Source organism: Mauremys reevesii, linkage group 6 (assembly GCF_016161935.1).
Source record: "Mauremys reevesii isolate NIE-2019 linkage group 6, ASM1616193v1, whole genome shotgun sequence".
Taxonomy (NCBI): domain Eukaryota; kingdom Metazoa; phylum Chordata; order Testudines; family Geoemydidae; genus Mauremys; species Mauremys reevesii.
Genome location: NC_052628.1, coordinates 113,954,417 through 114,058,278, shown reverse-complemented (window position 1 = coordinate 114,058,278; position 103,862 = coordinate 113,954,417). Strand labels below are relative to the sequence as shown.

Below are 103,862 nucleotides of genomic sequence, written 5' to 3'. Positions count from 1 at the left end.
CAAACAAATTTGTTTACATTTACAGGAGATAATGCTGCCTGCTTATTTACAATGTCACCCTAAAGTGAGAACAGGTGTTCACATGGCACTTTTGTAGCCAGCGTTGCAAGGTATTTACATGCCAGATATGCTAAACATTCATATGCCCCTTCATGTTTCCACCACTATTCCAGAGGGAATGGTTCCATGCTCATGACACATTTAAAAAAAATAAGCATGAATTAAATTTCTGACTGAACTCCTTGAGGGAGGATTGTATGTCCTCTGCTCAGTTTTACCCACATTCTGCCATACATTTCCTGTTTTAGCAATCATGGATGATGACTCAGAACACGTTCACTGCAAAGCTTACAAAACACAAAGCAGGTACCAATAGCTACAACACTTGACTCAAGGTTTAAGAATCTTAAGTGCGGTGTGGAGCATGTTTTCAGAAGTCTTAAGAGAAACACGCCAATGCAGACACTACAGACCCCAAACCACCACAAATCAACCTGCTGGTGGCATGTGACTCCGATCATGAAAACAAACATGGGTTGGTCCATACTGCTTTGGATCATTATCAAGCAGAACCCGTCATCAGCATGGACACATGTCCTCTGGAATGGTGGTTGAAGCATGAACAGATACCTGAATCTTTAGCAAATCTGGCACAAATATCTTGTGCTGCCAACTACAACAGTGCCATAAGAACACCTGTTCTCACTTTCGGGTGACATTGTAAACAAGAAGCAGGCAGCATTATCTCCTGCAAATGTAAAATTTGTTTTCCTACTGTAAGCGATTAGTTGAACAAGAAGTAGGACTGAGTGGACTTGCAGGCTCTAAAAATTTGCATTGTATTTTTAAATGCAGGGGTTTTTTTGTACATAATTCTACATTTGTAAGTTCAACTTTCACAATAAAGAGCTTTCACTACAGTACTTGTCTGAGGTGAATTGAAAAATACAGTACAAATACTTGTAATAAAGTGAGCACTACATTTTGTATTGTGTTGTAATTGAAATCAATATTTGAAAATGTAGAAAACATCAAAAAAATTTGAATAAATTGTATTCTATTACTGTTTAACAGGGCAATTAATTGCTTGACAGCCTTAGTAATTATATAACTCATTACTGTAAGGTACAATTTGTGTGTGGCAAGTTCTAAGTAGGACTGTCCTGCTTGAGAAACTAACATGGCAAAATGAACTCGTAGTTAGTTCAGTCTGTCTTAAAAAGGGATCCAGAATGGGGTTAGCCAGAATGAAACTGCTTCAACAGGAGAGGGTGAGGGAGCCCTACATCAGATCATCCCATAGCTCAGTGGTTGGCCCATACTGCTGTAAGGTGAGAGCCACCTCCTCAAATACTTTCTCCCTCTCTGGCAGAGAAGGGGGGATTGAACCCTGGTCTCCCATGTCTCCAGCAAGTGCTCTAACCTCTTGGCTAAAACTTAAGGCTAACAGCAGCATCACCTCATCTGCCTGATTTCAGGTGGTGGGTTGCCAGTTGTGGCTCACTAAACAGAACTAGACAACTTCCTACAACCTGGATTGATTTAAGGGCAGGATTTAGGACACACCACTATCTCACATGAGCTAGCTTTGGCAGCTCCCTGGTTAGTGTGCTGGCTTTTGTGGATTGCATTCTAAGGCACCTATCTGTCCCAGTTCACTGTATAGGGAACCTCATCCGTTAACTCAGCTTTGTGGATCACAGGTTTGTTCCTGTGTTTTCCTAGATACCTAAAACATGAGGTGTTGCAATGTGAAGTATCACAGCACCTAAATCGCTGCTTGGTAGCTGGTTCTCAGATTTCTAACTTTCAAAGACAAGATGACAGGGTTTTTTATGGTACCAGCTTGTGCAGAATTACTCCTTACTCGCCCCAGAGGCTGCTTATGGTCTTTAATGATCCAAGCAATGAGGCATCTCCTCTTCCTTTGCCATGCTAGTGGACAGTGACTGTTCAATGTCAATCAACTTCTAGTTCCAGCTCTTTAAACTTTACAAAGAATTCCTTTCCTACTCCTTTCAGTGAGAACTCTGCACTGAATATTGAAAATGTTACAGAGTGGGGGGAAATCTGTATTATGGCAAATGAAGGATTGCTTTAAGGGAGATGAGGTAGCTGAGGCTAGCAATGATTTTAAAAAAAAAAAATAAGAAGCTGTAGAAACAGGCCTGATAGAAAAGGACCCTCACCTGCATCTATAGACATGTAACTGGGAGCTACTCATTTTATTTCTGAGGAGCAGATCATTCTCAGTTCATAATATCAGATGACTAAACTCCATTAGTAACTTGGTAGAAGCACAGCCAAATTACCATTGGAAGTACCCTTTGGCCACAGGTGCTCCAGACAGTCAACTAGGATACATTGTTATGAGCTTAGAAAGCTGCTATGACAAGGAAGCAACTCATAGGCAGACTTCCATTGTGGCTCAGGTGGGGAAAACAATGTATTTCTAAAACTCCACTGACTAAATAAAACAATGATCAGTAAAATGGAACTATTGGAAAACCAGATTAGTGCCCAACAAGAGGTGGACTGGGATTTCAGGAAGAGCAAATGAAAAAAAAATGTTTTTTTAAGAAAGTTCAAAACTTGTTCTAGCTGGGTCCTGCACTGCTGAAGATGCACTGCATAGCCAATTAAAAGGAATCCCCACTGGGATTGATACAATGGCGCATCTGGTTTTTCGCTGTTCTGCTTCTGATATAACAAGAGAATTTGTCCACTGCAGGGGAACAAATCTACTGATCTCCTTTCCAGATCCAGCATCTATACACACAAAGCTGAAAGCTCCAGAAATAACTTAAAGGGACTTAGAAGAAAACCAGTAGGTCTTATGCCTCCCTGGCAAAGCTCCAGGTAAGTATTGATGGAGGGAACACCTCTTTTGAGCAGCAGTTTGCCATCTGAAGAATTCTGATGAATGTCAGCAAGATACCTTAAATGTTTGATCCAGAATCAAACGATTCCTGCAGAGTATCTTTCCCTTTGTTCTTGTTGAATTCAACTAGTGAGACACTGATGTTATGAACTACAGAACTAACCCCAAGACTAGGCGGAGTAACATACTTATTTAAAACTTGCCCAAGCATAGTCACATGCCACTCTGTTAAGTGGTTACCTACAAGGTGAGAAAAGAAACCAAAAGTGAAGTTAGGCTTCATGTTTGAGCTAAAATCGTTTATTGACAACAAATTAAAATATTAACGTGGCAATTTTAGCAACTGTACCAAAGTTATAGTTTAGAAGGATAAGAAGTTACCTTTCCTATTCTGCTTTTTGAAAAAGTTGGCAGTATAAACATTAGCATTTCATTTTTATGTTGTATTCTTTAGCAATCAAGCTTCTCTCATAAGTATTTTCAATTGCTTTTTGATACAAGATCTAAAAACTCCATTAAGTAGTCCCTATTCTCCTACCGTACTGAAATTTCACACACATTTACATGATGTCAGAATACAAGAACCCGTTTCTCATTTTTAAGGAATCATGATAAAAAGAAAAAAGCAGATTTTAAAAATGGAGGAAAACACTGAATTGTGAGTGGGACACATAATAGAAGTAACAACTGTTCATGGTCAGCCTGGCTTCAGCCAATACAATGGCAATAACTTTGCCTGAGTGGAGAGGACAGAGTTAGATTCAGGTATGAAAACAAAAAAGGAAGTGTCTAGAAATGAACAAGTGGAAAGACAAAAATGAGTGGCTATTCAGTCCAGATTTCTCTTTAGAAAACCAAGTATAATGAGAATTGTAAACATGAATTACAATTAGAGAATATATAGAATAAAACTGGCCAGAGTATTCACTGACTCCATGCTCACTTCCGGTTTTGTTTTTTCTAAGCTGGCCATTCAGTAATGTGTTTTTTGAATGGCATTTCCAGTCTCTTCATCCTAAAGTCAAGAAACAGAGGACATTCCAACAGAAAGTGCTGCAGGTGGAAGTTTGCTCTTCAAGCATCCACATAGGGCCTGGGTCTATTCTTCTGTTTTGCTTTGTCAGCTTTTTGCTGTGCAGATACGTTACTTCCATTCTGTGCCTGAGTATATCTTGCCACGGTGGATACACCATCTACAAACTTGGTCTTATAGAGGACATTTGCATTGTTGAACATCCCATCCTTCAAGGATACCACAATAAACTAAAGAAAGAAAAATGTTTCCACAGCATGAAAACCATAATCTGAATATAAAAGGACAATAGAGATTTTAAAATTAAGATTGATAAAGCTTTCATATAGGTATGGAAATGGTCTAAAAGCAACAGTTTAGATACACTGCTCCATTTCTCCTAATTGGCTATTGTCCTGGGCACTCGTTCTCCAGGAACATTCTGAATAGGTCACCTGAAACCACAGCAAAATAGAAACCTCCCCTGCCCAAACCACAGAGACAAGATATAAGCCCAATTCTAGGGTTGGGATCTTTTGGTTGGGCAAAAAAATAAGGTAAGCCCCGTGTACTAGGCTGTCCCAAAATAAGTCCCTGATGCTGAACAAGGCCCCTTCATTTCAGATCAAACCATGAACAAACAACCTGCCACTGACAGATATGAGGTGAGCCTCCTCCCTCATAGTTGGGAAGGGCACTTAACTCTCCCTTGTGACACCCTGAAGACAGTTGTCCTTCCCACTTTGCATGGGTGGGTCTAGTCCATTTGTTTCACAGCAGCACTTTGCTTAGCCCTAGGCAAAAAGCACTTCACAGATACAGATAGTACAAGTAGTATGTTCAGAGCTCTCAAATTTGTGCAGGTGAGAATCTAGTCTCAATAACAGGAGGAAGACAGAGACCAGACTGGGGAGCTGGGGTGAGGTATGTCAAACCCATACTGATTCAGTTTCAGATTGTGTGTGGTTTGCCTATAAAGGACCCTTCAGTTCTACCACATGAACACACAGGATCACCTGAAGAACAAACTCCTCCAGCTCTATACTTTTTCCTACCCAAGTTGGAGTGATATGAAGATTCTCAGCACACTTCATAAGGGCCCAAAATAGAAGAACAGAAGTTATACTTTTAAAGGAGGAGTCCTCAAACCTCTTAAAAAAAGTGTGGACCGTATCTTAATAGATGGACTAATTCACGGACAGAGCCTTTCCCATTTGCTACCATGTACCAGCTCTGCTGGTTACAGCAATTGGTTACCAAGAAAAATAACATCAGGAAAGTAATGAGTTTTATACCAGAAGGTGAGAGGAAGACTAGAACAGGACTCCATAAAAATGTTTCGCAGTTTGCAGAATAATCACTGCGACTGCCGTGTTTTAGGCCTCATGAATACAGAATATCTAAGCCAGGGGTTGTCAACCTTTCAGAAGTGGTGTGCCAAGTCTTCATTTATTCACTCTAATTTAAGGTTTCGCGTGCCGGTGATACATTTTAACATTTTTAGATGGTCTCTTTTTCTAAGTCTATAATATAGAACTAAACTATTGTTGTATGTAAAGTAAATAAGGTTTTTAAAATGTTTAAGAAGCTTCATTTAAAATTAAATTAAAATGCAGAGCCCCCAGGGCCCAGGCAGTGAGAGTGCCACTGAAAAATCAGCTCGTGTGCCGCCTTTGGCACATGTGCCATAGGTTGCCTACCCCGATCTAAGCACTTACGCTTCCCCAGCCTTATACTCTCACACTCTCGGAGAGTAATGAACTACACAAACAGACCACCACATATAGATATTTGCAAGATCATACCTGGGAATGTCTGAAGTGAGTGCGAAGCATCTGTCCAATGTTCTGTGTGTGTGAAAGATCAAGGGCTGCATCCACTTCATCTAAGATGTAAATTGGAGCAGGTTTGAAGAGAAGCATGGCTAAGATCAGGGACAAAGCCACCAAAGATCTAAAAACAGACCAAGGACAGTTAATTCTTTATAAGCTACAAGGGAAAAAAATATTCTTTCCCCTCTTCGGCTGCTCCACCAAAGCACAGTTTTGCTGCAGCAAGGACATTCTGTGAGTGTAGACAGATACTAGAAGCTCAGTAGGACAGATAGCTAATACCATGGCTTGGTATACTGAAACTCAGATTTCTGGCTTGGTTTACTGGTATACTGAAACTCAGCTTTATAATGATATAAAATAACCTTTCAACATCTGACTGGTTGGACTGTTACCTTGAAGTTCATGCTGTTGTTTTACCCATTTCCAATTGTGAGTTTTGCTACATTCTCATTGGTCTACATTGTTGCTATGTCAGCCAGTAGCTATTCTGGATCATTCTCTCCCTTCCCCTCAAGAGTCCTCTGCTTCCTTCACCATGCTCCCAACAACATTCTTCTAGTCCTCCACTTTCCAGATCCACCTTTAAAAGACACTCTGCCAGAAGCTATGCAGAGAATGGTATTCTCTTCACAGTAACTTACTCCCCTCTTTAATATGCTAGAGAGGTAGAGAGCTTTCAGTGCCATGGTGGCACTTCTTTTGAACCAGGGGAAGCACACATTGTATCTAAGAGCCAGAGACTACAAATCAAACATGGGAATAGTACTACACATTCTTCAATACGATCCATTATTTTTAGAGTTATTGCAACTCTCCTGTAATTAATTTCACTTATGCCACTTCTCTGCAGAAGCACAGTTTATCTTAATAGCTGTGAAAAGCAGAGTACTCATCTATGATTTAAATTTCTCTTTGTTCTTGAATGTTTCCATTACATAGATACATAAAAAAAGTTAGCTCAGCACTTTACGTTATATGCTCTGGATGTTAAAATGTGAATTGGTAAATACATGTGTATTTTATTTAAGGAAAGCAAAACTATCTACCTCTGGGGAAAAAAGAGGACCACAAAGGAAAAGGAAAACAAAAACAAATCACACCAACCTTTGACCTCCACTAAGTTCTGTTAAATTTTCCTTCCAGGTATTTCCTAAGGCAACCTTGAATTCCAAACCATCGAGGGCAGTTTGCCCCTCAGGGGCTGCCAGCATAGCATTGGCCCCAGGTAGAAGAGTAGAGAAAATTGAACCGAAGTCTTTGTTCACCTACAAATCAGACCACCACAAATATTTTCTAAAGGCCTTTGAATCATGACCAATTGCTGCATACTTAAACTAACAAATAGCATTATAAACAAACACGTCATTTCTGCCCCCTGGAGTCAGTTTCTTTTAACCTGATGGAATTGGGTGTCCAACAGAAGATTAGCATGTGCTACATGGTGAGAAGATAGACCGTACAGAATCCTCTCTTTGTGCCATAATTCAAGACAAAGACACGGTCTAGATCAGAGGTACCCAAACTGTGGGGCACAAAGCACTGTTTAGGGGGGTTGCAGCTGGGACCCAGGCCATCTCCCAAAGGGGGGACATGGAGGGAGCACTACCCAGCTCTGCTCCTGGCCCAGCTTCGGCCTCATCCCCCTTACTCCTGTCTGTGTCCAGTCCCCCCATGAAGCTGTGGCCCTACTCCCGGCCCAGAGGAGGAAGGGGAGAAGAGAGGGAGAGGCAGACAGGAGTAAGGGGGACATAACCCTGAAAAGTTTGGGTACCGTTTTCTTTAATGATTCCAGTGAGGAAGTTAAACACATTTGGTTGCATTTCAGTAGTTTGTATGTCAGGTGATAAAACACTTTGGGATTTCATCTGGATGAAAGGTGCTATTCAAAATAGCAAACTTCTCTCTGGACACACACATGCAGCCCCCTACTTAACTCCCTTTGTTAAACAGTAATGGGAAAATATTTGACGTAGTCTTCAAAATCATAGCCTATATTGAAATCCTCAGGGTTGGGACTGTGCCTTTATTTCCCAGGCAAAATTACTGTGTACTTCTGCACACCTATGGCACTGTATTAAAAAAAATGTAATTTCTAATAGATGTCAAGAATTACCACTGTTTTGTCTTTTGTCGGTGATACCTTAAATATATGCAGCAATAGTTAAAAACTATTAGATTTGTAAATTAGTGTCTGAAATTTAGATATATTTTAGATATTCTTAAGTACATCCAATCATAAAATTAGACATCTCAACCCCCAAGAAGTTATTTAACAAGTATTGTAAAATTTCTCTAAAGAAATTTTAATTAGGAGGGGAGGGTAAGTCAACCACAAAGGTTCTCCCTCCCCCCACCCCCATTGCACTGATGAAGGTAACAGACAGAGCTGATCATAGGTAAACAGACAATGTCTTAGGGTACAAATTAATGGAAAAAAGCAATAACTGGTTTTACTTTTAATCTTTTCCATTTCTTTGGATGATTTTATTTGTATTATTGTAGCACCTAGGAGCCTCAGTCATGACCAAGACCCCGCTGTGCTGGGCACTGTACAAATACAGAACAAAAAGATGGTCCCTGCTCCAGGAAGTTTACAATAGAAACAGAAGCCAGGAGACAATAGATGGATACACAGACTGACCATTGGATGAGTACAAGGAAACTGACACAATATCGACTAGCATCATAGTAGGCCAGGAGTCTAACTGTTGTCAAGTTTTTTGTAGGCATCACAGCAAAGGAGTTTTAAGGAGAGATTTGAAGGACAAGTAAATTTTAAGGGATGTTTATGGGGGAAAGCCGCCCATATGCAAGGAGCAGCATAGGAGAAAGCACAAAAAAAGATACTTATTTGAAAGGGTGTTTATTTGAAAAATCTAGCAAGTGGGCAATAGAGGTTGGTACTAAGAAAGGGCACAATTATGTCTACATGGACATAAGCGTATTGCATATGCAAAAAAATTAGGGCTGTCGATTAATTGCAGTAAACGTACGCGATTCACTAAAAAAACTAATCACGATTAATCGCAGTTTTAATCGCACTGTTAAACAATAGAATACTAATTGAAATGTATTAAATATTTCGATGTTTCTACATTTTCACATATTTTGTATTCTGTGTTGTAACTGAAATCAAAGTGAATATTATAAATATTTGCACTGTAAAAATGAAACAAAAGAAATAGTATTTTTCAATTCACCTCATACAAGTACTGTGATGCAAACTGTCATGAAAGTGCAACTTACAAAAGTAGATTTTTTTCCGTTACATAACTGCACTCAAAACCAAAACAATGTAAAACTTCAGCGCCTACAAGTCCACTCAGTCCTACTTCTTGTTCAGCCACTCACCAAGACGAACAATTTTGTTTACACTGACGGGAGATAATGCTGTCCACTTATTTACAATGTCACCTGAAAACGAGAACAGGCATTTGCATGGCACTTTTGTAGCCAGCATTGCAAGGTATTTATGTGCCAGATATGCCAAACATTTTATATGCCCCTTCATGCTTCCACCACCATTACACAGGACATGCATCCATGCTGATGATGCTCATTAAAAAAAAACAAACGTGTTAATTAAATTTGGGACTGAACTCCATGGGGGAGAATTGTATGTCCCCAGCTCTGTTTTACTCACATTCTGCCATATACGTCATGTTATAGCAGTGTTGGATGATGACCCAGAACATGTTATTCATTTTAAGAACACTTTCACAGCAGATTTGACAAAACGTAAAGCAGGTACCAATGTGAGATTTCTAAAGATAGCTACATCACTCGACTCAAGGATTAAGAACCGGAAGTGCCTTCCAAAATCTGAGAGGGACATGTGGAGCATGCTTTCAGAAGTCTTAAAAGAGCAACACTTCGATGCAGAAACTACAGAACCCGAACCACCAAAAAATAAAATCAACCTTCTGCTGGTGGCATGTGACTCCGATCATGAAAACAAACATGCGTCGGTCTGTACTGCTTTGGATTGTTATCGAGCAGAACCTGTCATCAGTATGTCCCCTGAAATGGTGGTTGAAGCATGAAGGAACATATGAATCTTTAGCACATCTGGTATGTAAATATCTTGCGATGCTGGCTACAACAGTGCCATGAGAACACTTGTTCTCATTTTCAGGTTACATTGTAAACAAGAAGCAGGTAGCATTATCTCCTGCAAATGTAAACCAACTTGTTTGTCTGAGCGATTGGCTGAACAAGAAGTAGGACTAAGTGGACATTTTATTTTTGAGTGCAGGGTTTTTTGTACATAATTCTACATTTGTAAGTACAATTTCATGATAAAAAGATTGCACTACTGTACTTGTATTAGCAAAAACAATGAGGAGTCTGCTGGCACCTTAAAGACTAACAGATTTATTTGGGCATAAGCTTTCGTCAGTAAAGAACCCCACTTCTTCAGTTGTGGGGTTTTTTACCCAAAAAAGCTTATGCCCAAATAAATCTGTTAGTCTTCAAGGTGCCACCAGACTCCTTGTTGTTTTTGTGGATACAGACTAACACGGCTACCCCTCTGATACTTAGGTGAATTGAAAACTATTTCTTTTGTTTTTTACAGTGCAAATACTTGCATTCAAAAATAAATATCAAGTGAGCACTGTACACTTTGTATTCTGCGTTGTAACTGAAATCAATTGAAATTGAAAATGTAGAGAACATCCAAAAATATTTAAATAAATGGTATTCTATTATTGTTTAACAGTGCGATTAATCACAATTAACTTTTTTAATCGCTTGACAGTCCTAAAAAAAAAAAGGAATAAAAGTTGATCCTCCATGTTTAGAAAAAACACTCTAAAATGTGAAACCTAAATCTGAAATAACGTACCTTTTGCCAGGCAATGTTCAAAGCTTCATTTTTCTTTTGGTCAAGCTCTTCAATAGTTGCAAGTATTTTAGACTTGTCATTCTCTACAATTCTTTTTCTCTTCATTAAGTCATTATACTGGTTCAATTAGAAGAGAAAATTGGTCTCAATTAACTTTGTACTTGACATGTTTGGCTCTAATCCTGTAAATACTCAGATGCTTAACTTTAAGCATGTGAATAGGCCTACTTACAAGAGTAAACTTAAGAATGTGTGTATAACTGCTTGCAGAATCAAGGCTTTCAGTACTTTATTCTAAAATACATTATTGTTAATTGTTGTAGCAAATTTCTAAGGGTAAAACTAAACCCTGAGGGATACTTCTCTCCCTCATGTTAATAGTGGTTCACTGTAATTTTTACCTATTAATTGGTACAAAAGGATAATTTCTACTAACCACGAAAAATGCGCCAATCCTAGCCAACTACAGTGATACTAAAATGTCAACTGGTCAATTCTTCCTGAAACACCATGGGCTACAGCCCATATTTTTGGCGAGGTTTTCATTTTGATTTAATACTCAATCAAGCATTGCAGTAGACCTAGTAATGCTGGACTGATATACTCAGAGTTAGAATGAACTTTTTAGAAGGAAACTAATATTTTGTCGTGGAAAGTCAGGATTTTCTCCAATATCAATTGCTGATGCACAGTCAGTTAAAAATGTATTGGCATCCAAGAATAAATAAAATGGGTCATGCTATTGACTTCTGAATTAGACAATGTGTAAAGCTTAAGCAGATCACCTTACTTCTTTGGGACCCTGAGTAGTACTGTGCAGGTGATAGAAATTACACTGCCCCTAAACAAAAAGAGATATGCCACAAATTGTACAGACTCTTGAGGTTAAAGCAAGACATTTTTACCCTTTCTTCTGCCTCTGAAAGCATGTTCATAGCTCTCATATTGACATTCCTTCCCAACTTCTCCTTTTTTTCCTGTAGTTTCTGCAGCCTCTGACCTGCTTCTTTAGGATTGTTAGTTTTAAAATCATACGCTGTGTTAGGCTGGCCAAAAAGTTGTTTCTCTGAAGCTATCCACTCATAGTCTTTCAGTAGTTTAGCTACCTGGAAACATGCACAAAAGCACACACGTTGAGAGCATTTCCATGAAAAATATCAGCATCCCAAGTTGTTCTACAACATTAAATCTCAGTATACAAAATGCAGCTTTGCTGAGCATCAAAAGAACACTGACATATCAAGTGCTGAAGAAAAGTCAGGAAGGTCAAAACATGGGAAAAAGTTTTTGAATATGAGTTTGACCTTGTGACTTGAACTTAGATTTCCCAAATGGCAACACAATGCTCTGCCACTGTGTCTCCAAGTCAACCTTCTTTAATAGGTACTTGGTTTGTCCGATAGATTTGACTGCATCTGCTTCATTGGTTGTCTCCCATACTGACATGCTCTGTTTGCTATGGGACAATGTATGGATAAACACTTGTGACTTTTCTGAGATGTTTCTCAGAGTTCAGGATGTACCAATATAACAGTGCTTATTAGATAAAGGAGAATATTTCCACTGCCCATGGTGACTGAAATAACCACCTCTAGTTACGGAGACAAAGAAGGGTAGAGTTCTGGGATACCTTGGCAGCAGCATCAGTAGTTTCTCGCTTGTGTTTGTTGATGTTGTGTTCTAGCTCTTTAACCTTAAGCTGTGATTCATTATTTTGTTCTCTATATTTTACAGCCTCTGCAGATTTGGCTTTAATTTCTTTATCCTGAGCCGTGATTACTTCCTTTTGCTTAGCCAGCTCCTCCTGAGCTTTCTTTACAGATGCCTGAAAAACAAAGGAGACACTCATTTCTCTTTTTTAACCAATTATACCTTTATTATGAATAAAGGAAAATGACTAGCAGGAAAAAAGGGGAAAATATAGAAATTCTTTGAGGGTGAAATTCAGTCAAAGGATAAAGTCTGCAGAAAGGTCCTGTAGGCTATGTACCTCCTGTGTGGTGGGAGAAAAATCCAAATCAAATTGAATAAATAATCTATAGTATAAGGTTTAATAGTCTCCATTCACAGCTACACACAGATGAAAAAATATCAGAACAAAGTTGTCTTTGGTATTGAAAGTACCTCCAGTTTTGCCAGACCTACCTTTGTCTTGGACACCTCAGATGCCATAGCATCAATCTGAGCCTGATAGGATTTGATAGCTTCATTCACAGCCTCAATCTGTTGTTTATAGGAGGCCTGTTCTCGCTTTAGCTCTTCTAATTCCAGAACTAATGCTTCAACTTCCTAAACAGATGACATGTTGAACATGTATTAAGGACTATACTTGAATAGAAAGATTTAATATTCAGCTTGCTTCCGAGTAAAGGCTGCAGAAGAAAGGTCGAAAGTCAATGGCTCCACAACCACAACTATAATATCATTATAATCAGCCTCACAAAGGGAGAATGGAGCATATTTATGATTTTAGAACAAATCATGCATCACCAATTTCTATGTATGTCAATGACTACAAAATAATATCCATGTACTGAAACTGATAATGTTTAAGAGAATCATAAACCTCCACATACACTTCTGCTCCATTGTGGCCATTTTTCAGGATTGTTAAACTTGCTACCAACAGTGAAAAAGATTTACCTGCTGCTTTTCTTTCATTTTTTTGCAGGAAGCATCTGCCTTTTTTTTGGCACCATCTAGCTTCTGCTGGGCATCTTTCAATTCTTTCTCACGCTCCACTTCGGCATTTTTCATTTTGTTCTCCAGCACTTTATATTTTTCTTCTGCCTTTTTTTGGATTTCCTTGGTTTTCTTTAGTGTCTCTTCACTTTCCTCTGAATCCAAAAGTATAGTGTTGAGCCTGGGAGTTCTTCCAACCCCTGACTAAACTTCTACACATATACTTATAACTCAGGTGTCAAATCAACTTTAACAAAGGCTTAGTACAAAAAAAAAAGGGGGAGGGGGGGTAATAAGGAATTTTTCAGTGTTCCCTTGTCCATGGGTCAGTATAAATGTTGCCCAAATACTAACAGCACAAATAAAATATATGGGCGGGTACAGCAAGATTGAAATTTGTTCATTAAGTTAAAACAAAATAAATAATCTCTCCCTTTATATGCCAGATAAATATACACTTTACATACCACAGGATGAACAAATTAATTCACTGAATGGTAGTCTACCAATTCACACATCTACCTCGTTATCTCCTGCTTCTGCTTGCTTGCTTGCTATATGCACACCTATACACACCTGCCCCACTGCTTTCCTGAAAAGAAGAAGAATCAGTGGATTCAAAAGCTCATGCTACAAAACATCTGTTAGTCTATAAGGTGCCACAGGATTCTTTGCTGCTTCTACAGAACCAGACTAACACGGCTACCCCTCTGATACTTACCAATCTTTGGTACCCTATCAGTTCCTTCACTCCTGACACTGAGACACTCCCACTACATCTGCCTATTTCTTCCTCTTGACCTGTATGCTTTTGCTATTCCTTCTTTCCAGAGCTCCTTTACCTGTGTGAAAACTAATATTTTTCAAATAATTTCTCAGGATTCAAACTATGTATAGTGCAAATCCTGAATTCAAGAAAATCAGCAACCTTGACTTTATCCTCATTTCAGTCAGTCTATTGTTATTTTAATTTGTAACATCTTTTGTATTTGTTAAACAAAAATCCCTAAAAACCAAATTTCAGGTTTTTAATGGAATCTAAAAGCTATTAGCTTTATACAAATCTCAAAAGCAAATAAAAGGATTCCACTATGAATAGCCAAATAATGTCCTTCACGTTTTCAGCAACTTGCTATCTCACCAATGGTTTTCTTAAGGGTATCCAGCTCCTCTTGCTGTTTGTGATAGGCACTTTGCTGAAGTTTGGTTTGCAATAGCTCTGCTTCTTCTGATTTCATTTCCCACTGCTGCTTCAGTTGGCGATATCTTAGCAAATTATAGTAGACATAATCAGATGTATTTGCATGATAAATTACAGGCATATCACTTACGTAGGGTACACAGAGCTTTAAATTTTCAAGCTATACATGAGATAAATAGAGAAGTATTTATATTTCCATTTTACAATGAGGAAAATTGAGGCTGAGTATCAGCCATGAATTGGGATTTCCTGCCCTCAAACCTCAAGCCATATCCTTTAGGATAATATGACAAACATTTACACATCTGCAATGATAAATCCTGTATAGTCTCATCAATAATGAAGTTTACAGTAGAATTCCATTTATCTGAATGGCCTGGGGACATCCAAAACATTTGGATACAAGGACACTTAGATAAACTGGAGTTTCATATTTTCATACTGCAGTGATGCCAGTTCCTGAGGAAGGAGGAAACGGGGAAGGAAAGGAGTAGCTGCAGAGGACAGGAGTCTCCTTGGTGCTTCTGAGTGCTTCCTGGCACTGAGAGCCCCAAGGGAGGGAGCCAGTCTTAGCCCTTGCTATTTGTACTGGTGGTTTTAGAGCTGGGGGCTGAGAGTGCCTGGTACTGCTTGAGGATTTCCCAGGAGGCTCTTGTCTTCTGCAGCAACTTCCCCGCTCCTTCTTCTCTCTCCTGCAGCTTTGGGGACTGGCATGAAACTGTGAAATTGCACCTTAAAAGAGCATGTTCATTTATATGAATGTCCGATTATCCAAAGGCTACATTGGGGACACACTATGGCTGTGGATAACTAGGATTTTCAGATACATGGAAAATGTCTGTTCAAACAATTTAATAAGTACATAAACCTTACTAGGGCTTATCATCAGTGGCTTAATTAAACTGACTCCTCTTAGTGGACGTGCAGCAACTGCACTATTTATCAAAAAGCAAATAAATGAAGATGTCTAAATCTTTTTAACTGTACAATATCAGATTCTAGATGAAAGTGACATAGAAATGTTAAAAACTAAGTTTGAATCTGGTTTGCTCCGTTTATTTATGTTTTTGGAAAAATCATTAAAATGGTTGAAACAGGGTTTGAAAAATAAGTACAACATGTGCATAGTGTACTTTATTTTTAAGGACTCTTATTTGCGTAAGTATATTTCATAGAAGACCTTTAAATAAAAAGGAAGATTCCACAATTATTTTTAACTGAAATTCACACAAATATTTTCTAAGTAAGAAGATCTAATTTAAATTCCCAAATAGCAAATACTTTGGGGGATACTGTTGCAATTTCAGTGTTTTTATAACTCTCACCTACTCTGATTTTATTCTCTAGAAGCTGAAATTCTGAATAGGAGTTACAGAATAGGATCCCAGGAAAATCATTTGGCACTTCAGTGAATAGGAAAAGCAGAAAACTGAACACCGTTTTCAGGAAAGGACCAGTGTGTACTAAAATGCTATTTTCCCAATCATAGCAACAATAAAAGCTTTTCTTGCTACTATTTTCCTGGAGATGTTGTCCAGAAATCTCCTTGCCTCCCTGTAAAATTGTGTAGTGAAGTGGTCACACTATTCTGGCTCTCATACAAAACCTGATCTGACCCTCTGTGCTCCTACAGTATTATATAAATATAAATAAAAGAGAGAGAATTTCTAGAAGCTTGTATATTTTAACCCTTACTTTTCAGCAGTGTTCTTTAAGCTTGCCAGCTCCTTTTCTACTGTATCTAATTCAGACTCCTTTGTTTTTAATTTTTCTTGAATATCTTTCATTTCCAGAAGCTTGGACAAAACAGGTGTAGCCTGTGACCGTGCACCTGATTAGTGAAAGAAAGCAGAAAGCTGAGATGATTGATTGCCTACCATTACTTAAACTACAGGATGTGTTTAAAAATTGGGCTACTCACACGGCAAACAGCCCAAAACTAGAGTCTCTTATAAAGCAAAGATTGAACATATAATAGTTCTCAAACACAGTCAGAGACTATTTCCTCACTCTGGAACTAAGGCATGTTTATCTACAACTATTTTTCCTAGATTTCCTGGAATAGAAGTATTACTAGAATCTAGTATTACTGGACTGGAAGCTCTCAATGGAGCTCAATCCAAGTTTTTATGCTATTGCTTAACGAGTTGGTCAAAAGTAGGTTATGTTTGGCTGAACTTGCAGGGTTTTGAAGTCCAGTAACTCTTCACTTAACATTGTAGTTATGTTACTGAAAAATGCTACTATATATAAAACTACACACACTCACAGTATAACAATTTAATATTGTACACAGCAATGCTGATTGTGAAGCTTGGTTGAGGTGGAGGAGTCAGAGGGTGGGATATTTCCCAGGGAATGCCTTGCTGCTAAATGATGAACTAGCACTCAGCTGAGCCCTCAAGGGTTAACACATTGTTAATGTAGCCTCACACTCTATGAGGCAGCACTAATGGAGGAAGGAGACACAATAGACACATGGCAGTGGCTGTAAACATTCCCTGCGGAAACTGGACCCACGGTGATGAACCTAGGCTATCCCACTGTAGCACACCACTCCCTCCACTTTCCAAAGTGCTGGGGGAGAGAAGAGGGAAAAATGTGTGTGTGTGTGTGTGTGTGTGTGTGTGAGACAGACAGACAGACAGACACGCGTTGCCCCTTTAAGTACGCTGACAGCACTCTAAGTACACTGCCTTTTTAAGTAAATCAACAAGTTGAGACAGCAGCTGCTGCCAGCAAGTTCCCTTGGTCCTGAGCCCTGAGGTGTCCCTCACTGCTCTGTGGAGATGGGGTACAGGAGGGGGAGGGGGACACCTTGACATCAGCACTCCTCTTCCCCCGCCTCTGCACAGCAAGCAGCTCCAAGGCAGATGGCAAGAGCAGCACATGGCACTGGGAGAAGGGACACCTGAACTGCCCAGCAATTGATAGCCTGCTGAGTGGCTGCTGCACAGGGAACTTAGGGGGGGCTGCTGGCCCACCCTGGTTCCAAGCCCCCAATGGGGCTACAATGGGCTGCTCTTCCTGCAAGCAGTGGACAAAGCAGGTGGCTGCTAAACAACATTGTAAGGGAGCATTGCACAACTTTAAATGAGCATGTTCTCTAATCGATCAGTGCCGTAACAATGAAACAATGCTAACCGGGACGACATTAAGTGAGGAGTTACTGTATCTGTCTTACTGGATCATTTAATTATGTAATACATACATTTTTGGGTTTAACTGAAGATATTTTTCCCTGTTAGATGGACTCCCCTTCCTGGTTAAAGCTTATGACATATGTTGTTTTGGTACCAAACAAAAGCTGATTTATTTTTTCCTGGATTGGAGATATTTATCTATTACATTTGTAAATGGATTATCCAACACATTTCACGTGCAGAGGGAACACTATACAGTCATAACTTTTAAATAAAACAATTTAAATAAGACAAATATTTTTGTTCCAGTATTTTCATTTATGTCTTGCAGACTTCTTTGAATGGCCATTTTTCTTAAATCAAGGGACTAACTGGAATTTGACTTTAAGTAGAATACATCTTCAGTCAAATAGATTTCACAGTTATCCAGTGTAAGGTTCTAAATACAATTTTTCTGTTGGCATTTGTTAAAACATTTAAAGCAGTACACTTGTCAGCAGAGATGATATGGTAGGAAACACAAATAATGATTACCTCCACTCAGAGTCCCCTGAGGATCAAAGGTATCTCCTCCAAGAGTGACAGTTCTTTTCATTATGGTTTTGTCAAAAGTCACTTTTTTGGCATTATTCATGTTATCACAAACCAGTGTTGTTCCAAAGACATATTCCATTGCCTTCTGCAGTTCAGATTCATACCCAACCAGAGAGAGGGCCAAATGCACATTATCAGCACCAACCTAACAGTCAAAGGAAATGGTATTAGTGTTCCACAAGAATTAGATAAAAAGACTTTTTAAATCCAGTTTCTTGCTCCCCTTATAAGGTTTTGTAACATTAGAATTCCTCAATACCATGTACTAATACATCAGCAGCAAGTGCCTTTGAACTACTTGACTGTAGGTAAAAACCCTGACTCAATCTCTCCCCTTCTCCAGCCAGAGTACTAATAGGCACCACAATCAAGTAAGTTCAGCAATACATCTCTCCCAGACATTATTTGGCTCACTCCCTTCTTTGTGACTGGCAACACAAAACTTTATTGTTCTACTCAGCTCCTCCTTCCTCTATCTAAGAGTGAGTTCAGTTCTTTGCTCCACTCCCACTCAGCCCATGTATTGTCTATTGTGCTTTTGCAGAATGGTAACAGCTAAAGCATGTCAATTTTAAGTAACAAAACAAAACAAAAGAAAAACATACACACAGCAAAAGAATATATCTAAAGACATACCAAGCGTTTTGCCGCCATCACAGTTTCTTGCTTAATACACTGTGCTGAAATTTTATTTAGTGGAATTATGGTGTATCGACGCTTCAGTTCACCTTTTTCTAGCAGTTTTTTACCAATAACCTAAAATTTAGAAAAAAAAATTTACATACGGCTATCAAAACACATAGCAAATTGTGAAAACTAAGACAACAGAAAAAATTTCTTACAGGAATGATGCACATACTGGAGAGTTTAACATTTGGCCCAAGGAGGCATGACTCCATTTGATCTATATTAATTCATACTCACTAAAGGTAAATTCACTACTTGCTAAGGTATCTGCTTAAGGATATCCTATTGGTATGGGCCAAGATTTTTAGTGGTGACTAGGGATTTGAAGGGGCCTCAAATTTGGGGGTGGGGACCAACTGGAGATACTTTAAAGGGGCCTGATTTTCAGAGTGCAGGTGCTCAGCACTTCCTGAAAACTTGCACTCTTTTAAATTGCCTGAAGTTGAGACCCCAAGTCACTAATTCCTTTTGAAAATCTTGGCCGTAATGCACAAAGTTTTAACTACACATCTCCCAGAAGTGTTCACAGAAGTTGCATGACTAAATCACAGGGTTGAATACAGCCAAAGGGATGTACTCAAATGTTATATGTTAAGAAACATACCTCTGTGTCCACCACAATGTTATAGAGTTTTCCCCCAGCTACCACTTCTAGAGCTGTTGCTGTGGAGATCTCTTTCACGGTGATTAGAGAGGCAACAAGCCCTTTTATATGGTTTGGGTTCCAATTTTTTTCTGGATCCCTTAAAATAAATTAAAATGGTATGATAGCATATAAATTATGTTTCTTTAGGATGAAAAACAGCTTATGACAAACTCCGAACCCATGTATACTAATATAAAAATTCCACAATATGCAGAGCTATAATATTCTGAAGCCATGGACAGCTAAATTATTTTAAAACTTCATAACAAACAAATAAGGTTTTCCAAGTAAACCGTCAGCTGTGGAATAAATAGAACAATCCTGCCGTCAACATTGCCTCAAGTTGTTCATAAAATTTGGCACTACAAATAGTTACGCAGAACTGACTTTATTAATAAGCTAACAAAATTTGGGAGCATTGCTAATATTTCTAATTGACATATAAACGGACATATTTTGGCGTTAAATTAAAGTTACATGAAGCAAGCCTATTCATTAGGTACAAGGTATAAATCTTTCATTAAAGTAGTTTTTTACATAGTTACATGAAGGAGGTTTGGGGAGATTATGAAGACATTCATGACATTTTTTTCTCGAATGTAAGAAGTCTGATTTTTTATCACTAGCCTTTTATATTTGAATGAACTTGTCAAAGGCACTATTTAAAGAGGCACACATACAAAATTTAACAATAAAACAATGGATCATTGCAAACTTTAGACAAAAAGATATAGCATGTTTCTCTAACTGAAAATACTAATGCCTATGGACATTTAAAGAAAACTGCATTTCTCAACAGTGACAGTATAAAACTGATCAGTAATTAGCTGTCATAATATTTCTAAGCGAAAAGGATAACTAATAGTTTTGACGCTATATCATCAGAAATTAGTGGCTAACATTTGCAAAGCATATAATAAATGCATCTGCTGTTTTCACTTTTACTTGTCCCAGTGGATAGTGCACTGGACTATGGCTCAGGAGACTAGCCCTGCTACTGGCAGGATGGACCTTGGGCAAGTCATGTTACTTCTTCATACCCCAATTTCCCCATCTGTAAAAAGGAGATGATATTTACCACCTTTGTAAAGTGCTTGGACATCCGTGGGTAAAAAGAGCTGTGTAAGTGTCAGTAATATATTATTGTCCTAAATACCTGGGCAGATTAATCGTGCCATAACAGAAAGTCAGTAATGGAAAGGGAAGCAAACTATTTATATACCAATAGCAAAACAATGACTTCTTGAATTGTCGTTCTCCTGAGTTCACACAATCTTATAAAAGTTTCTAGAGGACTTTTTTTTTTAAAAAAGGATGTTTAGTGAACATTAGAGTACAATTCTGAGGCCTTACTTATATTCAAACCGTAGACTGGGAAACTTGGCCATTAAGGCTTCATACGACTCTCTCAACTGATTGACGTCACGAGACAGCTCTCTCCGTTTTGCTAAAAGAGTTTCTTCTTTTTTGTCTAAAAGAGCCAAACAAAAATATCACTGAACTTTTTAGTTACAATCTTTGCAGATTTAGATAAGAAGCAGTTTAGAAGCAGGTACACAGCACGTAGCCCAAGGCATGATGAGAAGTCCTTCCTTCTTCCAAGATTCTTACAGCTATAATTTAAGCAAAATATCGACACCCAAATATTCCAAACAGACATAAATCAGAAACCTGGAATCTTGCAAGCTTCAGTGAGATTTATAGAAAAACAACAATTGGTACTTTTAGCTAGATAAATGTACTTTTTGCAGTGAGGGGGGGGGGACACACAAAAAATTCCAAGACACTTTGTCTTGCTTAGGACCTTTTCCAACTTAGGTGCCTAAAGTAAGGCACTTAAACTGGTTAGATTTTCAGAAATGGCAAACACTGGCATTTGCTATTGACTTTGGCCTGGATTTTCATTTACACGAGAGCCCCTTTACACTCTAGCTCTGCATTTGCACTGTAAAGGGGCCTCAAACTGGATGCGAGTTACACTTATGTTGACAGTGTGGTGTGAAGGTGCCTTAATGAAAATGAAAGTCATTGCCTTTTACTGGGAAGAGATTGGGGAAAACTTTTAGTCTGGTGACTCAATTTAAATACCCAGAGTTTATAAATCTTGGCCTGTAAGTTTAAACTAATATGCTTTTACCTTCATAGGGGCTGTATGATTGCCTGTTGATCTATGAACTCTTACCTGCTGCAAGTAAGAAAGCTGCATATTTTCCCAACTAATTCCATTGTGCTACCTCCGCTATACTAGTAACCATTCATTAAAATGGCAGAAATATTAATTTCTTCAGAGTTCTCTTCCTATATTTCCAGACTCTTTCTTCACACCAAGTTCTTCTAGATCGTCCTATACTTCCACCCACCAATCCCAAACTGCTATTCTACCAGTACAGTCAGTACAACAAACCTTCATAGTTTAGCTTTTTCATTTCATTTTCTAGTTTTTCTTTCAGCTTTTTGACAGCTTCAAATGCTTCTTGATCTTTCTTGTAGCCACCATCCATCTTTTTTACTTCCGCTTGTTTTGTCTTTAATTCTTGTTGAGCATGTTTCAACTTCATTTGAGCCTATAGTGAAACACAGGACAAACAACCTGGAGGTTTTTCAAACAGTATGATTATATAGATTTAGAATTTCTACATTATCAGGGTGCTTGGGTTATCATTCAGGATCCTTATCACTTACAATAGTGTCAAATAGCATCCTTGGCATTTAAAAACATAGTGCAATGGTAGATGGGGAAGAGAGTTTGGAAATAAAAATATGATATTGTGCATCTCTGTTATTTTAGGTCATATATTAAAAGGCAGGATGAGGGAAGGTTTCAGAGAGGATAATGAATAGGGCTAGTAAATGAATGAAAAGGAGCAGGCCCCCTTAGGGTTTTTCAAAACCACATTTCTTCAGATAAATCATGGAACACATTCCTCACTAAGGACTATGCATATGTTAAGTTTGAAGTTTTAATTTAAAACCGTGCATTAGAGCACAATAACACATGAAAGTTTGACAGAAGAGAGACACATTCTTACTTTGTCCACAAGAGTTTGAACAAATAATTTAACCAATTAAAAAACAAAAACAAAAACATGCAGCCAAAACTAAAACACCACTGAGAACAATTCATTCTGTGTTTACTATACATGAGAACCTTCAGTTTCAAAAGATAAACTTTTGGAACATGTTATTAATGAGACTGGGACAAAGAGTTTAGTATGAATGTACCAAATGACTATTACTAAGGCTACGTCTTCATTAGAAATGCTGCAGCAGTGCCACTGTAGCACTTTGGTGTAGACACCCATTAGTGACAGGAAGGGTTCTCCCATCGGTTTAGTTAATCCGTCTCCCTGAGAGGTGGCACATAAATCAACAGAAGAATTCTTCCTTCCCCTTTGTACTGTCTATACCAAGGGGTGGGGTGGTTAGGTCAGCTTAACTACATCACTTAGGGATGTGAATTTTTCTCGCGCCCCCGAGAGATGTAGCTGGGTTAACCTAACTTTTTAGCCTAAATCTGGCATAAATTAGGACAAATACCAACATACCTTGCCACAGATCTGCATGATTTAAAATTAAGATTAATCTTTTCATGACTACCATGGCCAAAATCAGGACTCTCAGAGCTTTCCCTCATCATTTAAAACACCGAGTAACAAAGAGAACAAGGATCCATCTACTGAGCAAGACTGATCAATGAATTTTTATAAGTCTGGTTTTCATATACACAGTGGAATTTAGGGCTTTAATGTAGTTTGAACTGGTTATATTTAATTTTAAACATTTTTTATGTTTACATAGAGTTAAAATAAAAAAACTGAGTACCATTACTTTCTTTTTTAATCTAAAATTATAATTTTTGTATTTTTTCTCACGTCAATGCCATGGCTTTTCCCAATTTATGTTATCACAAACAGCTAGCCTTGATAATACAATATGCTATCATGCACTGCCTGTTACCGAACATCCCTGTAAAGCATTTTTTGATAACCAAATGGAACGTTGCTGAGCAAGCTTTTCAAGATAAAGTTAATCAAACCATCAATGCTTGTTTGGGACATGGTTAGCTTCTATTCGTACCTGCTTAGCCTCCGTTTCTGCTTTACTAATGTCATTCTTGCATGTCATCATCTGTCCAGCAAGAGTTGCTTCTTCACCATCTTCATTGCTGGACAGACCAGCAGACACGGCATTAAAATGTTGCTGTGCAGCAGCCAGAGCATTTGTATCTTTGTCACTTGCCTCCTGCAGAGCATTTAGCCCATCTTTTATCTTCTTTACTTCCTGCTCCTTTGCCACTACAGCCTTAGAATCCTTTAGCAAAACAAATCAGATCCCTTTGAGAGAGTAACATCAACTTGAAATCTAAACAGTATTGAAAAATGAGTTGCAAATAGTTTAAGGTACTACGTTCCCAAGCCCCCTTGCCATTATTTGTGATTGTAGAATCACACATTTATATTTTTAAAATGTTTTCTTGCCTGTATTGTTGCATGAAAGAGCCACACAAACGGGGCAAACACAAAGTGTTGCACAAAATACACTGGAAAAATAAATTACTGTAAATGATACAGATTAGAGGGGAAAAGGTTTTTTTTGTTTTTGTTTAAGTATTATTGGTAACAGTAACAGGTAAAAAGATATGACAGAAATGTGAACCTTGACAGTCTAATTTAATCTTCAGAACATCCATATTCTCATAGAGCAACATATTTTTAAATTATTGTGATCGTCCCTAAACTTCATAAAAAAGAAAATATTAGCTGAGGGGGCCTATTCTGTTCATGCACACACAATTCCTAATGGGAATATATTCTTTATATCAGGCTACACAGGAACACCAAGCTTAAAACAAACTCTCTCTCTCAGGTGACACTGAAGGGGGAAATCAAATCTTTATTAAAGGGCAAATTTAGACTACTTTATATAATACATGATATTGTAAAAAGGCAATGCCACTTATTCTTTATCTCTACAGAATACAGACCCTGGACTTCAGAAAAGCAGACTGACTCCCTCAGGGAACTGACGGGCAGAATCCCCTGGGAGACTAATATGAGGGGGGAAGGAGTCCAGGAGAGCTGACTGTATTTTAAATAAGCGTTATTGAGGGCACAGAAACAAACTACCCTGATGTGCAGAAAGAATAGCAAATATGGCAGGCAACCAGCTTGGCTTAACAAAGAAATAGTCGGTGAGCTTAAACTCAAAAAGGAAGCTTACAAGAAGTGGAAACTTGGACAGATGACTAGGAAGTATAAAAATATTGCTCGAGCATACAGGGATGTAATCAGGAAGGCCAAAGCACAATTGGAGTTGCAGCTAGCAAGGGATGTGAAGGGTAACAAGAAGGGTTATGTTAGCAACAAGAAAGTGGTCTGGGAAAGTGTGGGACCCTTACTGAATGGGGAGGCAACCTAGTGACGGATGATGTGGAAAAAGCTGAAGTACTCAATGCTTTTTTTGCCTCAGTCTTCAGAGACATGGTCAGCTTCCAGACTGCTGCACTGGGCAGAACAGTATGGGAGGAGGTGAGCAGCCCTCAGTGATGAAAGAACAGGTTAAGGACTATTTAGAAAAGCTGAACATGCTCAAGTCCATGGGGTTCGATGCAATGCATCTGAGGGTGCTGAGAGAGTTGGCTGATGTGATTGCAGAGCCATTGGCCATTATCTTTGAAAACTTGTGGCAAGCAGGGGAGGTCCCGGACAATTGGAAAAAGGCAAATATAGTGCCCATCTTTAAAAAAGGCAACAAGGGGAATCTGGGGAACTACAGAACAGTTAGCCTCACCTCAGTCTCCAGAAGAATCATGGAGGAGGTCCTCAAGGAATCCATTTTGAAGCACTTGGAGGATAGGAAGGTGAACATGGATTCACCAAAGGCAAGTCATGCCTGACAAACCTAATTGATTTCTATGATGAGATAACTGGCTCTGTGGATATGGGGAAAGCAGTGGACGTGATATACCTTGACTCTAGCAAAGCTTTTGATACGGTCTCCCACAGTATTCTTGCCAGCAAGTTCAAGTAGTATGGATTGGATGAATGGACTATAAGGTGGATAGAAAGCTGGCTACATCATCAGGCTCAACTGGTAGTGATCAACGGCTCGATATCTAGTTGGCAGCTGGTATCAGCGAAGTGCCCCAGGGGTCGGTCCTGGGGCCACTTTTGTTCAACATCTTCATTAATAATCTGGATGATGGGATGATTGCACCCTCATCAAATTTGCAGATGACACTAAAATGGAGGGAGAGGTAGATATGCTGGAGGGCTAGGATAGGGTCCAGAGTGACCTAGACTAATTGGAGGACTGGACAAAAAGAAATCTGATGAGGTTCAACAAGGACAAGTGCAGAGTCCTGCACTTAGGATGGAAGAATCCCATGCACTGCTACAGGCTGGGAACCGACTAGCTAAGCACCGACTGGCTAAACGGCAGTTCTGCAGAAAAGGACTTGGGGATTACAGTGGATAAGAACCTGGATATGAGTCAGCAGTGTGCCCTTGTTGCCAAGAAGGCTAACGGCATATTGGGCTGCATTAGTAGGAGCACTGCCATGAGATCGAGGGAAGTGATTATTCCCCTCTATTTGGCACTGGTGAGGCCATATCTGGAGTATGGCATCGTTTTGGGCCCCCCACTACAGAAAGGATGTGGACAAATTGGAAAGAGTCCAGTGGAGGGGAACGAAAATGATCAGGGGGCTGGGCACATGACTTACAAGGCGAGGCTGAGGGAACTGGTGTTGTTTAGTCTGCAGAAGAGTGAGGGGGGATTTGATAGCAGCCTTCAGCTACCTGAAGGGGGGTTTCAAAGAGGATGGAGCTCGGCTGTTCTCAGTGGTGGCAGATGACAGAACAAGGAGTAATAGTTTCAAGTTGCAGTGGTGGAGGTCTAGGTTGGATATTAGGAAAAACTATTTCACTAGGAGGGTGGTGAAGCATTGGAATGCATTACCTAGGGAGGTGGCGGAATCTCCATCCTTAGAGGTTTTCAAGGCCCGGCTTGACAAAGCCCTGGCTGGGATGGTTTAGTTGGTGTTGGTCCTGCTTTGAGCAGGAGGTTGGACTAGATGACCTCCTGAGGCCTCTTCCAACCCTGATCTTCTATGATTCTAAACTTGTGGTGCCCTTTCATGTTTATGCCATAAATTTGTCCCAACACTCTTATCCCTCTTGGACATACATTACAGAAAAGTAAATAAATCACAACATACAGCTATTATATATTACTGAAGATGTTTGTAGTGCACCAGTTTAAATATTTTCCTGAAGTTTTAAAAACCAAGGGCCTTACTGTTTACCTCCTCCATGCTTTTTACTAATTCTTTACATTTCTTCTCTTCACTTTTTAAGTTTTGCTTTTTGAGATCAAGAGCACTTTGTGCTTTTGTATCAACTCTCTGAGTTTCTGCAAGAACATCTTCCAGTGAACGAAGTACACCACCAACTTCCTATAACCAAGACAAAGAAAATGTAACTCATACTAAAAGAAACCTGTTTAATAATCATAAGATAGTGTACATTCCATCAGCTGCATTGGGAGGGGAAAAAAAAAAAAAAAGGTTAAAAACAAATTTCCTTACCACTGTCACTTAAAATTTTTTAGTTTTAATCATCATAATTACAAATAGGGACCTACCAAATTCACAGCCCATTTTGGTTAATTTCACGGTCACAGGATTTTAAAAATCGTAAATTTGATGATTTCAGATATTTAAATCTGAAATTTCACAATGATGTAACTGTAGGGGTCCTGACACACACGAGAGAGAGAGAGAGAGTTTTATAGTATTGCCGCTCTTAGTTCAGCAGTGCTGCCTCCAGAGCTGGTTTCCCAGCCAACAGACACCACTCTCCGCTCGCCCAGCTCTTAAGGCAGCAGCACAGAAGTAAGGGTGCCAATACTGCAACCCCCTCTCCCCCCAATAACCTTGTGACCTCCCCCACAACCTCCTTTTGGATTGGAACCCCCAATTTGAGAAACGCTGGTCTCCACTGTCAAATCTGTATAGCATAGGGTAAAAGTACACAAAAGACCAGATTTCACAGTCCATCTTTCATTTCACAGTCTAATCTTTCATTTATCTTAGGTATTACTTGTAATGATAGGAGGTAAACTATTTCAGATGGAAGTATAATTATTAAATCAACAGTGTGTCTTTCACATAATGGCTAAGAATTACTGTATATAGTGTATAAACATAAGCATATAAAATCCAAAGGAAATCATTCTATCCTAAGTTCCCTCTAAGCTACGCAGCTGCCTATTAAGCCCTGCACAGCGGCTCAGGGCTGCAGCAGAGAGAGGCGCCCCTATCTGCTGGCCCCAGCACAGACCTGCTGCAGCGGGGAGAGGCAACCCTCCCCCGGCCCTGAGCTGCTGTAGTGAGAGAGGGATGAGGGGAGTCATCCTCTCCCCACTGCAGCCCTGGGGCAGCCTGCACCCCAATCCCCTCATCCCTGGCCCCGAACCAGAGCCCAACCCCCCCCCCCCCCCCTGCATTCCAAACACTTCGGCCCCACCCCCACCACATTAATTTTCTTATGTGCACCAATATGAAGGTGCTGTCCATATTAGTGCACATAAAAAAATTCATTCTGCACATGAATGTAAAAAATTAGAGGGAACACTGATTAACTTCTCTCTATATTTTAATTAAGAGAAATGAAGTTATTCCTTTCCGATTTAATCCCTTGTGTATACATCAAACAAACATATTTGTGTTTTCATTTACCTGATCTCTCTTCTTTTCCATCTCTGCTATTTCTTTGTTAAGTTCCTTCACCTTTTTCTCATTCTCAGCCATTGTTTCCTGAAGTTTCGCTATGTTAGCCTGCATTTCCTTTAACTCATCAGCAGAACGTACCTTCGTCTCTTCAGCCAAAACAAATTGATACGCAACATAGAGACGGCTTAAGTGTTCTATCTCTCGCATTACCTTCTGGTACTCTAAATAGGATGAGCGTTCCTGAAAGAAAAGGCCACCAATAAAAATAAGCCAGCATTAAAAGTTTTTTGTAATACGTCCATAGTATTTCTGAGAAGTTCTGTATAATTTTATGATCAGTATTTGTAGCTATACAAGCCAAGATGAGTAATCAAATCTCATGCTTCAAAAGATATACGCCAATTCCCCAAGAGGGATGAGAAAGCAAGGAAGGATTCTCCTTTCCTACATACAGTAGTACCCAACTGGCTATATGCATTACACTTTTGCCTTCCTCTGAAGCATCAAATGCATTATACATACACGTGCCTGCTTAGCTAAATGTTAGCAAATGATGCTAATACAACAGCCTGTACTGTGCAAACAACACTTGGATATCCTTTCATGAACCAAGTTAAAACATCATCTTGCTATTGTCTTCTAGTTTTTTTTTTTGTTTTTTTTTCTATAATTTCTTGCAGGTCCTCAATGTCCAATGTTACCATAACAATTAGACATCTGAAAATAAAATAATATCTCTATAAACCATGTTTTCCACATTACAAAAATATTCAGACTAGAAATGCGTGTCGATGTTTTAGAGTCTAGAAGAGCATTTTGTTTCAAAAAATGAATTGTTGAAGAGATTTCCAAGTTAGTCAGGCTATTTTCCAATATTTTAAAAATTGGCCCTCTGGTGTAATTTCACCCAGTATAACACTAAGTCTGTTTAAAAGCCAAAGATGTTTTTTCTGGTCTAAAAGTCAATACCTCTTTCAGTTTCTGTAAGGTTGGAGTGATTTCTTCCTCTAAAATCTGAAACACAAAAAACAAAATATATTTTCAGATTCTTAACTCTGAAAACTCTCCCAAATCCTACTACTCTGACCACATGCAAATAGCCTTACGCAGAGAAAGCAAACTTTCCAGAAACCATAAATATACAACAAATGGGGGAAGGCGAAAGAGAAGGGACCATGGTGGTGCAAATGGGTCAAATACATCCTCTTCTATTGTGGCAGAGAAGCACTTTCTCTCTCTAAGGCTACACAACAGGCAATTGAGTCATTCAAGTCAGCTTATAACTGCTATCACTGATGTTATTCAATTTATGTAAAGCATTAAAAAGCCACACAATTGCAAACACATAGTACCGTTTGAATTTCTTTCAGTTTTGCCTCTTTTTTCTCTATAGTTTTCTGGGCAGCTATTTTCTTGCACTCATACATCCTTGTACCAGCTGCTTCTTCAATCATAGCTAAAATCTGAAAAACAAAAACAAACCCAAGCTTATGAAATAGCTTCAAAATCACCAGTGTTAAACAAAAAATTTTCCTTATCACCTTTCTTCAAAATACTGTTCCAACAGTCCTGAGCAAACAGTCAACTCAAAATTTTACATGTATAAAAGGATATCAAGAAAAAGGAGAAAGAAAGGAAACGTGAACTCTGTTCTCACCTCAGGAGGTTTCATGTTTAAAACCTTGGTAATTCGTCCCTGGAAATAAAGGCAAAAATGATTATGGCCCGTAAACTCAAAAAGTGTAAGATTTTTATATATTAAATTCTCAATCAAAACTTTATCAGGTAGTACAATAATTTTTTAAAGAAATTTGTTTTTTGTCTAAAAGAATAAACGTGGTTTGGCTTCAGTTATCTCATTCTTGAAAGTTCAGATTCAAATCTGAAACAGCTTGTGTCACATTACAGTCAGCTGGTAAGTATGATGTGCTATACTTTATAACTTTGCTTATGCTGCGTCCCGCTACACATAGTTACACTGATCAGGCACACTGCTTTCACTCCCTGTTTGGAATCTCTTACTGACAGACTGATTTTGGTTAAATTCTTAGTCACAGATTGGCTTTTGAGAGATTTAATTGATGTCAGTCAATATGTGGAAGCCTCTGTGGTAATAGAAACAACATGTAGAGCTAATGCAAAACAAAATTCCCAAATCCAGCAACAAGGGAAGCAACTTTTTAGGAATATGTATATAATACCTGCATAATGAGAAAATGAGGGTTGTTGACATTGAGTCCAACAGAACAGAAGAGATCCTGCACTCTTGTGTTATTTGCATTCACACCATTGATTAGATACTTATTTCTACCACCAATGACGACCTTGAGAAAAAGAAAAATGGGATACTCAAAATGAACTAAAAATGGCTTTACTGTTTGAGAATACAAACTAATGGAATTCTTAGATGTAGGAATCTGAGCAAACAAATAGAAAACAGTTTCAATGCCCTGAGGGAATTAACAAAATTACAAAATACACAGATCAAACAAACCCTCTCATCAGTTTGAAGTGCCATTTTTAAAATCCTCTACCCCAACTGCAAAAATGTGAGCTAAAGCCCCACAGCAAGTACCTTTGGCAATTTCTTAGCAGTCAGGAACAAGGGAAAGTCTCTCAGTTCAGTGTCAGACCAGAAAAAAAAAAAAATACCACCACCACAACTAGCAAACTTGTTGTCAGTTTCATCAGAAAGATTATGGTTAGGGTTATGTTTTACTTACGGGTATTTTAGTAAAATTTTAGACAGGTCACAGGCAGTAAACAAAAATTCACGGCCTGTGACCTGTTCATGACTTGTACTATGCCCTTAACTAAATCTTGGGAGTGCGGGGGGATGGGGGCGGCGCGCGCGGGAGGGGAGGAGAAGCCGCTGGTGCGCTGGGGGGTCCACAGATGTTTGGGGGGCGGTCCAGGGGTGTCACTGGCGCTTGGGGGGGGAGGAGGCAGGAATAGGGGAGGTTGGCAGGGATGGCATGCTCCCTATCTGGCTTCTGGGAAGCGATGACATATCCATCCCTAAGCTCCTAGCTCCGTGCACTGCCAGCTCCGCAGCTCCCATCATCCGGGAACCACAGCCAATGGGAGTTGCGAGGGCGGTGCCTGTGAACTGCGAGGACAGCGTGCGAAGCTAGAAGCTGAGGGACATGTTGTCGCTTCCAGGGAGTCTTCCCCTCCCCCTCCCCCAAGGTAAACGCCACCCAGAGCCCTCACTCCCTAACCCCCAACCGTGAGCCCCCTCAAATTCCTTCTGCTGCTGCTAGGGAGTGAGAGGGAGGCAGTGACCTGAGATTGCCCAAGCAACAGCCGGTGGGACTGACCCAGAGGCTGCCTGAGCTACTCGGGCAGCCCCAGAGCCTGCTACACTGGCCGCTGCAGAAGTCACGGAATCTGTGACTTCCATAACAAAGCTTGCAGTGCTCCTGTCTGTACCATATCTGTTCTGTGATTAAATGAATTCAGTATCCCAAGTGGACAACCTAGCATCTTTCAATATTAAGGCCACTAAAAAAATTAGAAAGAGAAAGGAGAAAGGCAGAAAAGGGAAGCACATCATTTTCTGCATGGGACGATATGGCTTGCTCCAGGAATGTTGTCTCATGACTAGGTGTGTTTCCATTCAAGGGAGTAGAGTCATTGATTATGGTATATGGAATACTACAAAATTTGTAGTATGAACTGTGAAAAGGCAACTAGTTGTTATATCCTTATTTAGTTGCTTAGCTCAAATCTTACATAGTTTGTTATTGAGTTCACTCTGGAAACATTACTTTAATAGCACAAGTTCATGAAGTTTTCAAGAGAGCATATTTAAAAACGAAGAATTAGTGCACAATCAAGTAAAAGAAACCAAGTGTTCTTTAAAACCTTACCTGAAGGAATCTTAATTATGCAAAAATAACTTGTTGTGTAAGGATAGAGAGCATTAAAAAAAAACCCCTACAACATTGTTATTTTTCAATTAGATGATATAGAATTCAATCTGCATTTTATCTTAGTATAGTCATTTTCCCCTGAAAACGGTGGAAATACATAAGTCTTTGTGGACAAACACAGATGTTAAACTCTCACCTGCCTGGTGACTGTGATCTCATCATGAGCCTCAAATCCCAATGGACTCTGTTTCTTGTCAGAATTATCAAAGGTGATTGATACAGTCGCTTTAATAATTCCAGCCTGACCATTTTTGTAAACCAAATCTTGCAAATTGGATGCTCGCACCTGAAAATGTGGAAAAAGAATACGTTTAACAGAAAGCCATTGCATTGCTTCACACCGTGCACTATTAATTGATAGAATTTGAGGAAAAATGTATGAAATATTTGAAAAATAGGAATACTGTACATTTAGATACTCTAGCAGATCACAGGTATAAAATAGAGCATGTAGAAAACGTGCAAGATGGTTGTACAGTAAACTAACACACAGTAAGTCAGACATTTTAATTTTTTTTTTTAAACCAGATACATGAGAAAAATTAAATGCTTAGATTTAGAAGCAAGATGACAAAATCAATTAATACGTAAGTGCCTTTAGGTAAAGTGTTTGATTTCATGATACAGTATGTGTGTGATTATAAAGATAGCAAAATAGGATTTACTTGCAATTTTGCTGGATTTCCGTAGAATTCCAAGGCAACACTGTTTAAAGACTGGGATCCAAATTTGCTTCAAAATGCACACTTTTCATTTAAGTACCAGTATAGGCCAGTGTCTTTTAAATACAAATCATTTCAACAAAACTTCCTTTCTGTTTTTCTGATGAGACAGCTAATAGGGTTCTAAGACCAGCTCCAGATATGCCCAAGTTTATTATAGAGAAATAAGTTTGTGTTATATTCTGTGATTGTACTTTTACCTACCAAGTCTGCATTTCCAACCTACTACTTCCTAACCTAGCATTTTTTCCCCTGTGGTTCTGGGCCACATAGTTTGTATCAATGTATGATTATTACTGCTATACAAAGCTTAAATATTTATAGTCTTCTAGAAAGTGTTTGAAAAGAATTCCCTAGTATTTGTAATAGTCCTATGTAAAAGAGTATTTGCACAGTAGATATGATTGTAAGTCAATTTTGAGAATAAGAGTCAGTGGTGATTACAAATTCATATTTAATTATCAATAACATCAATTTTTATTGGGCAATTTGAACCTAGCCAGAAAGTGGCATAGAAACTGTCAGTCTGTCTCATTTTGGTTAAAAAGGGAACACCAGTCTCCGCAACATTTTGTGAAGATTAACCTCAGGTTTGTTGCACAAGGATGCTATTCAGCACAAGGAGGAGTTGCTCACTGATTCTTCCTAACTGAAATATTTCTCCTTCCTTTTTACCTGAGATAGGTTGGAGATGCCCAACAGGAAACAAATAGAGTCCAGGATGTTGGACTTGCCACTGCCATTTAAGCCGGTGATAGCATTGAACAGTGGGTCGAAGCCGTTGACCTCTGTCCTCTGGGCATAGGACTTGAATCCTTCCAGAATGATTGACTTGATATGCATCTTTTCTGTCTCTCTGGAGGACCTGGCCAAGCCCCTCTCCAAGGGATATGAAGAAAGATCTCAGATTTGCAGTCCTGTGTGTTTTAAAACAACAAAAGCAGACTTGATAAAATCAGCGGGCACTCCTAATATAAACCAAAGTATGAAACAAATGGAAAAAGAATATAATACACTCTAGCATGGACAATGGTATTTCGACCCACATGCAGGAATGTGATAATTTTTTTTTTGCCACAACAGTACCACCTCAGTTATCTGAATCTCAGTTATCCAAAGGAGGGATAATTGAGTCCCCCAGCAAATATTACTCACAGTGAAGATTTCCTTGATTACATGAATTTATTGAATAAGCCTCAGGATATTCAAATAGAAGTTGTACTGTGGAACAAAACAGGTTTCTCGTCAAGAAAAAAAATTACAAGACTAGTAGGGGGCAAAAAGACAAGACTAAAGTCTTTTAGAAGAAAAGAGAGGAAGAAATTTAAAAGGGCAGTGCTGATGGAGTACCTCATGGACTGTTATCTGTATCCAGAGCTGACTGTGACTTTATGTTAGTCTTAAAATTGTGGCAAACTTCATAGCAAAAATATATAGATAAAACCCCCAGACTCTTCTGTATTTCAAATCATTAAACGATATAAAAAAAATCCCAACACTGTCTGCTATTTTTACAAATGTGACTTTCGGATTATCCCAAACTGAAATTAGAGAGAAATGTCTCCTTATTCTGTACACCTGGTAGCACTTTGTTTATAGCCAGTTTCACTGTGAGACTCTGTGAATCTGACAGCTCTTGGGCACAGTCGCGGTCCTCTCTGGTTCGGGTCACCCAGAAAAAGGAAAAGACAAACATTAGTAAGAACAGGGGCTTGTAAAGGCAGTGACTGGGGGCAGGCACCGGCCTGGGGCTGCTGTAACTCAGTGATTAGGTTTAAATTGATCAATTGTGCACCCTCCCCAATTCCATGGGGCAAGTGTGTGTACTGACAGGGCTTGTGCCCACAGGGCAGGCCGGGGGGGGGGGCTTCGCTCCCTCACTGGTATCAGCCCAGACCGCCCCCCCCCACTACTGAACCAGGCCCTTCTGGGGACACTGAGGGAAGGAGCCTCTCCCCAACAGCCCAGAGGAGAACCCCTCACTGGGGGCGGGGGGGATCTGCAGACATCAGACCCCCCCCACTCCCGCAATGCCCCTGTAAAGTGGCTGGGGGGGGTCCTTATTCCTTAAGGACCCCACCCCCTCCGTGGTGCATCCATTGAGCCCTCTCCCCTTCCCCGGAGAGAAACCGGGACGGGACCGGCCACGACCCGCCCCCCCTCTCCTCACCTGCCGAGCCCGGGGCGGGGCGGGGCGGGGCGGAGGGTGTAGCGCGGGGCAGACGGTTAGCCGCGGGTTCTAGAATCCCACCGGCCGCCCGCTCCCGGCGCCCTTCCGCTTACTTGAATTTTTGGCGCGCAAGTACTGACGGGAGCGCCGCGGCTGCCAGATTGATCTTTGCTCGCGTGAGCGCCTCTAACCCGCACGCGAGGCAGCGCTCCCGGGTGGGGGCGAGCGGGACGCGAAGGAGACTGCACCCCAGAGCCCCACGGCGCCGCGGGAGAAGGGCCGTTTTAAACGGAGACCGTATTGATTCCGGCGTCTGCCGGGGACAGACCCGGTCAGGAGAGGACCCCCCCCCCACCACCTGATAGGTGGAGATGGAGAGTGGGGGCTTCTTCAGCGCGCGTCGCCTGCCTGCCTTCCGCTGCCAGGGCGCATTGATTGGCGGGCGGTGTATAACCGCGTGAGCCTTTCCGCCCTTTGGCTTGGGGGTCGGGGCCATGCAGCAGGGCGAGCCCCTGTGCCGGGGGGCGCTAGAATAGAGCCAGGAAAGGGGCGTGTGCGCGCGCCTGTAGCGTGCGCGTTTCCGCCCCCGCGGGGCAGCTGTGCACGAGCCCCTGTTCCTAGGGGAGCAGTAGGAGTGGGGTGGGGGGCTGTGCATGGGGTGTGAGAGCCCCTGTTCCTAGGGGAGCAGTAGGCGTGAGGGGGGGCTGTGCATGGGGTGTGAGAGCCCCTGTTCCTAGGGGAGCAGTAGGAGTGGGGGGGCTGTGCATGGGGTGTGAGAGCCCCTGTTCCTAGGGGAGCAGTAGGAGTGGGGGCTGTGCATGGGGTGTGAGAGCCCCTGTTCCTAGGGGAGCAGTAGGAGTGGGGGCTGTGCATGGGGTGTGAGCCCCTGTTCCTAGGGGAGCAGTAGGAGTGGGGGGGGGGCTGTGCACGGGGTGTGAGAGCCCCTGTTCCTAGGGGAGCAGTAGTGGTGGGGGGCTGTGCATGGGGTATGAGAGCCCCTGTTCCTAGGGGAGCAGTAGGAGTGGGGTGGGGGGCTGTGCATGGGGTGTGAGAGCCCCTGTTCCTAGGGGAGCAGTAGGAGGGGTGGGGGGCTGTGCACGGGGTGTGAGAGCCCCTGTTCCTAGGGGAGCAGTGGGGGGGGGGGGGGCTGTGAAGACGTGCAGTGTGCAAGTCCCTGTTTCTGGGAGGAGTGGAGGTCCAGTGCATTGGGGGAGAATGTCTTCATCACTTGGATCAGTCTGGGATTATTCTCCTCCACCCTCTAGTTCTCAGGCATGTAGGTGCCCAATAGTGTCCCAGGGGAATAGCAGGATCATAGAATCAAAAATGTAGGGCTGGAAGGGGCCTTGAGATCGTCAGGTCCAGCCCCCTGCACTGAGGCTGAAGTAAAGGCTTGTCTACACTTACATTTTATAGCGCTCTAACTTGCTGGCTCAGGGGTGTGAAAAATCACTGTCCGAGCGCTTTAAAGTGCTAGTATAGCCAGGCTCCCAGCGCTCGGAGCTAATCCCCTTGTGGAGGTGGATTGCCGGGAGAGCTCTCGCCCAGTGCTCGCTCGTGACCATGCTCACACTCAAAGCGCTACCGCGGGAGTGTTCCTGCGGTAGCACTTTGAAGTTTCCAGTTCAGACATACCCTAAGGGCATGACTACACTTGCAGATGTAGAGCGCTGTGAGTTAAACCCGTCTTCGGAGAACACAGTAGGGAAAGCGCTGACAGCTGCTTGCACACTGGCGTGGCCACATTTGCAGTGGTATTGGGAGCGGTGCATTATGGGCAGCTATCCCAGCTTGCAAGTGATTGCAATGTGCTTTGTAATGGGGTGGTGGTGGAGTGTGATGTGTGTATGTGGGGGGGAAGAGAGTGGGTTTGGTGGGGGCTGAGAGCATGTCAGCATGCTGTCTTGTAAGTTCAGAGGTCAATTAAAAGATGTTATCTATAGTCATGGCATTCAGCTTGATATCTTAATAAAGTATTTTTATTTAACTTTTGTCTCTGAAGAGAAATACGTTACATAGATGTGTGAGAATCATATTTACAACATAACAATGCAAGCACAAACTACAGTTAGATGTGACCCAGAGTACTTAGTTTCCAAAAGCTGTAATAAGGGAAACTATTACATAGAAGAATAAAAGTTCAGAAGAATTAGTTCAGTTCTGTTCTTCCAAAAAAGGTAAAAGTAATATGTGTTACTATGATAAATTGAGGGTTCTGTCTGTACTGCTTCTGAACGGGGGATGATTTTATGAAATTGTATAACAACATTACTATGTCTTGGAAAGCCTATATGTATGTGGATCCCCCATGAGTTAGCAAGGTTACAGTGGTGAGTGATCAGCACTCATCTATTCAGAGTAAAACAGTCTGGCACAATGGGTTTGCTCTAGCTGGGAGAAGACACTTCCTCTTGTCTGAAGGGGATGGGTGGGTTTGAGAGCTGTGGAAAATTACTGAAAGGCAGAACAAAAGAAGCAGGAGTCTCTGAAGGGAGTCACAGGTGAACTGGAGAAGGGAACCATTTTGTACCAGGTTAAGATGGGGGAGCTGCTGCAGGAGTAGGGTAGGCAAGGTACATAAAGGACTCTGCCTCACTGACAGAGCACAGATGATCCTCCAAGGTCTCCCAGGAAAGGGTGATCTAGTGAGAGACATTGCGGTAGGATGTCCTGTATTATATGATCTGTCCTCTATATGATTAGATATATTGAGCATAAAGATTTTAGATTGTACAGTGTGTGTGTGTTGGCTGCTTCACAACTACTACGTACCCCTGAGAGAGTTAAACTATAAACCAGAAGCTTCACAACTGCTGGCTGGAATTTTCTGAGAGATGTGTGTTTCAGTACTGAGGAGTCTGAAAGGTTTATTCTTTCCTGCTGAACATGGCATAATTTTTAGGGATACATCCATGCTTGCAGACAAAGGACAATATCTGTAGTAACTGTAAGATTTGATGTATAAGTCATTTGTAACAGTGGTTCCTTGTCCATGAGTGGTAGACTTGTTCTCTGTATGTATTAATCAGGCCTGCTGCATATATACTAAATAATTAAATTACTTGAAGAATAAATTGCTCAGTACCTTCAAAATGTGCATTTAATTAAATGCTCCTCCAAATAAACAATATCTTGAAACAACATGTCAATCTTTAATCTGTGCATTAGTATCTGATACTTGCATCCGAAGAAGTGGGTATTCACCCACAAAAGTTCATGCTCCAAAACGTCTGTTAGTCTATAAGGTGCCACAGGATTCTTTGCTGCTTTTACAGATCGAGACTAACACGGCTACCCCTCTCATACTTGATACTTAATATGTTAGCCAATCATAATTATGAAGATGCCATCCATCTATTGTCATGGACAAATTATTTAGTGCCTGATCCATGGTAATTTATCATGTCATTAAAGTTCATATCACAAAAAGCAGCAATTGCACATTAACACACTAGCAGTATTTCTTTACTGTATGCATTCCTTCAGATGTCTTTGGAGGGAGAAGGGATATCCATATCGCAGTGGTTGCTGTCCATTCTTCTTAAGACACTTCTGAGTTATATAGAACCAGTAGTCTTAATTGTAAATGTGAGCAAGAAGAACTATACTTTCCTTGTAATAGAACAGAGCTATCAAAATTCTGTAGGCCAAATGACAGATAATTGACAGGTCATAGCAGCAGCTATATGCTTGAAAGAAGCCAGTATAAACTACAGCTAGTCCTACCCTACTTTCTGTAGGGTAATTCTTGTAACCATGGCTTTAAATTGCTAAAAATCACAACTACAGGTCTGCTCACCTAATTAAAATCTTCGCATACAATCTGTCAGGAGACCTTGCAGTCTACTGTGTATTTCCCTTGCCACTTGTCATTTTATTCTTTCCTAATCATGGATAATAAGATGGCAGCAGATGAATGTGAAATAACATTGAGCAGAGAACAGACAAAGAAATGCAATGTAACATGCAGGCTATAGGTTCAAAATACTGAGTAAAGTACAGATGAACTGCTCTATTTTGTGAAGTAAAAAAAAATCACAAAAAATGTAGGTAAGCTTGGGATTGGGTAAAATATGGAATAGCCCATAATGGTATTTTAATAAATAAAACTTACTTTAAAAACAGTGGAAATAGTTCAGCAACCTTGAGAACAAGAGGATCAATTAATAGCACACTGTCATTAACCCTTCTGGCTCAAAAAGGACCCAAATGGTTGTTTCCAAAGTTGCACAAGATGATGAAAATTATACATATAATACAAATAGGTGGGAATAACATAATACTAATGAAAAACCTGTCCGAATCGACCTTTAACTGGCCATTCCAGGCAATACATAGCTTCACTACTAAAACCACTCAGAACACTGGGTTCTGAAGTGGCATGGGGGAAAAAAATGATATCTATAATAAAACTAACAGAATAAGGCCATACTACAGAACAATGTCTAAGCTGACCTTTAACCTGACATAAAGCAATACATAGTTTTACTACCAAAACAGCCTACAACACTCAGTTCCAAAGTGGCGCACAGGATGAAATTGATTAATACAGTTAAGTGTGAGCAACATAATACTTATGGAAAAATGAGCCAAAATGACTTTTAACTGCCTGTTCCAGGCAATAAAGGAGTCAATTATTAATAAAGCCACCTGGAACACACAGTTCCGATGCTGCATAGCAAACAAAATTATCGCATATAATACAACTAAGTGAGATCGTAATACTGCCAAAAAAACCCTATCAAACCAATTACCAATAAAACTTTAATTACCCATTTCAGTCAATAAATCAGTGTATTATAGATTAAAAATATCCAGAACCACTTATTCTCAAAGTGAAGAGAGAGTAAAAATAATTCTTAGACCTATATAACACAGAGCCATGACAGAAAAGAATAATACCTGTCAAAACCCAGTTGAAACCACTTTTTATATTGTAAAACCTTCTGTATAATAAAACATTTTGTATTATTACTATTGTTGTTGGTAGTAATAAGAGTAGTTGTAGCCTCTTTATATAGTATAGCCATACAGTCTAAGAAAAATGGGGCGAAAAAGGCTCTGTTTAGGTCTTGATACAGATGAAATATTTTACTGCTGGAACAATTTCAAATAGTTTTTGTTGCTGTTGTTTTGTTTTGTAGAAAACTCTATTTCATAGGTTCTATGCTACCATCTAAATTGGCTTTTTAAATCAAAATGGATTGTTTAACTTTCCCCTTTCCCTACAATGGAATATAGTGAGGCCCTATTTGTACGTTGTACGACAGGAAGTGATAAAGTAGATTTATTTTCACAAGTAGGCCTGTATTGCACAGGTCTGGAATTGTTGGTTGCTTATTAACTGCAACTGTTTGATCTAATTTTAAACAATCTATCATTAACATATAATTATAGAGCTACAAACATTTCACATTTATATTGGCACATATTTACTGGCATGTTTGTTTAATAAATTTTTTTTTCTTGCAATCCAAAATACTTCTTTACAGAACTAGCAATGTACCAGTTGAAACTTTAAACAGCCACAGAGAGTTATTGAAATCTTGATGGTTTCATAAAGAACCCCATGCATACCACCAATGGTCATTTTTTCTTAGGTGAGTGATGTCACTGGCTGTCAGTGGGGGATAGTGGGCTGCATGTGCAGGGAAGGGTAGATTTTCAAGTTGAAATGGGTTAAGTAAGTAGGCCTACATGTAGAGCAAATGCATAAGATCATTGTGATAGGGTAGTTTGCCCGTTAAAGGCAGTAGCACCTAGTGGTCAGCCCATCTCACCTCGTGGCATGACCCTTGAAGGGTTTGAAAGGTCCAATATAAGAACCTGTGGGTGATGTGGTGAGAGAAGAAGCGGTCTCAGGAACAAATGATGCTTGGGAGGAAATCCTTTCACTGTATCTTCAAGGACCTGGGGCCAGGAACCTTGCAGAGAGGATGAGGCAAGGCTCCTGTCTCCATGTAAGCAATTAGGAATGAGCTGGAAAAAGGAACCACCAGAAATACTGCCTTCTCCCTCATATCAGCCTGGAGGGTAGATGCAGACTCTGCAGGGAGTAAAAGGGCTCATTAATGAGTACCTGCACTGGATATCTGCCACAAGGAGATGGAAGGAATGTAACTTGGCTGCCACCCCACACCCCCATCCTTTGCCAGGTTCCCATATATTTACCGAGTCCTTCCTTAATATATTATATTAAGAACAAAATATATCTGCTCCCTTGTGAGATATGTGCACACCATCTTCCCTGAATAACATGGGTGCCAAATAAGATCCGTCGAACTGAGAAATCTCCAGCCCCCCTTAATTATGTATGAATTTAACCACCTCCCTAGTGACATACTTCCTGGTCATCTCAATTCATGGAGTCTTTGTGGTCCCTGTCACACCATCCACTGTAACGTGTCAGACCAATTGATTCTAAGCTTTGATTAAACATAACAAAGGGGATTCATTAACCCATCTATTTCTTCTTCCAAGAGGGAAAGCCTAATCTTATAAGAGCTCTGTCATGCTGCTGTTCCTGACCGCAGTCTAGCTCTCTGGCCTCCTCTATGATCCCGTTCCCTGTCTCCTCAGGCCTTGTCTACACTGTGAAAAAATGACCCCCTGAGCGATGCAAGTTTCAGTGCTGTAAAGTGGCAGTGTAGACAGTGCTGGGAGCTATTCCCTTCGTGGAGGTGGGGTTTTTTACAGTGCTGGGAGAGCTCTCTCCCAGTGCTGGAGCCGCGACTACATAGCCACGTTAAAATGCTGACAGAAGCCAGCTGACCATCCTTCAAATTCAATGAAGTCTGAAACAAGGAGTCTGGATGGAGCTTCTATCCAGGAGTCCAAGCCTCTGTCTCTCTCTGCACACAGCAGCCTATGTCCTTTTTGATCTTCATTCCTTGAGATATCACATAAAATTCTGCTTAACACGTATCCTGTAGCAGCATATCATAATATAGTCCCTTCTCCACAGCTGGACTCGCTCAGATGCAGAGAAGTGTTTCTTTGGCTGCTGTGCCATATATATGTCTATAAAGTTAAACTTGCGCTAGAAAGTGAGTTAAACTGGAGATAACACACTGTCTAGTGGTTTTGGATTGGTCTCATCCCATGTTGGATTTTTATTGGCAAAAATGAAGCCTGCGGTAGTGGTTTTGTTAAGATCTGAAAAATTGCTCAGGGGGACCATACATTCTATACTGGCTAACGGGACGAAAAATGAAATTAGACAGTTGGGAGCTAAATGGTGTATCCATTATGAGGAACTTATTTGTGCCACTGCCTATGTATTTGCTTTAAAGAAACAATCTTTATCCTCGACAAGTAACCAGTGCCTTCCTTTAATTTGGAAATTGTGAGCTACTGTAAACTGATAAAGCTTCGCAAAGACACCAGTCCGGCTTGGGACGTGGTTGTGCTAGGCACTGGACAAATACATAGGTGGAGGTGCTCTCTTCCCAAAGCACGTCACTAAAAACAAGTGAGTAACTAGTATGGGAAGTGAAGAGAGTTGATGTGAGTGACAGTAACAGGCTGAAATTACACAGGACGTGGTGCACAACTTGATGATTCCAAAGTTGTTTAAAACTTCTCTATCAAATCAAAAATGCTTTGTGCTTCCTTAACAGTTACAACCCCTCTTTCCACACACACTGGAAAAATTGACTGAGCTTGCTGCCTATCTTTGGGTGGTTCTTCCCACCCCTTTCTGTATAGGCTCCCCAATCTTACTTCTAGCTAGCATCATCAGTTCTGCCTCTTAACAAACTATCCTGAAAACTCAGACAGTGAGTGCCTGCTCCACATGAGTCTGGGATATCACCAGGATCCCTGGGATTCTGTCACTGTTCAGAGGGTAGATTTAGGTTCCTGCAAGAAATCAGAAAAATCATAGATCAGTTATGCGCTATGCTAGCAGTATGTGACCTTGGGCTCTGAAAGTGCTCCCAAGGCATGTCCATCACCTGGTCCTCCTGGGGTTAGCTTCCTACATAGCCTCACTCAACAGTCAATCTCCCAACTCCACAAAGCAACTCGGAGCCTTAAACTGACACTCATCATGTTGCATAAGACTGTAAGGGAGCTGTCCCTGATGCTGCCGGGACTCTGCCCCAAATTCTATAGGTCCGGTGAGGTTGAGAATAGGGGCTCAGCCATCTCCAGCTCCATAGAGCTGTGGAATTTTTTACTTGTCCTAATGGGAGTTGCAACTTGCATAGCTATGTTGGGGTTAAGCAGCTGCTGCATTATACCCCAGAGGTGGTTGTATTTCGGTAGTGGGTGAAGTGGTTTGTATGCATAGTTTGATTATCTTCTATTTAAGGCTCTAACACATTTCAGAAATTTGAGTCGGATAAGTGTGGATGCTGCCCAAAATGTGATTGTGTCTGTGCTCTCTATATTTTGGCCTGCATCTGCAGGGTGAAAGTTGGGAATTTCCTCCAACTGAAGGATATGGACTCTTAATGGGACGAGCTCCTGGAGTGCACCATGTGACTCTCAGTGAGATAAGCTCCTGGAGCATGACAGCAAGTGAGCAGAATGGGACTACCCACTTGACTAGCTGGTTGTTCTCCAAGGAATGCCAGTCCACTCAATGGCAAGTATTTGCACTTGGGATGCTGGGTGGTGGATGTTCCAATGCATTCTGTCTCAGATATTACAGGTGCAACTCAGTTTCCTGACTTGCCAGGTGAAAATGGTATGGCTCTGATGGGTTTTTGGTGCTGTGTTTGGAGAGGCACATCTAGGTGCTGCTAACTTAGATCCAACTGAAGTGCAAATTGCCACTGCTGCAGTAGACGATCCCAAGCCAACTGGCTGGCCAACATTTGTGAAATGTTTCATTTTATTGGGAAATTCAGCCAACTGGCGGCTTCTTTTCATCTATCAGACAAACTGCACGGTCAAAGAAATATCTAGGTTGCGTGTGTTTACTGTGAATTACAACATGTACAGATGGTGAAATGCAGACCATAGGCACGGGACAAACTGCCTCTGCAGGTCTCAATATTGCAAAGTTGGAGCAGCCTTATTGTTCAAAAGTGGCCAGTGATTTTGAGTGCCTCAAATTTTGGGTGACCACCATGACATATAATAAAGGGGCTTGAATTTTAGAGGTGGGTGTTCATCCATTCTAAAAATCAGGGATCCATTTAAGCTCTCTCAGTTTGGGCTTTTACCCAAAAATTGAGGTATTCAGCCACTATTCCAACTGATCAAATTTTTCCTCAGGCTTACAATGAGAGGGTCTCAAGGCCACATTTCTCCCAAGGTCACATTTGGGCTCCCTTGTCATAAAGTTAATCTGCATACTGTGGTATTAACTGCTAAGGAAGTACTACAGGCACCAGAAACTGTCAGATTCCAACATGGGTTTTGTTCAGGTCGCCTCTTTCAAAACTTAATTTTCAGACTATTATATCCAGGTGGCTGATTTCATCCCTGCTGTAACTCCATTGAATCAGTTGGAGTTAGACTAAAGATGAATTTGACCCAGGGTCTTTCCCTGATTAGGGATGTCCATGTTTTGTTTTGGTTTTGGGTGTGAGTGCACTGGGAGTCACAGTACAATATTTTATAGTGATGATCCAGAACACTGCAGCGATTAAAGCTCTGTGTAGGAGGAAATACAGTGAACTAGTTTAATAACTTTCTATAGTGGGAGAGGTCAAACATCTGGTTTTTGTTATTACTTGCCTTCTGCAACCTGAAGCTATATGCGTGAGCCAGAGAGTGCCAGGTGCAAATCACTATTCCCTTCTTTCATTCCCACCGCATTTTCTTGTTTACCACCTCCTTGGCTATCTTCTCCATCCCCATATCGCTCTTTCATTCAGTCTCTCCAACACCCAACCCAGCAGTGCTGCAATGTGAACAGGTTTTTCTCTGTAGTACAAGCAAATGGATAGCATCTCAGATGTGTTCTAGGTGCAGGAATGATTTTCCATTTTAAAAGGGAGACAGAAGTCAGGAGAATATAAAAGTCCTTTTAGAAAGCATTCGGTCTAGGAACTCAGCCTTTCCACAGTGCTGCCAGAGCTATTAGTTGTAGTGATACAAAGATGCAGCAGGTGGCATCAGAGGCAGGGCAGATAATTACAGTGGCGTAAACCCTACTTCCTTGAGCCAGAAGAGTGGTAACGCAGAACAGAGGAGTCTAACTTCGGTGTCCAAAGAAACTGCATCCAGTAACTGTTGCGCAGGTTAGTAAGGGGTGATAGGAATGAATAGTAGTAACTGGGACTGAGTTGATGATAATTAAAAGCCATCATTATCTAGGCTCTTACACATTTGCAAAGTCAATCCAATTCTGTGTCTTATCTCAAACAATTCTGAAAGAGAAACTGCTGCTCAGAGTAGGCCAAAGTTTAGGTTTTGTAATAAACGGCATTTTCCAGAAATCTAAGAGTAATAGAAATGGTTCCTTAAATTATAAATTGATGTGAAAACGTATTTCAGATAGTCCCCTGCAGTGTTAGTAAGCCAAACACTGCAATGCCAGACTAGTGCAGGAGAACCAGAGCGTGAAACTGACTATAAAAAAGGGAGGCTAAATATATTTTCATTGTTTAGATTGAGCTTAGGGCAGGAAGGAAACATGAGTAGTGAGAAACATTGTAAGAGCAAAATTCTGACCTTAATTTCACTAGTGTCAATATAGTAAAGTTAATGGAATTACTCTGGGTTTATACTGGTGTAAAGAAAGAAATATATGGCCTCAAAGTTTTAAAAAATTATTTGTTTAATTAATGTAAGAGTTTATTAGTATCACACGGATTATGAAAGTTGTGGTGTGTTTGTTGTTTGTTTGTTTGTTTTAAATTAGGCTTTAACTTGAGAATGTTTCTAGAATCTGGCAGGTAAATTTTTAAAAAAAATCAATCTGTTACTCCAGCCCAGAACTCCTGAGTGAGAGTTATAGTAACAAGTAGTGTAAACATTCTCACCCAGGTTCTGAGACCTGGCGAGGAGGGTGGGTCTCTGAACCTGGGCTCCCAGCTAGAGCAGGAACGTCTACATTGCTATTTTCAGCTTCTATAGTGCAAGTCCTGCGAGCCCAAGTCAGTTGCCTCTGGCTCTGAGACTCGCTGCCACGGGGCGGAGGGGTGTTCAGTGGAGATGTACCCTCTTAAGGTAAGATTTTTCACAAGCACTCAGCACATTGGGTGCTGTCTATGAAAATATGGCCTTTTATTTTGGTGCCTGAATGGGAGTTGAACTCTTGAAAAACCTGGCCTTAAATTAAGTGGATTGGAAGTGGGGAAATGCCAGTAAAGAAACCTGGTGGAAAGTTTTTCAGGCTTCCTACAGAGTGGGATAAACAAGCAAGTAAAATTTATTTTAAAATTTTGAAAAATGCTTTGATATCAGCCTCTTCGGTATTTGTATAAAGCTACTTCAGAGATGGTGGGCAAGATAGAGCCACAGCTTCCTAATAATCTGGGTTAACAAAGTAAAAGTTGGATTCTGCAATGTGTAAATCAGTGGGAGTTTTGCTAATGACCTTAGTGGAAACAAAATATGACATAGGGTTTGGCTACATTTGTAGGTGTGCAGCCCTGGGAGTTAAAGCTGTCTTCGTACAGCTGTGTAGGGAAAGCGCTGGAGTGTGGCCACACTGACAGCTACCAGTGCTGCAGTGTGGCCACATTTGCAGCATATGCAGCGGTGTTGGAAGTGGTGCATTATGGGCAGCTATCCCACAGAGCACCTCGTCCCATTTTGGTGCCGTGGGTTGTGGGAATGGGGCGGAGGGTGCGGGTCATTCTGCTTCCTGTCCCAACGCCCTGTGATGCATCGCTTCACATCCCAGCAATCCCTGTTTTTCCATCCACGTTTAGCGCCATCTTGACTGTCTCAACGGCAGAGGCGGCTCCAGGCCACAGCACGCCAAGCGCGTACTTGGGGCGGCATGCCGCGGGGGGGCGCTCTGCCGGTCGCTGGGAGGGTGGCAGGTGGCTCCGGTGGACCTCCCACAGGTGTGCCTGCGGAGGGTCTGCTGGTCCCGCAGCTCTGGTGGAGCATCCGCAGGCACGTCTGCGGGAGGTCCACCGGAGCCGCGGGACTGGCGGCCGGCACAGTGCCCCCCGCAGCATGCCGCCGTGCTTGGGGCGGCAAAATGGCTAGAGCCACGCCTGCTCAACGGTTTCTGTGCAGCGCGATTTCTGTGGGAAATGGAGTCCAAACTGCTGAGGAGTATGCTGACGAGTCTTGCCAGCACATCACGTTTGGCAGTTGAGCTATTCCTTAAGATTCAAAGTGATGAGGAGTCTGACGATGATAGCGAGTCGTCTGATGCGTATGACACTAAATTGCTTCTGGCATTCACAGAAATGCTCAGCACCATGGAACGCCACTTTTGGGCTCGGGAAACAAGCACTGACTGGTGGGATCACATCGTCATGGAAGTCTGGGATGACGAGCAGTGGCTGCAGAACTTTCGGATGAGAAAAGCCACTTTCATGGGACTGTGTGCTGAGCTCGCCCCCACCCTGCGGCGCAAGGACACGAGATTGAGAGCTGCCCTGATGGTGGAGAAGCGGGTGGCTATTGCAATCTGGAAGCTGGCAACTCCAGACAGCTACTGATCGGTCGGGAACCAGTTTGGAGTGGGAAAGTCGACCGTTGAAATCGTGTTGATGCAAGTTTGCAGGGCCATTAATCGCATCCTGCTAAGAAGAACCGTGACTCTGGGGAACGTGCAGGACATTGTGGATCACCGTGGGCGTTTCATTGACATTAACACAGGCTAGCCTGGAAAGGTGCATGATGCACGCATCTTTCGGAACAGTGGCCTGTTCAGGAAGCTGCAGGCCGGGACTTTTTTCCCAGACCGGAAGATCACAGTAGGGGACGTTGAAATGCCCATTGTGATCCTTGGAGACCCCGCTTACCCGTTAATGCCGTGGCTCATGAAACCGTATACAAGGAAGCTTGACAGGAGCAAGGACCGGTTCAACTACAGGCTGAGCCGGTGCCGAATGACTGTGGAGTGTGCTTTTGGCCATTTAAAGGGACGCTGGTGATCTCTGTATGGGAAGCCTACAGAAAGCAGCATCTCTGCAGTTATATCCGTGTGCTGTACTCTCCATAATATTTGTGAAGCAAAGAGTGAAAGATTCAGTCAGGCATGAACCTCCGAGGTTCAACGCCTGGAGGCTGATTTTGCTCAGCCAGAGAGCAGGGCTACTAGAGAGGCTGCAAGGATTAGGGATGCCTTGAGGGAGGAATTTGAGGCTGAAAACCAACAGTAATGTTTGGTGCCTTGCATGGGAGTGAAGTGCAGTAGTTACAATGTTAGTAGGAATCTTTTTTTCCTAAGCTGATTTGCAGTGCCTGTTTCTTTCCTGGGCTAAGGTATCTTTGACTTTCTTTAATAATAAAGACTGTTTTCAAAGCCAAGAATTCATTTATTGAAAAGAAAATAACTTTATTGACAGACACACAACATTTTGAGAACCTAAAAGGGCAGGGGGGTGGGTTGGTGAACTGTGCAGTCACAGGTTTGAATATGTCCTGTCTGGAGTGCTGTGCAATGACTACTGCACTACAGGATGCCTATACTGCATGCTGATGGGGGTTGAGTGCAGAGGGTAAGGGTCGTAGTTCTCAGAGCTGGTTGGTGAACGTACAGGTGTTGGAGTTAGCTGGTGGTGGTAAGAACCTGGATGCTGGGGAAGGGGGTTTGGAGCTGACATTGTGGCACAAGGGAAAGAGCTTTGGGAAGTGGGGGGCGGGCGTGGTAGTCCTCTGCCTGCATGGCTACCAGCGCCTGGATAGAGTCTGCTTGGCGCGCCAGGATGCTTATCAGCTGCTTTGTGCTTTTCTTCCTGGCCGCTTCGTTTTTCTGGCGGATCCTGCTTTCCCTTTCCCTCCAGTCCTGCAGTTTTTGATTCTCTCTGGCAGAGTGATCCATAACTGCTTGCAGCAGGTCTTCTTTGCTTTTTCGCGGCTTCTTCTGGAGGTTTTGGAGTCTTTGAGCTGTTGATAACACGGGCAGCTGAGAACTCAAGGTTGCTTCTGGAAAGGCAAAAAAGGCAACACTTAACAGAGGCAGCATTGTTTATATCAGACAGTTATTCCCACACAGTGAAGGAGTAACATTCTTCACAATAGCATAATTTTCCCATACCAAAGAGAGCACACATAACCCACAGGACCCCCAAAATGGTGAGTAAGGGGGACTGATTGCTTCAGGGCTGATATCTCGCTACTGCCAGTCACCTGGGAAGGGGGACTGATTGCTTCAGAGCTGTACTGTCCTCGGGGTTTCTGTGCGTTGGGGAAAGCAAACAGCTGCAGGGGGCACCTACACTGAACACTCTCCCAACATTTTCCACAGGAGTTGATCCTGGAAGATATCTCACTGCTGCAGGTCACCTGGGAAGGGGGACTGATTGCTTCAGGGCTGTACTGGGGTTTCTGTGCATTGGGGAAAGCAAACAGCTGCAGGGGGCACCTACACTGAACTCTCTCCCAACATTTTCCACAGGAGTTGATCCTGGAAGATATCTCGCTGCTGCGAGTCACCTGGGAAGAGCGGGAGGGTCTTCTACAGCAAGGCGGATTGAGCCCTGGCCCCTATGCAGCTTGCCTGTGTGCAGCAATGGTCCCCCACCCCTCGCGGCACAGTGGCGCGGACGCGTTAGCCTGACTGGGACAAGGACCACGGTGGCTCTCCCAATAAACTTGCGCAAGTGCATTGCCCACGCTCTGACTGAAACTTTTGAAGAGATTACCGAGGCCGATTACCGCGACGTGATAGACCACATCAATGCGCTATTCCACATCTAGGCATGCATGCATGCAGAACCCTCCCTCCTCTCCCGAAAAATTTCCATCCTGAAAATAAAAAGCCACTTACCGGGAACCCGCTCCTCTGTTTGTCCTCCACCAAGTACCAGCTGCTGCGACTGGCTACCTTCCTCCTGGCTTGAGAAGAGCTCCTGGCTGCATGCCTCCGGGGACTCCGGGGTGTCTCCCCTCACCCCAGTACCCTCACTCTCGGTTTCCTCCTCCCTCCCCTCCTCCTCCTTCCCCTCCCCGCTCTGAAGTGTCCATCGTGGTCCTCGGATTGGCAGTGGGGTCACCCCCAAGTATTGTGTCCAGCTCTTTGTAAAAACGGCAGGTCGTGGGGGCAGCACCGGCACGGCGGTTTCCCTCATGGGCTTTGCAATAGGCACTCCGCAGCTCCTTCACTTTAACCCTGCACTGAAGCGCGTCCCGGTCATGGCCCCTTTCCAGCATGGCCTTTGATACCTGCCCAAAGGTATCGTAATTTCTACGGCTGGAGTGCAGCTGGGACTGCACAGCTTCCTCCCCTCAAACACTGATGAGGTCCAGCAACTCGACATTGCTCCATGCTGGGGCTCGTTTGGCGCGTGGAGGCATGGTCATCTGGAAAGATTCACTGATTGCACTCCACACCTGGCTGAGCAAACAGGAAGGGGATTTTTTAAATTCCCGGGGCATTTAAAGGGCGGGTCACCTGAGGCCAGGGCAGTAGAGTTCGAACTGATGAGCAGAGTGGCTTGTTGCGTTACATGCGGGCCGGATAAAGCACAACAACCAATATGATTGCAAGCTGAATCATTTATTGTGTACAATGCATCATATTATATAGGCTTCTCCATATTAGCAAACGTCAGACACACCAACATCACATTGCTGCTGATTGGTTCTTAGTCCGATACACACGCTTTTCACATGCATGGCCCTTTGCTCACTGGTTCCCCATTTCCCATGCAATCCATCTGATTATGGTCTTGTTTATCACCTTGAAACCGATCCCAGCCAGGCCATCTGGTGCCTGCCTCCTCCTGGCTAGCTCCCTACTTTCTCACAACAACTTTATCTAACCCCTCTGTCCTTCTGGCCTGCTGCTGTAACTTTCCACCAAGGCAGCATAGGGATGATATATCCCCACAGTGGCTGAACAGGCATTCTGGGATACCTCCGAATACCTCTGGAGGCCAATAACAGCGCTTTTGGTGGCCACACTTGCGGAGCAGTGCTGCATCACCAGCGCTGCAGTCATTATTCCCCAGGCCGAGGTGGAGTACAGCCAGCGCTGTAGCCAGGGAGATACAGCGCTGTATGTGCCTTGCAAGTGTGGACAGTGAGTGAGTTGCAGCGCTGTAAAGCCACCACCAGCGCTGCAACTCTCCAGTGTAGCCAAGCCCATAGTTATTGGGATCATAGTTCCCAATATTTCCCATAGTTCCCATAGTTCCCAATGTTCTGAAATATGCTGTATTCTTTCTTCATAATTTTATATATGCTGCACCTTTGTCCTGAAATTTTTATTTACTGTGTAGCAACACTAGGAATGCATGATAGTCTGTCCCACTGTTCTCAACCTTTTCCATAGTGGGGACCTCATTTTTTACACCAGGACAGATATGGGGGCCTTTGTCTGTCTAGCTGGGATCCCCCTCCTACTTAATAATATGGGTAGGGTAGTTGCAACTCCTTGCCACCTCTTGGTGACAGTGCTGGGAGTTGCAACCCTGAGGTGGAGAACCCATCTTCTATCCGGCCCCTGGAGAGAAGTACTCTGAGCAAGCCAGTGCTGGTCAGTGACCTGTTTAGCAACGGCAGAGCTGCATTCAGCCAGGAAAATCCTTATGCATTCTCTGTGCTCAGACACGCAGTTCAGATCTTTGTCATTTGAAAGCCAATGACCCCAGAGCTGCCAGTATTGAGTGCTCATTTCCTTCCAAAAAATAGCCAAGAGGCATGCATTAAAAAATCCAGAACTTTTACAGCCTCATCAAGTCCTCTTTTCAGCTCCACTGGAATCCTGTGAGCTGCTAAAGCTTCCCAGGGAGTTGAACAATGTGCCCAAATGGCTTGGGGTGCAATAGATTGGATTTGGTTCACTGTCTTTTTCTGTGGTAGCTTGGGCACCATCAGTGCAAATACCAACACAGCAATGCCAGTCCATCCTGGCTGCAAGAATTGATTGGTGGAAAGCGTCAAAGATTTCCCACCTCCACCTTGTAGCGCACCCTGAATGGACAGCAATACAGGGAGTCCTCATGTATGGATCCTTCCTACCTGTATTGAACTCATATTACATGTGGGGCAGAAGACACATCTCTAGTTTCACCCGGTTGTGGTTAGAAATTGTGGCTCTCCTGAACAGGTGCTGCTGACCACTGGAAGCCATATTGTGAATTCATCAGTTGACTATGTCATGGGCAAGAGGAACTGCTTGGCTTGACTGGCAGATCCCAACATAACATTAACAACAGCTGAGAGAGAGCGATGTAATTGTTGGTTCCACAATTTTACGAGACTTGGAAGCGAACCCAAGTCTGATGCATGCAGGTTTTCATAATTACAGCATTGCCTTTTAATAAAACAGGCTTCTGATTTTGTCAACCCATGCATTGTTGCTCAAGGAATATAATGGTTTCTTTAGTAAATGTAAGGGACTGTTGGCCTCTTACTAAAACTCAGTGGGGGTTTTTTGGTTGGCTAGCTCCCAGTAACAAAAGAAAGGGGAAGGGTCGATGGGAAATCAGCACCCTGAGACAGAGAGTCCCCAGGGGGAATGGGGAGAGGCCAATGCTACAGGTTAGCCTGATTGGCAGGGCGGGCAGGCTAATAAGGGAGTCAAGAGGCCAGGGAGGGCCCGTCCTCCCTGTGAGCTGGAATTGCCTGCCTGGGTCAGACAGAGTGGGATCGAGCTAAGGAGAGAGTAGGGGCCCGAGCTGAGCTGGGGAGCAGAGTCGCGCCAATCAGAGAGAACCAGAGAAGCAGCCCAGGGAGCAGATCTGTGCTGGGAGAAGAGCCGAAGCAACAAAAGCCAGAGAAGCAGCCCAGGGAGCAGGTCAGGGCTGGGAGCAGAGCCACAGAAGCAGCCCAGTGCTGGGAGGAGAACTGCAACAACCAGAGCCAGAGGGGCCAGAAAAGCAGCTCAGGAGGCTGGAGGCAGAGCAGCAGCAGTGCTGAGGCTGAGTGGAGCTGGAGCAGTCCGGAGCCGGGTAAGATGAGCAGCTGGGGAGAGCGAGAGGGACTCTGGGCAGCAGGCGCAGTACAGGGAGACACCCCCCAGCCAAGGCGCCTTGCAGGCCAGACTTGGAGGGGGATCGTAATCCCGATGGGGTGGGGGTGACGCTGGGAAGAAGGGTCCTGCCACTCTAGAGATCAGGGCGTGTGGCCACTGCCAGAGCAAGTGTCCGACCCACAACATCCCTGCAGCACAGTCAGAACCTCAGAAGGAGGCCTGGGACTTGTGAGGAACAGACTGTGAACTGCCCTTACATTCCAGAGATACTGGTTGTGATGTCCCTGTGCCACAGAGCGCGGTGATGTGTTTTCCTTTAACTGTTTTCATTTTTTCCTTATTTTTTAAAAAATTGATTGCTGTTTAATAAACTGTATTTGCTTTGAACTGTATGTAATGATCAGTGGGTCAGGGAAGCATCCAGTGCAGAGAGAGCACCCCAGAGTGGGGACACCCTAGCCCCTGTCCTACATGACCACAGCAAGGTTGGGGGGTTGAGCCCCCCAGGAATCCTAGGCCCAGCCTTGTTGGGGTTAAGAGGATTCTGCCACAAGGAGAGTGGAAGGGGAGCCCTGGAGTCAGGCAGGCATCTGGGTAAAAGAAGTGGGAGCGAGGACTCAGATCCTTTCGCTAGCCCATTTCACCAGGGTAGTGTATAAGCCAGGAAAGTTCCCCACAATAGCGGGCCTATTCCCCTGCCTACATAAAGATGATCCTTCCAACCCTGATAGTCTATGATTGCTTCCTCTCCACATGCCTCAGTGTTCCCTCCTTTTGATGGTCATAAGTAAGGCTCCGTGTTAGTCACAGAGGTCACGGAAAGTCATGGATTCCGCGATTTTCCGTGACCTCCGTGACTTCTGCAGTGGCTGGTGTGCCTTGCCCAGGGGCTGCCTGAGCAGTTTGGGCATCCCCCGGGCCCGGTGCACTGGCTGCTGCTGGGGCAGTCTCAGGCTGCTGCCTTCCAGCAGCAGGAGTTTGAGAGTGGGGGAGGGGGACTCAGGGCTGAGGATTGAGGTGCGGGTTGGTGCTTCCCTGGGCGTGGGGCTCCCCTCCCTTAGCCAATGGGAGCTGCAGAACCAGGACTTGAGGTGGAGTGGAGGCAGCATCTGGAGCTCAGGAGGCGCCAGGGAGAGGACCTGGACCAGCCCTGCCAACCCTCCACCCATCACCCATGGCACCCCCTGGGCCATGCTCCCCCTGAGCACCTGCGGTGCCCCCCCGGGCCGGGCCGCACCTCCCCCCGAGCACCCATGGTGCCCCCATAGCCATCCCCCGAGCTCCCCCCCACCCCAAGTTTTAGTCAGGGGTACATGGTAAAAGTCATGGACAGGTCACGGGCCATGAATTTTTAATTTACTGCTTGTGACCTGTCCGTGACTTTTACTAAAAATACCTGTGACTAAAACGTAGCCTTAGTCATAAGGAAACCTTGCCGGCCGCTGTGAAAACTCCTTTGAAATATCACAGTAGCTGAGAAGCAAAGCATGCTTGGGTCTGGGTCCCCAAGAGAGGAAAGTCAGCCTGCAAGTGGCAGATCCATAAAGGAGGGGAAAATGATAAGAAAGGGAGTCAGGGCCGGATTATGATATTCTGAGGCCCTAAATTATGTCAAGTGTAAGAGGCCCCGTATCATTAAAAAAATCAATTTATTATTTTCACAGAAAGGACAGTGAATATATAAACACGAAAGCTTTATATTTGCATATATAGAAAGGTGAAGTTTTAAATCTTCATTTGCAGCAGCCTTCTTGGTAACAATGACTTCATGACAAATACATTTTAGACAAATTCTTTGAACTAATTGCGTATATATGTAACCCTTCTGCCCATCAGAGTTGGCAGCAACAAGGGCAGGATTCAGTATCTAGGGGTTCCTTTTCAATAACACAATGCAAAACCAGCTCAAGCCCCCACCCAGTGACCTGGGACGATTACATACCACCCCCCGGGCGCCTCTAAGAGTGAGTGTAGCAAAAACCTTTTAATAAAGGAGGGAAATAATGTGGCATTATGCTGGGGAAACACCACAAACTGGATTCATAACACAAACCATGAGCAACAGAAGACCCACCCCCGAGTAGATTGGGCTGTGTCTTTTCCCTTTGGTTCTTTAGTCCAGCAAACCAACAGTCACCCCACCCACAGTTTCTGTCCTTGGTCAGTGTAGCCCCAGAGTTCAGAAGTTCATGTGCAAAGTTTACCTACTAGCCTCGGGGAAGGTATGGGAACACCTTACATGCTCCGCTGCTTGGCCAGCCAGCCAGCCAGCCAGCCAGCCAGCCAGCCAGCCAGCCAGCCAGCCAGCCAGCCAGCCAGCCAGCCAGCCAGCCAGCCAGCCAGCCAGCCAGCCAGCCAGCCAGCCAGCCAGCCAGCCAGCCAGCCAGCCAGCCAGCCAGCCAGCCAGCCAGCCAGCCAGCCTACAGATACCTGTCCCCAACCTCTCTCAATTCACTGAGCTTTGGAACCCATGTCCCTTGCCTAGTGAGTGCTGCTTAGTTGAGGGCGAGTCCCTCAGTCATAAAATGCCAAGTACAGTCCTTGATTCACATCACCAGGATAACAACACTTTATTACTCCTGCCCCAATAACAAAGAGACTGGGGATCTCACAGCAGCTAAAGTGACCATTTGAATAAGCAGTCCCATCATGCTAGGCAGCGTGGGTGTGTCTACGCAAACGATATCAGCCCCTGAAGTCCTTTTCCACAGCTCACCACCACATGTCAGGGGAGAGGTCATTCTGACTCTGCTTACATCATCCCCCCAGACGAGAATTTGTCGTCCCGACAAATCACACTCATTATACCAACTCATTGGTTCCCTCCAAAGGGCCTCAGGAAGCCCACTATGGCTTCCATAAGCCTGTGTGCTAAACGTATTGGTTCCTCACTAGTCACCTCTGGTGCATCATAAGTTAACCATTTTACGGGACTTATTATGCTGTCCTGTCTATTGAGAATCTCTGTTGCAGGGGTAGGGGGGGACATCTTCTCGAGCGACGGATGGAGAGGTTTCCTTTGAGGGCCCCTCGGCTACTGGCATAGGCCTCTGCACCTCTGGTTCTAACAGTGGAAGGCCCAAGGTGCCCAGGACACCCTCAACCTGTATGTCTCCACTGTCCAATAACCCGTGTGTGACATCACAGGGGGGGTCCCATCGGCGGCACCGGGGTGCCAGTAATGGGCCTAAATACTTCCACCGTGGAGTTTAGGGCTGAGGAGTGGGAGCTCTCTCTTGGTTCAGCTGATCGAGACCAAAATCTTGTCTCCATTCCAGGATACAGAGCCAGCCTACAATGCCCTCTCCTGCACCCCAAGCCCCTTCCCCAGCCCTGAGCCCCCTCCCAGAGCCACTCCTGCACACAAAGCCCCTGCCCAAGCCATGACCTCCCTCCCAGAGCCTGCACCCTGTACCCCCTCCTGCACCTGAACACTCTGCCCCAGACTGGAGTCCCCTCCAGCACCCAAACTCCCTCCCAGAGCTTGCACCCCTCATCCCCTCCTGCACCCCAAGCCCATGCCCCAGCCCTGAGACCCCTCCCAGAGCCAGCCCCCTATACTCCCTCCTGCAGCCCAAGCAATATTATCAATAACGGTAATAGTACCATATCAACCAACAAAGAACTCAGAGCGTTCAACCGTCTGTGTTGGGTTGATGTGGCTCTCACATTGAAGGTTTTTTGCCAAAGTGGTCCCCACTTCAAAAAGAGTGAAGAGCACTGCCCCAAGCTGTAGTTTAGGGTACGTCTACACTACGGGATTATTCCGAATTTACATAAACCGGTTTAGTAAAACTGATTGTATAAAATCGATTGTGCGCGGCCACACTAAACACATTAAATCGGTGGTGTGCGTCCACGGTCCGAGGCTAGCGTCGATTTCGGAAGCGTTGCACTGTGGGTAGCTATCCCATAGCTATCCCATAGTTCCCGCAGCCTCCCCCGCCCCTTGGCATTTCCGGGTTGAGATCGCAGTGCCTGATGGGGCAAAAATCATTTTCACGGGTGGTTCTGGGTACAGCCTCACCCCTCCCTCCCTCCCTGAAAGCGGCAGACAACCATTTCGCGCCTTTTTTGCTTGGTGAACTGTGCAGACGCCATAGCACAGCAAGCATGGACCCTGCTCAGCTCAATACCGCAATCGTGGATGTTTTAAACACCTCGCGCATGCTCGTGCAGTATATGCTGAACCAGGACCTTCGAACCGAGGCTAGGAGGAGGCGGATACGGCAGCGCGGCGATGACAGTGATGAGGACATAGACACAGAATTCTCTCAAATCGCGGGCCCCGGCGCTTTGGAGATCCTGATGGTAATGGGGCAGATTCTATCCATTGAACGCCGATTTTGGGCCCGGGAAACAAGCACTGACTGGTGGGACCGCATTGTGTTGCAGGTGTGGGACGATTCCCAGTGGCTGCGAAACTTTCGCATGCGTAAGGGCACTTTCATGGAACTTTGTGACTTGCTTGCCCCTGCCCTGAAACGCCATAATACCAAGATGAGAGCAGCCCTCACAGTAGAGAAGCGAGTGGCGATAGCCCTGTGGAAGCTTGCAACGCCAGACAGCTACCGGTCAGTCGGGAATCAATTTGGAGTTGGAAAATCTACTGTGGGGCTGCTGTGATGCAAGTAGCCAAAGCAATCACTAAGCTGCTGCTACGAAGGTTGTGACTCTGGGAAACGTGCAGGCCCTAGTGGATGGCTTTGCTGCACTGGGATTCCCTAACTGTGGGGGGGCGATAGATGGAACCCATATCCCTATCTTGACACCGCAGCACCAGGGCACCCAGTATGTAAACCGGAAGGGGTACTTTTCAATGGTGCTGCAAGCACTGGTAGATCACAAGGGACGTTTCACAAACATCCACGTGGGATGGCCAGGGAGGGTTCATGATGCTCGCGTATTCAGAAGCACTACTCTGTTTAAACGGCTGCAGCAAGGGAATTACTTCCCAGACCAGAAAATAACAGTTGGGGATGTTGAAATGCCTGTCGTTATCCTGGGGGACCCAGCCTACCCCTTGATGCCATGGCTCATGAAGCCATACACAGGCAGCCTGGACAGTGGTCAGGATCTGTTCAATTACAGGCTGAGCAAGTGCAGAATGGTGGTGGAATGTGCATTTGGCCGTTTAAAGGCACGCTGGCGCACATTACTGACTCGCTCAGACCTCAGCCAAACCAATGTCCCCTATGTTATTGCTGCTTGCTGTATTCTCCACAATCTCTGTGAGAGGGGGGAGACCTTTATGGCGGGGTGGGAGGCTGAGGCAAATCACCTGGCCACTGATTACGCGCAGCCAGACACCAGGGAGATTAGAAGAGCACACCAGGAAGCGGTGCGCATCAGAGAAGCTTTGAAAACGAGCTTCATCAATGGCCAGGGTACAGTGTGACTGCTGTGTTTGTTGATGAACACCCAACCCCTTGATTGACTCAGTCCCTGTAAGCAACTCCCCTCCCCTTCGAGTACAGCTTACTTATGCAAATAAAGTCACTCTCATTTAAAAGCATGAATTCTTTATTGATTCATTATAAAAAGAGGGAGAGAAGTAAGGGTGTGGTTTGGGAGGAGGATAGGAGGGATGGAGAAGGCCATTAAAAAAAAATTCAGAGTAACGACATCCTTCTGGTTGGGCTGTCCACGGGGGTGGAGTGGGCGGGTACACGGAGCCTCCCCCCACGCGTTCTTACACGTCTGGGTGAGGAGGATGTGGAACATGGTGAGGGTTGAGGGTGGTTATACAGGGGCTGCAGCGGCACTCTGTGATCCTGCTGCCGTTCCTGAAGCTCCACCAGACGCCGGAGCATGTCAGTTTGATCACGCAGCAGCCCCAGAGTTGCATCCCGCCACCGCTGATCTTCCTGCCGCCACCGCTGATTTTCCTGCCAGCCTTCCTGCCGCCACCTCTCATCTCGGTTGTCCCTCCTGTCCTCACGTTCACTGGCCTCTTTCCTGTAATTTGAAACCACGTCCTTCCACTCATTCAGATGAGCTCCTTCATTGCGTGTAACTTTCATAATATCCGAGAACATCTCATCTCGCGTCTTCTTTTTCCTCTGCCTTATCTGTGCTAGCCTTTGGGATGGAGGAGGGATGGTTGAAAAATTTGCAGCTGCATGAGGGAGATAAATATTTAGAAAGATACATTTTACAGAACAATGGTTATACTCTTTCACAGTGAACAGCACTATTCACCTAGCACATGTGATTTCCCTACAAGGTCACATTTTTCATCTTAATAGTGAGTGCTTGCAGCTCTGGAGTTACAGATCTCACAGACACAGGTCCAGGCATCAGAATTCAGCTTGCATGCGGCCATGGTAAGCCACTGTCTTTCGGCTTCTGCAGTGATTTACCCCTCCCCCCCAACGCATGGCTAATACCACGCTAGCTCCCTGCTAATCAACAACCTTCCCCCTCCCCCCTACCCACTGCGTGTCTGGTAGCTTGGGGAAGATCGCCGGTGACCAAACACAGAAAAGATCATCGGCAGTTCACTCCTCCTCCCCGGCCGCTACGTGCGGGAAAGTGTTTTTTTTAAGCTGCTGCATTCCACGAACCCAGTAGAAAAATGGCCACCCCCTTACTTAAATTCCTGATTTTTAACCAGGTTATCCTGAACGATATCACTTTGCTGAGGATAACAGAACAAGATAAAGAGCGGATGCTTCTTGAATGCCAGCAGTCACCGGGACCATACGCTGCTATGCTTTGCCACGCAATGATACCTGATTACTTGCTACATGCATGGCATGGTAAAGTGTCCTACCATGGTGGGCGGAACAAGGCTGCCTTGCCCAGAAACCTTCTGCAAAGGCTTCTGGAGTACCTACAGGAGCGCTTCATCGAGATGTCCCTGGAGGATTTCCTCTCAATCCCGGACATGTTAACAAACTTTTCTAAGTAACTATACTGTCTGTGAATGCATCCCAAGTCCTCAAGGCAAATCAATCATTAAAAAAGGCTTGCTTAAAAAACAATGTTTGCTATTTGCAAAGGTACACTCACCAGAGCTCCCTTCCATGGCGTCATTGTCTGGGATAGTGGCTTGTGAGGGCTGGGAGGACGGTAATTCCGTCAGGGTGATAAAAAGCTCCTGGCTGCTGAGGCTCACGGAGTGCTGTGTGCTCTCTGCTAGGTCTTCCTCCTCTTCTTCATCTTCATCTTCCCCGTCTGCATAATCCTCAGCCATGGCAGAGATTACAACCCCCACCTCGGAATCCACGATCAGGGGTGGGGTACTTGTGGCGCAGCCCCCTAAAATTCCATGCAGCTCAGCATAGAAGCGGCATGTTTTTCGACCTGCCCCGGACCTTCCGTTTGCTTCTTTGGTTTTCTGGTAGCCTTGTCTGAGCTCCTTAACTTTCACTCTGCACTGCACTGAGTCCCTGCTGTGGCCTTTATCCGTCATAGCCTTAGAAATTCTTTCAAATACTTTTTCATTTCGTCTTTTGGAACGCAGTTCTGTTAGCACTGAATCCTCTCCCCAGATAGCGATCAGATCCAGTACCTCCCGTGCAGTCCATGCTGGGGCTCTTTTACGATTCTCAGGAGACTGCATTGTTAACTGTGCTGATGAGCTGTGCGTGGTCACCTGTGATGATGAGCTCTCCACGCTGGGGAAGCAGGAAATGAATTTCAAAAGTTCGCGGGGCTTTTCCTGTCTACCTGGCCAGTGCATCCGAGTTCAGAATGCTGTCCAGAGCGGTCACTGGTGCACTGTGGGATACCGCCCGGAGGCCAATACCGTCGATCAGTGGCCACACTAACCCTAATCCGATATGGTAATACCGATACTAGCGTTACTCCTCTCGTTAGGGAGGAGTACAGAAACCGGTTTAAAGAGCCATTAAAATCGATATAAGGTGCCTCCTAGTGTGGACGGTTGTGGCGTTAAATCGGTTTTACGCTCCTAAAACTGATTTAAACGCCTAGTGTAGACCAGGCTTTAGTTATCTTATACCTTCATCCGGCACTGAAGGGAGGGTGGTCACAACTGCCCTGCTTTCTGGAACAGAGCAGGGGTACATAAACTGCAATCCAATTCCTTTCCCTTTGAGGGGAGGGCTGGAGAGTAAGGCATCTGCATACAGATCCCATTAGGACAGGGAGAAGAAGCAAAATGTCAGGCTCCTGGCTGCAGCAAAATGGAGAATTCTGTGGCTTGTTGGAAAAACGCCACATTCCACGCCACAGAATTAGAGTGCACTGGTTGCTGGCTGTGACTAATGGGGCAGTCATACCTCTTAGAGCTATTGTTTCTGGCGGTCTGTGGATTTTAGCCAGGGCATCATTCCCATTCTAAAGCAGTTGACTCTTGGCTTATGGTTTTCAAGTTTTCTCCATGACCCAATGGGCTAGAAAAAAGATCTGGTAGTTAAAGCCCCCTGAAACCTATTGGTGACCCTTGGAAGTCATGACCCTCGGATTGGAAACTACTGGTCTATCCTGTCAGTCACCAATCTCCTGAAATATTCTGGGCTATAAGATACCCATGGTTTTACAATTTAGTTTTGTATATGTCCAGACATTATAGATTTTAATGGGCTTTTTAGTACTGTAGAGTTCCTCAGCTTTCCAAAATTCATGGGAGGTTCTCAGTTTTCTGAAAAAAGAACAGGAGTACTTGTGGCACCTTAAAGATAGAATATTGAATTTTGACCTTGCAACATCATGATGTTACGGTGTAGTGCAGCACTGACACATGATGACTTTGCATTTTTGCACTGTGATATCCTGTCAGCTTGAAGGAACTGAGAATGCAATGTCATTGTCCTATAACGCATTGTCATGACAGGTTAGCAATTCCACAATGGCTCAGACATAGGTTTGATACAGGAGTGGGTGGGTGAGTTTCTGTGGCCTGCGTTGTGCAGGAGGTCAGACTAGATGATCATAATGGTCCCTTCTGACCTTAAAGTCTATGATTCTATGCAGTGTCAAGAATTTGTCCTGCAAATAATTTCATTATTAATTCTTGGCACTTATATTGCACATTTTCCCCCATGGATCTGAAAGTGCTTTATGAAGGTAGGAAAGCATTATTATTCCCATATTGCCAATGGGGGATATGACATGCACATAGGCTTCAATGGGACCCACAGTTTCTGTCCTTGGTCAAAATATCAATCCTTAAGTGACATAACCAAGATCACTTATCAAATCATTGACGGAGCCAGAAGCAGCTCCCATAATGTCTGATACTGTCCAGTCCCCTGATGTCAGCTCCAGACTATAACCTGTACAGTCTAGTATTTATAAAGTCCTTCAGGTTGTTTCACTGATGGGTCCTTCTTTAAGTATTGTTGTTGTTATTATTTTTAGAGTGTCAAACAACTGCATAGACCTGGTAAGGAAGAGCGGTAACAAGGTAAGATATTGTTTCCCTGAATAATTTATCTGTTTTTTTTAACTCTGGGCATCTGCCTACAACTCAAAACCACCACTGAACTATTGCATAGTGGATATATTGTGCTCAGGAATAAACATTTTCATTTCAGTCATGCATGTCTGAAAGCTTCTAAGCCGTTTCAGAGAGAATATGAACAAAACAGACCTTGGTCTAACACACACAGCAGTACGGCCAAATGAACTGAGATTGGCAGCAAAACCAAACCAGAGTCTGACTCAAAATTTACAATAAATAAAGAATCCAGGGAGAAACAATATTAACTGACAAAGGAATGAAACAAAGTTTCACGCTGACACGAAACCTTAAATCAGCTCAGCTACGTTAAGACAGAATAACTTCCCAAATGCCTGGAATGTGGGACAGTCAAATGTGCTGATCTGTTGATACAATTGACATAAAAGCAAACTTGGTAACTTAAAACTTTGCTTTACAGTGTGATTTAGGTGAAATCAGGATACGCATTACTTTTGGGTATCTGTTGGAGATGGAAGCAAAAACCTTATGGAGTGTTGGAATATGTTATCAATAGCACTGCAAGCAATATGTAGGTGGAAAGGAATGTACAAGTCTTTTCCGTTCTTATAAGATTTTTGGTGGCTGGGGTATGTCCAGCCTTAATAGCCATTAAACGTAATTTTGCTAATTGTATATCTGTTGTGCAGATACAGAAGTATCTATAGAGCTATTCAGTAGAGAATTCTAATTATTATATATGTTTAAAGAGAACTCCTTTGGTTTAACAATAAAGCAGCATAAGGCAGCATGTCATATTCAGTGTTCTGTGAACCTCAGGCAAAACCAAGGGCTTCAAGTGCATCTGTGAGCTGCAGACATGGAGTGCAATGGCTGAGTGGTTTTATTCCCAGTCTAAAGTGGACATAGTAATCTGGACACAGTTACAGACGCTCTTAAAGAATCAGCTCGTAGGTGAGCTGAAGTGTTTTTAAAAGAAATTGACACAGCAAATGATCTCTAGGATTGTGAGCTGTATTAAACATATGATTCGTGTGAAGTGCAGGGGGTAAGTCAGGACAAAGTTTGGCCAATGTTTTTCATGCTGACTGGATTTTAAAAAATCACCAAGCGAAATGAGTCTCGTTTCCTTAGGTTCTACTCGTACAATAACTCTTTAAGACATATTGGTGCAGCTGTGAGGGCTGACATTTTGTATTTACAGATCAGGTGTATATCAAAGTGGGTGAGTGAGTTCCTGCTCTTTTGTTTGTGTTCAGCGAGCTCATTGCCGCAGATAACAATACCATTTGGCTTTTCCTCTAATCCCGATCACGCAATAATTGATTACGGGGAGCTGTTTTTAAGGTGGCTCTGTTAATAACCTTAGATGCGTAGGGGCTGTATGGGAAAGACAGAACCTGAAGTGAAAGGAGTAGTGTTCTTGCTGGGATTTAGGGTGTCTAAAGCAGGTGCAGACAAACAGTGAATGGGAATTCATGGTGTCATATAGGTTTATCCTCTTTCCTGCACGTAAGGTGCTCGCTTCTAATCTTTGACACGGTGGATGAGTATTGCTGGCTATTTGTGAAATCAGTTAATCCACTTGTGCAACATGTACGGTTGCTGAATGCCAATGAATGTCTGGGATTGTGGTGGGGTTCTTTTTTTTTTTTTTTAAGCGGGCCAAAGTAATGTACCTTGTGTATGTTCTCCACTGGCCTACCACAAACCCCACACTTGTGCCTTTTAGTATCTGAAATTGGTGCAAAGTGTTTAACTGCGAAGTCACCATTCCCTAAGACTGCTGTCTTGGCTTGTTTGTAGGTAGGCCTGGTGCTTTGTGCTGATTCTCTCAGCTTGGTAAATCCTGCATAGACTTTGAACTTGGTGGTTATTGTGACAGGAAAGAGTGATTGGGCCCCTCAGTAAAGCCCAAGATAGTGAAGTCTGTTCGGAGGCTCTCTCTCGCCACACAATTCACTACAATGCGGTGAAGTGCCAAAGCTTATTAATATTTAACAGCTTGTTGACTGCTAAAGGAGAGTGGCAATACTAGGTGGATAATCAGAGACTATTGTTAGAAATAACGAGTCTATATAGGTATATATGGTCAAAATTTCCAAAGAGCCTAAATGACTTCATAAGCCTAAGCCCCATTTTCAAAAGGAATAAACACTCAAATCCTCAGTTATTTAGGTACCTAACTTCCATGAAATCAATGAGAGTTAGGGACCTAAATACCTTTGAGGATCCAAGCCTCAAGAACCTACGTCTCATTGAAATTTGCTTAGGCTCCTAAATCATTTTGGTGCTTTTGAAAACTTTACCCATGGGCCCTAGGAAACAAAAATGTGTTTAAAGATAAATAGGGTTGTTTTTTTCTTATTGTGGTCTTTAAAGTACATTTTGACCGAAAGATATAGGTTAAAAATAAAATTTGCGAAAACAGAACGGAGTTCTAAAACAGAAAAGTTGCTGAAATTGCTTTGTCTGCAAAAAAAAGAGTAAGAACATAGGCCTGCTTTGAGAATAACAAGGAGAAAGTGGTAGTAGTGGTGTGTGTCATATGTTTGGACCCATTTTTGTTCTGCTAATGGTTGGATGCATTGAGTGACTGGTTTTAGTTTTGTTTTTTTTAGGTTAATTTTGAATGATTGGATTTTTGTATTGGACTTTCCATAAAAGCTAGTGAGATGATATCTCCAGTGGACTCTTGCCAGCTGCCCCCAAAGCAGTGTCTGTTGTCTGAATGGCAATATTTTTTTTTGGAAGACTCCTGGATCAGCAGTCAGGGTGACCTGCGAATGTTTCATGTATTTAAAGTTGCTTAGTCATGGGGTGACCCTTTTATGAGTTAATGTTTGCTGAATTGGAACTTTGTCTACAAATGAACTAATTGACACTTGCTTGGACTAAGTCCAATCACTTGTGAACCTGATTTGCTAATAGTTTGAAGATAGGCCCTGTAGGGCGGGGCAAGGGAAATTCATATCCATTGTGGATAAAAGCAGAGATCTTTGCCACTTGAGGAAAGACTGAGGTTCCAGAATCTGTAAGACGGATCACTTTGCAGAGAAGAAACCTCGATATCCCGAGGTTGGCCATTCCAGTCTCTGACTGGGCTTCTGCTCTGATCCGCTGAGCCTGTTGACAAAAGCAGCCTGCAGAACACCACCTGGTTCCTTACCAGCAGGAGCTGAAGAGAGTGCAAATCTTTATAATAAGTATCCACTTTTCTCTTTTTCTTTTGTCGAGGGGAGGGTCCATCCAATTTTTTGAAGGGTATAAAAGAGGCTGTGCATGTCAGATTCACCTGGGAAAGTTCCCTAGGATTGTCTTATGGAAAACACCGATTAAAGGGTGTTCTCAGTTTAACGTGCTGTACTTCGAAACTTGAGAAACTCTAATGTCATTGTTTGAAACATTTGATTATTAAAATCTGTGTTTATCAGGTGTATCAATCTGTTTTGTACCACCTATTGGCAGACATGTGGGGAAGTGTTAGCCACGGTATCAGGGTTAAAATGTAGAGGCTTTATTTGCCTTTGCAGCTGTGATTTGAACTTTGGCTAAAACGGGTTAACAATTGGTTTTCAGTGCTGAGTCCATTTAACCAGGCTGAATTTGTAGATTTTAACTGGTAAAAGGAAAATCCTTTAATTGAGGATTTATAGCCAATCAGGCTGCCACCTTTTTAGATTTCTTTTAGAATATATGGATGAGATTCTGTGCTGTGTCTTTAAGAACTGTGGCACAGAATTCACAGCCAAGCGGAGTGGGGGCTGAGATGACTGTAAGCCGCCTTTATGCCCTCCCGTTCCTGGGCTTTTCTAGGACTAGAAAGGTCCCTGGAGTAACTAAGACAGCTCTCGGGCGTCCTTCACCGAGACAGGGAAAGGTACTTTAAAAAATAGTAAACTTTGGTAAGTGCACGTATAAAAGACTTGACAAACTCTTAGTATGTTTTCAGGGTCAGTGCTTAGCCTGAAATGGTTAAGCACAGAGATGGAGATGCTCAGGCATGGGTGCCGGACAATATCTAATCGTGCAGCGGGGGGCTCGAGGAGCGGGGTCAGAATGGCTGTGCAGCCATTTGTATTCCAGCTTTTGATTTTGGTTGGGCTGTCTTCTCATGCAGGTGGTACAGGATGGTGAGAGCCAAGTCTTGGACGCTGCGAAAGCATTTTGAGGGCTTCCCCAAAACAAGTGACTTTGAGCTGAAAGAGGTGGAGCTGCCAAAGCTAAAGGATGGAGGTAAGGAGCATGTTCCTTCATGTAGCTGGTGTTAGGACTATATTTTGTCTTTCTACTCATAGCGCAGTGTGCAAATCTAGAATAATTAATACATTTCTGTGAACTGAGCTTTACAAAAGGACGAGCGGGCTGGGATTTGGCAAAGATCTGGAGTCGTGTGACTCGACAAAGAATCCCCCGAGGTTCACGTGCTGAATCCCTGGCTCAGCAGTGTTCACATGGATGAGCAAACATTTAGGGTGGGATTTTCTAAAGTGCTCCGCATTCACCCGTCTCTGCTTCCACTGAAATCAATCAGTCACTGACTTTGGTGGGAGTTAGATCAATGCTGGGTGCTTTTGAAAATCCCCATCCTTACCCTTAGGGGTCTGGTAGCAGACCCACCCAGTTGACTGCAAATGAGTAAGAATGTCTTGTGGGCTGGGGGCGGGGGGGTGTGCGTGTCTGCTACAAAGATGTACTGAGAGCTATGTACTGCTAACCAGGACTTGAAAATTCCACTTGGCCACAAGCCAGTGACAAGCAGAAAATTTGACCTGATGAGTTTGGCGGCCTAAGGTGCGGAAGTCTATGGAATGTAAAGTTTTATTTATTTTTTTAAATTACGCCATCACATTGTAAAGATAACCTTCCGAACATGAATCGATTATAGTGTTCTCTTCCTCAGTCTGCAGACCGGCAGAGACTGATCATACAGAAGGGGAATGAAATTAACAAGACTGGTCACTTTCACTGCTTCTAGTCAGAACCCTGTGGGCAGCAGAGAAATTATGGAGAATTATGTCATTTTTGTGCTGGTGCTGCTGCCTGGGACAGTGGCAGATGTGCGTATGCTGCAGTTATTCACTAGGGAGTTGGGCCCAAAAAGTAGAGTAGTCGACACCTGTCCTCACACTAACCAGGAATCCCTGGAGTGGGGAAAAGATACAGCAAACTCTTCCCTTCCAGCATGAAACGCCTGCTAGCCAGAGATTGACATGAAAGATGGAGGCCCTAAGCCAGTAGCGGGGGGACTGGGCTTTCACCAGGACATTGCTCCTGGACCCACTGGTGCCTTTTGCCCCCATTTCAAACCTGTCCTTGATCTCTTTTCTGGCTGGCAGGTTTAATTCTCCAGCCAGAAGGGATCTGGCAGATGTTTCAAGCCTTATTATTGACACAGCAAACCTGGAAGCTTGCCCTGTGCTCCCTGCCAGAAGGCAGGCCTCATTCAACAGAACACTCATGTCTGGATTTTTATTAAAAAAAAAAATAATAGTGCAGTTGTCGTGCCTTCCTGGCCAAGATGGAGTCCACTCTGCAGAGTGGCTCCAGCCAAGAAAAGGTGTGCACAGGAACACAGCAGGGAATCTCCCTCCCAGGAGCACCTGCTCCAAACCCCCTGCAGTGTGTGTGGGGGAGGAGGGAGAAAAAAGGTGCATCCCACCCCCTGCATAGCACAGCAATTTAGGAAAGGGAAATATTTGTTTACAGGGGGATGAATGGAGAAAAACAACAGGGGGAGAAGATAGTGGGAGCAGTAAAACAGGGTTACATGCAACACACAGACCCATGTGCTCAATGGTACCCCAGTATGAAGGAACAGACACTGACCAGTGCGTCTAGACCAAGAGTTTGGGAGTCCTGGGCAAAGTTCCAGTCTGGCAGCGAGTCTTGGGTGCTCCTGGTCATCTTCGACACCAGTAAACTTTCCCCAACAAACTCCTCCGGTGCCCTCTTCTGCGGGTCTCTGCAAACCCATCCAGAGTGACAACCTCCCCACGTCGCTAGCTGCAGCCTCTCTCCTTTTTCCCAATGCAAGGTCACAAACCCCAGTACTCATGGCCCCATACAGCCCTGGGCAGCAGCGATACTGGATCCAGCTCCGGTTTGTTCCTCTCAGGAGAGCTGGAGCTACAGAGACACCCGCACCTCCGTCACTCTCCCTCTTTCCAGCCCTCCCCTGGAACAACCAGTGCTGCCTCTGCCTCGTGGGCCATGCTCTCTAAACCCTAGGGGTCTGGCTACACTGTAATTACACGCCCGCGTCTGGCCTGTGCCAGCTGACCCAGGCTCTAAGGGGCTGTTTCATGTTTGGGCTGGCGAGTTCTGGGTCCTCCAACCTCACAAGGTCCTAAAGCCCAGGCTTCCGCCTGATCCCATAAGTTGGCACTGCAGTTAAACAGCTATTTAGCCCGAGCCCTGGGAGCCTGAGTCAGCTGGCACTGGCCAGCTGCAGGTGTCTAATTGCAGTGTGGACACACCCTAAGGGGGTTACAAGAGCAGAAAGGGCTTTGAGCCCAGAGAAAGGGAGCCATGTCTCCTCTGGCTGTCTGTCCAATCTATTTGTAAGGCTCTATGGAAACACAGGCTGCTTACTGTACCCCTAATGCATAACTTAGCAGAGTTGGCAAAATTAGAAAATTCCCGCTGATTGACTAGGCCATATTCCTGAATTTCTGCATTTTTAAAGCAATGCTCCCAACACTGTCCAGAGAGAAATGGACCTGTCTCTTCAGTCTCTGGTGAACATCCATGTGTGTCACGCTTACTATTTCACCCCTCTCCATTCCATGCTACCTGGCCATTTCCAGCAGTCATTCCAGGGGAATTTACAAAAATCCAAGGATTTTTAATACATTGCCTGCCCAGAGACACAACATAAAATGGACCTACATGTGCCTGGGATTGTGCATTGTTTTTTTTACAATCTGAATATATAAATAGTTGCAACAAGTGTTTCCTTGCCTTTGGCACTAGCCATACATTTGGGCATTAAGGAATGATGCAGCATTACCTAATATATCTGTTACATGATTAAGAATATCATAGAGATGATGTTAAAACATCTGGATATGGTTGCAGATGGCAGGTTTGAAATGTACATCCATTAAAAAGGAAGAAACCAGTTTGCAGGGACTCTTAAAAAATACAATTCCATTCCTGCCCGTATTTAAGAAAACTTATTTGGTCTTTCCCTTCCCTTTTAAATCCTTAAAGTGGAGCTGGGGAGACCTTTAGGTTAAAGTAATGTTATTTTTAAAAAGCAGCTTTCCCTCCCTGCTACTTAAATGGCTTTGAATGCAAAGAGACTAAGCCGTTTAACTTTCTGGCTTTCATGTACTTGCACAGTTCTCTGATGGCTGGGTTGCAATCAGTAACAGCAAGAGTTTGTTAACAAAGACACCTCCAAGCCCAATCTCTCACCCCTGCGCCCCGGTATTAATTGCTTTTAAATGATAACTTTTCTAATACCATTTATTATTGTAAAACACTTATGTTAAACAAACCAAATCAGAGTGGTCCAAAATTACCAAACAACATCCTCTCTTTGAAATTTAAGGGAGAAAAAGTAAATGGGGTATTAATGTTTATTTATGTCCAAGTAATCTGCCTTGGGGCCTACGGGTGTGTGAATGTGGTCTGTCAGCACCCTCTGTTGGCTGAATAATGGTAATAAAGGGTCTTTAAAGGTAACAGTTCTCTGTGTGGGTGCCTGGACTTCTGAGCTTCTTGCAAAGGAACGGGATATAGCAAGGATGGGCAATGCTAAGGTGGTAGAGGGCTGCAGAGTCCACTGAAACCCTTTGGCAGGCCATACTGATTTTGTTTTTTGTTAGAGATAACGTATTGCATAACTTAGAAATGTTTGCTACAGTACAGCATGTTAGCATATAATTATCTGTGTATTAACCATGTAAAAGAAGTGTTCTTAAATATAACAGCCCCTTATAGACCAACCTTTAACTACAACCCCCCCACCCCAAAGCCCCAGGTTAAACACACATCCTTCACTGACTGACCATTTTTCAGTGTGCAGAAGAGCCCACCAGCAGAGAAACCTGCCCGCTCATGTTCAGCTCCACCATCTCCAGGAATGTGGACAAGCCCGTGCCCCCAGACACCACCCCTGCCCCAGTCCCTGCCACCCGGGATGCACAGCTCTTGCTCGGTAACCCCAGGCGCTGTCCATTAGGGCCATCCTGGAGGGATCCCGCTGTGACTGAGGAGCTGCCTCCTCCTCCTGCCCTTACTCGGGGAGGTGGGGAGAGCCGCCTCTCTCCCTCTTTCAGCATCCTCTGTTCGGGGCTGGCAGAGCCTCTTGCTGCTTCCCTCACTCTGGGTGCAGGCAGAGCCACCTCCTCTCAGGCTCTGATTTGGATGGGCCTGGAGTCTAACTGGGTGGGCGATGCTCCACTCAGGCCCACCTGTGGCTACACCCATGGCGGGCCAAATAAAATGCTCTATCTGGCTGTATGCGGCCTCTGGGGCCCCAGTTGCCCATCCCTGGGGCACAGGAAAGGAAGACAGGCTGCGTGTCCCAGAAACTTTCCTTCCACAATGGTCTCAAAAACAAAACAGAAAGCTACGTCCCTTTGCCTTCTCTGCTAACTGTGTAGCAGTAACTTAGACAAAGCCTAGAAACTCGATTTGATCTCTGTCACTTTCGCTTAGCAGCCCTGAAGGGAATCCAGAGCACTTTGCCATAGGTCAGTGCACTGTCTTGTAACATTTGATATTTACTTACTGTAGGTCCTAATGTAACCGCTAATCCTTTTTATTGCAGATGTGCTGTTTGAATCTGTGTTTCTCAGTGTTGATCCTTACATGAGGTACGCTTTTCTTTCTTCCTTTTTAGTTTAGTTTACTACTTTGAATTGCTATTTTGAATCCTAAAAGCAGTGCTTATTGAGAGCATCTGGCTTTCCACAGTCCTCTCAGGGACTACCTGCCCTATAGAAACACCAGAGCCCCACCTATGTCTTCCCCAATGTCTACACTGTAGCAACGACCACATTGGTGAAGCTGGTTACAGCACAGTATCCTCCCCACTTCCACAACATGAGACTAAAGTGCAGCTCAGTCATGCAGAGTAGACAGACTGAATTGTGCAATAACTACACTACAGCCATAGAATTTCACTGGGCTTTACTGGATTTGAACGGACCGTTTGGGAGCTCAGGTGAAACGCTGTTCTGTTCATCTATGCTGCAAGTCCTAATTATTATTATTACTATTTATATTCCAACAGAACCTAGTGATTTCAACTGAGCTCAAGGCTCCACTCCGCTAGGTGCTGTGTCTACACTCAGCAAGAGACACTCCCTGCCCTGAAGAGTTTAGTCTAAATAGATAGAGAAGGGGCATGAGAATGGAAGTGTTATCTCCATTTTATAGATGGGGAACTGAGGCACAGAGAGATTAAAGTCACAAAGGAAGTCTGCGGTAGAACCAAGAATTAAACCCAGTTCTTCTGAGTCCCTGACCCATGCCTTATCGTGAAGGTACTAGCTCTGTTCTCCAATTGTAACTGTAACCGCGTAATGGCAGGGGACTAGCATTTTGTAATAAGTTATCCCAGCCCGGTAGTTGATCAAGGGGCATCTCCACTCTCATGAGTGGTTGGCTAGGAACAGTATTTTATTTTTGTTAAAATGAGAACGTAACTCTCTCTCTGTCTCTCTGCAGATATCTGGCATAGTCAGCAGTGAGAACCTCGGTGCACTGGGTCTTAATCAGAAAATGGACACTAATCTGTAGTGACTGTTTTGCACTTAATTAAGGCTCTATCTCCATTTTGTGTGTTTCAGACCTTATAGTAGGAGATTGATGAAAGAGGGAGACGTAATGATAGGCAGCCAAGTTGCTAGGTAAGGTTTTCATTCGTTGCTTGATATCTTTTTTCCTAACTCACTATCATCTTTCCATACAGGAGAGTCAAAGCACTAGAGAAGGTACAACGTCACTTATAAGAGATGGTTGCATGCAGCTTATATTACTTTCTGTTAGCCAATGCAGCACATTAATAGGTATTATGTGGATGATACTAATATACCATAGATTATACACATAAAGTTATAGAATACATAGGGTAACTGTATGCATTATGTTCTCCCTATGATTCTGTTCACCCATGTCAAGTATCTCACAACACAGTGAATATGACGTAAGTAAATTGGCATTAGGAAAGCTGTCAAAGACAAGATACATAAATGGTGTGTCCTTGCAGAAGTTGGGATGTACCTCTATGTCCAACTTGTTTGGAATGTGCTATCCAAAAGAGAGAGAAGGAAAGGTCCAGAAAAATAAGTGAAGGAACTGGTGGGTTAGATCTTAGATGAGGTATAAGGTGCTTTTTAACTTGTAATCAGCCATGATATAAATGAGTGGTTTTGGGGGTACAATCGAGGCACACCTTCTGTGTAAGGAGAACATGCTATGAGCTAAGAATTGCTTCCAGGAAGGAGGATATGTATGTCTCCTTTTTGTATTGTGCTGTTTTGTCTTTAGACAGTAAATTTGTCTAAGTCTGGTTATTTGGTGTCAAACATTTTTCATTATGAACCACAACTGGCTACACCTTTTAGTCAATACTTCTCTGTGAGGCCCCATATTTTCTGGCAACTACTTTCTTTATCAGTCTGTAACCAGTCAGAAAGCAAGTGTATCCTATGAAGCCGTACTGCCTTCTGGTACTACTTAGAGCTTGTTCGGAAGCCTCAAGACTACCCTTACTTGTGTTGTTCACATGAGCAGTGCCACTGAAGGGAGTTCTTACAAGACAGAGCAGGAAAGGCTAACATTGCACAAGTGGTCATATCCTGAGGTGTCATCTTGTATGCAGGATGTAATGTGCTGTGTAATAACTGCTCACCCAGGAACGGTACAGTCAGCAATTCCGGCTGAGAATACTCTTCAGTCACCTTACTCCTTTTGCTGATAAGGCGTATGGCGACTTCACCATTGCCAAGGAATGCTATAGAGTCTCCACCATCATCAGACTTCTTTGTGGTCCTGTGTGGGAAACCAGAGGTTGGGAGGAAATTTAAGCCCTAATCCTCTGAGCGAGAGGTCGGGTACAATCAGTAGCTGTAACACTTCACTTGAAATGAGCTGAGGAATTCACAGCGTCTGGTGCCAAAGGATCGTGTGCACCCTCTGCTGAATTTTGTTATTTTTGTTCAACTATCTTCATTATTACAGTCCCAAGCCGATACAGTCTTTAGGCTGTTCTTAAAGAGCCCTTCTTGTCTTACAAGAGGAGCAGCCTTTAGAAGGTGAAATGTCTTCAGCCTTTGAAAAGGGACCTGGTTTACTGAATAGGGAACTGCCTCTTCTGCTCTGTCCCTGTGAGATACCATTTCCCCAACCTTCCTCTCTCCTTCTGGCCAAGCTGCAGGGATCAACTCAGGATTCAAACTGAACTGGTGTTCAGTCAGGGTTTTGGCTTGAGATCCTCCTTAAGATATTAGGAGCAAAAGTCTTATCCAGTATGGTAATTCCTCTTGCCATGTACCAGAAAAAGGTGCAGGAAATGTGCAGTGTAGATAGTTTTGTGTTCACCTGCCTAAAGGGAGCATTTCCTCCTAACCCTCACACAGCCCCGAGCCCTGTGTAAATGTTTAGTAAAGCTAGGGAGAAGGAGCTGGTTGTAAAGTGTGGCTTTCGTTTGTATTCTCAGAGTCGTGGAAAGCAAGAATCCCACCTACCCAGTAGGGACCTATGTTGTGGCTAATTCAGGCTGGACAACTCACTTCATCTCTGATGGGAAAGATCTACAGCTGCTTCCCCCTTGGCCAGAAAAGATCCCCAGATCTTTGACTCTCGGGACAATTGGCATGCCAGGGTAAGTCATAGCACATGCTATATAAAGACTAACCAAACTTCGCTGCATTGAGATTTCCAGCTATCTGTGTGCAGGCTTTACCACACCACACTTCAGCCTAATCAGTGCATGCTCCGGGAGGCTCTTTCCACTGAAGAGGGACTGAATTTTGACCCATCCTGTGTGGGGGAGGCTTATAGCTCTATGTCTCCATTTGGAGCCTCTTTTCCCCTACTTGGAGACCGCACAGTTGCTTCTTGGCCGTATGGGATCGGGACAGAGTGTTGTGCTGGAATTAAAAAGCAGACCAAAGGCCCAGTCCAACAGACATTAGAGTTGATGGAAGGACTCCTTTTGATTTCAGCGGTAACACGCCAGGACTCATAAAATACCGATCTTGCTCTGCTGATTTCTCTGTATTTCCAGAGTTTGCACAAAGATGGAAACATATGCAGCTGTAGAATTCTACAGTCAAATCGCAGCATCAAAAGCACATCTACACCTGTCGAACAGAGCTACTGTTCATGGTAACCCTGCCCTAAATACAGAAGAAATTCCATTCCACTCATGCTTTCTCTTGCCTAGTTCCTCCTAACTTGCTTCTTTTCTTACCTCTATATTTGTAGGACAAGCCACATGGAAAGCTTGCAACTTGCTATTTGTGATCTGGGCAGAACAGAAGCTTCTTAACATTTATTTAAAAAATGGGCAAGATGTGTAGCTTTCCACATTCAAATAGCTTGAATGGATTTTGTACACATTATAAATAATGCCGAGCGCTTCATATAGAATGAGGAAAAAGAATCTCTAATGGGATGAGATATCCCCTCCCCTGGACAGCAACATGAAGCATGACCCAACTGCGTTTGTAACGTCTCCACCATTCTCTTTCAGCCTCACTGCATACTTCGGCCTACTTGAGATCTGCAAGATTAGAGCAGGAGACACGGTGCTGGTTACTGCAGCAGCTGGAGCTGTGGGTTCAGTGGTGGGGCAGATTGCTAAAATCGGAGTGAGTGGCTTGAATTGTTCATATGAACACCATAGACTGCCAAGCTAAGGGGAGGAGTGCTTAGGCAGAAGGGAGACAAAGCGTCTCTTAGATGGGGCTTGCTCCAAGATCAGTGGTTTAACTCTGGCAAGGCACTTTTAGTAGGAGAATTAAATTAAAATGATGCAGTTGTTTCCAATTACTATTGCTCCTGGGGACTGCTAGCCCCACCCCCCTGTGAAGCCTCACTCAGTGGAGAAACCCCATTGCCTCTATGTGACTAGGGCTAGGCCTGGGACGAGCATCAAGCTATTGAGCCCAGGAGCATAGCTAGCAGTTTGCAATGTGTGTATGTCACGGATCTGTTCTCCCTGTTAATAGTGTCCCCATAACCCACTAAAGCAGACAGGCTTACTGCAAGAACCAGGATCACAGATGCAGTTAGCTATGCGTATCTAGCAGTGTGGTAGTGAAGAGCCAGATGAGAAACAGAGTATTTCCCCCAGGGAATAAATAAAATGTCATGACCAATTCCTGCCTGCATTTATCACTCAGCTGGTGCAAACCTTGCAACCGGCACTCTCCTTAGTCAGTGATACAGCACGTGCTTTCCTCATACATATTGCCACTACACCACAAGCACCATACAATATATGTACCTTACAGCAGTAGTTCTCAACTAGGGGCTTGGGCCCCCTGGGTGGCCATGAGTAGGTTATAGGCAGGGCCGGCGTTTCCATTAGGCAACCCTACGCGGTCGCCTAGGGTGCCAGCATTTTGTGTGCTCCCCACGGGGCGCACGGGAGCTTCCGGTTCCGCTCCCGTTGCGCTGCCGAAGGAGGACCTTTGGCCGACGTGCCGCGGAAAACAGTGGCAGGCAATTGAGCAGCTCAATGACTGCCGCTGTCGCCTGCGGCATTTCGGTGGAGGGTCCGTCTTCGGCGGCGCGATGGGAGTGGAACTGGAAGCTTCCGCGCGCCCCGTGGGGGGCGCACAAAATGCTGACTCCCGAATTCTGCCTAGGGTGCCAGAAACCCTGGTGCCGCTCCTGGTTATAGAGGGCCGCCAAGGAGGGCCAGTATTAGACTCACTGGGGCCCAGGGCAGAAAGCCAAAGCCCCACGACACAGTGCTGAAGCCAAAGCCTGAGCAACTTAGTTTTGCGGGGCCCCCTGTGGTGTGGAGCCCTGCTTGCTAACACTGGCCCTGGCTTTTGTATGCCAAAAAACAGTGGCACAGGTGAGCCATGGAGTTTTTATAGCATGTTTGTGGGGCGCGGGGGGGCTCAGAAAGAAAAGGGTTGAGAACCCCTGCCTTGCAGGAGATTAAAATGTTGGGGGATGAGGGAAGGGAGGAGAGCGTACACACTTTTAGAAACATTTTTCTGTCTCTGTCAATAACACAAAGAGAAATGGTCTGAAATGTGACTGTTAAGTGGTTTGTGTCATACGTCATAAATTTAACCCCTTCAGTGATGGATCCTTGAAAATGACACTCTTGAAATTGTATTTGGTATCTTCCTTTTTTGGGTCCTCGTAGCTAAAGCACTAAAATCTAGGACAGAGGCTAACTGAACCCCTATACAATACCTTAGCGTAGCAATTCAAAGTCCCATGTGGCCTGATGACCACTTTCTGTGCAGGGCAAAGAGAAGCAGGGGAGATCAGCTGTCACAGGGCAACTCAAGGCACTAGGAGCTGGGGAACCTGCAGCATTCCAAAGCTGTGTAGGGAACGGCAAAGGAGAGTTGCAGGCTCTGCTGTCTGGTGGCATGTAGCATCTCATTTGCATCTTGTTTTTTATTCTGAAACCACCTGAGAGTTAAGACGTATTTTCTTTTCCTCCAGGGTTGCAAAGTGGTTGGCTGCGCTGGCTCAGATAAAAAGGTTGCTTATCTGAAACAGATTGGCTTTGATGAAGCCTTTAACTATAAGACTGTAGGATCCTTGGAAGAAGCACTGAGGAAGGCCTCACCCGATGGCTACGACTGCTACTTTGATAACGTGAGTTCAAACTGGGGTTGACAAGCGTGCAGTTTGTTGCAAATGTTCACTTCTTTCTGCTGTGCACGTGCTCTTGGAATGTTGTGGCCTAGTCCTGTGAGAAATAGCCCCGAGAGAATGTCCGGGCTTATGCTCTGTTTCAGTTTTCCCTTTCAAATTCCTCTTTTGCTAGCAAAAACTGCTGGCCTGTGTTTTTATGGAATTCTGAAGTTCCAGTTCAGGAGCATTGGAAGGGAGGAATAACGATGAAACAGGGAGTTGGTTTGCACAATTGTTCTGCTTTCCCTGGGGGATAGAGAGTGGAAAGTTGTATTTTGGTTATATGTAAAATGAATCTAAGGTGGCAGGTCTGAGGGGTTCTGAGAGTGGAAGGATGGTCATGTATTTAAGACACTTGAATGTGACTTGGTAGATCTAGGTGTGACAATGAGCAAATTACTTGATCTCTTTGTGCCTCAGTTTTCCATCTATACAATGGGGATAATAGCAGTTTTTTTATCCTGCTCTTTCTCTCTCTTTTCTGTTTAGATTGTAAGCTTTTGGAGGCAGGGACTATCTATGTCTGCACGGTACCTGGCACAATGATCTAATTTGCAGCACTGGAATATAAAATAATACTAACAGGGCAAGCTCATTATAATCAAAATACCTCTCGTTTTACTGTAGAAACTGTGTAAAACTAAAAACATGTAACTAATAGTTTAAAACAACTCCCCCACTGCCAGCTGGCTCAGGAACGCCAGCATGACTCCCTCCCTTCAGCACCACTTCTCCCCTCGGCCTCTGCAAAGACAGTGGGAAAAGCAGCACAACACAGCTATTCTTAAGCCAGCGAGCAGGTCCGACTTTTTCCCCAGAAAGATCAAAGCAGCCAAGGAATCCCTGGCAAACCATTGGCCTTGATGATGAGAGTTCTTGCTCATTTAATCTTCTCTCCTGCCCCAATTTGGCAGCCCTCAACGTTTTCAGGGAAAATGGTTCAACGGTTACCATCACAATGCCTTACCCGCCACTCCTCTGCAACGATGTTTCACGCCCCAGGCGAAACTTCCACCTTGCGCCCCCCCCCCCCGTGCCCTGAGGTGCCCCCTCCCATGGCAGCTACCTCCCCTCTGCCATGAGGAGCCCCCCTTGCGGCAGCTCCCCATCCCCCACCCTCCGCCCTGAGGCACCCTCCCCCGCCCCAGCTCACCAAGCACGAGCACCCCAAGCACGCCGTGGCTGCTTCACTTCTCCCGCCTCCCAGGCTTGCGGCGCCAATCAGCTTAGGCGCCGTAAGCCTGGGAGGCAGGAGAAGTGAAGCAGCCACGGCGTGCTCGGGGAGGAGGCAGGGCAGGGGTGAGCTGGGGCAGAGAGTTCCCCTGCGTGCCACACACCCCCCTTTACTTGCTGCAGGCGGCCCTCCCCTGCCCCAGCTCCCTGCGCCTAAATGCTGGTGGCGACCGGGGTGGCCGAAGATCTGGCTGCCGCTGTCACTGCCGAAGAAAATGGCGCCCCCCAAATCCCAGTGCCCTAGGCGACCGCCTAGGTCACCTAAATGGTTGCACCGGCCCTGCTCCCCTGCCCCAGCAACATGGAAAAATCCCAAAATGTCACTAATTACAGATTAAAAAAACCTCTGATCTTCATAGGTTTTCTTGACAAGCACACACCCTTATTCATAATAAGGTGTGGCTTCATCATGGAAGACACTTACAAAAGTCACCCTGGCCGAGATGATCAGTTGATGTAAATTGGTGTAGGTGCATTCCATTCAATGGCACTCCATTGACTTTCAGCAGTGGCGGACCTGTCTACCTAGGTGTGATAGAGCCCTTGACGCACTGTCTTGGGTGGCAGGTCAGGAAAACAACCATCAGTACCATTACTACATCAACCATGTTTCAGTTCTAGCAGATTCTAGCTGTTCAGCCTCTGCCTCAGCTAGGATTTAAAGATGTGTTATTAGACTCATTTCACACAATGTAATAATACCTTCAAAAGCTCTAGTCAAGGCAAGTTGTTCTTTAGTAGATCCAAACTGGTTAAGTTAAAGCCTAGGCTCCCATCTGACATGATCTCACATCACACCTTTAAATCGCTGTCAACAGAGTCTCCAGTGCCCTGCAGATGTTGGGTGAGCATTTGGAAAAGTAGCCTCCCTATGGACATAGTGTTTTAATGAAAGTCAATAGCTGAGAGCATATATGTGGGGAGGGTGGTAAGGATGAAAGAAACACAAAAGTTGTTTAGTGTTAATACTCTCCTAAAATGCTGAGGCATGCCCTGTGGGAATAGCTTGGCTCCGGAGCAGGATTTACAATATTTTCCCAGAAGCGGGCTGACATCAGCACAGCTGGTGCACAAATAAAACAACAACAACAAAAATCTACACTTAGAAACACAGGGAAAAAATATTCAATATTTTGCCAAGCAAATGGAAAAAGCATGTTGCCAGTGAAGCTTTGTCAAGCTGAGGAGAGGATGTTACAAAATACTTCTCGCACAGACTCCTAAGAGAAAGCTGTGGAGCAATAGCTTACTACTGTCTAACAGTTTAAATAATTAGCACTCCTGCATCAGGCAGGCCATTTGGAAGATCTGATCATTCCAGTGCTGGAGTTCTAATGGGATATACTGTAAATATAAATACTGTCAGCAGAAATTCTTGCTTGGTATTCTGATGCTACTTTCAAGAGCCTGCCCAGTCTACCTCTTAGCACTTATGGTCTTCCAAGCCCCCTTCGTGCCTGCACTCTTCCAGCCCCTTACACCTCCATCAAAGCCTTCATCTTGTCCACTCCCCTTTTCACATTCTCCCTAGATCAGCTGCTTTCCCCCCTCCCACACACCCCCTTCCTAAAAAACCTTGACTTCTGGTTAGACTTCACCTGCTAACCATCCACCTCCTTCCTTGTACCATGCCTCTATCTGTTTAACCTCACTTACCTTTCCAGGTTGATATTAAATTCGATCCAAGGTGTTCATCTTGCTGCTCTCAAACTCAATCTCCTCCCTGTCCTTTGTCTAATTTAGATGAACATTTCAGGGCAGGCACTATGTCCTCTTATGTGTTTTTAAAATGCTGTATACAGCTGGTGTATCTAAACAGGAAACGGCGTGCCAAGGCAACCCTGACCCTCAGCCTCGATATTATGGGACTGACATATAACATATAGCAGAGATGGGCCCAGAGCAGTGCTTCTGAGTCAAACACTTCCAAATGAGGGCCCACCCCTACAAGCACTTAAGCTTAGGAGTAACTTGACTCTAATGACTAGCCCTTCAGCAGATCTGCACTGCTTAATGGGATAACTCACATGAGAAAAGTTATTTACATGTGTAAGTGTTTACAAGTTCAACCCCTCAATGATCAATACGGGTTTTATCTGCAACTTTATGTGTGTTCCAACTCCCTTAGGTGGGTGGAGAGTTTTCAAGTATTGTTCTGAATCAAATGAAGAAATTTGGGAGGATTGCTGTGTGCGGAGCCATCTCTGGATACAATGACACAGTGCCCCAGAAAGGTATGAGTCTTGTTGTCAGTTCATTATTTTTTTCTACCATAAAAAGTAACTAAGGAAGAACTTTCCTCTCTTTGAATTCTTTTAATGGTTTTTATGTTTTGAAATAAACCCTCAATTAAAATATATATTTTATGGAGCAATCCCACCCCCCATGCTGCATTTTTAGGACCAAGTGAATCACAATCATCTTGTATTCTGTGCTTCAAAAACAAAGATGTATTTGCCCAGAATTAAAAAAAAAATTAAAAAAAACACATTTAGTTCATGGCCCTTTCCCACCATGGAATGGTAAAGCTTCACAGACAAAGGCACACTGTAGTCAAAGCTTCATCTGAGTAAACGAGGATGCCCCTCAAATGGGAGAACCCCTCACTTCAGCAACTTATAACTGATCTTTGATATTTAACATTAAACTGTTCCAGATAGTTAAATCTCATTGTCCTGTTGTCCATTTACCAAGAGGAAGGAAGGATGAACGTTGGTTTAACAGGAATGGGAAAGAGTAGTGATGGGCAACAACCATAGAAATAAATTGTCCAAGAAGTGTAAATTACTAATGTTCAGCACAAGCAGTGACTGGACCTCTCATCTAAAATGCCAATAGCAGCAAGAAAGGAATCCCTTGCAGAGTACAACCAGATAACTCACCATAACACAGACCTGGTGACAGTTGGTATGTGTCTGTGGTTCTCAGACTTTTGTAGTGGTGGCCCCTTTCACACAGCAAGCCTCTGAGTGCAACCTCCCTTATAAATTAAAAACACTTTAAAAAATATTTAACACGATTATAAATGCTGGCAGCAATGTGAGGTTTGGAGTGGAGGCTGACAGCTCACAACACTCCAGGTAATAACCTTGCAACCCCCCGAGGGGTCACAACCCCCATTTGAGAACCCCGGTATATGTGATTTAAATGAGACTTTACTGCAGAGTGTCACTCTTGCAGACCACTAGGGGTCAGTAGAAAATGATGAGCTGGTTTATTTCAACAATTCCAACTTTTTATCTTTAGGGTGTTATTTACCTAACAAATGTTTAAGTAAACAAACAGCAATGGTAAAACAGCCTGATGCATGCTATTTCTGTAGCAAAGCAAATTACACAGTTCAGTCATCTAGATGGAAAAGTTCTCATTCCCTAGGGCTCTAGATGGTTTTACTTTTATGGTGGGATTTGCATTGGTGCCCAGTTGAAGTCAGGGCTGGCTGTAGGTGAAAATCAGGTTAGGCATTTCTAACATTCCAGGTTCCTGGGTCAGTGCTCTAACCACTGGGCAATGGGTATACGGGGGCGGGGGGAGAGGTGGTCTGCACCACCACTGACACCATTTTGTACAGGGCCCCATCTGGTCAAGAAGTGCAGCCTGGGGCTGATGACACACTGACTAGATTTGCTTTGTCAGCATCTCTTTACTTCACACTGTTTAAAACCAAGCCAAAGTAATATTACCACTGTTTTGCCTATTACCATTTCCTACAGGACCTTATGTTCAGATTCCAATGATCTTCAATCAGCTTTACATGGAAGGATTTATTGTCTCACGATGGAATGACAGGCGTGAGGAGGCCCTGAAGATATTGTTAAGATGGGTTGTAGAGGTAAGAGGTGTGACTGTTCCTCAGACTACAGTATGAACTCATGCTGCTACTTCCCTCTTCACAAGACTGTCTATGCTAAGAAGAGCCAAAGTCTGCTCTCATACACTGCTCTTCCACACCCAGCATGTCCCTCTAGCAGGGGATGTGGGGGTGGGTCAGCATCAAAGCATGCTGAACACAATACAGAAGAGAGGAATAGGGCATGCAGCAGCCAAAACTATGCTCAGCCAAAACTGAAGGGGAAAGGTACCAAACTCAGCTCATCTCCACTGTAAGGTCAGTTAACTGACAAGTGAGAAGGGGATATCCCTAAGTTTAAATGCAAGTCTCTTAGCAAGACTCATTTCAAAATGAGTCCAACTACCTTTTACCTCTCCCCCCCTGGCAAATATTTAAATTACTTGCTCTATTCTTTCCCCTCCACTTAAAGCATGGCCAATTCTTGTGAAAAAAGTTTTTTTTGTTTTGTTTAAATCACCTCAGTTTGGTTGGAGAGAAAAGCTTGAAAATGTGAAACCTAAAGACAATACTAAGCCACAAAGCACCAAACCGTTGTTGTGGGGCCTATCACTTGGGTTGGCAATACTGCACTTACTAGGGGAGGAAGAGGAATCTTGTTTCTGGAGAGTTCTAATGCTCCACATCTGAAGACGTAGTTCTGTTAGACTTATTGCAGTTAGCCTCTGAAAAGAAACTGATGTTCCATAGGGAATTTGGCATTAGTCAGAGGAACAATGGTAGATGGGCCACCAAAAGCAGCAACCACATTTAAATCACTTTCGCTGAGCAGTATTTAATGGTGAGAGGTCACTAAAAAAAATAATCTTACACTACAGACATTACCCTCTACTCTCAAAGGGTGAGCTCTTTAGCTGATGTAACAGGTTCAGCTCCATTGACTTCAACAGAGCTACCACAGTTCACATCAACTGCTAGGAATTATACAAGTTGAAAGCATCTAGCTACAGTTTAGCCCACCTGCACAGTAGAAGAAAATTGAGCAAAATTGTTTTATTTTTCTTTGCACAGGGGAAAATTAAGTGTGAAGAACATGTTACCGAAGGATTTGAAAAAATGCCAGCAGCTTTCATGGGACTGTTAAAGGGAGAAAACATTGGAAAAGCAATAATAAAAGTGTAAAGGGCATGTGGTTCATTCCTTTAGGAAAGCCATACCAATAGCTCATCTGTCTTCATGCCAAATGCTCAACCATAACCTTTAATGGGCTAAAGTATGCTCAGATTAGACAAGTCTCCAACTGGCTTGGGGAAAATGATGCTTCCTCAAATAATGCAATGCTGCAACAAAGTGTTGCTCCTGCAGCTAAGCGATGAATCCACTTTATCGCTGCTATAATCAGTCCTCACTGATGCATGTGATTCTGAGGCTTACAAGAATAAGCTATTAATTTCATGGGCATTTTGAAAAAAGCCAGCCAGGTAAACTGTGAGTGAGCAATATGGCTTTGTACTAACTGAGGATCTGACCTTATTCTTAAGAACACAAGGAACCTTAACTGAGCTGCTTAAGAGCTTGATGTGAACTAAGGTCCATACAGAGAGCAGAAGTCAACTGCAATCTTTTAAATAGCATCTGCTAAATAGTCATTACAATAAATTTGTACTAGATCCCCTTAAAATGTAGATTTTATTCTGTAGCTAATAACATGCTTGTCAGTCACAGCAACCTATAGCCCTGCAGTAATGTGATTAAGTAGTTTAGAGCTGTTCTAATATGCTGTATGGTCATGCAAAGACAAATAACCCATTAAAATCTTATTGATAAAGAAAATGGTTCTTATCTTGACATGAAACTGACTACATGGAGTGGCAATATTTATGACTTGTTCTGTTTTTGTGCATAAAATAACTTTTCCTATCTGTTTTAGAGACCATTTCCTTCCCACCATGCCAATTTGAGGATAACACCTTATTTTAACTCAGACAGCTCTTCACACTCACTAGGACAAGTATGTATCCACATCTAGGAAATTCTGCAGGAATTCAGTGGTCACTCAGCTCACAGGAGGTAAAGGCATAAGACTATCATGTTGTGGAAGAGTAAGGGAGGCCCGGATTGACGAAATAGTGCTCAACTCAAAAGATATTGAAAATAGCCTAAAATGGAGAGCTTGTAGCAGTAAGTAACTTGAATAACATCAGATCCCCTTATCTGCAGGTGCATATAGAAGCAGTGAACTCTATGGAAACACGGGGGTCAGAACCCCTACAAATGATGAATAAGGTGTAGACAGGCTGCCTGATGCCTTTCACCTGGCAACTAAAAGGTTCACACAGCATGCTCACATCATCCAAGTGGGGGCTTATATTATATTAGCTCTACTGGCTATCATGCCGATAAATGAATGCTGAACGCATTAAATGCAACAGCAGCTAATGCATCTTAAAATTAGGCAACACTCCCTGTTGCCAAGACAGATTAGGTTCTGCATGGGCTCCAGGAAGCCAAATGGAGTCTGAAATCAACATATTATAAAAACAAAAAACCTGGTGTCCTATGCCTGATGCTAAGGCAATAGCAAACATCCCTGCTAGATTCTTAACTATCATGTGGAATAAATAATACATCTTTAGCCTTCCAGTTGTGTTAGTACAACTATATTGTCTTCAAACAAACAAACAGCCTGAAGGTTAGGGCAGCTGATTAACCTATTGCAAAGGAATACAGGCTTGAGTGTAAGTTGCTAGGAAAAGCAAGATAGACTCAAGCACAATTTTGTTGATAGTTGATGGGAATTACTGCCTGCAGCTCTACTGCTCTTAAAGAGATGGCACATAGTTCTGGCTGAAAGCGAGCCCTGGCCCACTCACAAATACAGCTCAGCCTTCTTGCTGAACAATAGGAGACCAGGACACGTCTTTAAAAAAAAAATCTTACTATAATAGGTCAGCCGAGACAGGTTTTGCAAGTTTTTTTTTTTTTAAACGACTTGTAAATTCTACCTATATTCTGCTTCGTGCAAGGGACTGTAGCACTAAACTATTAAGTTTGATGATCCATGCAATAAAACCTCCTAGCCACTAACTCATCAGTAGTATTGTAAGGTTGCTGTGTGATGAATTAACACACAATAAGTCTGCAGCTCTATTCTGCTTGAGTCAGCTGAATTCAATGTGACAGAGTGGGAATCTTTTGTAATCTATGAAGCTTGCATCTGCCTCACTTTCCCTTTGTGCTTTTCATTGCTACCCAAGAGAATCAGATTATTAGGGTTGGAAGGGACCTTGGACTAGATGACCTCCTGAGAGGTGTGAAAGGTTAACACTGCTCTTGGAGTTAAAGAAGAAGAGACATGAGGTGTCACCAACTTGGTGAAACCAACCCATATCAACTGAGAATCAAAGAAACAAGGCAAACCCCAATGACCGATCAATGACACCTAACAGCAAAAACTCTGGAAGGCAGATGCAAATACTCCGAGTGCATTTGTGCCCTGAAGGGGTGCAGGAGCCTTGTATTGTACACGAGTCTGGCTTGTCTAGATTTGCCACAGGGAACTAAAGAAAGACAGGTATTGCTAGTGGCCCAAGATCTCATTTCAGTCGTAGAGAACAGGGGCCTGCCCCTGGGGAATGGTGTGGGTCCTTGGGCACTCCCAGGGGACTGGTTACATGGTGGGGAATAGACCAGACCCAGGATCTTGTGACAAACAGTACCAAAGCCCTTTTTTTATATTTAGAAATTGAAAAGAGCTTTAACCTGAAGTCATCCAGACAATGAAACCAACTGACAGCAGGTAACACATACCAACCTTGCTAAGGTTACCTGCCCCCCCCCTCATTATTTCAAGTTTTTGCATCAAATGTTTCTCACTATATAACTTCTAAGCCAGGCAAGTGAGACATCTTGAATATGGAATCCTGGGGATTTTTTTTTTTTTTTTTTTTAAACATTGTGACTCTCTAAAGCCATTAAAACTATAGTTTTGGTACCTGTAGTCAGACATTAGCATGACAACATAGTGTGTTAGCACCTCCAAACCCGAGCAGAATAAGATGGACACATTACATGGTACTAATCTATTACTGCAAAACATGCTTTTTGGATTACAATGGGTTATGGTGAACTATTTGCACTGAGAGCTTTGTTTAAACAGGACAGACTGCTGGAAATTAGCAGTCTCATGCTGTACAAAGCAGGTTAATACTAGTGAAAATGGCCATCTAGTTTTAGGGGAGTACTTTAGAGGGATTGAGGGGATTAACTTCATACCTAGCATTTGGTCCTGTAGAAAACCACAGTACCACCTAGCCATCCACCCCAAGAAGTAATACAGCTGTATCTTATGCAAGCTGCCTAGTTTCACACACTGGACAGCAGTCTCTGTAAGTGATGAATTTACATTTTATTGTACTCATTTACAGTCTGAAAGGACAATTTTTGGATACATATTTAGCTACCTTGATTAGACTCCATAAGTAGAAAAAGTTACAGGCTATATATAAACAGTCAACATTAACTGTTCACATTGTTTGATCAGCGTAGCTTGACAATATTCTCTTCCAGCTTCTCTCTGTTTGCTCCAGAGAATTCACACACCTGTAACAATAATTTTTTTATTTTAAGAATAGCCATTTAAAACAGTGATTTTAGCCCAAATAGTTTTATAATCCCTGGAAAGATATTGGCAATTTTAGTCCCATAAATCAGAGGATAATAGGTGGCCAGTGTTTGAGGTTTGAAGTTTTTTGTTTTGCTTTCCAGATTTTGTATTCTGCAGCTCTACATCCCAAAGTATTTTACACACTTTGGGCCAGACTGCTTTATTGTTCTCCAAGCACCTCCTACTGACTCCAGTCTTACACTCACAGGGTTACAGATTTCATAAGAACCAGCTACACATATGCCATGTCAATCTTAGCTCTCAAAAGTTGTAAAGAATTAAACTTTTCTTACTAAAAATCTTGCATGTTATCTACAAGAGGTCACAAACTAGTCAGTTAAACTCTGGATGCAAGGCAATGTCTTTTCACCTACTGCACTAAGGTGTTATGACACCACTTCACATCCAGATGAATTAACTTTAGGTAATACTTTGCTGGACAACATGTTTTCAGAGTTAGATTTGTAGACAAAGAACAGACTCAGCAACAAAAGGATATATTTAGTTTTAAAGAGAAAGTTACTAGAGATTTTAGAAGACAGTCTTGTCTACACTGGACATAGTAAGCACCTACTCAATCCACCCAACATTTGAGGCATGTTTTCGGATGGACAAATTTAGTATTTGAAAGCCACAGCTCCCACCCCCGGAAGGCCCTTCCTAACATGAACAAAGTTATTTGAGTAGTGTGCCTGCAAGTCTGGTTATACATTAGCCCAGAATGAAGATGACAGTCAGTATGAAGGACCTGTTTTATATTAAAGCACAGCCATCCATCCAATTATTTCATAACTAAGTGCTTTTGGAGAACAGACAGCCAAATGAGGTTACTAAATCAGATATTCCAACCAGAAGCTCCCCTCTAGGTTGCGAGAAAGCATAAATAGTCTTGGCCCAAGTTCACTTTATTATAGTGCCTGGAGTTTAGACTTTCAGCTCTGCCATAATTTACAGTAATTACAATTTTGGTATTGTGCAGAGGTACTGAATTTGTTTCCTTTGTCTTTCTATATAGCTGAAGACTAAACACATCTAAGATTAGTTTGCTTGTTTTTTTTTAAAAAAGAGTTATGAATTGTTGTTTAGTTATGACTGGGTCACAAAAAGATAGGAATACTAATTAAAATTAAGTCCAGCTGGCTTGCAGCTGGGATAGGTGCATAAAGCAGGTTTCAGACATATTAGGTTTTGAAGAGAGGCTCAAAGTCTGTGTCAAAACTTCACATTAGGATTTACCTGGAATACAAACCTAGAGTGTTGCCAGAACTTGTTACATGCAGTTAATCATTTAGAAGTAGTTTGTTTCTAACATTAGTGACCCATTGCAGAAGGCTAGGCATTATCCTGTTCTTAGGGTGCCAATATGAACTTCCCTGTTTCTGAGGCTACTCTAAAGCCATTTGTGCTCTCTTTAATTGAGTACGTGTAAGTGAACTATACTGTTCAGGAGGTAAAATTGAGATGCAAGCTATTTTGAGATCTTCACAAGGTGCCATTCCTCCAGACTTGTTCAGGAAACAGCTAACTATTGTGTGTGCGGCCACTTGCCCCAGTGTCCTATTTTCCCCTAGAATAACTTCCAGCAGCTCTGAGTTAAACCTTATTATAATGTATAGGGGCCAGAAAAAACACATAGTTATTTTAATTCATATTTAGTGTTTCAGCATCCAGTATCCCCCCTCCTCACACCTATACTGTTTCACTAAGAATGTTGAAAACCTACCCTTTTGCCCTCCTTGTAGAAGTGGAATGTTGGCATGCACTGGACTCCACACTCTGAAGCCACGTCCTAAAAAAGAAAGTTTCATTGCAATTTTAGCTTGGCAAATTAAACATAACTAACCAGAAATCAGATATAGTTCTTATGAAATCAGACTTGTAACAGATTACAAAAAATGAAGGGGAACCAAGTAATTATTTGCAACTCTGGTCAGTTAAGACCAGTCACTAGTTATTATGTGGATATACTATAGTCTTCCTGTTCCTACAACTAGCAGTGGTTTCATCCTCTTTGCTGGATTTGTTTAGGCAGAAACAAGACTACTTCTGCAGAAAGTAGCACAATACTACAAAAAAACCTAACTTTCTTACATATCATGCCTTATTTGTAAGGTAATTTCACAGCTGAAGGTCTGCCAATGAGTTTGTTAAACAAGCATCTACTAGTCAGCCAGGTTTGCAATCTGATGTTACTCCCATCTGTTCCAATTAAGAGCCTATATTGGAAAGGCTTATAAAGATATTCCAATTAGAAGTGTTTATCATTCATTACAAAAGGACAGGTATTTTTAAGCAATGAGTAGTGTTCCTGCTGCTTATTACCACTCAAGAATAGTTTATCACTAGCACACAATAGCATCAGCTTTAATAGATCACATATCCAATCAATGACTGTTTAAGTTATCCTAACTGAAAGGGGGAGGAGACAAGGAGTGAAATTTAGATTGGCTGCAACCCCTGCAGAGAGCAGTGCCTTTGCTATTCAAGGTACCATCACAGCATGGGCACAGGAAGACAAATACATAAGTAGGTAGTTTTTCCTCTATAACATTAGGAAACTATGGGAGGGGAATGCAAGATCACCAGATTCTAAACAAGATTTGCAGGCAATATAGAAATACTGCCAATACACAGACAAGCCTACTACAGCATAAGTACTTCAGAATGCAACAAATGTTGGATCACTTATATGAGGGCCAAATGGAAACTTTGAGCAGTTATCAGAGTTTAAGGCCAGAAGGGATTATCAAATCACCTAGTCTGACCTCCTGTATCTTGTAGGCCGTCCCCTGCACAATATACCCAACAACTGACATTTGACCAAAGTATTACAACCCACAGGAGACTAGACATATGTACCACAAGGAACAAAAGCAAGGATCAAGGTGCACCTGTGCCCAAGGCCCCCACAATGGCATGGAAGTGATTGTGCGATATACCCAGATAATTCTGGCAACTGACCCACCTCCACATGCTGCAAAGGAAGACAACCCCCTTCCCCTCCTATTCCACCAATCACAGCCAATATGACCTGGGGGAAAATTCCTTCCCAGCTCCATACATGGCGATCAGTTACACCCCAAGCATGTGAGGAAGAACCAACTAGCCAGGCATCTGAGACTGCACAGTAGTGCCACCTCAGAGACCTGCCCCTCACCATCCAATGTCCCATCTGCAGCAATGATCACACCAATGCTTCTGAGGAAGGATATTAAAAACCCATAATACAATGGGTGGAGGAGTAAGAGTGCAAGAGAATCCTTGACTGCTGTAGATGGCCAGCTGAAAGCCTAAAGCATAAGCTTTTGGGAACATAAGAAGTCTCGAGAGGATCTCAGTTTCCTTACAAGAAAGGAAAACAAACTCAAGTTTCCTTTTTAAGATGGCTTGATTCCAGATACTAGAGAAATCCCCCTATTAACATTTGGATTTTAAAATGCATTCTTGATATTTTAGTCTAGTTTGAATGTTTCCATCAAATGTTATTCACATGCACTGAGGACAACAGGAGTTTTGGATATGCAAGGAGTACAGGATTAAGATCACTTTAGCAATCAGACTGATTTCTTGTCAATTAGTGTTTGCAGGGAATTGAAGTACATGATGGAGAAATGCTGAATTACTAACAGTGGGATTAAAATACTCCCTTTAGAAATAACAATTAATCCCTAGTTTCTTGCTCTAGGTAACTACTGTTGCAGTGACGGACCATTTTGAGAGCAAAGACCACCTTAAGTTTTTAGGAGACAAGTTTCCTAGTATAGATTGCATGGCAAAGTTAACCTTTACTGCCAGTTCTGCCACAAACAGTATTACTTGTCGGTGCACTGAGGACCTTACCTGAGCCTCATCCACATCAACTTCAAGAAACACTACGTCTGGGAACTTCTCACAAAGACTCTAAAGTTTTAAAACAAAATGTTAAAGTTGCAGTTTTTATTTCATATAAACTTTAAGAGTGCTCTAGGAGTCTTGTATAAGAGCCCCATTTGGAGAAAAACAAATATCTTACCAGTTAGTATCTTTTAGTAAAAAGTAGGTAAGTAAAAGTTTCATTTGCCATACAGCAATTATGTCACTAGCTGGAGCATTAAGAGTTCAGTTACATGTACCACAGAAGTCATTTTAAGATGTTTAGTAGTACATTTTACTTTCAAGTACTTTTTACTAAAGATCTTAGTAAAAGGCAAACCTCCTACTACCCAGCTTTAAACTAAGAGTAGTTAGAGAGGAAATTAGGGCATGAAGTCATATGACAGATGTGTCTCTAGGATGATTATATTTGCATGCTCCTAAACCATAATGAAGTTTTAAAACCACTAAGCAAGTTGCAAGTCAGTTGAAGAGTAAGATTTACAGGTCTACAGAGTGACACATGTACCCTCTTCCTTGAGATGGATCTCAAACATGTATTATCTTCTTTTTAATAGCTTTACAGATTGTAATGTTTCTCTTTTGACTGAAGAAAAATGATAATTTGTGAAAGTTTGACCCAATTCCTCAAGAGAATTAGAACAGTTTTAATAGAGCTGAAACTTTGGAGTCACATGGGAAGTACCTTCATTCAAAAATGTTTACTCTTCACAAAATAAGTAGATACAGAAAATCTCAGTGTTACGAGCACCAGAGTTATGAACTGACCAGTCAAGCGCACACGTCATTTGGAACTGGAAGCATGCAATCAGGCAGCAGCAGAGACAAAAAAGCAAATACAGTACAGTACTTTGTTAAACTACTGAAAAAGGGAAAGCAGTGTTTTTCTTCTGCATAGTAAAGTTCCAAAGCTGTATTAAGTTAATGTTCTGTTTTAAACTTTTGAAAGAACCATAACATTTTGTTCAGAGTTATGAACAACCTCCATTCCCAAAGTGTTCATAACTTTGAGGTTCTACTGTACTAGGAAATTGGTACAACTTCCAAGCTACACATTTGTAATAGTTTATGGCTACATATTACACTAATGAATCATGATTACTAGTTTACACTGATGGCTATTTGGCATTAGCATAAAGGGCTAAAAGTTCTTTACTTTTCTTGTTTGGGTCATAAGTATTAATATCATTTCAGCCTGTTCTGTCATTTTGATTGTTGGAATGTTATTTGATTTTTAGACTTCAAAATCATTTGACAAGGCTGTCTTCTATGGCACCAGAGACTAAATTTTATTTCAATTTTCTTGACCTTGATAGTTTGTTATGATCCCCACTACAAGTTGTGAATAGCATTTCACTTTTTTGGAGGGGGGGGGGGGGAGAAGGGAATGCTTTAAAGAGAGTGGTGAAGAACTGTTTGGACAACATTAGGAACATGATTGTTTTGGTTACAGTCACACGTAGGTCACAATTGAGATTTTATTGCAAGTCTTCCCCCCTGTGTGTCAAATAACACAAGACCATTCAGACATCCATAGTGACCTAGTTTTATAGTAAGATAGCATTGCACTAGTCAAGTCTCAGCTGTAAAAACTAGCAGAGTATTGAGTTTGGCATTGATACTTACATGAAAAAAGGGTTTGATCATTTTGCATGGTCCACACCATGTGGCCGAGAAGTCAACAACTACAAGCTTTACACCAGCAGATGTCAATTCAGACTTAAATTCTTCCTGTAGAGAGAAGAGATTCAACACCATGTGTTATTTTTGCAAGTGTGCTCAAATCAGTCCCTCCTCTTTAAGACTAACTTGTTTCCGAAGTTCATACTGTTTCCAGACTGGATATTCTGATGGCTCAATCCTAACAGCCAGTGTTGCATACCAAGACTCTTTAGAATCAGTGGATTTTGAATACACTAGCGTGAGTCCAAAAAAATGTCTCCTACAACAACCCAAAAGCTATTACAGTAACCTTATTACTTTTTCAGCAATAGAACATGTTCTCTCATGTAGGAATTACCCATCAAGTTGTAGCAGCAGATTTGTTGTACTGGCTGGCCCAAAGCCAAAACAAAAGAACTACTACTTGAGACTAGATTTGCCTTTTTAGTTTGCATTAAAAAAAGAACTGGGCATGCAGGTTAGGCAAGAGAGAAGGAGAGAGAGTTTGTCGAGTTCTAATCAAATACTTGCTCTAACTAGTGATACAGGTGCTTCCTACTGCCAGTGTTCTGGTATGTTTGATACATGAGGACATCTAACAGATCTTCTGTTAGAATTGTTATCATTCTAATCAGATAGAAACACACCCAGCTTCTCCTTATATTCAAACGTTTCCAGTCAACTGTTCCTGAAAAAGCCATTTTAACTGCATTCAGTCAAGTCTGTCCGGTTCTTTCATCCTACAACTTTAGAACTTTTATTCTTAAATATCACCAAAGCAGTAGGTTTTGATGCAAAGTAGGCAACTTATGCCCATAACTACCAAAGCCCTACCTTTTGTTTTCATAGCACAGTAGCATCGCCCCCCAATCCAAAATGGATAGATTAGAATTACACCTCTCACTTCAGTTACACGTCCCTGAACAAGGTATAAGCTAATCACACTGCACTACAGAACCAATTATATAGTCTTCATACTTAAGTGGATCATCCTTTGCAATAAAAAGGAAGCTTTCCTGCAAGGTTCAGTGCTTCTGTGCATGACATATCAAGAGTTCTGATGTACTGTTTGCCTTTTCTTTAGATAAGAATGTCATCGGGAGGAATAAAGTAGATGTCCAGATTGTTTTAGGCTATATACCTGGATTGCAAGCCAAGTGACTTATTTAATTCCCAAAATAGCATGATAAACATCTGAGAGACTGTCAGGGAACTGCTAGCAGTACCTGGGGAGACTGGGAGAGTGTCAAGTCAGAAGATTTGGAGAAAACAGGTGACAAGTGTTCTTGTAAAGACAGGGCTTCTGGGTACTAAGTACTGGGACACACAGGGCTTGGCTACACTTACGGTTTGCAGCGCTGGTCATCCAGCTGTGTAGGAGCAGCACTGGTGTGTGGCCACATTTGCAACATTTGCAGCGCTGTTGGGAGTGCTGCATTATGGGCAGCTATCCCAGCATTCAACTGGCAACAACATGCTTTTCAAAAGAGGGGGGTGGTGGGTGGTGTACTGTGACAGGGAGCGGGGAAGAGAGAGAGAGTGGATTTTTGGAGCCAACACTTTAGCTTCCTGGATTGAAAAATCACAAAATGTTCGGGAACCCTTGGTCTTAATTGCAAACAGCCTGCCTCCAACGCTGTTTCTCTGTCAAGCAAACATTCTCTCCCTGCCTCTCATTTGATCGTTCACAGCCAGGTACAGATAGCTCCTGTTTGCTGTGATCAGTGTTTGTTTTTTAGATAAGCAGTTCAACGAGGAGCTCCGATTGGAGTTCACAACAAAACAAAGAGAGGCTGCATAACAAAACAGAGTAATTTAGTTAAAAGCTTTCTGGGATATCTCCTTATTCCCTGGAGGCCAATAAAAGCGCTGGTGTGTGTCCACACGTGATGAGCAGCGCTGGATCACCAGCGCTGCAATCACTACACCCCAACCTGGCCAGGTGTACAGCCAGCGCTGCAGCCAGGGAGTTGCAGCGCTGGATGTGCCTTGCAGGTGTGGACGGTTACTAATTGCAGCGCTGGAAAGCCTCTACCAGCACTGCAACTTGCAAGTGTAGCCAAGCCCACAGAGAGGTGAGGTCTAAGTTACCTCGACTAATGAAAAAAGGATGATGAATACTACTTTTAAAAATGGATCCCCTTCTTCTGTCTGTGTCCTGCCTCCTCCTTGCCAAAAAAATTAAGGAGTTTCTGAAGGGAAACCTGGATATAACCTCAATTCCAAACATCTGATGTCTATAGTTGATGAGCACTGCTGGCTGGCACTGCAAGCTACCTTCCACATTACATAGCTCAAGCTGCCCTGTAGGCTCAGGTTAGTCTTGTAAGCAGAAAAAAAGCTGAAAGTTAAACCTATTACATCTGGTAGAATAAATACAGGATTTGATGAATTTACATCATTCTGTTTATGCTGTCTTTCTGCTCCTAGTAAACTGGTGTGAGCAGAAGAGTGCAGTCATAAGACAAACTTTTCTTGCATTTCCTTTGGCTTCTTGTAAGTTAGCAGTGCCAGCTGATTCTATACTTACCTTAACACCAAGATGAGAGCATTAAGTGCTTTCACTTACAATGAAATAATATTGTGAGCTCTGAGGTGAGCCAAGTTTAGCTAGCCAACCAATAGTATCAGCAGCCCTTTTGCCATCTTTCTTACCCAGCTTTTTACTGGCTCAAAACACACTTGCCAATGTTAGTTATCAATTGGCTGTAGAATAGATAAATAGATTCAAGTAGTAGAATATAAATATAGGAATGGGGATGAGCCTGTAGCCATGTGAGTTTCTAAGCTAGACATCCTGTAATATGGCTATTTCCACTGATCAGAAGCTATGATGTAGCAAGAGAAAAAGACTTTCACCATATTTCACATAACAGACACCACAATCACAGCTTCATGTTTCTATTAGTGTTTTAAACTCTTGAGATTGAATCAGATCACTAGCTAATTTCTTCCCTATTTTGAAGTTATTTTATGGAGTTAGCCTTTGTGGTGTATATTTTCCAAGAATAAATTAGGTTTCACAACTGCGGAGGGAAAGCCCACTAGATTTACTCAGCTCTGGATACAGACACTTTAAAGGTATTTTAAAAGACTGCTTTGTTCCTTTGATATGCTATAATTCAGAAATTTCACCAGATAGCTGATAAAAGCAGCACAATTTGTATGCTACAGATAAAACTGATAGAGGAATGGAACATGTACCATTTTACTGTTGGCTGAACATTATCTGCAAGTAAATTCTGCTATCTAATTTGCTGTATTGTGGAATTCAGAGACAGTCATCTGTACAAATTGGATTTGGTTGTGTTGCTACAGCCTGAATTTCAAGGTAGCCATGTTAGATGAATGTGTAGTCCTTAGAGATGTAGTGACACTAATCATAATTAAATTGTAGAACTTATTTATCCCTGACTATTCATGGCCATGTACAAGATGTGCCACTGTAACAATTCTTGGAAGTTAAGGGATCAAAGAAGCCAATTCTGATTTTTGAAGGAATCAGCATTACTTTAGATAATCTGGTGAAGCTATAAGGAGACTGAGCACTAAAATACTGGTTCAGAGGCCCTAACATTAACCTTACCTGGGCACCAATAACTATTCCTTGACATGCTATTCAGACACTGTCATCTTCTCTACTTCACTGCATCCATAAAGCCAATGAAATTCACTAGGGTGGGACCAGTGGGTATAATCTGATTCAGTTTTACACTGAAGACTATTTTGGCAAACCCAGTTTTGGGTTACATGAAGAAACTAGGACCCAATTCAATACTAGAATAATTTCTGTTTAACAGCTTAAATTTTAAATTAAGAGGACACAATCACAGCAGGTCTGCATCATAGACAGCTCTCTAGAAACACTATCTTGCGACAAGCCAAAACCACTAGTAAAGTGACCTGGTTTATTGTCAACATTGGGTCCCCCCCTGTTAGTTTGCCCAGTACATTGGGAAGTACTTGCACAGATGAGCACAAACCATTCCTGACAATGTTCCTCCCTCCCCCTAAGAAGGGAATCTGCATGCTTTCCATAACTGTTAGACTACTGCACTATCACCCAAGCTAATCAACAGATGACAAGGAACCTGTATTCAAAGTCATTTTTAGAGGGTGGACAAAGATATTAGTGCCTTGACATCAAGGTCTTGAAAATACTACTTCTGCCAGTGGCAAGTAAGAAGCTATACTTTGCTAGCACAGGGCACACTTATCATCAGTTTTCAGTTTCTGCTGAGTTTTTTTTTTTAAATTAACTGACACAGGGCCCACTTAGGCAGTGTGCCACCAGCACAAATCCTCACTGCAGCTGCTTACAAGTTTACCCTGCAGCTGATCTCCACTCTGAGATGCTCCACAAGACTGCTGAATTGGAGTTAATTTGCAAATTGGACACCATTAAATTAGGTGTGAATAAAGACTCAGAGAGGATGGGCCATTACACAAAGTAAAACTATTTCCCCATGCTTATCCTCCCCAGTTCCTCACATCTTCTTGTCAATTGCTGAAAATGGACCATTTCATTACCACTACAAACAGTTCTTTCTCTCCTGCTGATAATAGCTCACCTTAACTGATCACTCTCCTTATAGCGTGTACAGTAACACCCATTGTTTCATGTTGTGTGTGTGTATATAAAAAATATCTTCCTGCTGTATTTTCCACTGCATGCATCCAATGAAGTGTGCTGTAGCCCACGAAAGCTTTTGCTCAAATAAATTTGTTAGTCTCTAAGGTGCCACCAGGACTCCTGTTGTTTTTGCAGATACAGACTAACACGACTGCTACTCTGAACTCTGGCCAATGTAACTCCCTGGCGACCCCTGAACAATTACAGAGAGAGGGCCCCTTACCCAGGCACGAGCAATAACAGGGGGAGGGGTTTCTACACCCACGCGACAAGGGGTCCCGCGGGGGAACTGATCCCCCCCCTCCCCAGCGCAGACCGGCCCGGCTCAGCCAGAGGCTCCTCAGGAGAACAGCTCCCCGCGGCCTGGCGCAGCGTCCCTGCCCCCGGCAGTGGGGCGGCCCAGGCCCCGAGGACACCGCTGCCCCGGAGGAAGGGGGAAGAACCGCCCCGTGCCTGGCCGCCCCCCAAGTAGCGAGCGCGCTCAGCCCTAAGGCGCGGGCACGAGGCGGGGCTGCGCCCGCGCGCGCGCTCCCGCAAGCTCACGGGCACTGAACCGCCCCGAGCCCCCAGCTGGCCCCACCCGCGGCGGCTGGCCCTGCCCGCCCCGCCACCAACCGCTACTCACCAGGTTTCCCACGGTCTTCACCATCGTTGCCGTCTGGGTTACGCTCACAAGACGCAGCTTAACTAATACTTGGACCACTAGTGCCTGTGGCGCGGAGGAGCCGCCCTCCTGCTTATATAGCGGCCAACCCCCACAGGCCTCAGTGCGCACGCGCGGTTCGCGCCCCGCCTCTCCTTCTCCCAGAAGAGAAGGATGCGCGCCAACGCCTGACGCAGCGGAGCTAGTGCTCGCGGGTTTCTATCCCCGCCCCTTCGGCGCGTCGCGGCGCGCGCTGAGTGGCGCGGGTTAAGACCCCCTCCCTGAGTGGGGGGTGGGACTCCGCTGAGCTGTCAGGAGGGGGAATCCTCCTGAGGAATCACCACAGCTCCTCCCTGCCCCAGCGAGAGGGCGCGGCGGCGGCGGGCACTGACCCCCTGCGGCCCCAGAGGAGAGAGGTCGCTTGCTCTGCCTGGGCGGGGCACAGGGCTGTAACCAGCCAAGTCCCTGCCCTGGGCAGGGCCGCATCTGCAGGCGAGGCCTCCGCTCCTCCAAAAAAATCGCAGTGGGAGCGGGGGCAGGAGAGTGAGCCTGGCCTGCCCTCGCCCCACAGTGGCTGCTCCTGCCCCAGCTCCCCCCTCCGGGCACGGTGCGGGGGGGTCATAACCAGTAGCTCAGGTTTGGCCTGGCTGCTCCTCTCTTGTGACGGGGGGGCTGCTGGGCCAAATCTGAGTGGCACTGGAACGCCACGCGCCAGGTCGCAGTGCCCTAGGCTGCTCTCTCGATTGCTAACCTGGACACACACACGTCCCCCTTCCCCGAAATAATAGTGATGCCCAGGGGCAAGTATTAAATGAGGTAATGGAATACAATGTGTGAGATGTGTTGAAAACCAAATCATGGCCAGTGAGATGAAAGCCTCCAAATCCACAAAGGAGATGAAAATTAGTAAAAAAAAAAAAAAAGGCGGGGGGAGCAAGGATTTCACTGAAAATTTCAATTTGTTGGTAGAAATTCAAATACTGAACAGTTTTGGTTTTCACCTGGAATATTTTGGATTAAAGACTCAGTTTTTCAATTAAAATTTTCTGAGGAAAGCAGTTTTTATGTATCCATATTTATTTATACAAATGAAAAGACAATACACCAAAAACCTACGGATAAAAGAAATCAGAGAAATACAAAACAGACAAATTCAAATGTACAAATTAAAAACCGTGGTGATGTGCTTTGGTGTGTGCTTGGAAAAATAAGCAAAAAAACCCTGAGGTTTGGGTGAAGATGCTTAGTGTAATAATAAGATAAAAAATGCAAATGCATTTTGTTTTTGGGAAAATTGAAAACATGTTAAGAAATAAAAGGCTGTTTTTCTTTTTTTAATTATGGAAAATAAAAAATGATTACATGGATGGAAATATTTCCTATATGAGTTTTGTTTCTCTGGAATTAAACTGCGCCTCTTGTGTCACATGGGCAAAAAAGGGCAGTAGGTAGGGGATTTCTTGGCATTAAAGCAACTTTTGATCGGCAGCATTAGTCACAGCAACATTCTGAGGGCGGGCCTGCGTTTCCTTACATAGCTCATGGCTAAAAGCTCAGTGACTTTGGAAAAAACTGCTGTGTAACAATGACCAGGAAGTATTTCACATGCATAGGCCCTAGCCAGAAGTCATATGATTTCCTTCCTCCTTCCCTCACTTCTTGTTCACTGTTCATTGCTGATGTTGCTGCTTGTGACATAGCACTATTTACAGCTTATATTACTGGAAAAAGTCCAGCCAGTGTGCTTTATTTAAATAGTTTTAGTCGACTCTGAATGACATGATTTTTTCTGAGAGCCCACAAGTTGCTGTGAAGTTCTCTCTTCTTTTGGTTTCAGAAGGAGAAATCGGGGGTTACTGAGTTCCTAAGTCAGTGCTGGACCACAGGCTTCCTACAATTATGAAATCTCAAGTAGTCACTTGTATTACTTAAATTAAACTAGCCCTGGTTATACAGTTAAAATAATAATAATTATACAGGTTTCAGAGTGGTAGCCGTGTTAGTCTGTATCAGCAAAAAGAATAAGGAGTACTTGTGGTACCTTAGAGACTAATATAAGCTTATGCTCAAATAAATTTGTTAGTCTCTAAGGTGCCACAAGTACTCCTCGTTCTTTTTAATAATTATACAGTGAACACCCTTTAAAAAGTTCCACCAGTTTGAAAGATTCTACCAGGTTCAAAAATATTTCTCATATTTAAAATGGACAATTCCATTCAAATCTTTCAAACTGTGGAACTTTTAAAAGAACATTTTATAGTGTATTTTGGTGTATTCTGAATTTTTTTATTTTTTAGAGGGGGTGTATTTTGGAGCTCATTGCATGTGTTTCGGTGTTTGCTTCATGCTTTAAAATCCTGGAATGAATTAAGTTGAGTGATTGTAAAATGTGACTCAGTAGTTGTGCAAATTATGTTTTGACTCTAGATACCATGGTTATTGGTGTCCCTATAATTGTAGACAGATTATCAAGATGAATAGATTTCCAGGTCCTTTGCACTCAGATGACATACCGGTAAATATTTGTACCCTATAAAATATACATGGTTTAGAGGTTGGTGGAGACCAAGCCAAAAGGAATACAAAATGTTAAATTGATTGTTAATGAGAAAAATATGAACAATTTTCACTGGCAAACAGATAAATGTTTGACTGTAAAGATAAAATATTTCTAACTTCTATAAGACCTTTTCTTTTTGTTCCGTACAAGGAAGGAATCACCTTTCACCAGGCTTTAGGGGAAATCCCTGTTCTTTATCAGATGGGTTCACAATTATTGTACTGGTTAGTTACATACCTTCTCTCCGGCAAAAGATGTCTATTATTTCATTTCCATAGGCTGTCCTTGTGTCTTTAAAGGATTTTCACCATGCTCCCAGGTGATTTATCCTGCCTGGGAGATGCTGCACAATCTTTACTGTGTGCTTTTATTGCCCTTTGCTTATTCCTCTCCTTTTGTGAAGAGGATAAATATCTCTCTCATACATGCCAATGATATGCCTAGGGCCACTTTATACCACTTTGGCAGCATAAAGGGTCATAAAACCAGAGGCTTCAGAGGGTGGGTAATTGTGTAAGGGGATTCTCTGGGTGGTGCATAACTGGCATAATAGTGCTACATGCCCCTTCTTAATGTCTGGGGTAGGGTTGTGCTGGAGGCCTGGCCAGGAAGAAAGCACTGCTGTGTTCCGCTACTCTCAACTGCCAGAATATACCCTTGTGTCCATGGACAGTTTACGGTAAATTACAGCGGCCTTGAGGATCAGAATACAAAGAAGTACAAAGGTGGCATAAAGCCTCTCTCAATCTCTCTGCTGTGTAGATTTCAGTCAGAACCGGGAATCAGGCCACTGGTAGCCATACAGCCTGCTTACAGAATACATGAAAACTGAAACCCAAATAAAGTTTCGAAGATATCCATCACTAACAGGGTTAACAACTTTTAATAGAGTAACACTTACAGTCTGTGACTGTAACAGCAGTCCAAGGTAAGGGGCTCATTAGTATCTGGTAGTTAGTTTCAGCTGGACTGCCAAGTTCTAGTGTACCCCAATTCTTTAATGGCATGAAACATACCTGATATGTATCATGCCAGGTATCAATAACAAGCTCATAACTCACTGGTTGTTATTATCATCATGTAATGTAGATGCAAGCAACTGATGCAAAGTTATAGACATAAACTGAAATTATAGTTCTCAAACTATGTTTGCCAGCTGAGCAGGAGCTACTCCACTCTAGACAAAGGGATGTGGTTTCCCCACCAGGGAGTTACTTTTGAAAGACAATGAGAATGTATTTACATACTGCATAAACAGACCTATTGAGCTAACACGTGGTAGAGGCAAAACCTCACACTATCATGATGGGGGGAGGAGTTTCACAGTCACATGTTTAATGTTCATTCAGTTACTCTGCCGGGGGCATGGCGGGGAGGAACTAAATAGCCGGCATTTTAGCAATCACCACCAAGTGGGGGAAGAAACCAGCATGGAATTTCCTTCACCAGCAGACTCCAGGCTTCTTTCCCCACAGCTTGCATGAACTTTACTTTGGGGAGTAATCATCAGACAAATCCATTTCAAAAGTTCACCAGACTATAAAGGCAGGGGCAAAGAACCCCATGTTATCTTTCACCCAAGGAGACAAAGGAACCGAGCACTTTCAATTTTGTGGGAGATCCTGACTAAAGGGGTTGGTCAGCCATCATGCTGGAAGGTAGATGGGTAAGAAATCTACCTTGAATGAAGACTGTAGCTTGTTCTGTTAAACCTTAGTCTCTAGAAAGCAGTCAAGGGCACTCGACTTTGGAAGGAGCTGGCGTAGGAGATAAAACTAATTTACCACCTGGCCATATTCAGGGCATACCTCTAGACACTCCTATTTCCCAAAGCCTTGCAACACTAATGTGGGAGAGAGGGGTGTAAAGGAAAAATAATACCCTTGAAGAGCTTCTCAGAGGCTGGGAGAGGTGAAGAACAGAACCTACCAAGAAGTCTGCTATGGATTATGCTTTGCAGATTTTAATACTTGTGCAGCACAAAGGCCTTAAATCAGCAAGGTACTTAAGTTCATGCCTAATTTTAAGCCTGTGAGTAGGTCTCATTGACTGCAGTGGACCTGAATTGATTTTTAAAATATTGGTTGCATTATACATAAAGGATATGTATACTTTTCTGAGGTCCAGAAGGAGGTGGGAAGCAGCCCAGCTGAGAATCTAAGGGTAAAGATAAAAAGGTTAAAGATAGGAGTGATGTCATGGTGAGGGTCTACTGTAGCCCACCAAATCAGGAAGAGAAGGTGGATGAGGCATTTCTAAAACCAATAACAGAAATAACCAAAACACAGGACCTGGTAGTAATGGGAAACTGTAACTACCCAGACATCTGTTGGGAAAGTAATATGGCAAACACAAAATTTCCAATAAATTCTTGGAATGTATCAGGGACTTTTTGTCCCAGAAGGTAGAGGAAGTAAGGGGGACAGCTATTTTAGACTTGATTCTGACCGACAGGGAGGAATTGATAGTGAATCTGAAGGTGAAAGGCAGTTTGGGTGACAATAATCATGAAATGCTAGATTTCTATATTCTAAGGAAAAGAAAGAGTGAAAGCAGCAACATAAGGATAATGGACTTCAGAAAAGCAGACTTTAACAAACTGAGAACTGTTCCATAGGAAGAAAATCTAAGGGAAAAAGGAATTCAGGAGAGAAGGCAGATTCTCAAGGAGAAACTGCAACTGCAAGCTATTCTGATGCAAAGGAAAGATAGGAAGAAGACTAAGAGGCCAATATGGCTCCACCAGGAGCTCTTTAATGACCTGAAAATCAAAAAGGAATTCTACAAAAAGTGGAAACACAGTGACATTGATAAGGAGGAGTACAAAGAACAGCACAAGTATGTAGGACCAAAATCAGAACGGCTAAGGAACAAAATGAGTTACACCTGGCCAGGGACGGCTCTATGTATTTTGCTGCCCCAAGCACGGCAGTCAGGCGGCTTTCGGCGGTATACCTGTGGGCGGTCCGCTGGTAACGCGGATTCGGCGGCATGCCTGCGGGAGGTCCACTGGTCCAGCTCCTTCGGTGTACCCGCTGCTGAATTGCCGCCGAAACTGCGGGACCAGCAGACCTCCCGCAGGCATGCCGCCGAAGGAAGCCTGGCTGATGCCCTCACGGTGATCGGCAGGCCACCCCCCCGTGGCTTGCCACCCCAGGCACACGCTTGGTACGCTGGTGCCTGGAGCCACCCCTGCACCTGGCAAGGGACATAAAAGGCAATAAGAAGAGGGTCTTTCAATGCATTAGAAGCAAGAGAAAAATGAAGGAAAGTGTAGGTCCTCTACTTAGCAGGGAAGGAGCACTAACAACTGATGATATCAAGAAAGCTGAGGAGCTTAATGTCTATTTTGCTTCAGTCTTCACTAAAAAGGTTAATGATGACCAGATACTCAACAGAATTAATATTAACAACCAGGGGAAAGGAATGCAAGCCAAAATAGAGAAAAAACAATTTAAAGAAT

The 103,862-nt window shown here is 43.3% G+C and overlaps 3 protein-coding genes across 10 annotated transcripts; 1 reads left to right on the top strand and 2 right to left on the bottom strand.

Moving 5' to 3' along the window:
* Window positions 1-3,159: 3,159 nt before the first annotated feature.
* SMC2 (structural maintenance of chromosomes 2) lies at window positions 3,160-35,438 on the bottom strand. Of its 4 annotated transcripts, none has more exons than XM_039545621.1 (25): window positions 35,089-35,438; window positions 33,594-33,835; window positions 32,333-32,482; window positions 30,463-30,585; window positions 29,919-29,957; window positions 29,614-29,724; window positions 29,231-29,275; window positions 28,268-28,501; window positions 26,834-26,983; window positions 23,605-23,838; window positions 21,932-22,091; window positions 20,881-20,998; window positions 19,486-19,624; window positions 18,831-18,950; window positions 18,135-18,339; window positions 16,153-16,288; window positions 14,398-14,522; window positions 13,218-13,411; window positions 12,720-12,863; window positions 12,205-12,399; window positions 11,480-11,680; window positions 10,575-10,691; window positions 6,833-6,993; window positions 5,699-5,846; window positions 3,956-4,144 (listed from the first exon to the last, which is right to left on the bottom strand). In XM_039545621.1, the coding sequence occupies exons 2-25, from the start codon at window positions 33,759-33,761 to the stop codon at window positions 3,956-3,958; spliced, it is 3,606 nt and encodes a 1,201-aa protein (XP_039401555.1). In that variant the 5' UTR covers window positions 33,762-33,835; window positions 35,089-35,438. The 4 variants fall into 4 exon arrangements, with proteins under 4 accessions (XP_039401558.1, XP_039401555.1, XP_039401556.1 ...); XM_039545622.1 differs by having other exon boundaries at window positions 35,202-35,438; XM_039545623.1 differs by lacking the exon at window positions 35,089-35,438 and adding an exon at window positions 34,269-34,438.
* A 9,755-nt stretch (window positions 35,439-45,193) lies between these two features.
* On the top strand, window positions 45,194-84,210 carry PTGR1 (prostaglandin reductase 1). Of its 4 annotated transcripts, none has more exons than XM_039545793.1 (11): window positions 45,194-45,284; window positions 62,426-62,471; window positions 66,607-66,722; window positions 71,269-71,314; window positions 72,293-72,352; window positions 74,164-74,328; window positions 75,202-75,319; window positions 77,145-77,300; window positions 80,701-80,806; window positions 82,286-82,404; window positions 83,434-84,210. In XM_039545793.1, the coding sequence occupies exons 3-11, from the start codon at window positions 66,617-66,619 to the stop codon at window positions 83,542-83,544; spliced, it is 987 nt and encodes a 328-aa protein (XP_039401727.1). In that variant the 5' UTR covers window positions 45,194-45,284; window positions 62,426-62,471; window positions 66,607-66,616; the 3' UTR covers window positions 83,545-84,210. The 4 variants fall into 4 exon arrangements, with proteins under 4 accessions (XP_039401727.1, XP_039401730.1, XP_039401728.1 ...); XM_039545794.1 differs by lacking the exon at window positions 45,194-45,284 and adding an exon at window positions 46,035-46,215; XM_039545796.1 differs by lacking the exon at window positions 62,426-62,471 and having other exon boundaries at window positions 45,200-45,284.
* A 2,541-nt stretch (window positions 84,211-86,751) lies between these two features.
* Window positions 86,752-97,998, bottom strand: LOC120408585 (thioredoxin-like). 2 transcript variants are annotated; one of them, XM_039545683.1, is made up of 5 exons: window positions 97,822-97,998; window positions 92,528-92,632; window positions 90,869-90,928; window positions 88,752-88,817; window positions 86,752-86,964 (listed from the first exon to the last, which is right to left on the bottom strand). In XM_039545683.1, exons 1-5 carry the CDS (start codon window positions 97,843-97,845, stop codon window positions 86,902-86,904), a joined length of 318 nt encoding a protein of 105 aa, XP_039401617.1. In that variant the 5' UTR covers window positions 97,846-97,998; the 3' UTR covers window positions 86,752-86,901. The 2 variants fall into 2 exon arrangements, with proteins under 2 accessions (XP_039401617.1, XP_039401616.1); XM_039545682.1 differs by lacking the exon at window positions 97,822-97,998 and having other exon boundaries at window positions 92,528-92,674.
* Window positions 97,999-103,862: the final 5,864 nt, after the last annotated feature.

What these genes read in the sequence shown, in the direction of transcription:
- SMC2 (XM_039545621.1), bottom strand. Translation starts at nt 33,761, where the DNA reads ATGCATATCAAGTCAATCATTCTGGAAGGATTCAAGTCCTATGCCCAG. An exon ending in TTAAAGAACACTGCTGAAAA is followed by an intron (nt 14,523 to 16,152) that starts GTAAGGGTTAAA and finishes TAATTTGCTAAG; the next exon opens with ATATCGCCAACTGAAGCAGC. An exon ending in CTGAGGTGTCCAAGACAAAG is followed by an intron (nt 12,400 to 12,719) that starts GTAGGTCTGGCA and finishes TTTGTTTTTCAG; the next exon opens with GCATCTGTAAAGAAAGCTCA.
- PTGR1 (XM_039545793.1), top strand. Translation starts at nt 66,617, where the DNA reads ATGGTGAGAGCCAAGTCTTGGACGCTGCGAAAGCATTTTGAGGGCTTC. An exon ending in ATAGGCAGCCAAGTTGCTAG is followed by an intron (nt 72,353 to 74,163) that starts GTAAGGTTTTCA and finishes TTGTATTCTCAG; the next exon opens with AGTCGTGGAAAGCAAGAATC. An exon ending in ACGACTGCTACTTTGATAAC is followed by an intron (nt 77,301 to 80,700) that starts GTGAGTTCAAAC and finishes CAACTCCCTTAG; the next exon opens with GTGGGTGGAGAGTTTTCAAG.
- LOC120408585 (XM_039545682.1), bottom strand. Translation starts at nt 92,659, where the DNA reads ATGGTGTTGAATCTCTTCTCTCTACAGGAAGAATTTAAGTCTGAATTG. An exon ending in TTGATGTGGATGAGGCTCAG is followed by an intron (nt 88,818 to 90,868) that starts GTAAGGTCCTCA and finishes TTTCTTTTTTAG; the next exon opens with GACGTGGCTTCAGAGTGTGG. An exon ending in TCTACAAGGAGGGCAAAAGG is followed by an intron (nt 86,965 to 88,751) that starts GTAGGTTTTCAA and finishes TTATTGTTACAG; the next exon opens with GTGTGTGAATTCTCTGGAGC.